This window comes from Delphinus delphis, chromosome 5 (assembly GCF_949987515.2).
Source record: "Delphinus delphis chromosome 5, mDelDel1.2, whole genome shotgun sequence".
Classification (NCBI taxonomy): Eukaryota; Metazoa; Chordata; class Mammalia; order Artiodactyla; family Delphinidae; genus Delphinus; species Delphinus delphis.
In genome coordinates, this window is record NC_082687.1 from 26,734,130 (window position 1) to 26,878,308 (window position 144,179).

General features: G+C 40.3%; 1 protein-coding gene, 1 long non-coding RNA gene and 1 other non-coding gene across 4 annotated transcripts in view; 1 reads left to right on the forward strand and 2 right to left on the reverse strand.

Moving 5' to 3' along the window:
- Window positions 1–52,578: 52,578 nt before the first annotated feature.
- EDNRA (endothelin receptor type A) lies at window positions 52,579–113,586 on the forward strand. Of its 2 annotated transcripts, XM_060012117.1 has the most exons (8): window positions 52,579–52,874; window positions 57,014–57,505; window positions 85,357–85,484; window positions 99,039–99,237; window positions 103,452–103,604; window positions 107,942–108,075; window positions 108,712–108,820; window positions 111,089–113,586. In XM_060012117.1, the coding sequence occupies exons 2-8, from the start codon at window positions 57,086–57,088 to the stop codon at window positions 111,227–111,229; spliced, it is 1,284 nt and encodes a 427-aa protein (XP_059868100.1). In that variant the 5' UTR covers window positions 52,579–52,874; window positions 57,014–57,085; the 3' UTR covers window positions 111,230–113,586. The 2 variants fall into 2 exon arrangements, with proteins under 2 accessions (XP_059868100.1, XP_059868101.1); XM_060012118.1 differs by lacking the exons at window positions 99,039–99,237; window positions 103,452–103,604; window positions 107,942–108,075; window positions 108,712–108,820; window positions 111,089–113,586 and having other exon boundaries at window positions 85,357–85,492.
- LOC132426384 (U6 spliceosomal RNA) lies at window positions 62,643–62,749 on the reverse strand. Its single transcript, XR_009519678.1, has one exon. It is a non-coding gene; the product is annotated as a U6 spliceosomal RNA (small nuclear RNA).
- Window positions 113,587–139,611: 26,025 nt separating the features above from the next.
- LOC132425806 (uncharacterized) overlaps window positions 139,612–144,179 on the reverse strand; it is a 35,973-nt gene continuing 31,405 nt past the window's right edge. The window contains exon 3 of the long non-coding RNA XR_009519506.1: window positions 139,612–139,942. This is a non-coding gene — a long non-coding RNA (uncharacterized lncRNA). The remainder of the gene's footprint in view (window positions 139,943–144,179) is intronic.

A 144,179-nucleotide genomic window follows, 5' to 3' on the forward strand; every position in this document is an offset into this window, starting at 1 on the left:
CCCCTGCATCGGCAGGCGGACTCTCAACCACTGCACCACCAGGGAAGCCCAGAGATACTTAATAGCAAATATCATGAACCACTGCTAAGGATGTGATCAAGAAATACCACAATATGACAAAGAGTGACTCAGAAGGTTATATAATGTTCTCGAATCCCCTAGGGGAACCAGAGAGTCCTGCAACTTTTGCCCTCATGTTTGTCATTCCGGCCTGAATGACCAGTGTCTGGGCGGTGTTCATGGTGTGTCGCCATCCGTCTGACAAAAGAGAGTAGGCCTGCCCTTCCAACCAACCACCACCCAGAAAAGAAGGAAAGGACCATCCAGTGAATACCTACTAAGTGCCAGGCACTGTGCCGGGCACTTTACAGACACAGAAGTAGCAATGGATGAAGGAGGGCCGGGGAGTCAGGAAGACCAAGGTGTGACATGCAACTTCACCTCTCATCACCTGAGCAACTCCAGGCATGGTACTTAACCACTCTGTACCTCACTTTGCTCATCTGTAAAATCTAATGGCTCATATCTCATAAAGACCATGGTGAGGATTGCATTACATAACATTGTCAAGGGCTTTGCACATAGACTGGAACAGAGGGGTGGCTCAGTGAGTGTTTGCTATTAATAGCAGCACTGCCATTATCATTGTTGCATTATTTCACATTCTCTTCCTAAGCAAAGTCAGAGAAAGCTCAGAATGGGAAGAACTCTAAGATCTAAGTCAGCTCTTCCAAGTTAGTCCCAAGAGACACTTCGGAGGGTAAGGTGTTCCTTTCACCTGGATGTCCTTGCCACCAGGAAGCATCAAAGCGGGCACCAGGATTTAGTTCATTGCTCTTAATCTTAGTACCGCCTGCTCCATCGCTACTAAAGCACAAGTCCTCATAGTTCTTTCTAAACGGGCCTGTGAAGAAAGGATTCAACCCCAAATGCAAATTTGCACCACTCACAGAAACAAAAAATGCCATTTCAATTGTTGTCACAGGTCAGGGGTGGTACTAAAATGAAAGACCACGAACTCACTGCTGGAATAACCAACTCCCTCCTGCCAAGGGTTTACATTGCTACTGAAAGGACGAAAAGTCTTCTTTAAAATGTCTCATGCCAGATGGGGCCATTGAAAACTTTTGCCCATTTTTAGAACAAAATTGGAATTGGCCTTTTATGGCAATTCAAAAGCAGGCAGATAGTATCTGCAATTATTTGCTTCTTTGCATTTATGGAATTGCTGCTCCCCAAAGCAGGTGGCCTGAAGCAAATCATGCCAGCTGCTTCCAGAATAATCCATGTTTGTACAATCACACACACACTCCAAAAAGTCCAACAGGAACTAAACAGAAACGGGCCCATGAGAAAAACAGGTCACTGATGCATGCACCTTGGCCTACGGTTGGCCAGATGTCTGTCCTCCCTTTTTGCCCTTGGACACTTTTTTAGCTCTTGTCTTACTTGACTTTTTGAATACTTTCTGAAGCACTTACACTGCTGTGTAATGGAAACTTTACAGCTTTCTGGGAACTGCCTCATCCCAGTCCTAGTGGCATCCTGCTCCCCAGGTTCTCTTGTCCCCTTTCTGCTTCTCTGTCTCTGTCTTCTTCCTGGGTGCATCTTCCCTGTCACCCCCCGCAACCCCGACTCAGACTATGGTGTTTCCTGGGATGCCCATCTCAGTGGTCCTGTCTTCTCACTATATGGTACATATAACCGCATGGACATATAGCCTACTACTGGGAGGAATGGAATCTGAATAACGCATTTCAGATAGAGAGCACTCTAAAAACTTAAATCTTCCTTTTTTTTTTCAAATAAAGTACGAGCACATATATTTTTGAAGGCATTTATATATTCCTCAAATAAAGCAGCTTAAGGTAAAACCTCTAGATCATGTCCTGCCTTCTTGTTTCAGCTCCTAGACTGTGAACAAGTGTCCTTTCCGTGGTCTATTTAAGGCCACATTTTTCACATTTTCATGCTCTTTGTTGTCAGTGATTTCACTGTTTAAAATGGCCACCTAGAATGTAAATTGGTGCAGCCACTATGGAAAACAGTATGGAGGTTCCTTCAAAAACTAAAAATAGAGTTACCATAGGAGCCAGCAATCCCACTCCTAGGCATACATCCCGAAAAGATGAAAACACTAATTCAAAAATACACATGCACCCCAATGTTCATAGCAACACTATTCACAATAGCCAAGAATAGTGGAAGCAACCTAAGTGTCCAACAGTAGATGAATGGATAAAGATGTGATATATGTATACACACACACACACATACACACACACACACAAAATGGAATATTACTCAGCCATAAAGAAAACAAAATATTGCCATCTGCAGCAACATGGCAGGCCCTAGAGATTACCATACTAAGTGAAGTAAGTCAGACAGAGAAAGACAAATATCATATGATATCACTTACCTGTGGAATCTACAAAAATAATACAAATCAACTTATTTACAAAACAGAAACAGATTCACAGACTTAGAAAACGATCTTATGGTTACCAAAGGGGAAAAGAGGGAGGGATAAATCAGGAGTATGAGATTAACAGATACACACCACTATATATAAAATAGATAGGCAACAAGGATAACACAGGGAACTATATTCAATATCTTGTAATAACCTGGAAAAGAATCTGAAGCTGTGCACCTGAAACTAACACAACATTGTAAATCAACTGTAGTTAAATTAAAATAATAAATTTGTTAATTTAATTAAATTAAATGCCCACCTAATGCAGTGCTGAATTGTCATCTAGTGTTCTTAAGTGCAAGAAGGCTGTGATGTGTCTTAAGGGAAAAATACACGTGTAAGATATGTTTCATCGAGGCATGAGTTACAGTGCTGTTGGCTGTGAGTTCAATGGTAATGAATCAATGATATACATTAAATAAGGTGTTTTTAAACAGAAGCACATATAAAACAAGATTACATGTTGATCAATTGACAAAAATGCTGCCACCAGAGGCTCAGAGGAAGCCAACCTTGTATTTCCCCTAGGAATGATGCTGTGGTATTTGATAATTTACTGTTTGCAGCAACATTATAGACCATAACCACCATGAATAATGAGAACTGACTGAATATACAATTCACTCATGCTTTCCACAAATATTACATTAAATGCATCATGAGCTAGAGGTAACAGTGTCTAGGATGAAGAAAAACGGATAATAAATATTTGTTGAATAAACTTAATGCTGCCTTAAATAGAAATAACAGATGTCATAATACACCTGTTTTTAATCCAACATTTAGGTACATTTTCTGAAAAACCTCAAGCGTGATGGCTTTATAAACTTCCTTTGCCTGGGCTACATTTGCTTGCAATAGCAATTAACCTCCGTTTCTCACAGGCCAACCCACGCTTTGATACCAGAGATTCTTACAAAGGAGAACATCCAAAACAACTTCACTGATTGCTGAATTGCTGATTCTCCTTAAGGAGAGCTTTCCATTCATTTAAAAAATTTTTTTAAGACCATTAAGCTTTTTTCCAACCCAATCCATTCTCCTCCTGCAAGGGGATACAATTACAACGTACCTTTCATTCACTGATAGAGATATACTGATTCTACAACATTCTACATCAGTATTTCTGAAAGAGTAGCCAGGAAAGAAGTTGTTTAAAGAGAGAAGGAAGTATCCATAAACTCAATCTAACCATAAAGAAACATGAGAAAAATTCAAACTGAGGCACATACTACAAAATACCAGTACTCTTGAAAAGTTTCAAGGTCACAAAAGACAAAAGACAGAGGAACTGCCACAGATTTGAGGACACTAAGGCGGAATGACAACTAAATGTAACATATGATCCTGGGTTGGGTCCTAAAACAGAAAAGGACGTTGATGGAAAACTGAAGAAATTTGAATAAAGTCTTTAGCTTAGTTAAGAATATTGTATCAATGTCATGTCTTAGTTTTGCCAATTATATCTCAGTTATGGTTGGTTTTAACATTACGGGAAGCTGGGTGAAAACTATGGGAATTCTCAGTAATCACTCTGCAATTCTTCCCTAGGTCTAAAATTAAATTTGAAAAAAACGTCTTGAAGAGAGGGAGAGATTAAGAGAGGAAGGAGATGGCTCATCCTATATTCCAAGTATAAATGTTGAATTGAAGCCAGGATGGGGCGGAGGGAAGGGTAGACAAATAGCTACTTTGGGTAACTGGGCGAATTCCTTGCAGCCCATAGGGGCCCATCATTTTCTGAAAGAACTGACCAGAAGTAGTTCCTTACTAGTACTACATGGGAAGCAACTGTCCCCAGAGCCCTTAATTTCCTGTCTTCTAGAAGATTTCTCCAGGCACCCTGAGTACTGAGACACCTTCCAGCTGGAATGGTCTAGACAGAAGAGGGACCTGGAGCTCTGCAAACACAAAGCACATTTGGGAAACTGTATTTCACCTGAAAACTTAGCATACGGGGCTCTTCATGGCCTGGCAGTGTTTCCTCTGGGCATGAACTCTATGCAGAAGGGACAAGTGTCTTCAAATGTCCTTCTGGGAAAACAAAGACCCTAAAGACCCAGTCCTGTGCCATTACATGACCTTGACAATGCTAGTTCATAATCATTACAAGCTATAATTTCCCCCAAGTTCTTTTGAAAGTCTGTTGCTGTTTAAACTCTTGTCTTGGTGTAAGTACTAGAAATCACAATGGGCGTGATCCAAACAGAGGGCAGGGAGCTACATATTCCCTCCCTGAAAATACATCAAAGCTAGGATGTGTTAATCTGAAATACTGGGAAATTTATTTTAATTTTTGTGAGTTCCATGAGCCAGTCCTTCCTGACAGCCACCTGGTGAGTGGGAGGCATTGAGCCCCGACTCTTAATTAATGATCTGAACGGCCACTGGGCATCCTTACAACTTTGGAACAGTCTTCATGATCATAACCTCCATCTAGCCAGGAAATATGAGAGCTCAGAGCTATACACCAAGGTCAGTGTATCAGATGCAAGAAATCCAAACTACTGGACTCAGAGTGTCACACTTCCTAATCTCAGAAAAATTCAAAGGCCCTAAATCTTCAGTCCGCTTGGAAGAAATGCTTAAATTCTGGACTGAGGAGCTTCAAGATGGCGGAAGAGTAAGACGTGGAGAGCACCTTCCTCCCCACAAATACATCAGAAATACATATACATGTGGAACAACTCCTACAGAACACCTACTGAACGATAGCAGAAGACCTCAGACCTCCCAAAAGGCAAGAAACTCCCCACGTACCTGGGTAGGGCAAAAGAAAAAGGAAAAAACAGAGACAAAAGAATAGGGACGGGCCCTGCACCAGTGGGAGGGAGCCGTGAAGGAGGAAAGGTCTCCACACACTAGGAGCCCCTTCGCGGGCGGAGACTGCGGGTGGCGGAGGGGGAAAGCTTCGGCGCCGCGGAGGAGAGCACAGCAACAGGGGTGCGGAGGGGCAAAGCAGAGAGATTCCCGCATAGAGGATCAGGGCCGACCGGCACTCACCAGGCCGAGAGGCTTGTCTGCTCACCCGCTGGGGCGGGCGGGGCTGCGAGCTGAGGCTCGGGCTTCGGTCGGAACGCAGGGAGAGGACTGGGGTTGGCAGCGTGAACACAGCCTGAAGGGGTTAGTGCGCCACGGCTAGCCGGGAGGGAGTCGGGGGAAAAGTCTGGAGCTGCCGAAGAGGCAAGAGACTTTTTCTTCCCTCTTTGTTTCCTGGTGTGCGAGGAGAGGGGATTAAGAGCGCTGCTTAAAGGAGCTCCAGAGACGGGCGCGAGCCGCGGCTAAAGCGCGGACGCCAGAGACGGGCCTGAGACGCTAAGGCTGCTGCTGCCGCCACCAAGAAGCCTGTGTGCGAGCACAAGTCACTATCCACACCCCCTTCCGGGGAGCCTGTGCAGCCCGCCACTGCCAGGGTGCCCGGATTCAAGGACAACTTACCCGGGAGAACGCACGGCCCACCTCAGGCTGCTGCAACGTCATGGCGGCCTCTGCTGCCGCAGGCTTGCCCCGCATCCGTACCCCTCCCTCCCCCCGACCTGAGTGAGCCAGAGCCCTCGAATCAGCGGCTCCTTTAACCCCGACCTGTCTGAGCGAAGAACACACGCCCTCAGGCGACCTACACGCAGAGGCGGAGCCAAATCCAAAGCTGAACCCCGGCAGCTGAGCGAACAAAGAACAGAAAGGGAAATCACTCCCAGCAGCCTCAGGAGCAGCGGATTAAAGCTCCACAATCAACTCGATGTACCCTGCAGCTGTGGAATACCTGAATAGACAACGAATCATCGCAAACTGAGGAGATGGACTTTGGGAGAAACGATATATATTTTTTTTTCTTTTTCTCTTTTTGTGAGTGTGTATGTTTATGCTTCTGTGTGTGATTTTGTCTGTATAGCTTTGCTTTTACCATTTGTGCTAGAGTTCTGTCTGTCCGTTTTTTGGGTTTTTTTGTTTTGTTTTTTTAGTATAGTTATTAGCACTTGTTATCATTGCTGGATTTGTTTTTTGGTTTGGTTGCTCTCTTTTTTCTTTCCTTTTATTTTATTACATTAAAATTTTTTTTAATAATTATTTTTTATTTTAATAAATTTATTTTACTTTACTTTATTTTATTTTATTTTATTTCACCTTCTTTCTTTCTCTCTTTCTTTTTTTTCTCCCTATTATTCTGAGCTGTGTGGATGACAGTCTCTTGGTGTTCCAGCCAGGCATCAGGGCTGTGCCTCTAAGTTGGGAGAGCCAAGTTCAGGACACTGGTCCACAAGAGACCTCCCAGCTCCACATAGTATCAAACAGAGAAAATCTCCCAGAGATCTCCATCTCAATGCCAAGACCCAGCTCCACACAATAACCAGCAAGCTAGTGCTGGACACCCTATGCCAAACAACTAGCAAGACAGGAACACAACACCATCCATTAGCAGAGAGGCTGTCTAAGATCATAATAAAGCTACAGACACCCCAAAACACATGACCAGACGTGGACCTGCCCACCAGAAAGACAAGATCCAGCCTCATCCACCAGAACACAGGCACTAGTCCCCTCCACCAGGAAGCCTACACAATCCACTGAACCAACATTGGCCACTGGGTACAGACACCAAAAACAACGGGCACTACTAACCTGCAGCCTGCGAATAGGAGACCCCAAACACAGTACGTTAAGCAAAGTGAGAAGACAGAAAAACACACAGCAGATAAAGGAGCAAGATAAAAAACCCACCAGACCTAACAAATGAAGAGGAAATAGGCAGTCTACCTGAAAAAGAATTCAGACTAATGATAGTAAAGATGATCCAAAATCTTGGAAATAGAATGGAGAAAATACAAGAAACGTTTAACAAGGACGTAGAAGAACTAAAGAGCAAAAAAACATGATGAACAGCACTATAAATGAAATTTAAAATTCTCTAGAAGGAATCAATAGCAGAATAACTGAGGCAGAAGAACAGATAAATGATCTGGAAGATAAAATAATGGAAATAACTACTGCAGAGCAGAATAAAGAAAAAAGAGTGAAAATAACTGACAACAGTCTCAGAGACCTCTGGGACAATATTAAAAGCACCAACATTCGAATGATAGGGGTCCAGGAAGAAAAAGAGAAAAAGAAAGGGACTGAGAAAATATTTGAAGAGATTATAGTTGAAAACTTCCCTAATATGAGAAAGGAAATAGTTAATCAAGTCCAGGAAGCACAGAGAGTCCCATACAGGATAAATCCAAGGAGAAACATGACAAGACACATATTAATCAAGCTATCAAAAATTAAATACAAAAAAAATTTAAATCAGCAAGGGAAAAAAAATAAATAACATACAAGGGAATCCCCATAAGGTTAACAGCTGATCTTTCAGCAGAAACTCTGCAAGCCAGAAGGGAGTGGCAGAACATATTTAAACTGTTGAAACGGAAAAAGCCACAAGCAAGATTACTCTACCCAGCAAGGTTCTCATTCAGATTCGACGGGGAAATTAAAACCTTTCCAGACAAGCAAAAGCTAAGAGAATTCAGCACCACCAAACCAGCTTTACAACAAATGCTAAAGGAAGTTCTCTAGGCAGGAAACACTAGAGAAGGAAAAGACCTACAATAACAAGGAAAAGACCTACAATAACAATAACAAGGAAAAGACCTACAATAACAAAAACAATTAAGAAAATGGTAATAGGAACATACATATCAATAATTACCTTAAATATAAATGGATTAAATGCTCCAACCAAAAGACACAGACTGGCTGAATGGATACAAAAGCAAGACCCGTATATATGCTGTCTACAAGACACCCACTTCAGACCTAGGGACACATACAGACTGAAAGTGAGGGGATGGAAACATATATTCTATGCAAATGGAAACCAAAAGAAAGCTGGAGTAGCAATTCTCATATCAGACGAAATAGACTTTAAAATAAAGACTATTTCAAGAGACAAAGAAGGACACTACATAATGATCAAGGGACCAATCAAAGAAGGAGATATAACAATTGTAAATATTTATGCACCCAACATAGGAGCACCTCAATACATAAAGCAAATACTAACAGGTATAAAAGGGAAAATCGACAGTAACACAATCATAGTAGGGGACTTTAACACCCCACTTTCACCAATGGACAGATCAAACAAAATGAAAATAAATAAGGACACACAAGCTTTAAATGATACATTAAACAAGATGGACTTAATTGATATTTATTGCACATTCCATCCAAAAACAACAGAATACACTTTCTTCTCAAGTGCTCATGGAACATTCTCCAGGATAGACCATATCTTGGGTCACAAATCAAGCCTTGGTAAATTTAAGAAAATGAAATCGTATCAAGTATCCTTTCTGACCATGCTATGAGACTAGATACCAATTGCAGTAAAATCTGTAAAAAATACAAATACATGGAGGCCAAACAATATACTACTTAATAACCAAGAGATCACTGAGGAAATCAAAAAAATACTTAGAAACAAATGACAATGAAAGCACGATGACCCAAAACCTATGGGATGCAGCAAAAGCAGTTCTAACAGGGAAGTTTATAGCAGTACAATCCTACCTTAAAAAACAAGAAACACCTCAAAAAAACAACCTAACCTTACACCTACAGCAATTAGAGAAAGATGAACAAAAAAACCCAAAGTTAGCAGAAGGAAAGAAATCGTAAAGATCAGATCAGAAATAAATGAAAAAGAAATGAAGGAAACAATAGCAAAGATTAATAAAACTAAAAGTTCGTTTTCTAAGAAGATAAACAAAATTGATAAACCATTAGACTAATCAAGAAAAAAAGGGAAAAGACTCAAATCAATGGAATTAGAAATGAAAAAGGAGAGGTAACAACGGACAGTGCAGAAATACAAAGGATCATGAGAGATTGCTACAAGCAACTATATGCCTATTAAAAGGACAACCTGGAAGAAATGGACAAATTCTCAGAAAAGCACAATCTATCGAGAGTGAACCAGGAAGAAATAGAAAATATAAACAGACCAATCACAAGCACTGAAATTGAAACTGATTAAAAATCTTCCAACAGGGCTTCCCTGGTGGTGCAGTGATTGAGAGTTTGCCTGCCGATGCACGGGACATGGGTTCATGCCCTGGTCCAGGAAGATCCCACATGCCATGGAGCGGCTGTGCCCGTGAGCCATGGCCGCTAAGCCGGTGCATCCGGAGCCTGTGCTCTGCAACGGGAGAGACCACAACAGTGAGAGGCCTATGTATTGCAAAAAAAAAAAAAAAAAAAAAAAAAAAGGTCTTCCAACAAACAAAAGCCCAGGATGAGATGGCTTCACAGGCGAATTCTATCAAACATTTAGTGAAGAGCTAACACCTATCCTTCTCAAACTCTTCCAAAATATAGCAGAGGGAGGAACACTCCCAAACTCAGTCTACGAGGCCACCATCACACTGATACCAAAACCAGACAAAGATGTCACAAAAAAAGAAAACGACAGGCTAATCTCACTGATGAACATAGATGCAAAAATCCACAACAAAATACTAGCAAACAGAATCCGACAGCACATTGAAAGGATCATACACCATGATCACGTGGGATTATCCCAGGAATGCAAGGATTCTTCAATATATACAAATCAATCGATGTGATACACCAGATTAACAAACTGAAGAATAAAAACCATATGATCATCTCAATAGATGCAGAAAAAGCTTTCGACAAAGTTCAACACCCATTTATGATAAAAACCCTCCAGAAAGTAGGCATAGAGTGAACTTACCTCAACATATTAAAGGCCACATATGACAAACCCACAGCCAACATTGTCCACAATGGTAAAACACTGAAACCATTTCCACTAAGATCAGGAACAATACAAGGTTGCCCACTCTCACCACTATTATTCATCATTGTTTTGGAAGTTTTAGCCACAACAATCAGAGAAGAAAAAGAAATAAAAGGAATCCTAATCGGAAAAGAAGAAGTAAAGCTGTCACTGTTTGCAGATGACATGATACTATCCATAGAGAATCCTAAAGATGCTACCAGAAAACTACTAATCAATAAATTTGGTAAAGTAGCAGAATACAAAATTAATGCACAGAAATCTCTTGCATTCCTATACACTAATGATGAAAAATCTGAAAGTGAAATTAAGAAAACACTCCCATTTACCATTTCAACAAATAGAACAAAATACCTAGGAATAAACCTACCTAAGGAGACAAAAGACCTGTATGCAGAAAACTATAAGACACTGATGAAAGAATTTAAAGATGATACAAAAAGATGGAGAGATATACCCTGTTCTTGGATTGGAAGAATCAGCATTGTGAAAATAACTATAGTAGCCAAAGCAACCTACAGTGCAATCCCTATCAAACTACCACTGGCATTTTTCACAGAACTAGAACAAAAAATTTCACAATTTGTATGGAAACACAAAAGACCCTGAATAGCCAAAGGAATCTTGAGAAAAAAAAGATGAAGCTGAAGGAATCAGGCTCCCTGACTTCAGACTATACTACAAAGCTACAGTAATCAAGACAGTATGGTACTGGCACAAAAACAGAAATATAGATCAATGGAAAAGGATAAACCCACGCACATATGGTCACCTTATCTTTGCTAAAGGAGGCAAGAATATACAATGGAGAAAAGACAGCCTCTTCAATAAGTGGTGCTGGGCATACTGGACAGCTATATGTAAAAGAATGAAATTAGAACACTCCCTAACACCATACACAAAAATAAACTCAAAATGGATTAAAGACCTAAATGTAAGGCCAGACACTATCAAACTCTTAGAGGAAAACATAGGCAGAACACTCTATGACATAAATCACAGCAAGAACCTTGTTGACCTCCTCTATAATTGCAAATAAAAGATCCTTTTTGACCTCCTCTAGAATTGCAAATAAAAACAAAAATAAACAAATGGGACCTAATGAAACTTCAAAGCTTTTGCACAGCAAAGGAAACCATAAACAAGAGGAAAAGACAGCCCTCAGAATGGGAGAAAATATTTGCAAATGAAGAAACTGACAAAGGGTTAATCTCCAAAATTTACAAGTGCTCATGCAGCTCAATAACAAAAAAACAAACAACCCAATCCAAAATTGGGCAGAAGACCTAAATAGACATTTCTCCAAAGAAGATATACAGATTGCCAACAAACACATGAAAGAATGCTCAACAGCATTAATCATTAGAGAAATGCAAATCAAAACTACAATGAGATATCATCTCACACGGGTCAGAATGGCCATCATCAAAAATCTAGAAACAATAAATGCTGGAGAGGGTGTGGAGAAAAGGGAACCCTCTTGCACTGTTGGTGGGAATGTAAATTGATACAGCCCCTATGGAGAACAGTATGGAGGTTCCTTAAAAAACTACAAATAGAACTACCATACGACCCAGCAATCCCACTACTGGGCATATACCCTGAGAAAACCATAATTCAAAAAGAGTCATGTACCAAAATGTTCATTGCAGCTCTATTTAAAATAGCCAGGACATGGAAGCAACCTAACTGTCCATTGACAGATGAATGGATAAAGAAGATGTGGCACATATATACAATGGAGTATTACTCAGCCATAAAAAGAAATGAAATTGAGTTATTTGTAGTGAGGTGGATGGGCCTAGAGTCTGTCATACAGAGTGAAGTAAGTCAGAAAGAGAAAAACAAATACCGTATGCTAACACATATATATATGGAATCTAAAAAATTAAAAAAAATGTCATGAAGAACCTAGGGGCAAGACGGGAATAAAGACACAGACCTACTAGAGAATGGACTTGAGGACAAGGGGAGGGGGAAGGGTAAGCTGTGACAAAGTGAGAGAGTGGCATGGACCTATATACACTACCAAATGTAAAACAGATAGCTAGTGGGAAGCAGCCGCATAGCACAGGGAGATTAGCTCGGTGATTTGTGACCACCTAGAGTGGTGGGATAGGGAGGGTGGGAGGGAGGGAGACGTAAGAGGGAAGAGATATGGGGATATATGTATATGTATAGCTGATTCACTTTGTTATAGAGCAGAAAATGACACACCATTGTAAAGCAATTATACTCTAGTTAAGATGTTAAAAAATAATAATAGTAATAAAATTAAATTAAAATTAAAAAATAAAGGTTGAAGACTTCCAAAAAAAAAGAAAAAAAAGAAATGCTTAAATTCTGGGCTAGAATGAGGCCTAGGTGACTCAAGTGTGGTGGCAATGATGATGATATAGAGCAGTTACATAGTCACAGTAATAAGAATAATGATAACAAGAAATGCCAACTTTTATTGAGTATTTACTATTGTTCCAGGCAGTGTATTACACACTTGTGTGTTATCTCTTATAATCCTCTCCACAACCTTCTGAGGTCAATTTCATTATTGTCTGCCGTTTGAATGATAAAGAAACTAAGGCTTTATGAGGTTAAGTATTTGACAATGATCAAAGGGCTAGGAAATGGAGGAAATGGACAAAACTGCCCTGACCCAGAGACTACCAGCTTAACCACTACATTGCACCGAACAGTGTGTAATTTGATAAATTTCAGGGTATGCTGTCACCATAATATCTGTACCAACATGATCTCTATGAGATGCTTTTGAGAAGAGTGAAGTGCTCAGAAACCAGCTCTGGTCCCTTCCCACTCCCTCCTGACTCCCTACATAAACAGCTTGCTCAGGTACCGAGTCATCGCTCCTGAAGCAATCCTGACAGTCCCAGAGGCTTTGACTCACCAAGGAGGTTCATATCCAATGTGACTGCCTGCTCCCTGCTCCTCAGGGTAAGCTCTCCTCTAGCTTTTAGATGAAAGAGCCAGGAATAAGGCCTCTTTTCTTGTCCTACCTCTGCTACTAACTACCTCCTTGGTCTTCATTAAGTCTCTGTTTCTGTGGTTTTACGTGTGTGTGTGTGTTTTCATGTTCATGTGGAGATATTTCAAGACAAAAAAATTTTATCCAGGCATGAAAATATTTCAGTATTACTAAACCAAATCGACTGAATAATGAAAAGTCCTGGGAGTTTAGAGTCACTCCAGGGATCTAAAAGTCATCTCACTGCTGAACTTCACCATCTATATTACAAATACTACACAGCCCCTTCTCTGGTGGAATCACTTTCAGAGCTGTGGGCAGGCTAGCAGTACAGCATGGCTTCCTTTTGGTAAATGTCCCCTGGCTCTCCATGTGATTCTGTTGAATCCATCCATCAAAAAGCTCTATATCCCCTGTCATAGATGTTGGACATGTCACTCAGGCTGACCCATCTGAAAAATTTATCTTCCTCACATGGCAGCCCAACAAGTGTTCATCTAAGTCCTTTCTGAGGGATTAACACAAGTGGCTCTTCTGCACTTTGATCCCGAGCTGTAAGAATACTTGTGGCCACCAGGGATATGTTGCCATAGAGTCTAGGGATAAAACAGAGTAGTGATAAGCAATACTGAGAAACAAGAAGAGACAGACAACAGAGACAGTGACAGAAACAGTAACAGACAGACAGAGAGCTGATGAGATGGTTTGAACTCCTGCATCCCACTGTGTCTGAAACCAGACCTACCATTTGAAGTTCCCACTTAAGTAAACCAAAATATCCCCTTGTATATTTGGTTTGTATGGGATTTTCTGTCATTTGCAATGTATAGCCCTAACCAATGCAGTGGACATTAAGATGTCATTGATACCAAAGTCTCCTTCTTAGTTCTTTACATGTGTTTTTAACTGTTGAGAAAATGGAAAAGTATAATACAGTACCCTTTCTCTTAAAAAAATAGATACAATCATTATTTTTCAAGGACTAGAAGTGCTAAATGAAATTGGAGATACAGAAAAATTATAATAGTATGTTATATAAGTTAAAATAATAAGCTACTTATCTTTGATAGAGGAGGCAAGAATATACAGTGGAGAAAAGACAGCCTCTTCAATAAGTGGTGCTGGGAAAACCGGACAGGTACATGTAAAAGTATGAAATTAGAACACTTCCTAACACCATACACAAAAATAAACTCAAAATGGATTAAAGACCTAAATGTAAGGCCAGACACTATCAAACTCTTAGAGGAAAACATAGGCAGAACGCTCTATGACATAAATCACAGCAAGATCTTTTTTGACCCACCTCCTAGAGAAATAGAAATAAAAACAAAATAAACAAATGGGACCTAATGAAACTTCAAAGCTTTTGCACAGCAAAGGAAACCATAAACAAGACCAAAAGACAACCCTCAGAATGGGAGAAAATATTTGCAAATGAAGAAACTGACAAAGGATTAATCTCCAAAATTTACAAGCAGCTCATGCAGCTCAATAACAAAAAAACAAACAACCCAATCCAAAAATGGGCAGAAGACCTAAATAGACATTTCTCCAAAGAAGATACACAGATTGCCAACAAACACATGAAAGAATGCTCAACATCGCTAATCATTAGAGAAATGCAAATCAAAACTACAATGAGATATCATCTCACACGGGTCAGAATGGCCATCATCAAAAATCTAGAAACAATAAATGCTGGAGAGGGTGTGGAGAAAAGGGAACCCTCTTGCACTGTTGGTGGGAATGTAAATTGATACAGCCCCTATGGAGAATAGTATGGAAGTTCCTTAAAAAACTACAAATAGAACTACCATATGACCCAGCAATCCCACTACTGGGCATATACCCTGAGAAAGCCATAATTCAAAAAGAGTCATGTACCACAATATTCATTGCAGCTCTATTTACAATAGCTGGGACATGGAGGCAATCTAAGTGTCCATCGACAGATGAATGGATAAAGAAGATGTGGCACATATATACAATGGAATATTACTCAGCCATAAAAAGAAACGAAATTGAGTTATTTGTAGTGAGGTGGATGGACCTAGAGTCTGTCATACAGAGTGAAGTAAGTCAGAAAGAGAAAAACAAATACCATATGCTAACACATATATATGGAATCTAAGAAAAAAAATGTCACGAAGAACGTAGGGGTAAGACGGGAATAAAGACACCGACCTACTAGAGCATGGACTTGAGGATACGGGGAGGGAGAAGTGTAAGCTGTGACAAAGTGAGAGAGTGGCATGGACCTATATACACTACCAAATGTAAAATAGATAGCTAGTGGGAAACAGCCCCATAGCACAGGGAGATTAGCTCGGTGATTTGTGACCACCTAGAGGGGTGGGATAGGGAAGGTGGGAGGGAGGGATACGCAAGAGGGAAGAGTTATGGGAACATATGTATATGTATAACTGATTCACTTTGTTATAATGCAGAAACTAACACACCATTGTAAAGCAATTATACTCCAGTGAAGATGTTAAAAAAAAAATAATAAGCTAAAGTCACTATTCAGAAATAGTGACTGATATTATGTATAAATTAAATGTGCATATTAAAACCACATTTAATCTCTAAAGCCCTGTGTGTGTGTGTGTGTTTGTGTGTGTGTGTGTACCTATGAATGACTTCCAACACCTTTCCCCTAAACTCCAGACTCATTTGTCCATCTGCCAACTGGATGTCTCCCCTCTGATGTCACTAGGCATCCAATATCCAACAGAAAACTCTGGATTCCCCTGCAAAACCTGGTCCTCTTTAGGGTTTTCCTTTTCAATAAAAAAGAATCTTTAATTCACCCAGTGGCTAAGGTGAAAATCTTCAAGTTATTCCTTTCCTCCTTTTACCTCACATCTAGTCAACCAACAAATTCTGTTGGTTCTGCTTCAAAATGTATCCTGAATCCAACTACTTCTATCTCCGCCACTATGACCCTGACCCAGCCCACAAGACCCCTCCTGTGGGTTGCTGCCACAGTCTCTCAACTGGGATTCCTGCCTCCACTCCCAGCCCCTTCTAGTCTATTGTTCACACAAACGCCAGAGGTACAACTTTTAAAATATAAATCTGATCATGTCACATCTCTGCTTAGAATCCACACCCCCACCATGGCTTCCCATTACACTCGGAAGAAAAGCCAAAGTGTTTATCATGATCTGCATGATTTGGCCCCTCGCAACCTCTGATGTCATCTTTCATGACTGCTTCCTTCATTCATTCTGCTCGAGATGCACTGTCCTCTTCGCTATCCCTACAGTACAGCCAGCATGCACTCACCTCAGTGCCTTTGCACGTCCTATTTCTTCTGTCTAGAATACTCTACCCCACAGCTCTCCCCATGGCTTGTTTCCTCTCTTCATTCAAGTCTTTACTCAAATGTCACCTGATCCAAGAAGCCTTCCCTAGCTGGTCTATCTAAGATAGTCATCCCCTCAGTTTCTCTCTAGCACTTACCCTGCTTTATTTTTCTCTGTAGGTCTTATGCTATGGCATTATTTTATTTTTTCATTTCCTACTTGTTCATCGACTGATTGCCTTCTCTAGAGTACAAGCTCCATGAAGTCAGGTACTTTGTTTTACTTACTTCAGTATATCTAGCATCTTGACCAATGCCAAACACAAAGCAAGTGCTAAATATTTGTTGATTAATGAAAGGAGAAACATTTGTAACTTATAAGACAGACAAAAAGTTAATATCACTAACATAGAGTGTCCCGATGAATAAGAATATTATTCCGTTCCCATAGAAAAAAAATGGGCAGACCCAATGCCCAGATCTTGGTGTTTAAATATTATTTTCCCATAAAAGGAGCCAGAACTTCTTGGAGAAATGGCTGATTCCAAGACTGGAGCACAAAAGAATACAGGATGAGCTTGTATCATCTTGTAGGACCAGAAAGTAAGAACGTTCAGAAACAAAGGATGGGGGCACATGAGCCAAGCTGAAAGAGTTCCCAGTGGCAAAGCTAGAAGAATATGAGCAACAAAATTATTAACATGGTATTAAATTATATCCAAAGTATAAAATAAATGTACATGATTCCAGGCTGATATATATATATATATATATATATATATATATATATATATATATTCATAAATGAATGAATAGAGGGAAAGAAACAAATCATCTTCCTTACAGAAAAGTTCCAAATAATATATATAGATACTCTCTCTGATATAGGCTGAATTGTGTCTCCCCAAAATCCATATGTTGAAGGCATAACCTCCAATACCTTAGAATGTAACTGTATTTGGTGACAGGGCCTTTAAAGAGATAATTAAGACAAAATGAGGTCATATGGTGGGCCTTAATCCAATAGGACCAGTGTCCTTGTAAGAAGAGAAGATTACATGTAGTCACACAAGGAAGACACAGCAAGAAGGCAAGAAGACACCAGACCTGCTGACACCTTGGACTGCTAGTCTCCAGAACCGTGAGGAGTAAGTTTCTGTTGTTTAAACCACGCAGTTCCTGGCATTCTGTTATGGCAGCCCTAGCAAATGAATATACCTCCCTTCTCAGAGGTGGCACTTAAACCCACCTTGAGAGTAGACTAAATTTAGTGACTTGCTTCCAAAGAATAGAGTATGGAAAGTGAAAAATAATAACTTCACCATGGAGAAACCTGGCAACCACCACCAGAACACAGTGATCAAGGTTAATATCTCAGTACTAATCAGTACTAAGTCATGGTGACAGTGTGTGCCACCTGATAGGATGCGATGGGAAAGGCATTGGCCTCTCTGGTGTTCTTCCCAAATACCCATCATCACAGTTGAATCATGAGAAAACATCAGACAAACCCAAAGTGAAAGATATTCCACAAAATATCTGACCAGTACTCTCAAAACAGTCAAGATCATGAAAAACCAAGACTGAAAAACTGCGACATATCAGAGGCGACAAAAGAAACATGAAGATTAAATACAACGTGATACCCTGGACTGGATCCTAGAACAGAAAAAGGACATTCGTGGAAAAACTAGTGAAATCTAAATAAAGCCTTCAATTTAGTTGACAGTAATGTACTAATGTTGGTTTCTTGGCTGTGACACATGGACCAAGGTGAGGCAAAATGTTACATGGGATATGCAGGAACTTTCTGTACTATCTTTGCAACTTTTCTGTAAATCTAAAATTGTTCCAAAATAAACACTTATTTTCCTTTAAATGGACAAGGAAAATGAATAGGCAAATCACTAAAAAATTGCATATGGTCAAAAATATATGGAAATTATGAATTAAAAAAATACAAATAATCAAAGAAGTGTAAATGATAACAATAAGTTTTCACCCATCAGAGTGACAATGATTTTCAAAAGTGATAACACCCAAAGTTCCTTAAAAGTGAGTGGATTATGAGTGACTTTTATTTTCCTCTATATAGTTTTCTGCATTTTCTGATTTTCTGCAATGAAAATCTATAATTCTGATTATGGGAAACATATGACTCTTTTTAGACAAAAACTTCAACACTGAAAATATATAATTTGCCAATAGAATCTAATGTCTTTATCAAATACATACTTCAATTCATTTCCTAAGGAAGCAAGCAAGTACTCAATATAATACCTAATACTTATTGAACACTTACGATGTTCCAGACACTGAAAAATAGTACATATGCATTCGATCACGTGATGATAATTCTATGAGGTAGATACTATTATGATCATCTACATTTTAAGGATGAGAAACCTAATTTGTAATCCTTGTAACAACCAAACTAAGGTATTAATTACAGCCATGGCCTGCTCCAAGAGCCATGTCTCCCTGTGTCCATGCCCTGGCATCGTCCCTCCCACAGTGACTCTGGGTTTGGCCATGCCACTGCTTTTGGAGAATGAGATATAAAGCACACATCACAAATAGAGGATTTCCCTCTCTCTGCTTTTGAAATCTTGCCACACTGTTAAGAAACCCTCACCCGCTGAAGATTTCAAGGTCAGCCAACAGCCAGTACCAACCACCAGACGTGGTGGCGAGGGGAGGCCAGTTGAGACCATCCAGCCACTGCTGAGCTCTCACATGATTGTAGCCACATGAGTGACCCCGGGTGAGAGAAGCAGAAGACCCCCCAAGCTGAGCCCAGCCCCAGTGCTGAACCACAGGCTCATGAGCAAATGAAATGGTTGTTTCAAACCACCAAGTTTGGGGCTAATTTGTTCTGCAGAAATAGATAATAACCTTATGAGAGTTTTGTTACATCTAATTTATACATGAGGATTCTTGGGCTTAGTTTGTCTAGTAAGTGGCAGAGCCAGGATTCACAGGGACATAGAAATTTTAAGAGCCATCATTCTTCCACTCTGTGCTGCTTCACTCACCATTCATCGTTGTAAAGTTTAAAAATGAGAAATTATAAACAACCGAAAAGTACTTTCAACAATCCAGGGGATTGTTTCAGTAAATTATCATACAGACACAAAAGGTGATACAATCAAATACCACCAATGATAGAATAGAATGCAATTATCCTCCTAGCCATCATCTATTGTTGAGATGAGAAGTTAATAAAAGTTCACTTGGGTGTTACCATGTGTCAGGCATTGTTCTGGGTGTTTTTTACATGCTCTATTTCATTTGCTGTTGATGACAACTGTGTGAATAGACTGTAAATTATTTTCATTGATTATTATTCTCAGTTATTCCCCATTTCCTTACAAATAAGGAAATGAATGCAGAGTAATTAAACAACTTGTTCAAGGTCACATAGCTTATAAGTGGCAAAACTGAGATGCCAACCCAGGGAGTTGAACTTCCAAGGCCAGGTTCCTAACCACACCATGCTGTTGGTTTTTCCCACAATATATTTTTCTGTGAGAAAGATCAGATTACAAAAATGGTACCTGCTTCCATTTTGGTGACAGAAAAGAAAGCGGGGATGGCTGCGGCATGGGTTTATGTCAGCGCAGAAAAGAATATGAAGGGCCTTCTGGGCATCAGTGTCAATTGCAGTTACTCCTGAGTGAGTGGATTATAAGTGACTTATTTTCTTCTATATTGTTTTCTGCGTTTTCTGATTTTCTGCAATAAACATTTGTAACTCTGATTATGGGAAAGAGACAACTGTATTTAAACAAAAACTTCAACACTGCAATATTTAAAAATAAATTCCCACGTGACCATGTAAAGAAGTACAAATTGTTTTGGAACTATGTCTGGTGACAGATGTTAACCAGACTTATTTTGGTGAACACTTTGCAATATATACAAATATTGAATCATTGGGCTGTACACCTGAAACTAATATAAAGTTATATACCAATTATACTCCAGTTAAAAAAAAGAAAAAAGTACAAACTAAAACAATCAACTAAAATAATTCATCAGTTAAAACAATTCATCTTTTTCACCCAATGGGCATCTTTTAAATGTTAGTTCTCAGTGCTTGCTAGGGTCCTGGGATGCTATTTTCAGCTACTGCCACTGGGAACATTATTGACACAGCCTTCCAGGAATTAAATTTAGCAATATGTATCAAGAAAGAATTCACATCATGTGAAACAGTAGCAATGAAGTACTATTTATAGTGCAACAAACTGAAAAACACCAAGTCCAACAATAAGAAGATGGTTCAAAAGGTAATGCAACATCCATCTAATAGGAAAGAATTCAGCCATTAAAAATCCTGTTTTCAGGGCTTCTCTGGTGGCGCAGCGGTTGAGAGTCCGCCTGCCGATGCAGGGGACCCGGGTTCGTGCCCCGGTCCGGGAAGGTCCCACATGCCGCGGAGCGGCTGGGCCCGTGAGCCATGGCCACTGAGCCTGCGCGTCTGGAGCTTGTGCTCCGCAACGGGAGACGCCACAACTGTGAGAGGCCCGCGTACCACAAAAAATAAATAAAAATAAATAAAAATCCTGTTTTCAGAAAATATTTAATAACATTCATTATCCCATATTACTTTATTTCTCATATTAAAGAGTAGAATATTGGTAAATACCAATATAATTCATATGGAAGTGAATATGTGTGTGTATATGTGTAAACACTCCCCCCCCACCCCCCGTCAAAGACCTTTGAAATTAAATACACAAAAATTTAAACCATTATCTCTGAGTAGTGGCATTTTAGATAACTTCAGTTTTCTGCTGCATAGTTGTCGAGTGCCTAGGATAAGTATGTTGAAATCAATTGATACTAAGAGGCACAGAGGTTACTCACATTCAAGGTCAGGCTCTCGGGGCCAGTTCTTGGTCTGGGCAGCCACTGCACATTTGAATCATGGCACATTGAAGGCCACCACAGGTGCAAGTGCTGGGAGAAGTTTTGTGGGTATGAGTAGAACCACACTACAGTTAAAGAACCTATATCACTGAAATTCTCAAGGAAAGGAACTCACAAGGAAACCTACAGGTACTTCAGGGGAGTCAGATATATACTGGACCCCCAGTCAGAGCACAGGAGAGTCTTTTTAAGCTCCTTCCATGTGTTAAGTCGTTTTGGAATTGGACCTATTAAAGAATATCACCCACAGCACCTGCCACTGACACATGTTTATATGAAACATCTGAAAGCAGAAACTAGCACACCATTGTGAAGCAATTATACTCCAATAAAGATGTTAAAAAAAAAAATCTGGGGCCAAATCATAACATTTCACCTTGAATGTGGCTACAGTAATCAGAATCATACATTGTGGGTGCTTCTAACCTGCCAAGCCACCTCCTAGGAGGAGAATAGGAGACCTCATCCTTTCTGAGAGACAGCTACCTCTGAGTCAGTGTTGTTATCTCGTCTGTAAAAATACATGAACAACCCAGGATTCAAAATGTCAGACTGCAAACCTCGGGCTAAATTTTAACCTAGGCTTTCAGTCTTCTCCCCATCTGCCCCCTATTAAGATTATGGAAGGAAAGCATTGTACTAATTTTTTTTTTTTCTTTTTTGCAGTACATGGGCCTCTCACTGTTGTGGCCTCCCCGTTGCGGAGCACAGGCTCCAGACGCGCAGGCTCAGCGGCCATGGCTCACGGGCCCAGCCGCTCCGCGGCATGTGGGATCTTCCCGGACCGGGGCACGAACCCGTGTCCCCTGCATCGGCAGGTGGACTGTCAACCGCTGCCCCACCAGGGAAGCCCTATACTAATATTTGCATACAGAGTGTGCTTAACCTAATGGAGTGGATGAAGCCATGGGCCTGATAGCAATTCCTAATTTTGACCCAGATTAACTAAATCTTGATTTGTAATCCAAACTATCATTTGTTAATTTTTAGCCCCACTTTGTGACCAAAAAATAGCTTACAAAGATGCATAAAGTGTAGCAAAATAATATGAATTAGAAATAGGTGAGAAAGAAAAGTGAACACAGGTAGGGACACAAAAAGGTACCAAGATTGAGGCCAAGACAAAATCACAGCACAACATCCTTCTCTGCGCTTGGGCGTTCGTTCTTTTATAAAGTGACAGTGGCGTTTTAGAGTTGTGCCAGTAAAACTCGAAGTAAGCGTGATTCACTACCTAGTATCTCATTATGTCCTAAAAAGACAGGACAGCTTTGGTATAAGTTGCTTTACATGACACCCAGCATAGGTCAGAAAAGTTTAGTAGTTCAGAATAGTTTTTAGAACCTAACTAATACATTAACATGGCTTGTGGACCAAAAGACCTTGCGGGACTCATAACAGCAGTTATCTGACCTTTCTATCACACTGGTTGTGGTTACCAGTGCCTACAGGGGATAAAGATTTAATTTAAAATCAAGTAAATGTTAAATTCACCACCTCCAGCCTCAATTATATGCTACAATTTTCACTCCCCAAAATAATGATAGAACAGTACAAACATAGAGCATTCAACATGTATTGTATGTAATGCTATTAATAAGATATAATTGATTTGATAGTAAACAGAAATCCAATGCAGAGGTTGATTTGTACTTTGGAGAGTTCTTTTATCAATGAACTGTTGATACATTGCATAAGATATCACATAGCACAAGTAGGTACTGATTCAGAAGCAATGATTTTTCACTTCAGGAAAGTCCTAAGATTCAAACATGCTACCCACCCCCTACTCCAAGACAGCAAGAAAAAAAGATGTTTGTGAGCAGATGTAGCATCTTGAAAAATCAAAAACATGTGTAGAGAGATTCTAATACTTCCCCTTAAAAGGTCATGCCAGAACCAGGGTTGGAGGTGCCTGAACTCCAAAATCGAGTTTGGGAGGCACGTAGAGAGGGTCTTCAGAAGAAGTCACACAAATGATCTGGGTAAAATCTTCACCACTTTCCCCCCACCTCCATCTGTGAACTAAGACTATATGGTTGGTTTAAATCAGTAATTCTCAAACTTTAATGAGCTCATAAACTGAGGGTCTTGTTAAAATGCAGATTCTGATTCAGAAGGTCTAGGGTGGGGCTTAAGATTCTACACTTAATAGAAACTGATAGATGGTGCTGACACTGCTGGTCCGAGGACCTCAATTACAGGAGTAAGGCTATTTATTATATTTTTGTCAATAATTTGATATGTAGAAGGAGACTTGATTTTAGTTGGTATGATGGTTAATTTTATGTGTCAACTTGACTGGACAAAGGGATGTCCAGAAAGCTAGAAAAACATTACTTTGGGGTGTGTCTGTGGGAATTTTTCCAGAAGGGATTATCATTTGAAGCAGTAAGACCGAGTGAAGATCACCCCTCACCCCTGGCAGGTGGGCATCATCCAATCTGTTGAGGGCTTGGATAGGACAAAAAGGTGGAGGAAGGACAAATTTGCTCTCTCTGCTTATGCTGGGACATCCATATTCACCTGCCCTTGGACATCAGCCTCTCAATTCCCAGGTTTTTGGACTCAGATTACAGCACTGGCTTTCCTGGTTCTCCAGCTTGCAGACAGCAGATTATGAGACTTCTCAGCCTGCATAACCACATGAGCCAATTCCTATAATAATCTCCTCTTACCTGTATCTATCTCTATCTCTCTATCTCCTACTGGTTCTGTTTCTCTGGAGAACCCTAACTAATACACTTGAGTAAAAACAAACTGAGTCTTGTATGTATAACTGACTCACCTTGCTGTACAGCAGAAACTAACACAACATTGTAAATCAACTATACTCCACTTTTAAAAAATTAATTAAAAAAAAACTGGATCTCACAACTTTCCAAGATGCTCTTCCCTGGTTATAATCCTCAAATTTGGCTCAAATAAAATTTTCTAATTCTTTCTTTAAAAAAAAAATGCTAGAGGGCTTCCCTGGTGGTGCAGTGGTTGAGAGTCCGCCTGCCGATGCAGGGGACACGGGTTCGTGCCCTGGTCTGGGAAGATCCCACATGCAGCGGAGCGGCTAAGCCCGTGAGCCATGGCCGCTGAGCCTGCGCGTCCGGAGCCTGTGCTCCGCAACGGGAGAGGCCACAACAGTGAGAGGCCCGCGTACCGCAAAAAAAAAAAAAAAAAAAAATACTGGAAATTGATGTATGAAGACTCAGTTGGATTTGTGCTGTGCAATATGGTAACTTGTAGCCTTGTGTGGCTATTTCATTTTAAATTTAAATGACTTTAAATGAAATAAAATTTAAATTTAATTTCCTCAGCCACATTAGCCACATTTTAAGTACTCAACAGCCACATATGGCTAGTGGCTACCATATCAGAGAGCATGGAAGTATATTTCCATTACCATAGAAATCTCGAACAGTGAGATGGTTCAGTTACCAAACAAAAATTTAAAGAATAAACTATAAAGTTTACTCCACTTTAAAACAAATCAAAAAGTGAAATCTTGAACTATCTAAAATTCCAGCCACCTTTGCTCAGAAAAAAAAGAAAAAAAGGAAGGATAGGTCAGGACAACATGATACCCATTAATAAAAGCAGCTTACATTCTTTCTTCCCAGCAAAGAGCAGTACAGCTCAACCTCAAATGGAACGTGACATTCATGGGCTAAAAGGGAAAGATGGGTAACAGAGAGCAGCTGAAGCTTAACAGAATAGGCCCCATACTCTGCATGCTTCATTCCAAAGCCGTTCTCATTACCCTTAACTTTTATCAGTCTATCTCATGACCTGATGAGGAAACTAATACCAGTGAGAAAAAAAGTCTAGGTATGTGGAGCACCACATTATGTTCAGCTCTCTCTGAAATACTCAACTCTTGACTATTTAATACAAGTAACAACCACCAAAAAAAAAAAAAAAAGACTGTATTAGTCAGGGTTCTCCAGAGAAACAGAACAAATAGGAGATAGATAGATATATAGGGAGCTAGAACTATATATATGAAATTTAAATTTTATATTCTAATATGTATTAATTAATAATTGATTTATTATTAGAGAGAGGGGATTTCTTTTGAGGAGTTGGTGCATGTGATGGTGTGGACTTGCATGTCTGAATCCACAAGGTAGGCCAGCAGGCTAGAACCCCAGGGAGAGTTGATATTGTAGTTTTGAGTCTGCAGGCAGTCTGAAGGTAGAATTCCTTCCTCTGTGGCAAGCCTCAGGCTCTACTCTTAAGACCTTCAACTGATTTGATGTGGCCCACCCACATTATGGAGAAATCAACTTGACTCAAAAGCTATTGATTTAAATGTCCTATGTAAAAACTACCTTAACAGAAATATCTAGACTCATGTTTGACCAAACAACTGGGCACCATAGCCTAGCCAAGTTGACTCAGAAAACTAACCAGTACAGGGGCACAGAGGTTATATAAAATCTTTAGCTCTGGGTGCCTAGCATTTGAGGCTTCCCTACCAGCTCCCTTTCTTGCTTCTTTTCTCCAACTCAACAGCAACACCAGTGGAAACTGTAATGATAGTGATGCTGTAATCAAGGCAGACTCAGCTCTGGGGGCCACCTGTCACCTGTCCAGTTCAGTTTGTGGACAATCGCAAAGTCGCCATGAGTTTTCAGGTGGGGACACCTGATGTCAGCACTGAGACTGCTCTAGGACAAGGGGAGAATGGAAAGTGTTGGCCTTTCTCTTCTCCCCAAACTCTCCCTTGCCAAAGCCCACCCAAGACACTGAAAATTGAAATTACATTTTGCTGATTATATGATCACTTGGGAAATCTGGAAAATAAATGTTTGTCAACTACTCTGAGCATCTCAAAGAACAAGCACTGATGAAAGGAAAAAAGGGTTTTCATTAAAAGAGCCTTTCCAGCCTGCTAAACTTGAATTTGTCCCTGGCTTTGGTATATGGAAGAGAAGGGAATTTGCTCATCTTCTAGAAAAAAAAATAATTCTTTCAGACCATGGAATTCATGGTCTATGAAAGATATAAGTTTATACTCCCACTACAAAGTTCCTTCTGCCTTTATTCCTAATTTTTTATTCAGAACTGATGAATATATAGACTGCAGTGGTATTATCTGAGAAGAGGAAATTAAGTTATAAATCTATAGAAATCCTTCCTCCTCATGATATTAAATATTGAGGGAGTAGGTTTCTGGACTGATTTCCTTTACCACTTATTTCAAAGTCTAACCATAAACTTTGTGAATCACAGGTTCTAATATCCAACTTGCAATCCAAGTGCAATTTTTTTGCCATGCTTTGGCATAATCCTTGGGGCATTTTTTTTTCTAAGCATTTTGGTCAGAGACACAGCCTCACTTGGAATATTACAAGCCATATTCCTTGCATCTGCTTATTCCACAAGACACCACCAAAATCTATGATTACCAGTTACCCTCAGTTGCTAATGAGAAAAGATTAGCAAAAGCACAATTATCTTAAATCATAAAAGCGTCGGTTTGTTTCCACTCCATGCAGACTTTGAAAGATTCCATGGACCAAATGCCACCATAATTGGGTTTCATAGGAAGTATAAGAATTGTATATGATTAAAGGGACTTAGTTTCCAATAGTCAATGTAAATTCACTGAAATGAAACTAGTAGTAAATTCATTCATATGGGGTGAAAAAAAAAATAGAATATGCCCATGCTACAACTTGGCCCTCTATCCACCTTTCTAAATTCTAGACTTATCTCCTGCTACCTTCACCTACCCTCTCAAATTCATCCTTCCCTTTGAATTAATCCAACCCATTCCCATTTTTAGACCCATCAAAAGTCCTGTCTGCTACGTACTTACCACTCAAATCCCATATCTTCCATAAGCCTTCTAGATCATTTCCCTATCATGTCTCTAATCACTGAGACTTTAATCTCTCCTCCTCTGTACTCTCAGAATGCACTGTCTTTACCCAAATTAGAGCCTTTATCACATTTCAGATTGGGGTTCCTTGTATCTTTCTCATTATTTGTGAGCTCTGACTCAAAAAATTTACTGTGTGTCATTTTTGTCCACGCCCAAATAAATGTTTAAGATGTCATGGGATGGAAAAGGCAATAGCTCCAAAGAAGGACAGTTTCACAAGCCCAGGTTAAGTTGCTAAAACAACTTTTCTGAAGGCTCAGGGATTCCGTAGCATAGCACAATGTCATTAGCCCATGGGACCCTAAAGACCAGGGAGAAAATGTCCTTAGAAAAATGACATAGAGAAGTAGAAAAGGACAGGGGGTCCAGTGAAGGGGATAATTTAGCAAGAACCAAGGTGTACTCACTCTCCCAGAATTGCCTCAAATTCCTCATTCTTGCAAGAAGAATCTCCTAACTCTGCCACTGAATCTTCCCCAGCCAAGTGCAGCGGTCAACTATGACTCCCCACCTCCCCCATCACAGACTATAATAAAAGAATAAATTGAGTTTAAAGCTCTTCTGCACACACTTCCACATTCCATTCTTATGTACCTTGTGAGGGTAGTTTTTACTCATTTTATAGATGAAGAAAGAGAATCTCAGAGATTCAGTAATTTTCCTGAGGTTCCATAAGTAGTTTATGGCACAGCAGGGACTGTAAGTCAGGTCTCCTTTATCCCTGTTTTAGAATTGGAGGTGCTGTCTACACTCCCACTTTTGTAGAAGTGAGATTTCCAAGCCTTGACTACCACTGAACGTTTGGGGGTTTCAGAGAGGAGAAGAGCAAGCAGCTCAGCTGTGGAAGCAGGAAAGGCTCAGGCAAGGCAAGAAGGGGGCAGGAGGGAAGAGGGTGAGCCCCGAGATTTGGGTTTATTCTATCAGGGAAGTTCAGATAGTCTGTTGGATCTTTTCCTCTAGAAGCAGAAACTTTGTTCTTTTAAGTTAAGATAAACCCTTTAAAGAGAATCAGTCGGGCTTCCCTGGTGGCGCAGTGGTTGAGAGTCCGCCTGCCGATGCACGGGACGGAGGTTCGTGCCCCGGTCCAGGAAGATCCGATATGCCGCGGAGCGGCTGGGCCCGTGAGCCATGGCCGCTGAGCCTGCGCGTCCAGAGCCGGAGCCTGTGCTCCGCAACGGGAGAGGCCACAGCAGTGAGAGGCCCGCGTACAGCAAAAAAAAAAAAGAGAATCAGTCATCAAAATTATCCAAGTCAAGTTAAAGTAAAGGACTCTATTCCAGCTGGTGGGGCTGGAATGAGAGAGCTCCTGGGACCCATCCAGGAGTCATTGCTCCAGAGAGGGAGGAAAAGGGACTGTCCGCTTCTCAAGAAGAAAGAAAAGGTCAGGGTCCCTTGACCTCTCAAAATATGCAATCTTGAGACATTCGATCTTGAGAGTGCAAGTATCTCCTTGACTAAAGTCCACGACAGTCAACCACAGGCAGCAGACACTTCTCGTGGACAAGAGCTGCTGACAAGGATGCCAAATTCAATGTTGTGTCATTTCATGGGAATTAGCCCAATACCATGGTTATCTGCTAGTGATAGGCTGGATAGGAAAGGTGTTCCACAATGCAAGGCAAGGTTATTTATCAAAACTTTTTGACTTTGGCATTTGGTATGAAGCCAACATTAACATATACATTAAGCCAACATGGAACAAATGTAAATGATACAGCTGATAACAAGAGAGAAAAAACGCTAACCAAGATGATGGAAAGAGGTGAAAACTGAGACAGAAAAAAAGCAAGGTTCTATAAATATGAACATCTGCTCATCAAAAAAAGATTTTACTCTTTAACATAGATTGTAAGAGTACTATTTCATAAATTTATTTAAATATAATTCCATTTTGCTTCAGTAGGTTTAAAGTATGTAAAAAGTTTGGCTTTTTAAATAGAAATATTGAAATATAGTATAATCTACTGAGATGGTAGGACTGGGAACACTTTTTAAGTTTAGATAATTCTAATATTGTTTGGAATATGTATGTGTGAATATGTATAAGTGTGTGTATAATATATATCATTACACCTATATTATATGCATTTTGTATATTATGTGTAATAAAATACAAAAGTATATATATATACTTTAAGAATACTGGCAAAGACTCAGAGATTGTAAGCAGGTTGTGAACTTTGGGTTCACTAGGCTAAACAGAATAATAATTTAGCTAAAGAAACAAACTTGGGGAAGAATAAATGACTACGCTGATAGGGGAATTTTCTCCTGGCTGGTCCAAAAAGATAGCTAAAGGGAAAGATTGAAAGAGGGAACTTGCCCTCACCCACTCGCATACCCACCACCCCCAGATGTCAGCCACTAGGAAGTGAAGCAGAAAAGAGTGTCACCCTTCAACTCAGAAGAGGGGTCTTTGAAAAGCTGGAGGCCATGGCTAATTCAAAGAGCTAAACAGAAAAACCCCTTCCTCCTTTCCTGATCAAGAAGAAGAAACTTAAGACTTGGTTACAGGGTTGCTGTATAGTGTGTGCACATGTGTGTTATACTGCAAAGTTAAAATCAAGTTCTAAATGACTGTCAGACAAGTAGAACCTAGAAGCACAGTTTTGACTCCGAAAGAAAAATCCAAATGGACTGTACTTTATCTGAAGAAGTAAATCCATTATTATTTATGTATTATTACTTCTTGCCTAGTCAAAAGAGGGTGTGGGGATTTGATATAGCTTTTTGGTAAAGTCGGGCATAAACACTGTTGGAATAGAAATTAAAACCAGAAAAGGAGAAAGAAACAAATATCCTAACCACAAAGGATAATACAGTTACTGTGATTGAACTCCATGCCTGGCCCCAAGCCTCTTGGCAGTCAAGACCAAAAGGAAAACACAGTGATTTATACAATGGCAATGAAAGAAAGCATACAAAGCCTTCAAGGGAGAAAACCTTTGTTTCTGGTAATAAATTTTCCAAAAGCATTCATCACTAGATTAAACAATAATTGATAACAGTTGAGGTCTCATGGAAGGAGCCTGCATTTGTATTTCTGAGAGAGTGTTGTTTTTTTATCTTGGTATAAATGTATAATTCATCTCTTACTTATGAGAGGTTAATATGTCTGTGACTGATGCTACAATTGAATTATTGTAGAAAAATGTATAAGAACGTGGACAATATGTTAAAGTCTTTCCTTCTCTTAGTTTTTTATAAGCAAACTTTACCATTTTAATCAAAGCCAGATGCCAGTCCATGGTGACACCTGGTAGAACTGGTTTTCATCTTCAAATCTACTAAGGGATACAAGGAACCATCTCTACCTTCATAAATAAGTGAGCATTCTCCAGAGAATAATAGTTCCAATGGGATTTTAAAATAGCTTAGATATTTTACTATAGTCCAAAGCTTTTTGGAGTACAGTGGGTTTGTTTCCATTTTAATGTCAGAAGTAGAGGAATGGTTTTATTCTTCTTCCTTGGAATGATGGAGAAAAGTGTCTCCATCAGAGCCTAACACTGGCACATGGAAAAGCATTATAGAAAAGATTAAGAAGTGAAAAATAAAGGCTTATAGCAAGAGACAAAACAAGGGAGTGCAGATATCAAGGGAAAGGATGTCAGCTATGAGGGACACAAGAAACATATGCAGGTAGATTTTCAAGGAAAAGGTAAATTTTAGAAACGAAAGTTGCTGAAAATCCTGCTTTAAAAGCAGAACTCAAGAACCAATAGGAAGAAAAACTTACAAAGACTACAGATATTCTGGAGATCCAAGGGGTTACTTAGGGTTTAGGGGCATAATTCTAGAATATATAATAGATCAAGTGTATGTTGTGTAAGAACAGGAATAATTACATCCACATGAGGATTTAAAGCCTGTGACTATTGCTAACACAGCTAAAGTGGAAACAAAAGGGATAGACAGGATAGGTGATTAGGTATAGAAATAAGGAAAGAAGAGAGAAAGACAACGTGCAGAGCAGCAGCATAGAAAAGCAGATAGGAAGAGCCTGGATTTGGAGTTGGACGCACTTGGATGTGAATCCCCTTTTACCACTCACTGTTCTGTGATATGGGACAAGTTACAAAACTTCTCCAAGCTTCACGTTCCTCATTCATAAAATAAGGATAACAGAGTTATGAGGAGAGGTAAGTGGCATAATACAAACAAATACCTAGCACAGTGCCTTTCACAAAGACTACTGAGGCAGGGACTTCACTGGTGGTCCAGTGGTTAAGACTCCGTGCACCCAATTCAAGGGGCCTGGGTTCGATCCTTGGTCAGGGAACTAGATCCCGCATGCCGCGACTAAGACCTAGTGCAGCCAAATAAATAAATATTAAAAAAAAAAAAAGACTACTGAGGCATTTACAGGGACTGGGGGTCAGGGAGGACAGAGAAAGAGAGAAGGAAAAAAGGAAGGAAGGGTGGGGGGAGAGAGGAGGGATGGAGAAGAAAGAGAGAGAGGAAGGAAGAAAAAGGGGAAGGAAGGAAGGAAGGAAGGAAAGGAGGGAGGGAAGGAAAGGAAAAGAAAGAAACAAAGAAAGGGAGAGAAAGAAACTAAAAGACATGGGGACAGGAGGAAGGAAGCAAAGAAAGAAAGGAATCTCTACTTAGGGAGCTCGAAAAGAAATATAGATAGCCAAATAAAACAGCAAAGAAAGCCCCTGCTGTTATATACTATTGGACGTAGTATAATGGAGTAGCCATGCCCCTCAGAAATTATTGAATTCAACTCCAATTTTATAGATAGTTAAACTGAGGCCCAAAGTGGTTCTAACTCAAGATCACACTGCGTGTTTGCAATAGACCTCTTCTTTGGGAAAAAAAAAAAATCTATTATAGTCATTTTAGAAAAGAAAACTCATGTCAGGCAAGGCTGGGTGATTACTTATAACGATAAACAGGGGAAAAGCACAACCCTGGCTGACCTAAATTTCCAAAATGTATTACCTGAATTTTTTACTTGCTTTTGGCCTAGTCACTTGAAGACTTTCTCCTAACTTTAATGAATAGTGTTTCAGATTCTATTTAAATATAAACCTAAAGAATCTCTTGAACATTTTATTCATTATAAGACTGTCAAGACTGAGCATGTTACTCTTCGGAGTAAATAAGTATTACCTCTTTGTTACTGTAACCACCGTCTCTGAAAACAATTTAGCCCAGACATGACAATTAATACCAGAATCATTAGTTCCTGGCAACCAGTGCTTCTTGATACATTTTCCCTTATTCTAGCCAAATCCTAGCAGCTATAATAACATAGATCCTTTTCAATGCCTTATACCCTTGGTTGTTATTTTTAAATTGCAGCCAGGAAGTGTATTTCTCAAATGAAAAAATACACAAACCTTTTTTTGTGAAAAAAAAATTATATGTTCCAGCCAATGAGGCCTATTGTTGAATACTTGCAGGGAATATAAGAATATGTTTCAGTTCTTTCTTTCATTGCTTCAAAGTTCAAATTAAAAAGTCACTAAAAAATACCTGGAACGGGGTTTTGGTTTATGTTTATTTTTGACATCAGCATATGCCCCAAGATCTACTTAGGAAAATGGCAGAGGTACTTGGTTCTACTTTTTAACCAGATTTCTTGACTTTTCACTTGGTGACCATTATCAATCTCCTTTCAGTCCTCAAACACTAGCTATAAGATGTTTTTAGACCCTTCTAAATCTTTACAGAGTAGTGTCAGGAAGATTCTCCCATTTTCTTGAAGGAGTTTAGCATCTAAAAGAGGAGATAATACTTAAATAATTTAAAAGATAATTACCAACACAAGAAAAGACATCATTCTGCCAATGAGTAATTTAGTCAATAAATGCTGAGTTAAGAGGGGTGATGTAAAATGCTCAAAGACTTGTTTTTCATCGTGTCATCATCGTCATCATCAACCTCGCCATCACCACCATATAGATATCTAACATGTGAAAAGTGTTCATCATGTGCACTGGCTAGTTTAAGTACTTTATATGTATTAACTCATTTAATATTTACAACAACTTGTGAGACAGGTGATATTATCCTTATTTACAGCTGAGGAAATTGAAGCTCAGAAAAGTTAACTGACTTGTCCAAGATCACAAAATTAGTAAGTACTATACCAAAGCTGAGATTTGAATCCACACATTCTGGCTTCAAAGTACAAAACCAAAGAAAGTTAGGTTTCATCTGGGTCTTGAAGGACTGATAAGATTTCACTAAATGGAGGGGAGACTGGTGGGGAAAGGGATGAGCAAAAGCAAAAAGGTGAGAAAAGTCACAGTTTGCCAGAAGTGGAGAAATATAAGAATGGAAAGATAAGCTATTGGTAACAACAACAAAACCTCTGAGACTTTTAAGCAAGAAACAGAAAAATCAAAATGACATTTTAGAAAGATGACTGACTATTATGTTCAAGATGGATTCAAACAGCTGAAGGATCAGTTAGCACACCTTCATTATAAGTCAGGTTTGCAGGTATAAAGACTTGGACAAGCAGTAATGAGAAGGAAGAAATGAATGAGAAACATTACAAAAAGAAGTGTCAGATCTCACTGAATGAACCTGAGGGGGTCAGAAAAAAAATGAAGAACAAAAGATGACTCTGAACTCAACCTAGACAAGTAGGAATATGGTGTCATATTGACAAATTGTAGAGTTGATTTTACAAAGACAATGATGAATTAAATTGACCATTTCCCTGAAGTCACTGGTTCTCCTACACAAATGGTTTCTTCGTTGTATTACTTCTGTCCCTGACACTCCATATTTCTATTTCCCAAGGCTTAGTCTTTGACCCTCTTTTCTTCTTTCCCATCCTTTACCCTACAGACAGCTCATCCATTCTCATAGCTTCAATGTTAATTTGTATGTTCATAATTCCTTAATTCCACATCTGTATCCAGACTCAGTCCGTCTCCTGACTTCAACATCTCCTCTAATGGGCTAAGGCTTCCACTTGGAGACACTTGAGACATCACCTATGAATATGTTCTCCGATAAGTAAAGTAATGGCACAGCAGGCAACAAAGCCCAAAATGCAAGCCTTTACTGCCAAACCATATGGTCAGTGAAATCTTGACCCTTGCTACACATTAGAATGAACTATGAAGCATTTAGTGTTCATACATGTCCAGTCCATACCCCAGAATCTCCAGGAGAGAATCTGAACATATATCTTTGGAAAGGTCTTTCTATTGTGAAATGAGGGTTGGAAATTACTAACCCATGATGAGATTGATCAGCAGAACTACAGCTCAAGGTCTGGAAAAAGGGGACGGAACAATCAGAAGTTGGAGTCAGGCTGTAGAACAGAGCTCAGTTTCTTGGGTGAAACAGTCCCAGCAAACATGTGGAGTTGTTAGTCTAGCAAAGATCAAAACTGAGTTGTCAGCTGAACATCAGGGGTAGTGGACAACAAAGTAATGAGAAATAGAGGAGGCATTATGGTCCGTACCAAGAGTTCTGTGAGTGTGGTCCCAAGACCAGCAGCTTCAGCCTCACCTGGAAACTTAAAAATGCAAAGTTCTCAACCACACATGACCTACTGAACCCAAAACTCTGCATTGGGGCCCAGCAATATGTGTTTTAACGAGTCATCCACGTGGTGCAGATGTACACTAAAGTTTAAGAACCACTGGTCAAGAATCTCATAGAATAGACAGAAAGAAAGGACCTAAGTAGAGAAGATGTCTGGAGGCCTTAAATGTTTCCAGGATCTCATGGAAATCTTAATTAACCATGCCTATACTACAAAGGAAGCCTCATCTAGTACAAAAGAATTGATATTACAGAGATAGTATTCTTTGACAGCAATGCAACGAAGTTAAAAGTTAATAACAAAAAGCCTGTAAAAAATACGAGAAACTAAAAACCATACTTCTAAATAATTAATTGAAGAAATACAAAGTATACTGGAAATTACAGAATACTTAGAACTGAATGTTGACAAAAATACTACATATAAAACTTGCGCAAGGCCAGTAAAGTGATACTTAAAGTGGCAATTATAATCTTAAATACGTATGTTAGAAAAGATTGTCTTACACGAAGAGGACAGTCTTGGACTTTCCATAAGGCATCTGTTATTCAGTTCCATTTCTGTGGCATGCCATTCCCCTTCAACCACCACAAACAAACTTTCAACAGTATTTGTTCTTTGGAGCATTTTGTTTCCATAACTTCAGGTCACAGGAAGGTTGGATAGGAGAGAGGGACTTTTTGTTAATGAACCCCCCTCTCTTTTTCCAAAGGCTTGATCCTGATCCATTAGAATGCTTAATTTTCTTCTACGATAAATATACCCCAAGGTTATTTTCCCTGGTGAATTAGCTGGGTACAAATGAATCCTGAGTTTTCATGGCCTGACTTCAATTTTTTTTTCCTTTAACAATTCTCTGCCTGGCAGAATTCTCAAATTGAAGACTGACTCACACAGGCTGCCAGACTGGGCATTCTGATTAAAAGAATGAGTCTCTTCAGGTGACACTGGTTATTGGGAGAAACTAACCAAGAAAAGGTGAGTCCTAAATATCTATTCTAGAGAAAAGGCTTAGCCAGCCAAAGTAAATTAAGTACACTTAGACAAGGCACATTCTAAACATTTCTAACCCACTATCCAGATGTTTCTATGAAAACATCTCCAAATTGGTTCCTTTTGGGAAACATAATTTTGAAACACTGATGAAACCTCTATTAGAAATGAAACCTCTATTTTTCATCAGATCTAATGAATGGTTCCACTTTATTAAACAAAGAACTTATTATTCTGCATTTGTTTTCCCAGACAAAAGGTCTCATTTTCATAATAAAAAATAATAAATGTTTGAATTCAAGTTGTCCTCACCTCGAAGGAAGTCAAGAATTTTATGATTTTAAAAACATCTTTGAAGATAGTCATTGGTAAGGTATAAGAACACTTAATAACTGACTCACATTTACTTAACTTGGTTTCTTAAAGGAGCTTCACCTTCATTTTCTCAAAACCTTCGAGATAAGGATGAGCAGATACAATCATTACCATTTTGCAGATGGGGAAACTGAGGTTCAGAAATTTAAGGGATTTGCTCGAGGTCCCAAAATTCAGAATGCTAGAGGCAAAACCCAATTATATGACTTCAAACACCAACTCCACAGCCTTTCATGACATCACTTATGTCCCCTTTGTGTATCTGAGCAGAAGACAGTGAATCCGACTGTACAGTCCCTGTTTCCAGTGGGTTATATATCAATCCTTTCTCAGCTGATTTAGTAACTGAATTCCATACTGGCCTTACTGAATGGACTACTGCAAAGACCATAGCATTTATAACTTTTTAAAAAAATGTTTAAACCACAAAACTTGTAATGCTCAAATAAGTTCATGGTTCAAACATAATAAGGAGTCTAAAGATTTAGAAGTGATTTAAAGAAATATTTCTAGTCAATACTTCATACCATAATGTTAAACCATATAAAAAACCCTATCTAATATTAACTTCCCAACAGTTAGAGAAAAAAAGTGTATGTTTGTTAGGATGGAGACTGAATAAGAGCCTAATAAAGTAATAAGCAATTATACAGAGCTCACAAAGCTTTCAGTTCAAGGTGACAGAAGAAACACATATGTTTACTTTTCATTCCTTCCCAAAACCCATTTGAAAATATAAAAAGATTTTTTTTTAAAGAATAAATCCCTAACAGCGCTGGAAACAAGAAAAACTATAATCAGTAGACCAGAAACTTTGAGGAAATAAAAAGCAGATGAGATCAGACTGATGGAAATCCAAACCAGAGAAAACTGAAACACAAAATAGGTGTGGGAAAGGCAACCATGAAAGAGACATTCATCTCTAAGGCCTCGTCACAGAGAAATTGTAAGTTCTGAATCCACAAATGTGAGGGGCAGAGTGGATGATGAGGAGATTATCAAGGTAAGCAATTAAAGAAATACCTATAAAATACCTGAGCCAGCTCTGTCCCTGAATCTCCCTGTCTATGGAAATCTTCTGGCTGGATATTTGCTTCCAGAAGATCTAACTGAGCAGGGCTATTAGCATAGGGCAAGAAACAGAAGCACAGCCAAGGCTGAGGTAACTCCAGACACCCACAATCAACACACACACACACACACACACACACACCCAGAAAAGGGGGCAACTTCTGCACCCAAACATTTCTTGCACTGGCAAGCCTGGGGTCTCAGCTTGCACAGCTGCTCCCAGCTAACTTCGTCTAAACGAAAGCATGTCTGCTTACACAGAAATTTTAAAATTCTATATGAAACACTATGCTCCTAGAAAACATAAATATACAGAGTTCCAGAAGAAGTTGTAAACCCAAATTAGATAACAACTTTAGGACAAATTAAATAAATATGTTTGCCCCCGAAAGGGTCCTGGGTCCAGACCATTTTATGGGTGAATTTGCCTCCATAAAATCAATAAACTCTATTTAATTTAAATTGTTTCTATACATTTTTTTAAAAGCCTCCTAACTCATTCTGTAAGGCTAGCACAAACACATACACAAATACTAAATGCTACTAGCTGAGTTCTATGGGCCATACCTGTTCTTGCCAATGATATGTTTAGATAGCATTTTTTAATGCTGCATAGACGTTATGAGACCCAACATCCATTCTCCTATTACCGCAGTCTCCACTTCTCTTTGTCAGCCTCATCTACTCAATTTTTTTAGACAAATTTGGCTCCTCTAGGCATCTGAGACTACAGCTCTTACCATAAACCAATTTCACTTGTGAATGTAAATTTTTAAATTCTTACTAAAATATTAGTGAATCAATTCTAGTATAGAGTAAAAGAACAAAACATCATAATTAAATATGGCTTACATAAGGACTGGTTTATCATTAGAAAATTAATTCACAGAATTCAGTATGTTAACATATTAAAGAGCCATTTGATAGATGGACAATGAGATATCACCTCACACGAACTATATGTGGGTCTAAGGATATATGTGGGTCTAAGGATATACAGCTTGCTCTGAATAAAGACAGGAAGAGTGGATAGGGTGGAGTCGTTTATATGACTCTTCAGTTAGTTCCTACCAGGTATCAAAAAAAATTTTTTTAATGTTCTGGGGAAATATTACCACAGCCCAGAAATGAAAAACAAAAGAGTATCTCCAAGGAATAAAGTAGGCAAGGGCTCAATATAAAAGAGCTTAAAATGCCGTTTAAAAAAGCAATGTCTAAAATGTAATACCCTCAAGGCATAATTTTTTTTAAATCTCACATGGACAGAAATCACAAAACTATAGCATGAATAAACTTTCCCTGTAGTGACTACCAGCAACATAGTATGACTAAAATGGTGACTAATGACATCACCACATCCTTGAGACTCACCTAACACCAGCATTTCCAAATGCTACTTAACCACAGAACACTTTGCCAATGATAAAATGTTGATGAAACACCAACCTAGAGGATACTCTGCACACTTGACTAAAAGGGGACAGCTAAAAATAAGTGCATCAGGAAAATATCAAAATTGAATTCATATGTTTGAGAAGAAATAAACATTTAATAAAATTGGAAATAAATTCTTCCAATAATAGGAAAAGGTTCTTATAGTTGAGATAATCAAATATTTAGAAGTGAAGGTTATGATGTCTATAATTTACTTTAAAATACTTCCACAGAAATATATACATTTGTGAAGCACATAAAGCAAACTGTGAACATTTTTCTTTAAATCACTCAAACCCAAAGGGCAGTACATGAAGCAGCAAGTGGGAGCAAGGCCTGGAATGCAGGGGTTCCATGGCTGCAAAATCATGCTGCCATTCCAAGACACAGAGTGCAAGCATTAGATGTATTTATGGGCTGAATTTTGTCCCCTGTAAAATTCATATGTTGAACTCTTGACTCTCAACAACTGTATTTGGAGATAGGGCCTTTAAAGAGGTAATTAACGCAAAATGAGATCATATGGTGGGCCCTAATCCAACAGGACCAGTGTCCTTGTAGGAAGATAAGACTAAGACATACACATACTCACAGAAGAAAAGACCATGTGAAGACACAGCAAGAAGGCTGCCATCTGCAAGCCAAAGAGAGATGCCTCAGGAAACCAAACCTACCAAGACCTTGATCTCAGACTTGCAGCTTCCTGAACTGTGAGAAATAAATTTCTGTTGCTGAAGCCACCCAGTCTGTGGTATTTTGTTATTGCAGCCCTAGCAAACAAATACAGATGTCCGCCCAGGAATATTCAAATCAGAAAGCTGTAGACAAATGTCCTTGAGATGCTGTCTAATCCATCCACCCTCCTTTAGGCAAAGCCACCTCTAAGTCTTCCAGTTGAGGGATAACAAGAGTACCTGGGAAGGAGACCTCATCCATGAGAGATGACTGAGCTGTTGGCAATGGCACATTGAGAGAATTCTGAAATCTGAATTCTAAATTATTTACAGCACAAAACCCATCACCCAGTTTTGGACATGTAAGTAGTAGTCCTAAAGCCTTGATTGACAAATTAAGATGAAAAAAATTGGAAAGCTTTGTGACAGAATACACTCTGCATTAAAGATACTTAAATGTCATCAATAAATATACATGAAAAGCCAGAAGTCTCAATTATTGTTTTTTTTCTTGTAGTATTTTTTATGGTTTCATTCTTTACATTTAAACTATTGATTCATCCAGTATTTATTTAACAAATGAAATGGGTGTAAAGCCTGTCCCCAGTGTTTAGTCATTCCTCAGATAACCTTTTTCCCACTGATGAATGATTTGTAACAGATAATTTATTGATACCACTGAGACTTCTGGAGTCAGACTGCCTGGCTTCAACACTTACCAGTAATGGCTGTGGGTAATGCTGTAAAACCAAGAGAGTCATTGGGCCTAACTTACAGCAACTTAAATAAGATAACCTGAGAAATGGCTCCAGTAGCTGACACACAAGCACTCAGCAAATGTGAGCTACTATGATTATACTAAACACTTACACGTACACAGCAATTTCTGGATTCTATATTCTGTTCACTGGTAAATCGCCCACATCTATTTGATCCAGACGTTAACACTCCATAACCCAACTCACTGTCCCATCTAACCGCTTCTTTTTCCTCATTTTGAAACCAAGCAGGACCCCGTGGGGCTCCTGGGCACAAAAGTCATTCTGTGTCCCCCATTTCTTTTTTTCTTTTTTTTTCCTACTCTGTGCAGCTTGCGGGATCTTAGTTCCCTGACCAGGGATTGAACCCAGGCCCCCCCAGTGAAAGCACTGAGTCCTAACCACTGGACCACCAGAGAATTCCCCCCCCCCCCAATTTCTTGATTACAGGAAATAGGCTTCATTCAGCCTCCATGACCGTCCCTGCATTCCAATGTGCAGGTTCAAACAGTTGCTAATCAGGGAAGGGAGGGGATCCGGAGACAAGGGAGGAACAGTCAAGAAACAATAGTGCAGCCTTGGGGCAGGGTCCTGGTTCACCCTCAAGGGATACACATAATATCTTTGAGCTGTTTTGCAGATACTGAAACCCCTACCAGGTAAGAGAAGTAACAGGTATGCTGCCCACAGGCACGTAGCCCCCAGACCAGTTGGAACCAGAAGGTTGATGATGCGGACTCCCACTTACCTCCCCACCAACCAATCAGAAAAATGTCCGTGAGCTGATCATACCTTCCTTTTTGAACCATTACTATAAAACTCCTCACTACCCCCTCCAGGTAGGGACACACAGTTTTGAGGGCACTAGCCTGGTGTGGCCCCCTTTGCCTGGCAAAGCAATAAAGCTATCCTTTTCTACTTCACCCAAAACTCTGTCTCAGAGATTTATTTCCGTGTCGGGGTATAGAGGCCAGATTCGGCATCAATTTCAACAAAAAAGTCCTATCTCAGGTGCCTTTCTAATCGTAACTAGAGACTGAAACTGTTAACCTTGGTGGGGTGTGGTGGCTGGGAACAAGCCCCAGCTGCACCTTACACTGAGAATCAAAATCCAACCAAGGCACCAAACACATGTCGGGGAAGGCAGGGTGTGCAGTTCTCCCACTTCCCTTTCTGAGGGTTGAAACCTTCTTTCAGCCCTTGGCATATAAGAGAGGTTCTCAAAGACTAGGACCTGTCTTACAGCTGTGGTTTACAGCCTACAGACAGGTTACCCTTGTCTGCCCTGTTACCCACCCGGGCCCTGAACTTGAGGTCACACTTTGGAGATCTGGAGCAGGCAGTTCGGGAAAGGATGCACGCCTGAGCTCTGGTCCTGACCTGGCGTGTTCCTCTGGGCTGATGGTGGGTGGCAGACTTCAGAAACCATGAAATCTGCAGTCTGGCACGAGGGCAGGCAGGGGTGGTGGCAGAACCTCCATTGGAGCCCTCACAGAAGGCGGCAGGAGGAGCCGGCAATGGAAAGGAGATGCGAGAAATGGAGGGAAACCCGAGGAGACGGTGCGTGGGGAGGGGGCGAGGGAGTGCCGCTTCCCTGCTCAACCGCGCACGCGCGTCCCTCTGGCTCCCTGAAGCCCGTGCAGGTCCGGACCTTGCGTCTTCTTTCTATCAGGGCATTCCTGTGGCTCTCCCAGGGCCCTTTCTCATCACCGCTGGGGCCCCAGTCTTTCCACCTTCGTTGGCTGCTTCTCCCACCTCTGCCTGCTGGCCTTCTCCCTCTCTCAGTTATTGTTTCTTTCTTTTTTTTTTTTAACTTTTAATTTTATATTGGAGTATAATTGATTTACCATGTTGTGTTAGTGTCAGGTGTATAGCAAAGTGATTCAGTTGTACATATACATATATCTCTTCTTTTTCAAATTCTTTTCCCATTTAGGTTGTCACAGGATGTTGAGCAGAGTTCCCTGTGCTATTCAGGAGGTCCTTGTTGATTATCTATTTCATATGTAGTAGTGTGTACATGTTCAGCCCAAACTCCTAATTTATGCCTCCCCCCCACCTTTCCCTTTTGGTAACCATAAATTTGTTTTCTTAGTCCATGGCTCTGTTTCTGTTTTGTAAATAAGCTCATTTGTATCATTTTTTTAGATTCCACATATAAGTGATATCATGTGATATGTCTTTGTCTGATTTACTTCACTGAGTATGATAATCTCTAGGTCCATCCATGTTACTGCAAATGGCATTATTTCATTCTTTTTTATGGCTGATTAATATTCCACTGTATAGATGTACCACATCTTCTTTATCCACTCATCTGTTGATGGACATGTAGGCTGGACACTTAGCCTTCAGATAAAGCCATGGAAAACATATTCACCTTTAAAAAATGTAAATTAGAAATTAGCATCAATAAAAGGCTTTACCTGACATGCAAGCTTCCTTGTCATTGTTCACCTCCATATAAAAATAGAAAAATTATTTCCCAAGAAAATAATTTTCCTTTTCCAAAAGTTACCAAGAAGTCTTGAAATAAAGGCTAATGTAGCAATGCTAATTTCAGATGGTGTTGATTTTTCTTCCACCTATTATGAAAGTAAACTTAGCAAAAAGATTTATACTCACTACTTAGCAATGTTTCTGCATGTCTTTTTGCACTGTTTCTAATTACTAAGGTATTTTGAATGTGTGTAAAGCAGAAAAGTTTGCCTAAAGGCTCAGCTTGACAGCCTTAGAACAATATCCCCCTTATTGCCGATCTCCATGACCCATTCCCACTCTTCATTCCCTTTGACCTCTCTTGACCATTCATTCATTCCTAAAACTCTCCTCTTTCTTTGTGTCACAGACACTGCCCTTCTTCTCTGGTTCTTTCTCGGGTGATTCTCTCTGATTGACAAGCTTCTAACTGAATGCTTTGTACAAAGCTCATCCTCATTTCTTTGCCCTTTTCTTTTTCACATTCTGTCTCCAAATGAAATGCATCCAACTCTTGGCTTCAGTTACTGATCTCTACATGCTTTAATTTCAAGCCTGAAGCCCTCATATGCCCTTAGATTCAAGCTATTTAAAAACTGAATTCTTCTTCTTCCCACATAAACGCCTCTGGCCCCCCAAACCTGGCTTCCCTTTTTAGGCACCCTAATGGATTCACTGTCCATCTTTCTCACCTGGTCACTTTGCTTACATATTGTCTAGGGCTCCTTTTGTGTGATCACAGCAGAGTTCACTGGTTGTGATAGAGGCTGTAGGGTCCACAGAACCAAAAATACTTACTAGATATCCCTTTACAGAAAATGTTTCCCAGCCCCTTATCTAGCAAATAGGTCTATCCTAACACTTACTGTGTTGTTTTTAAGCTGTTGATTATCTTTTCCCCATTAGACCCGAGGCTTCTTTAGGATAGGGTCATATCTTATTTGTTGTTGCTTTTTCAAATCTCTGTTCCTAGCACAGAACCTGATACACAGTTTTTACTAAATAAATATTGATGAACAGTTCTGAGCTCACTCCAGGAAATTTTAGAGTCATTTTTTAGTCTCTTCTAACTTCATCCCATAGATCCAATCTGTTCCTCACACCCCCCCAACACCGCAAGAAAAAAAAATTCTGGGTTGCATTAGATTGTTTGCACAAATGATTGCAATAATTGTCTCTCTCTCTTTTCATGCCCTTGGCTAGTCTCCACCAATACTGACTCTGGGCTTGACCATGTTACTTGCTTTGGTCAACAGGATAATAGCAAACATGATGCCAGTACTTGAAAAGTACATGAGCATTGGGGCTTGCCCTTTCTTGCTGCACTTGAAACACTGATACCACCAGGCGAATGAGCCAGGATAACATGCTGGATGATGAAAGACACATGACACTGATAACTAACCCCTTACTCCAGCCAAGAGCCAAATATGTTAGCAAGGCCATAGAAGCTGGGTGACTGCAGATACGTGAGGGCACTCTATGGCATGAATGAGCCTGGCTAAGACCAGCAAAAGCCCACCCAGATGAGCCTAGCCCAAATTGCTGACCTACAAAATCATAACCTAGTAAAAAATTGTTGTTTTAAGCCAACGTGTTGTTTTGGGGTGATTTGTTATACAGCATAAGCTAGCTGCTACATCAGTCTTCTTCATTTTAAATGTCTCTAGGATTTGTGCCTTAAACATTATCCCCAAACCACCAAAGCAGTGTTCATCACCACTTTATTCTCTACCACATGCTTCATACTAAAATAATACACCAACCTAACCTGTCTTCTTGCCACTAGTTACTATTCAGATATGTGAAACACTTCTGCCAAATTAATCTTCCAAAGCTTTTCTTTCACATATCCTGATCAATGATAAATAAAGACATCTTATTTCCTAAATATAAAGTCCACTTTATATCCTAAATATCCATTTTGATCCTAAAATCATTATAAGATAATCATAGAATCATAAAGCATTAAAAAAAAAGCCTATAGTTAATATGATCTTACAACTTCCTCTTACATATGAGTAAACTGTCTATCCTATGCCTATCTCCCCATTGTATTTTGGAAATACATAACTTGTCTGTTTTCGCACATTCACAGCAGGAGAGGAATTTTGTCTCAGGGCAAATCATACCTTAAGTCTCACCCATATCTGATTTAGATAACGTTTAAGTGAAACTTTGGACCTTAGACTTTAGAATTGATGCTGGAATGAGTTAAGACTTTGGGGGCTGTTGGAATGGAAGGAATGTATTTTGCATGTGAGAAGAACATGAATTTTGGGGTGGAATGATATGGGCTGAATGTCTGTGTCCCCCCCCCCCCCCATATTCATATGTTATAGCCTTAACCTCCTATGTAATGGTATTTGCAGATGGTGCTTTGGGAGGTAATTCAGATTAGATGAGGTCATGAGGGTGGGGCCCTGAGGATGGAATTAGTGCCCTCATAAGAAGAGACACCAGGGTTTCCCTGGTGGCGCAGTGGTAGGGAATCCACCTGCCAATGCAGAGGACATGGGTTCAAGCCCTTGTCCAGGAAGATCCCACATGGTGCAGAGTGGCTGAGCCCGCGTGCCACAACTACTGAAGCCCATGTGCCTAGAGCCCATGCTCTGCAACAAGAGAAGCCACTGCAATGAGACGTCCGTGCATCACAACAAAGAGTAGCCCCCACTCTCTGCAACTAGAGAAAGCCCTCACACAGCAACAAAGACCCAACGCTGCCAAAAATAAATAAATAAATATATTTTTTAAAAAAAAGAAGAGATACCAGAGTACTCTATCTATCTATCTCACTTTTCTTCCCTCTGCCATGTGAGGGCACAGCAAGAAGGCAGTAATCTATAAGCCAGGAAGAGGGCTCTCACCACATCTTGAGCATAATGGTCCCCTGATTTCAGACTTCCAGGTCTCCAGAACTGTGACAAAATAAATTTCTGTTGTCTTAGCCACCCAGTTGGTGGGTATTTTATGGCGGCAGCCCAGCTGACAACATCAACATCCACAAGACAAGAATCACTTACATCTCTACCAGTCAAAATTAATTTTCATTTCTATGGACAAGAATCACTTGCATTTCTGTCAGTTTTCTACAATTAACAGAGTCATAAAATAGCTCAAAGATGAGGAAAGGCATAGATAACACAGAAGAGTGCACTAGACAGGACACCTACCAATCTTTTCTGCCAATGTCAGGGTCTTTCATGTTACCCTGACATATCTAAACAAAAATTATAAGTTAATGGCCTTTTCCTCTTCTGATCTGAAGTTACTATACATGAGACCTGCTGTCACCTTGTATGGCCAGGCCATTCAAGATGGCTGTTCTCTTGCTCTCTGTACATCCCCTGCTCGATCCATCCCTGTTTCATTTACACTCTACTCACATAACTGAACTTCCCTCTTAATCATAGAGCCTAATCAGTAAATACCTACATACTTGCCCCCAGCCTGAGCTAGTGACTGTTCTAGTCTTTAGGTCAGAATGGCTCCCCTACAATAGTTTACCAAGGTACTTCCCTGGTGGTCCAGTGGTTAAGACTCTGCCTTCCAATGCAGGAGATGCAGGTTCAATCCCTAGTTGGGGAACTAAGATCCCACATGCCACAGGGCAACTAAGCCTGTGTGCCACAACTACTGAGCCTGCATTCTAGAGCCCTCACCACAACTAGAGAGAAGCCCTTGCCATGCAATAAGGAGCCCTTGCGCTGCAAGGAAGGATCCCCAATCCTGCAATGAAGATTCCATGTGCCTCAACTAAGACCCGACACAGCCAAATAAATAAATAAATAAATAAATATTTAAAAAATTTTAACAAGTTTATCAAAAGGAAGACCTCTGCCCATGAAGGTACTTAGCCTGAGGGTCTAAGAGGGCCATGTCCCTCTGCTGATTTACCTGGTAACCGATGAGTCGATTCCCCCTATAAGTAGTAGTCTCCCTATTCCTCCCAGGAGTGAAGATTGTTGCCATGTCCTGCCTGCTGTCTGCTGTCCACGGTGGGGTATCACTCCAGGACCCTTTTGCTCAGACATGTAAGATTCCCATCATTAAACTATTGATGTCTCTGTCACTGACTCCAGGCTCTGTCTTCGGTCTCAAGGCTGGGCAAGTACAGGGCTTGCAGGCCTGGGGGGAGCAGCCCAATGCACCTCTTTTCACTGTCTCCTTCATTCAAGATCAGGCTTTCTGTTTGTTTGTCTTCTTTGACTGCAAGTGCAACCCACAGTTCCCAAGCCCACATCAGCCTAAGAAACATTCAAGAGTCAGAGTCATAATGACCTCATGATAGTACTCATTTTGGCCTGTCCTCACTAACAAACTCTGGAACTCTCAGGTCCCTTCCTTTTTTTTTTTTTTTTGCCTCACCACGCAGTGTGCAGGATCTCAGTTCCCCAGCCAGGGATCGAACCCGCACCCCCGACAGTGGCAGCACAGAGTCTTAACCACTGGACTGCCAGGGAAGTCCCAGGCCCCTTCCATCTTGTTAAGGATCCCTGCTGCAGCATCGACATTAAACTCTGCTGTAGATGGTTGGTCTCCTCTGGGCCAATGCAAGGCATCAGATCCCCTTCCATCTTTTACCTTGTAACTCCTTGGATGCCACTGGTCTCCTTGGCCTTAGCCCTACTGCTATGACACCTTCCTGAAGTCAGCCAGGTTGTCACGTGATGCTGCTTATTCTGCTCTACCAGTCACCTCACAGACAAACAAGGAAGGAAGAAATGAAAGTGAAAAGATCTATCATTTACTGAGCTCCTGTTATGTGCCAAGACTTCAGGTACTTTTTTATTCTTCTTCTTTTTTTTTTTTAACTCCTGTCATTTTTGTTTCTGCTTTGGTAGTTAAAAGTAAATTATATCTCCCCTAAAAGAATCTCAAAAAGATAAGACCATTCTTCTATATGCCCCAAATAATGACATTTAATTAAATTAGTAATTTCTTAATAACATCTAATACCTAGTCCAAATCAAAATTTTCCCAGTTCTCAAAAAAAATGTCCTTTATAATTGGTTTCTCCAAGCCAGGATCCAATCCAGGATGGTGTAACTGGTTGTTGTGCTCCTTTAAATCTCTTATAATCTAGAAAAATATCCCTTTTTTATTGATTAATTCACTGAAGAGTAAAATGTCATACTTTCTGGATTTATCTATTTGCTTCTTCATGGTATTTAACTTGTGTGTTTATCTCCTATCTTTCCTGGAAACAAGAATAGCTAAAGTCTTGATTCAAGTTAAACATTTCGGGCCAGATGGAATATGTAATCAGAGGACACCTAATATCTGCTCATCCAGTCATTAGTGATGCTAAGATTGACTGACTTTTCAGCCCTCCTATGAGGCCGCCAGCAGTTTACAAAACACTGGGCTACATAATTATGCCTTCGGTATATTTTGATGAGATACCCTGCAGTCTTGACCACCAGGTGCAACATTGTTGCGGTGAGAAAACTTCTAGAATCTTCAGCAACCCCTCTACAACCTAGCATTTTGGAATACTTCCTTTTGGAAACAAACTGCCTATGGTGAATTTTAATTAAAAATGGACCTTCAAATCACAAGGCTTGCTTTTTCTCCTCCAGGTCAGTGATGTTCTCTGCCAATAGTGAGTCTCAGCCATGATACTGCCCAGTGCTGCAGTGACAGGTTCAGGATTTGGTGTACACTTCCCCAATCTCTCCATCTTTCTTCTCACAACCAGCTGTCCAGTCTTTCTTTATCTCTGTGGTTCTTCCCCAAACCCATCACGTTTTATTGCCCCCAGGGAGCCTTAAAGTGAACACAACATTCCTAGCAAATACTGTGCAATTCAGATCCTTTATTGCAGTTCAGATATGAGGAGCTAAGGAATTAGCGATTGTGAAATGGATCTGCACATTTGAATCAAGAAACTTAAATTCATAAGAACATTTACCCCCAAGGACCCATGAAAAGTTGGCTTTTAAGTGGTATCTTGAGTACTTCTTAATCTTCTGCAATTATTGTTCAGGAAATCAATAATGATAATGTGATGCTGAGAAAAACCATTGTAAATACCATTACGGTAATGCTCCACTTAATGAGCTGCATGAACTAGAAGTCAAGTGTGACTGAGAAAGTCTCCCTGAAACCCAGAAGACCTGCAGATTGCTTCCAACCCACCTTTCAGGGAAAAGAAATAACCTTTGGAAGTTGAGTTGAGAAACTTAGTCAAATATGTGAATTATATGTTCGTTAAAAGTACAAAGCAGGGAATACAATAGTGAGGCAAGTATTTAAAGTCTTGGCTATAGGGAGAGGGGTTACTGGAGGTAGTTACTTTGAATGGCCACTGGTTTAAATCCACTGGAGTCATTTTCCCGAAAGTAAAGTGGAGAAGATGAGAAAATAAATCTTCAACAACTAAAGTTCATGTTGTTCTCACCTAGAATGAGGCAACCTCAATGTCTTACAAAGGCAGATCTGTGCTGGTGATGCACATAAACATATTTGTTTGTATCTAAAGATCTTTCTCAGAAGAGACAGAAAACTGTTTTTATGAACTTATAGGGCCAATCAAAAGGTAATATTATGGGGAGACAGATTTCAGCTTAATGTCAGGGAGAATATCTTTTATTGTGGTGAAATATACTTAAAATAAACTTATCATTTTAACCATTTTTCCGTGTATGGTTGTGACAGTAAGTGCATTCACATTGCTGTGCAACCATCCTTACCATCTACCTCCAGAACTTTTTCAACACCCCCAACTGAAATTCTGAAACCCATTAAACAATAAACCCTCGTTCCTCCCTCTCAAGTCCCTGGTAACCATCATTCTACTTTCTGTCTCTAAGATATTGACTATTATTCTAACTACCTCATATAAGTGGATTCATACAGTAGCTCTCCTTTTGGATCTGACTTACTTTACTTAGCATAATGTCTTCAAGTTTCATCTATGTTGTAGCATGTATCAGAATTTTTTTCCTTTATAAGGCTGAATAATATTTCAGGTTACATATATATACCACACTTTATTTGTCCATTCATCCATAGATGGACATTTGGGTTGTTTCCGTCTTTTGGCTATTGTAAATAACGCTGCTATGAATATAAGTATATGAATATCTGTTCAAGTCCCTGCATTCAGTTATTTTGGGTATATACTCAAAAATGGAATTGCTGGATCACACAGTAATTTTCTGTTTAATTTTTTGAGCAACTTCCAAACAGTTTTCCACAGCTGCCGCACTATTTTACATTCCCATCGGCGACACACATGGGTTCCAATTTCTCCACATCCTTACCAACACTTGTTTTCTGCTTTTAGATCATAGCCATCCTAATGAGTATGAAGAAAAGACTTTGAACAATTAGACCTGCACCACAGTGGGATGAGCTGTCCCAGGAGGTAGAGGCTGATAGATGTGCTCTACCAAAGACTGGATAGACTGCCATGTTCAGTTGTGCAGGTTGTACTGTCCAAGTGTGTCTGGTCATAGGGTGAATGGGGGCTAAAAACCAGCACACGTTTCACATGCCAAGGTTTGAACCCTGGTGTAGGACTTCTTCTTCCCTGAAAATATTGTCAGCTTGCCAAGCCCTGTGCCTAAAGGGGCACCTTTTTTTAAATGCAAACAAAGGCACTTATAAAAGCTATTAATTATTCTGGCCGACTCTTCAACGTGAGGGAGCTGTAGATAGAACAGATTAACACACAGGGTAATACCCAGCCCATTGGACTAGGTGACTATTAAGGTCCCTTTCAACAATGGTATTCTGTGGATCTCTTTGAATGCATTACAAAATGCCCCTCAAATCCTCTGACACGCCTTGCATTGACAGGTGAGGTCTGTATTCCCTCACCTTGAATCTAGGATCTGTGACTGCTTCACTAATAGAATTCGCAGAAGTGACACTGTATCAGTTTCTAGGCCCAGACTTTAAGAACTGGCAGCCACCATTTCCTGTCTCTTGGGACACTCCTTCTTGGAACCCAGCCACCATGCTGTGAGGAAACATAAACCACTCTGTAGGGAGACACACAGAGAGAAAACCCAACACTCATTACCAAGAAAGCAAACTCTTGGAAGTGGAGTCTCCAGGCCCAGCAAAGATGACGAGCTGTTCCGGCCAAGTCCCGCCCAAATTGCAGATTGATGACTAAGGTATGTTGTTTTAAACCACTACCATTTTAGGGTGATTTTCTTTAGCTGCAGCTGATAATCAGAACAGTCTGTAATATAATGTGACTCCAAACTCACATTTGCACAATGTGCCTCCTACCAGCAATGCATTGAAGGACTCCCGGGCAAGGCCTTCTCTAAGGAGCCCTCGATTATATTTTTCCATAGAATGTTTTATTTTTATTCTTTTCTTGATATTGAACATTTACTCAGGTTATTAAATATTGTCTCATATTGTGATTTTAACAAGGTATAGTTAATTTACAATATTATATAAGTTAGAGGTGTACAACATAGTGAGTCACAATTTTTAAAGATTATACTCCATTTAAAGTTATTATAAAATACTGGCTACATTCCCTGCTATATAATACTGCTATATAATATATAAATACTGCTATATAATATATCCTTGTAGCTTATTTATTTTATACATAGTAGTTTATACTTAATCCCCTACCTCTATCTTGTCCCTCCCCTCTTCCCTCTCCCCACTGGTAAGCACTAGTTTGTTCTCTATTTCCGTGTGTTTCCTTTTTGTTATATTCAGTAGTTTTTTTTTTATTTTTTAGATTCTACATATAAGTGATTACCTACAGTATTTGTCTTTCTCTGTCTGACTTATTTCACTAAGCATAATACCCTCCAAGTCCATCCATGTTGCAAATGGCAAATTTTTGTTCTTTTTTATGGCTGAGTAGTATTCCATAATATATATATATATATACACCACATCTTCTTTATCCATTCATCTATTGATGGACACTTGGGTTGCTTCCATATCTTGGTGACTGTAAGTAACACTGCTATGAACACTGGGGTGCATGTATCTTTTCGAATTAGTGTTTTCAGTTTTCTTCAGATATATTCCCAGGAGTGGGATTGCTGGATCATATGGTAGTTCTATTTTTTCATTTTCCGAGGAACCTCCATACTGTTTTCCACAGTGGCTGCACCAATTTACATTCCCACCGACAGTGTACAAGGGTTTCCTTTTCAAGGGGCCTTGATTTTTTCTCACCTGTCAAGGCAATGGCCTTTGTCCCTCATCTCCTCTCCCACGACCCCATTTAGGATAAACTCTCTATGGTATAGACATGTTGAAACCCACCTTCTGCAGCATCTGCATCCTCCCTGCTTGGATTTCTTGAGGAATCATGGATTTCTCAGAGCAACATACTGGACCTTTCAACAATCTCTCCAGGGGCTCCTGCTTTGCCCTGGGCCGGTACTAGGTAGCCCTGGGGTGCTGGCTTCAAGGGACAAGATAGAAACAAAACGTCCTTGATCCAGTAAACTGCTGTCCATGTTGGCTCTTTTACTTGCTATAAGCTTAAGGGGGAACGTACAAGACAAGCAAAGGGGCAGGGAACGCAGAGCAGAAACCATGCTCGGATCCTGACTCTGCAGTTGCTCCCTCCAGATCAAATCTGCCTGCACTTAATGGGAAAGGAAAGTTTTCTCTGCAAGGCCTTCCTCAGTTCTGAGTCTTGTCTGTTAAACTACCCTCCTCCTCGATCACCGTCCCCTCACAACCACTTTCATTTCAGGAAGGAAATAGTTAAAAAGACTCCTACCCTTCAGGGCCTGGGAGGGGGCGGCAGCCTAGTGCTTTATAGTGGCTGCATCCCTGGAGGGCTGGAAGGTTTGGACATTCTTGCCGCCCTAGAGTGGAGTAGAAGGTCTGGGAGCCTTGGGAGAAGGGGAGGACAGACGGGAGGCGTGTTCCTCCGGAGTTTTCCTTTTCTTGCGAGTCCTCGTGCGCGCGCACAGTCATCCCTTTGGTCTGGCGATTGCGGACGGGAGGTGGAGACGCTCCATCCCACCGGGTGGCCGGAGGCGGGCGGCTCGGGGAGGACCTCCCCAGAGAAGCCGTGCCCAGGAAGTTTTGCGAAGCGGAGGCAGCGGTGCAGCCGGGGCCGCTGCAGCGCCGGAGCCCGGGAAACTCGCCACCCACCCTCGCCGTCTCGGCTTCCTCTCGCCCAGGCGCCGCGCGCGGACCGGGCAGCCGTCCGCGCCCGCTGAGCTCCACGGTCGGTGCAACTCTTTTTCTTTAGGGGTCCCGAGCTGGGTAGGGGAGACGCCGGCGGGCACTTCGGTCGGGAGGAGAGGCGAGCCTGGAGCGTTGTAGCCCGGCGCCTGCACCTCCTGCACCAGGGCTGGCATCACCTGCCAGAGGGCGCGAGGCGGCGCGGGCGCTTTTCCTGGTCGGGGTGCGCTCCGGGTACGTTGGGGGTTTGGCAAACTGATCCAAAGCGCCTCAGCCTTCCCAGGCGGGCGTCGGATTTTTAGTCAAAAGAAAACCATCAGTTCTCCCCGGGTCTCCCTTTCCCCGAGGCTTGCGAGAACTTTGTGGAACCTCACGCCCTTGTTGTTGACTCAAGAGCCTACTTGTGAAGTTTGCCCCGCAGCCTGCTTCTCCCGCACGCCCGGGGCATGCCAAGGGTAGCCAAGGACACTGGGTGTGAGGAACAGATGTGTCTGGAAAACCCCCAGGGCAATGAGTTTGGAAACCTGCCCTTGGAGGTCTGGGCGTTTTGTTCTGTGCCCTCCTTTCATGGACACTTGTTGCCCTTCACGTGCCGAGTACAAGGGCTGTTTCCCGATAATCAGCCTCCGTTTACACCATCCTAATGGCGTTCCGGGATAGACCAGACGGCGGAGGGGGGTGGGCTGGGAGGCATATTAAAGTCAGGCGTTGTCAGTCAGGAGAGTTACTAATTTCTTACCCACCGAGCAAGACCCACCAAAAAAACTTATTTCGAAGTTCCTAGTTTATTTGGTTTATTCCTCCTCTTGTAGATATTTACGACTCCTCCCATTCCCTCTGTTTTGTGTTAAGTAATTGAGAAACACCTTGGCAGTCGTTTCTTGTAAATTACCTGCTCTAAACGCTTGCCTTGTGGGTAAGGTCGGAATTTCCAAATTGCTAATTACGAGTGAACTTTGATCCTGGAAGTCTGAGATGTTAAACTGTTAAAGCACAAAGGATTCAGTCCTCTTGCTTAATAATAGCTTTTTTAAAAAAATAAATTTATTTATTTTATTTATTTATTTTTGGCTGTATTGGGTCTCTGTTGCTGTGCACAGGCGGGTGGGGGGCTAGTCTTCACTGCGGTGTAGGCTTCTCGTTGCGGTGGCTTCTCTGGTTGCAGAGCACGGGCTCTAGGCATGCAGGCTTCAGTAGTTGCAGCACGCGGGCTTCAGCAGTTGCAGCACGTGGGCTCAATAGTTGTGGCTCGTGGGCTCTAGAGCACAGGCTCAGTAGTTGCGGTGCACGGGCTTAGTTGCTCTGCAGCATGTGGGATCCTGGACCAGGGCTCGAACCTGTGTCCCCAGCATTGGCAGGCGGATTCTCAACCACTGCGCCACCAGGGAAGCCCTTAATGGTAGCTTTTGAACTCCAGCAAATCCTTAGACCCCAAATATGAAGAATGCTGAATCTATAAACCATGTCCTTCAGGTCTGAACCTGAGGTGCTTCACTAGAGCTATGACTGATTATGACTGATGATCTGAAGCGCAGTGTGACTTAGAGAAATAAGCTTGGAGGAACATGCCTTTGAAAGGGTTTTTTCCTTTGGTTTTGTATTTTTCACCCAATGATGGCATGGCAGCCACGTGCCTTTGCCAGGTATCCCTTAGTTCTGCAGCTTCATATGTGTAGAGAGCTGAAAGAGATGTCTTCAGAAATGATTTCTGTGGTGGCGTCATTGTTGGAGGAGAAAGAAAGTGGTTTTCATGGTAGCTGGCGCACACTTTGATAAGAACCCACAGCTTTGATAAGACTTCTCAGCCCCTGAGGTAATCAGCTCACCAAGCAAACCAATGTGCTGACGTTCAAACACGAGTGGTACTTTTGTGAGTGGTGTCAACCCACCATAGATAGCCAGGTCAGTTCATGAAATAGCCTCCTAGCAGACTGATGGGCAAAGAGCCATTCCATTTCTGGAAAAGGCCTTCTCTCTTTTACTTTTAAGAAAACTGTTTCTGAAGGTTCATTCCTATTGGGCAACTGGGAGGCTTTAGTCATTAAACAGCACAAAATACTGAAGGATTTCCTTTTTACCATCTCTGATCTGAAGGGGTGGATGACAATATGCTTTGTTCTTAGAGTTCTGGTCTCCACGGTGGAATGGAAATAGCGGCGTGTCGTAGGTCTATCAACATTTGGTCAAATACTCCAAACTGTAAGAAGCAGGAAAAAAAAAAACCCTGCAAACTACTTATAATTAAGTCTAGGCAGAACTGTATGCCCCTAGCTTAGAAAAATTGATATTTTAAGACTTGACTGAGTCAAGTCTTATGAGCAAAGTAGAGTGAGGTGTTTTACCTGTCCTGCCATTTCTTGGCCACAAAAATGTGACAACTTCTTCAAGGCTCAGTATCTTCATGATATTGTCCCTGCTTACCTAGAGTTGTAAAGTTCAAGTCTGACAACAAATACTGTATATAATAGATTAATACTATACGTAAAATGTTATTATTAATTCAGGTTCCTGGGGGGAAATCTCTGGGGAAGGCAGAAGTATGCAGTATTTGCACCTTATATTTATTTTAGACCTTCTGTACCACTTGAATAAATCTTATTTCATCCATATATCGACTAAGTCCTAAACTTTGTTGATAACCAAGATAACTGTCAAAATTCCTAAAAGTTCATATCAAAATTCATATCAACCATGAATAGACTCAAAAGGACACAATTCTTAAAATTTAAATTGTGACCTGGGTGTATTCATCATACACACACACCACATCATCATAAATGAGCTTATGGCCTTCATTTTAAAGATTCACAAAAATTCACAGAAAATATACAAAATATTAAAATGGGAAGAGCCGTTTTTATTTACCTTTAATTGTTGTGTTACCACCAACCTCCCTCATTTTCCCAGCATCTTTTCTTCAAGTAGAAACCTAGACTTCCTGAACAAGAAGGACCACTGCTCTCTGCAAGTGACTAAAACAAAACAAAACAAAATAATGAAATGGTCTTTTGAAAATATCTAACCAACCTCCAAAGTCTATTGCTTCTTCAAAACGCTGGAAACATTGTTAAAACACTTTAGATGCTAAGAAGTCATGAGAATGAGAGACAGTACAGTCTAGTGGTTAAGAGCTCAGGCTCAAAGTCAGACTAACCTGCCTTTGAATCACAGAAGCACCACACCAGCTACGGCCTTGACAAGCTACTTGACCTTGTGTTTCCCTGTGTTTATAATGGAACCATGTAACTCCTTCAGAGGGTCATTGTATGGAATAGAGGGCATCACGCATGTGAAGTGCTCAGCACAGTGACTGGTCATAATCAATGTAGCTATAAAGGATGTTTAAAGGATGTATAAAGGATGTTTGGAAAACCAAATAGTATGCCTGGCCTGAGAAAGTCTATTACTCCTAGTTTCATTCATTGGCATATATCCTGATAATAATTTCTGACGAATGGAAAAGCAGAAAAACTCCTGTCAGAAGATGTTGATTGTACACAGTAATCATCCAGGTTTTCAATAAAATAAATATTTGGTCTTTATCAACTATCTCACTTTTAAATGACTAAGATTGTTAATTGTATTGATGGTGTTAATCAGAGTTCTGTTTTTAAATGAACATTTCATAACACTTCAAATGGCTACCTGAGCTGCATGTTATTTTCATGTTCGTTATTTGCCATTGGCAAAACAGCACACATGTTGGAATACTGAATTGTTAATTACAGAATTTGGTGATTTTATGCCTTAATACTACATAACTTTCACTCAGCATATAATGTCTCTTCTCTTCTGTTAATAACTAAAATATTGTTATCTCAACTCGTGAAGGTTTTTTGTAATTCAGGCTATCAGCCTAGGTGTAATGTAACTTCTTCTCTACTACTCGAAGGAAAAACTGCCATGTCCTCATATTATAATCTAGATGTAAGTATAGCTGTGGACAAAAGCGAGAGAGACAGAGACAGAGACAGAGACAGGATACAGAGATATAACTTGCCCTAGTAGAGCTTTGATCTTTGCTTCTTTTGTTCTTCCATGGGGTAACCTGACAGAGATATATCTTATCTAATTACCAGATACGTCCTGCTTTTTAATTGAAGCAGTAATTATCATTGACTACAGTCTTATTGGCAGCTGGAATTTGTAACCAAAATTATTTTTTCTCTTGTCTCTTTTCAGGTAGAAAAAAAAAAAAAAAAAGAGGGTGTCAAAGCAAAAGAATAAGAGACCTTTCCTCAAATTTGCATCAAGATGGAAACCTTTTGCCTCAGGGTGTTGTTTGGGTTGGCGCTGGTTGGATGTGTCGTCAGTGATAATCCTGAGAGCTACAGCACAAATCTAAGCACCCGTGTGGACGATTTCACCACTTTTCGTGGGACAGAACTCAGCTTCATGGTTACCACACATAGACCCACGAATCTGGCCCTCCCCAACAATGGCTCAATGCACAACTATTGCCCACAGCAGACTAAGATTACTTCAGCTTTCAAATACATTAACACTGTGATATCGTGTACTATTTTCATCGTGGGAATGGTGGGGAATGCAACCCTGCTCAGGATCATTTACCAGAACAAGTGCATGAGGAATGGCCCCAACGCACTGATAGCCAGCCTTGCCCTCGGAGACCTTATCTATGTGGTCATTGATCTCCCTATCAATGTATTTAAGGTAGGAAGTAACCACAAATGCGTTTGCAGGTTGGAACATATGCTCTGATTCCACAGTTGAGAGAGGTGCTGCAGACTTTTCTGTCCTTTGGAATTTCAGTCTGTGTTTTTACTGAGAGCCATTTCTGCTCTCTTAAAACTGGGTGACATTTGAAATTTTTATTGTTTGTTAAATGTGACACTGACTTTCTAACTTAATTGTTAACAAAATAGTATTTCAGGGATGACTCTTCAAAGTCATGGTCTTGCATGAATGGGATTCTCATGCCAGCCGTGAGCTGGCTGGGTAGATGGGCAATCTGGGGAAGATCACTGGATTTTTCTGACATTCCATTTCCAGGGTAAGACCTGCTGAGCCCAAAAAGTACTTAAAATAAATTTATCTTCAGTTTCGGTTACCTTTTCAATGTGATGCTATTCGGAAGCCCGATATCCATAGTACGGCTTGAAATGAGAAGGGCTTATTTTATTTTGACTGTCTGGATGATTGAAGGCAAAGGTCATGCTGGCTTCCGCAGTTAGGGCAACTTAGGGATAACGGGTGCACGAGATGGCAGGCCAGTGGTGACCTCATTGAGCAGCATTACTAAGCATCAGTTTACTGTTGCCTCCCGCATTGCTTCAGCTTACATTCAAGGAGCACCTACTGTGTGCCTGCTGCAGAGCTAGGCAACAAGGATCCAAAGACAATCAAAGTTAGAGCCTGAGTGGGAGAGGAAGAGAACTCACCCACCGTTGGTGTGATCACCTTGCTCTAGGGACTAGTTAGTACCAAAACAACTAAAGCCAAAAGGAATCAGTTATTCCATATTTGGTCTAGTGGTTGTGTGGGGGAAATTGCTGCAAGAATTCAAGTGAGCTAAAATTCAAATGAAATTTCATCATCTGTGTCAGATGTTTTAGAATGTCTTTATTCCTAGCACAGGGAAAGCACTTTCCTCAGCCTTTAGTTTTTTGTCTTCTATGTATTATCTGTAGAAACAAAACTATTCTGAGCAAGAATATTCTGAACTATGACTTGAAATGGGAAGTTTGTCAGTTGAAGACATGATTAGTTTTAAGTGAAATAGTAGCATCTTGGTTTCAAGTAGATACACTCCAACTGTGGTGAAATGATACTAGCCTACCAGAAAAAGCAGTGGTCTAACCATAAAGATGAAAACAATGATGAAAATTTTGAACATTACAAGGAAAAATCATCTCAAAATTACTCCAATACACTGTTTGCAAAATTGGGGAAATTAGACAAAATTGGGGAAATTAAGGGATTTCCCTGGTGGTCCAGTGGTTAAGATTCCACCTTCCAATGCAGGCCAGTGGTGACCTCGGGGGGCATGAGTTCAGTCCCTGGTCGGTGAACTAAGATCCCACATGCCACGCAGTATGGCCAAAAATTTTTAAAAAAGAAAAAATTTTTAAATCACATACCATCTCTTTCCACAGAAGAGCATGAATACATGTGTTTTCTGTTTGAACTCAAAGCAGGATTTCAGAACCAAATTAGGAGGCAAAATTGAAAATATGTAAATAATTTTAAATATTTAGCATATGCTACAGAACTTTTTTTCTTTTAAAAAGGTTTTGATTTTCTCTTAGTGAAATATTACACATACTCAACACGACTTCCTCGGGACATCTCTCTTTAATAAGAGATTTGAAAATGTTGACTTGACTCACTCACAATCACGGTGCGGGGTATTAAACATTTTCTGTTCACACTTACACAACTAGTTAACCAACCCATTATGGCTCGGGAAAATAACATAACCATCTCTGATTAACAATTCCCATTTGACCATGTGCAAAAGCAGCTTTTGACATAACCGTATCTGCTGAGAAGGAGCCTTGCTTATCTCTTTGAGGTGCTACCTGCTATTCACGAGACTAAACTTCATTTCTATTCCGTAGCAACATTTTAAGTCAGATCATCTGAAATATCTCCAAATTCGGTGAAAATTCCAATAAAACTTTGTTTTACATTCATACAACAATGGAAAAAAACTGACACTTCCTTATTTGACCTTAAGATTTTTCCATCTTGGGAATCCAATACTTTATATACCTTATTGTAGTTCTCAACAACGTGGACAGTTTGATGTGTTTTTTCATAGCAGGAGTACATTTGTATAATTCCTGTTTTTCTAAAACTCATGTAGTGAGTCCTTTAACCAACATTAATTTTAGAAAGTAAACCTTTGGGGTTAAAGAAATAAATACTCTTTAGTCATTTCAATCTTCTTCCAGAGGAAAAGAGAAAAGCATTGGAGCGAACAGAAAAGCCTCACAATATTCGAGCGTTATTTCTATTTCCTCCTGGCAGTCCATTCCTCTAGGTTAGGAAACCATAAGATGTTACTGTTTCTCTGACTTCTGCCCAGGAGAGTCAAAAGAAATCCTTCTAAGCAATGTGTGCTCTAGGTCCTCATGCCTTTTCTCCACAGCTGCCTCCTGCTCTAAGAGTCTGATGCTTTGGAGTCTCATATATCAGACCTGTGGATTCCTCTGACCATGTCAAGCTACCTCTGCATTGCAGGGCAAAGTAGTAGCCATCCAGTCTCACTTTACCATTATGTTTAGGTACTGATGACAAATGCATAGACTTGAAGAACATTCTATTAAAGGGATGCATGAAGCTTCTTTATCTCCCGTATTATTAGAATTAGGTTGAAAGAAGAATGGTGTAAAAGATCTGCTGTGTTCGTCAAAGAAAGATAAGTTTTCAAATCGCACAGGTCGTTGTGTTTAACAATTCTATCAGTTGCTTTTAGACTCAGTTTTAAGGTGTCTCCAGAGGGAGAACATTGCACTGAGCTAGGTTAGAGTCAGAGTGAGTGAAAGTAGTATGAAGATTGAATCTTGGGGCAAGTGAGACTTGCTAATTAGACTCTAGTAATATTACAAGAAAAAGGAGAGCACATGACAAAGTGTTCTTTCTATTCACATTTTATTATCTTTCTCTCACTTTGAAAGAGTTGTACTGAAACTGTTTCATATATTGATATGCTGTAAAACACAACTGAAAATCAATGCAGCAAGTATATCAGACGGCTAGGCTGTTTCTGTTCTGTCATTATCCCGTGCAGCTAGTGCTGGGTAGCTTTGGATCGTCTGTGGGCATGGAAGAGGGGTTCACTACACATCTGAATTTCCAAGTTTCCTAGTTGATCTCTATAGCTTCAGGACTTCTTCTGCCAGGCTGTACTGGACTTTGCTTGTACTTATCGAGTGCTGCTCTGCTCAGAAACCCCCAAGAGCTCCTGCTTCTTACTGGTTCCTAACACGCATGCGCAGCTCTTGTCCGAATGTCATCATTACCCCTAAGTAACATTCTCTGCCCTAAATGTCATTCTCAGAGAGGCTGGATATAGTCGCCAAATTGCTGCTGCTGAAGCATGTACAGATCCTAAATTAAAAAATGAATTAGGTCTGGAGTTATATACATTTCATAGAGAAGAAATAACCCAGAAAGTGGAGAGAAATTCCTCTAGCCCTTGTTTACACTCGTGCACGTGCACACACACACACATACACTACCTGGTGATAAAAATCGGACAGTCTGAGACAATAAAATGTAAAACAGAAGGAACCAAAAGATGCAAATAAATGCCAATTACCTTCTTGGTTTTCAAATGGCAATGTTAAAGAAACGGTATTATTTATCAAAGGATTACTCTAATTTGGAATTGTGCAAAAAACATATCATTAATTTCATGAGCAGACTGACAAAACCAGGAGAGAGGAAGGAAAAGGAGTTAGTAGACCCTTTCAAATGTTCACACTTGTAACCCAAACTGATGATGGATTCAATTTGTCAAGAAATTACACTATCTGATATGCTGAATTTTCAAGGAATGCAAAAAGTTAGGCAAGTAGATTAATCTGCATACAAAATATTTACATTCATTACAATGGCAAAATAATTAAAGCATTGTATCTGTGTTTAGAATCCAAAAATGCCCCCCAATGACTAAATGCCAATATAGATTAGAAGTATAGAATTTAATAATCATATTCTTTAATGATTTATTTATGCCCTAGAGTGTCACCTATAGGGAGATGGGTTTTAATTTTGAATAGAGTGGAAACCCTAAAAGTGATGTTTGTGCATGGGTGGGCCAAAGTTTGGTGTCATGTGCTTTCAAGATAACTGTCACCCAGATGTGCACACGGATATGCCCATAAACCACTGCACCTTAGCCTCTTAAGTAGAAACAGAAGTGTGGAGAAATATATGTAGGAGAGAAGTAGAATGGAGAGGATGAGAATGATGGTCATGGGAAGAGTGAGGCAGTTGAGTCCAATGACTTGACATAGAAATGTTGGCACAGCAGGGAGGTGGAACCAGTGACGTCATAGATAATACTGTAGATGAATAATGTCTCCACTTAATGTGTGGGGTAAAGCAGATCTCTGAGAACAAAGGAAGCAGCCAGTGATACATCCAGTAATCAGCTGTTGACTATTTTAGTCCACTCTAAGCAACCACCTCTTCCTGAGGACAACAATGAAAAATAAACAAAATTTCTGTATGAAATTTTCAGGAATATTTTGCAATGAAAAGCCAAGATTCCCAATATGTTGCTCTGGCAGAGGATCTGAGCAATGTGGAAACCAGAGACATTCACACAAAGCCAGTTTATCTCCATATTCACACAGCCTTTGACATCTTGTGCAACTGGGATCCATCCTGTTGGGGCAGCCATACAAAAGTTGTTTCTTGACACATCAAGAAACACATATATATGTTGTGATAAACACATATCACAACATATAAGTTGTATGCCTCAAACATAGTAGCTGTTCAATTAATGCTTTTTGATATGATTAAAACTTCTTTTTTTAATTGAAGTAGAGTTGATTTACAATGTTGTGTTAGTTTCTGGTGTACAGCAAAGTGATTCATTTATATATATATATATTCTTTTTCATATTCTTTTCCATTATAGGTTATTACAGGATATTGAATATAGTTCCCTGTGCTATACAGTAGAACCTTGTTTATCTCATTCTATATATAATAGTTTGCATCTGCTAACCCCAAACTCCCGGTGCCTCCCTCCCCCACTCACCCTCCCCATTGGCAACCACAAGTCTGTTCTCTATGTCTGTGAGTCTGTTTCTGTTTCATAGATAAGTAAAAAATATGGGAACACTTCACAAATTTGCATGTCATCCTTGCCCAGGAGCCATGCTAATCTTCTCTGTATCATTCCAATTTTAGTATATGTGCTCCTGAAGGGAGCACTAAAATATACTTGTAATCAGATTTTTCTGAGACCTTCAAATTAAAATATTGATGATGGTGATGATGTTGATTTGTCAGAGGGATTCTTTGTTTACAGACAAGGCATAGGGTATTATCTGTGGTCTGCACATACTACTCCCCCAAGCTGATCCAATTACACACCGTTGCATATGTGATAGATGTTTGCCTTTTACTCATCATCAAGCAAATAAAAACAAGCCTTTCTCAGGTATTCCAGTAATAGCGCTATAATCGTAAAAGTAGGTATAGAAACTGTATTCCCTGAATTTTAAGAGAGAAAATGTTGTCCCTTCACCAAGCTCTCTGTCCCTTGAAGGTGCATTGCACTCCAGCTCATCGTGTCCTGTTAGATAGCTCTGACCCTGCCTCATCTCCAGGCACCTCTCTCTTCATGTTTTTCATCTACCCCTCTTCACTCCAGCTAACCAAGAGTACCAAGATGATCCTTCTACCTTGAATATCTTCCCTCATGCCTTCTCTGGCTTATTCTACTTTATTCTTCAGATCTCAGCTGAAGCATCTCTTTGTCTGGCAAGTATCCCTAACATAGACTAGGTCAGTGCCTTTCTCATGTGCTCCCATGACACCCTCTAGTAACCCCCTAAGAGCATCTAACACACGCTCTGTTGTGCCTGCCAATTCGCTTGCCTGTCTGCCCCGCGAGACTGCAAGTCCCCTGAGGCACGCTGCCATGATTCTCATTTATCATTGTATCTCCACATCCAGCACTGTGCCCAGCTTTCAAAATATTTGATGCGTGAGCAAAATACTCATTTTGCTCAAATGCTCTGTTTGCCTCTGTAAGAATGTTTTTCTCCCATGCAATTCCGGATCTAAAGGCAGACTTGCTTTTTGAATTCACTGAATCTCTACTTTTTTCCTGCAGACCAGGGATGTCTCAGGGTCCATAAATCTGTGAAAAATCTGTCAACCTAGAGTTGTTTTCCCCTTGTCCCTTTGTCTTTAGAAGTCAAGAGTTCTTGTTCTGTGGTTCCGGAATTATATTGTTTAATTTCCTCTCTCTCCGGTACATATAACCAATTGAAGAGTCACTTTTCAAGATTTCTGTGCAATAGGCATTTTTTGAGCATAGTTGTAATTGTGGTTTTGATTGAAATATTAAACCTACAAGTGATTTGGAATATCAAAATGAACATTCATATCACAGACGATTTTAGTTACTAATTTAGAGAACAGGAAACATGTTGATTTTCTAGCATGGCTAAAACACAAGCACACTGAACAAGCACACTGTTCATTCACACAATGAACAAGCAAAAGTTCATTATGCTAACCAGCTGACTTAAGGATATATGTACATATAAAATAACAGAGTGATACATTTATTACCCAACTTGCTGTTTGTTATAAGGAAGTTGCTGTCTGGAAAGGCTTCAGAACCCTCTCCAACTCTACCTCCCCTTCTGACTTTTCGTTTCCTGTGTCTGGGAACCTCATTGCTTTCTCTCATGGTCCTGTTAAGTAATTATTCTCATGTGAGGTTACTGGGCTAACCCTCAGCATTTGGTTCACAGCACAGTTATTCCCGTTTCAGGGATGGGGGATGGAAACCATCCGTAACTGCAAGATCGTTCCCATGGCTGAGGAGGGAGAGATGGATTCAGTCCCCTTCTCATTAGGAAGGTGTTGGGCTGTGTAAAGCATCGTGGTTGAAGATATTCCTCCATCAGACACTTCAGATCACAGAAGAGGTTGCTGTATAATAGTGATGCATAAATGTTTTACTTTTGAGAAAAGAATTTTCACATACACACTGTGTGTGTGTGTGTGTGTGTGTGTGTGTGTGTGTGTGTGTGTGTGTGTGTGTGTAATGTTGCAGTAATTCCAGCACTCTGTGCAGTAAAAGCAGATGTCCTGGCTATTTTATTCTGAAATATTTCTAGAGTGTCTTTATCTTTTGAGTTGCTAGCATGTGAGTGTTATTTTTTTATTATCACACAAAGTTTATACAGTTCGTGTAAAGCATGTGTGAACTAAAATGAAAGAGGTATGAAGTTTACTGTCTCTGAAGTTGATTTGAAGACTAGAGTGGTTAGATAAGGAATGTTCTAAGAAATTCTGTCAAAATAAATTTGATATACAGCCAGAAATTCTACAACTGCTTTCTGGAGCTACCATATTCTCTTGAGAGCTAGAGTAACTGCTTTCTATAGCTACAGTTTTATTTTTAACTAGGTCTAGTTTTTCTTGGAAAAACTTTCCTTCATTATAAAGTTAATAGTTGCAATTAAACTCAATAATAGAACTGAACGTATCATTCAATGTTAATATTTGATAGCCTTATTTTTAAATTTGAACATCAAAGATTTTACAAAACCACATGCTCTAAAATATTTATTTAAATTTGCAAGGTTTGAAATCCCCAGTGTTCCTGAACTCAAGAAGAAAAATCAAGTGTGCCCTCAGATTTAATACCATTTTTGTGGATGTGCAAATTTAGAGGTTACTTTGTATAATTTAAACTTCTCTAAAAGTTTCATCCACATTTTTTGCCATCACGACTTACTTGGAGACTAGGATAGATAACAGAATCTACTCAAATCATGCTTCTCACAACACTTATCTTAAACACGGGAGTCCTATTATTGGTCCGGCCAAAAAGTTCATTTTGGTTTTTCATAACATCTCACGGAAAAACCCAACTGAACTTTTGGGCCAACCCAATATTTTTTAGGTCAAATTTTATACTAGAAATTAATGCGGATGGGCAACTGATTGGCTATTTGGTTACTCAGTTACATCAGGTCTCTCTTCTCTGAATGTTCTTCATTTATTCATTCATAAATATTTATTGAGCTCCTAGTATATACCAGTTACTGGGGAAATAGCAGTGAAGAAAAACAATCATCCTTGTCTTTGTGGAGTTTGCATTCTAGTAGAAGAACAAGACAACAGGCAAGTTAATAAGTAAATATATAGTATGTGAGATAACTGCTAAGGAGAAAAGTAAAATAGGGAAGAGAAATAAAAGAAGAGGAAGAGGGTATTCATCATAGTGTGAGTGGCTGAAGAAGAGCTCAATACAAGGTGACGTTGAATAAAAACTAGAACTTAAAAGGAGCAAACCATGCCACTATCCAAAGTGAGAGCATCCAGCCGGAGGAAATGGCAAGTGCAAAGGCCCAGAGGCAGGAATGTGCCTGGAGGGTTAAAGAAGCAGCAAGGAAACCATGGTGGTTGAGTGGAAGGAAGAGAATAGTAACAGATGAGATCACAGGGATACTAGGGTAGGGCAGGTGATAGGGAGAAGCAGATAACGTGGGGCCTAACAATAGGTGACCATATAATTTATTGTCCAAACCAAGATGCTTTGAGAGTGAAAGTAGACACTATCAATAATTGCATCTGGACAATAGGCATAAACCAAGACTCCTGGAAAAAATAGGAAGCGTGGTCACCCTATGTATACACCTTTATAAAGCCTTTAGCCTTTTTCTCTGAGTGAGATAGGAAGCTTTTAGAAGGTTATGAGCAGGACTTCCCTGGTGGCGCAGTGGTTAAGAATCCACTTGCCAATGCAGGGGACACAGGTTCCGAGCCCTGGTCTGGGAAGATCCCACATGCCGCGGAGCAGCTAAGCCTGTGTGCCACAACGACTGAGCCTGTGCTCTAGAGCCCGCAAGCCACAACTACTGAGCGCACATGCCACAACTACTGAGCCCACGTGCCTAGAGCCCGTGCTCTGCAACGAGAAGCTACCACAATGAGAAGCCCATGCGCTGGAATGAAGAGTAGCACCCGCTCGCCACAACTAGAGAAAGCCCATGCGCAGCAGTGAAGACCCAAAGCAGCCAAAAAGAAATTAGTTTTTTTAAAAAAGGAAGGTTATGGGGAGATGAGTGACATGATTTGGTTTACATTTTAACAAAAACATGCTAGCTACTGTGCTGAGAAGCATTTCCTGAATCGATGCAGGAAAAATATGCAGTCTTAAAGTATGTTATGTATACCAATTTATAACATGACCTAAAGCCTAATTACTATTTACTCTGTACCAAGCTAACTCATTTGATCCTCACAGTAAACTTATCCTATATGACTGTTGCCTGAAAATGAATAAACTGAGGCATGGTGTTTAAGGAATATCCTCAAGGCTACACAGTTAGCGAGTTGCAGAGCCAGGATTTGGATCCAGTCTGATCCCAGAGGCCATGCTGTTAGCTAAGCTGCCACATTGCTTCTCTTCCATATGCCTCATAAGGCAAACTTGATAGTCATCCAGATGTCCTCCCTAGTACAGAAATATATTTTCAAAGACTGTGTTCAAAAATAGTCATTCCCTTTTCTCTCCTGCATTAAACCCAATACTTCTTTAGTTGCTTATTTAAGACAGAAGTGACACACTATAAAGGAAGATGTGTATGAAACAGAGGTTGCTCTCCAGAATAGCATTTACGTTGTAAGTCTTGCAGATTGCATGGGAACATCTGTCAAACAGATTTTTGTATTCCATACTCATTGTCATGTTGGTGAGATCAATTGACGGAAGGGAGCCAGAAAATAAAATTTTTTAAAAATGAAAAGAAATGTTAAGTTCTTTGATGGACTGACTGCCTAGACATATATATCTGCTTATCTTCCCAGAGGAACACTTTTTGCCAAACTGGTGTCTCATCCAGTTATCATTGGAAAGGCTAGGCAATTTGTGGCATGAGACAGAAAAGTGAGTGTCTATGGCTATTCCAAGGTTTCAGTTGGCGTACAAACACCTGGTTTTATTGATAAAACTAAATGTTGCATTTCTAGATCTTCAACTCCTTAGGAGTTGAAGGAGTTTCTAGATCAACTCCTTAGGAGTTGACCAGATGCATAGGAATTAAAAGGGTAATGTGAAAGCATAATGGATGACATTTGGGAATATGTCTCAAATGATATTTAAAAAGAAGCAAGAAATAAAATACCTAGGAATAAACTTAACCAAGGAGGTGAAAGACCTATACTTTGAAAACTATAAAACACTGATGAAGGAAACTTAAGATGATACAAAGAAAGGGAAAGAAACCCCATGCTCTTGGATTGGAAGAATTAATATTGTTAAAATGGCCATACTACCCAAAGTGATCTACAGATTTAATGTAATCCCTATCTAAATACTCATGACATTTCTCACAAAAGTAGGACAAGTAATTCTAAAATTTATATGGAACCACAAAAGGCCCTGAATTGCCAAAAATATCTTGAGAAAAAAGAGCAAAGCTGGAGGTATCACCCTCCCTGACTGCAGACTATACTACTGTACAAAGTTACAGTAATCAAAACAGTATGGTACTGGCACAAAAACAGACATACAGATCAATGGAACAGGATAGAGAGCCCAGAAATAAACCCACACACATATTCAGTCAATTAATCTTTGACAAAGGAGGAGGCAAGAGTATAAAGTGGGAAAAAAGACAGTCTCTTCAATAAGTGGTGCTGAGAAAACTGGGCAGCTATTAATACACGTAAAACAATGAAATTAGGACATTTCCTCACACCATATGCAAAAATAAACTCAAAATGGATTAAAGACCTAAATGTAAGACCTGAAACCATAAAATTCCTAGAAGAGAACATAGAATATGCTGTGACATAAATCATAGCAATATGTTTATGGATTTATCTCCTAAGGCAAAAGAAATAAAAGCAAAAATAAATAAATGAGATCAATTAAACTTAAAAGCTTTTGTGCAGCAAAGGAAACTATCAGCAAAATGAAAAGACAACCTATGAAATGGGACAAAATAGTTGCAAATGATATGACTAACAAGGGGTTAATATTCAAAATATATAAAGTTTGTACAACTCAATATCAAAAAAATAAACAACCCAGTCAAAAAATGGGCCAAAGACCTGAATAGACATTTTTCTGAAGACAGCATACATATGTTAACAGGTACATGAAAAGATACTCAGCTTTGCTAATTATTAGAGAAATGCAAATCAGAACAACAATGAGATCACCTCACACCTGTCAGAATGGCCATCATCAAAAAGTCTACACATAACAAACACTGGCAAGGATGTGGAGGAAAGGGAACACTTGTGCACTGTTGGTGGGAATGTAAATTGGTGCAGCCACTATGGAAAACAGTATAGAGGTTCCTCAAAAAACTAAAAATAGAACTACCATATAATCCATCCCTGGGTTTATATCTGGAAAAAATGAAAATACTAATTTGAAAAGATACATGCAACCCCAATGTTCATAGCAGCACTATTTACAATAGCCAAGGTATGGAAGCAGATAAATGGATAAAAAAGATGTTGTAGGGCTTCCCTGGTGACGCAGTGGTTGGGAATCTGCCTGCCAATGCGGGGGCCACGGGTTCAGGCCCTGGTCCAGGAGGATCCCACATGCTGCAGAGCAGCTGGGCCCGTGTGCCACAGCTGCCGAGCCTGCGCTCTAGAGCGCACAAGCCTGGAGCCTGTGCTCCGCAACGAGAGAGGCCACTGCAGTGGGGGTCCCACACGCCACAACCAAGCGTGGCCCTCGCCGCGGCTGGGGAGGGCCCGCGCGCGGCAGTGGAGACCCAATGCAGCCAAAAATAAATAAATAAATATAAATTTAAAAAAAAAAAGATGTTGTATATATATACAACGGATTATTACTCAGCAATAAACAAAGAATGAGATTCTGCCATTTGTGGCAACATGGATGGACCTAGAGAATATTATGCTTTGTGAAGTAAGTCAGACAGAGAAAGGCAAATACTGTATGATATCACTTATTTGTGGAATCTAAAATATAAAACAAATGAATGTATATAACAAAACAGTAACAGGCTCACAGATATAGAAAACAAACTAGTGGTCACCAGTGGTTTGGGGGGAGATAGGGGCATTGGATTAAGAGATACGAACTACTATGTATAAAATAGATGAGCAACAAGGATATATTGTATAGCACAAGGAATTATAGCCATTATTTTGTAATAACTTTTAATGGAGTATAATCTATAAAAATACTGAATCACTATGCTGTACACCTTAAACCAATGTAATATTGTAAATTAACTATACTTTAATAAAATAAAATAAGCTAGAAATCCTCAATTTAAAAAAAAAATTACAATGAAGTTTAATGAAATTGTTTCATTAAATCTGAAGCTATTTGAATAAGGAACTTTATTAACATCGCTATTTTTTTTTTTTTTTGGCCATGCCACACGGCATGTGGGATCTTAGTTCCCCAACCAGGGGTTGAACCCGTGCCCCCTGCATTGGAAGTGTGGAGTCTTAACCACTGGACCACCAGGGAAGTCCCTAATATCCCTAATTTTAAAAGCAAACTATATTGAGCATGTTCAAAATATCCAAAATCATTCCTTTCAAAATATAAAAGGTAATGGGCACACATCTCTTTGCCAAATATTGAATAGCATACTATGCCCCATCCCACATGAGTTTTATCTCAGATAAAGCAATTCTGTAGAATGTCTGTGTATTTTTAAAAATCTGGCCACTGTGAACTTTTAGCTTAGTTTCACAAAACAAAAATGTTCAGAATACTCCAGCGTTTCTCTTTCAAAATGATGTCATGTATGTCACAAATGCTGTGTTTCTCTGCCTATTTCCTCTGTTTCCACAAATTTGATGTTCTTATAGAAGGTAAATTTATGAAAATTTAGGGTAGTGTTACATCATTTAAGTGCCATAATACTTCGTAAACATTTTCGACATTTTATTGAGATGTAATATACATGCAAAAAAATGTACATTAAGTGTCAGCTCTATGAATTTTCACCAAATGAACACATCTGTGTATCCAGGATCAGGAATCAGAACATTACCTGCACCCAGAAGTCCCTCGGTCACTAATTACCCAAACTCCCAAGGCAGCCACTTTCCTGACTTCTAACAGCATGAATTTGTTTGCCTACTTTTGTGTTTTTTGTAAATGGAACCATATGACGTATGATCTTTTCTGTCTGGCTTCCTTTGATCAGCACTATGTTTGTGAGAGTAACCCATGCTGTTGAGTTTAGTTGTAGCTTATGCATTCTTATTATTGAATAGCACTTCACTGTCTGAAAATGCCACAATGCGTTTATTCATTCTACTTAGGTAGGCATTTAAATAGTTTCCAATTTTGAGCTCATATGAATAGTGCATCTATGGACCTTCTCACATGCATCTTTTTGTGTGCATATAGATTACCGAAAAAATAAATATATACAGATATATAAAACTTAACATGTATATATAAATATATATAACACTTAAATATCAACATATATACCTATATACTAAATAAATGCTTTTAATATAAATCTTGATCATGAATACTTAAATATCAACATATATATTTATATACTAAATATATGCTTTTAACATAAATCTTTATCATAATCCTTTTCTATTTTGATCAGTAATTTTGGAGAACCACCAGGGCATGGTACAGTACTGGGAACTAGGCAGAATTTCCTAGACAGAATTCTTTTCTAAAAGCTCTAAAGGCTTGCGTGGCATATGTCTGAACTTTGTTCATTATAATTCTTCTTGGCCTTTCAAGCAAATCTATTATCTGCCTTCATATTGGATAATCCCCAAATCAACTCACACATTTACTAAGTGTCTATAGAAAACACAAAGAAATCTAGGACAGCTGTGCCTCTGAGTGGCTTGCATTCCGTGTGAGGATACATATATTCCATCAAGTTAGCCTGAATGCCAGGCGAATGTTATAGTCCAGTGTTCTGTTGAAATTTTTGAGACCATTGAACACAATTTTACTGAAAAAAATAACATTTTGAATGTAAAACACCTATTAACATTTTCTTTAAAAACAGAAAAACTGTCATCTCTCCTTCTCCTAAAGTAATATATACAGCTAAACCAAAATTAATCCAATTAATCTCAAGAGACACAGAAATAAAATTAGGTTTCAGCATTTTCCATTACTGCTGCAGTAAATGGCCATTTATTTTAAAACTTTAAAACACCCCACGAAACACAGATTAAAAAGCACTGATTTCAGACAGTAAATGTTCTGAGAGTTTCAGTTGGATTGATGAAATTTTCCAGACAATCTCTCTGAGGTTATTTTTGTTAAATGACATATTTTGGGATGCCAGTTGCTAGGTAAAACTTGGAGGTTTAGTTGTAATCTGGTTACCGCATTATTCTAAGACAAAATGGTAAGGGAGGGTTGTTATAGGAATTTACCAAATTGTAGCATACGAAGACAGATCTAAAAGAAAATCCTTCCTAACATCAACACCAAAATTTGCATTTCAACATCACATAAAAGAAGTCTTATGTATCAAAACCACTGAGTAGATTTTAAATGGAATTCGATGGCGGTCTTACAAGGCCCTGAATACATACTGCCAAGAAGTTATTCAGAACTTTGTGAAATGTGTGAACACTGGGCTTTGCAGTCTTACGGTTGTGCCTTTAAACTTAGAGGATTTGTTGAAATTTTTCCTGCTTTTTGTTCTGAGGAAATAGTTACCTTCACAGTAATATTTTTATTGGTTTCATGGAGTGACCTTAAAATGCCTCCAGCTCCTGGGTTACCGTAAAGGAGGGGAAGTAAATCCAGGGGGAAGTTTGCACATTAAGGTAATATTCCAGGGCCTAATTTGCAAGCACTGAGTACTCACCGCTTCGGCTTGATCCTGTCTGATTCTCTGACCCAGGGGTGGGCAAACTACAGCCATGAGCCAAATCTGGCCCAAAGCCTATTTTTATAAATGAAGTTCTATTGGAACACAGCCATACCCATTGCTTACATAAATGGTTTCGACAGATACCAGATGGTCTGCAAAGCCCAGAATATTTACTATCTGGCCATTTACAGAAAAAGTTTATCCACCCCTGCGGCATCTCACCCGCTGCCCTGGCCCTGCTTTTACTTTTTTTTTTTTTTTTTTAAGTTTATTATTTATTTATTTTTGGCTGCCTTGGGTCTTTGTTGCTGTGCTCGGGCTTTCTCTAGTTGCGGCGAGCGGGGGCTACTCTTCGTTGCGGTGCACGGGCTTCTCATTACGGTGGCTTCAGATTGGGAGAAAATATTTGCAATCAACATGTCTAACCAAAGGAGTAGTTTCTAGAACATATTAAAAACTCTCAAAATTCAACAGCAAAAAACCAAACAATCCAGGCAGAAAATGGGCAAAAAAACATGAACAGAAAATTTTCTGAAGAGGATATAAAGCTGGTCGATAAACACATGAAAAGATGTTCATCATTATTAGCCACTAGCGAAATGCAGAACTGAAACCTCGGTGAGATATCACTACACACCTATCAGAATGGATAAAATTTAAAAATAGTGACAACACTTAATACTGGCAAGGATGAGAAGAAACTGAATCATTCATACATCACTGGTGAGACTGAGAAATTGTAGAAGCACTCTAGAAAAGACCTTGCAAGTTTATTATAAAACTAAACATGCAATTACCATAAGACCCAGCAATTGCAATCTTGGGCATTTATGCCAAAGAAATGAAAATTATGTTCATGCAAAAACCTGTTCAGGCATGTTCATAGTAGCTTTATTTGTAATAGCCTGAACCTGGAAGCAACCCAGATGTTCTTCAGTGGGTGAGTGGTTAAATAAACTATGGTACATCCATTCCATAGAGTACTACTCAGTGATAAAAAGGAACAAGCTATTGATACACACAACAACTTGGATGAATCTCAAGGGAATCATGGTGAGTGGAAAAAAATAAAGCCTATCTCAACAGATTACATACTATAATTCCATTTATATAACATCCTTGAACTGACAGAGTTATTGAGATGGAGGACAGATTAATGGTTGCCAGGGGCTAGGGGGTTCAAGGGAGAAAGGAAGGGAGTGTGGTTATAAGAGGTCATTATAAGGGGTCCTTGTGGTGATGGACCTATTCCATGTCTTGCCTGGAGGTCGATACACAAACCTACACGTGATAAAATTGCATAAATACAAATAAATCAATGAGTAACATGGGAGAAATCTGAATAATATCACTGGATCATATCAATGTTAAAAAAATGGTTGTACCAATTTACATTCCCACCAGCATTATATGAGGCTTCCAATTTCTCCACATCCTCACCAGCTTATTGTTGTCAGTCTTTTTTATTATAGCTATTCTAATGATGTGTAGTGGTAGCTCATTGTGGCTTTAATGTACTTTTCCCTTAATGATGAATGATACTGAGCATTTTTCATTTTCATGTACTTAGCTCTTTGTATTTCTACTTTGGTGAAATGTCTATTTAAATCTTTTACTCTTTTTAATTATGTTATTTCTCTTTATATTTTTTAATTGTAGGAGTTCTTTACATGTTCTGGACGGAAATCCTTCATCAGATATATGATTTGCAAATATTTTTCCCACTCCGTAGCTTTTCTTTTCATTTTCTAAATGCTGTCTTTCGAAGAGCAAAATTTTAAAATTTTGATGAAATCCAATTTATCAGATTTTTTTCTTTTATGGACATGTTTCTGTGTCATATCTATGAAATCTTTCCCTAAGCCAAAATCACAAAAAATTCTCTTATGTTTTTTTAACAGTTTTATAATTTTAGCCATTACATTTAGATCTATGATCACAATTAATTTTTGTGTAGTATATGAGGTAAGCTTCTAAGTTCACTTTTTTGCATACAAATATCCAATTGTCCCAACACCATTTACTGAAAAGACTATCGTCTCCTCAAAGAACTGCCTTGGCACCTTTGTTAAAACTTAATTGATGATAAATGTAAGGGTTTATTTCTGTCTTTTCTTTTCTAGTCCAATGACTTATGTGTCTATTGTCATGTCAATGCCATCCTGCCTTGATTACTGTAGTTTATAGTAAGTTTTTAAACAGGTACTATAAGTCCTACTTTGTTGGATTTTTTTTTTCAAAAAATTTTTGGCTATTCTGGGTCCTTTACATTTCTATATAAATTTTAAGATCAACTTGCTAATTTCCTTGAATTTACCTAGGAATTGTATTGACTCTTTGGATGAACTTAGAGAAAATTGCCATCTTAACAATGCTCATCCTTCCAATGCAAAAACATTTATTTAGGTCTTTGATTTCTCCAGTATTTGGTAGCTTTCAGCAAACATGTCTTACACTTCTTTAGTTAAATTTATTCCTGAGTGTTTTATTCTTTTTTTGATGCTATTTTGAATGGAACTGTCTCAATTTCATTTTTCATTTCTAGTGTATACAAATGCAGCCAATGTTTGTATATTGCTGTGGTAGCCTATGACCTTGCTGAAGTCCTCACCATTATACTTGCAGCATCAACTTTTTTCCACAGCTAGTGTGTGATGGCGAAGAATGCAATGACTCTTAGAACAGTTTGCACCAATAATGCAAATGTCAACCAGTAGAAAAGGCAGTCATCTCAGCGTTATCTTGACCTTGCAGGTCCTATGAAAGGTTCTCCTGAACTGTGAAAAGGGATCTTCAGGGGTCCTCAGGCAACACTTAGAGAACCACTGATCTAGATGGTCTCTAAGCACCTGTCCAAAGTCTAAAATGCTGTAATTTTTCATATCTAAGATAAATGTTGTTTACCAAACTTGTCTTAATAACATTTGCTTAAGTCGCTGATTTTCATGGCAGTCAATATTCCTTAGACAATTGCTGCATGTAAAACAATGTACCAAGTGTTCTGAGAGAGATGAAAAGGAAATAGAACATTGGCCCTAATCTCAAGGAAATGGTACAAGTCTCTCTCACTACTCAAGTGTCTAGGAAAGGAAGCCCAGCTAATTAGTAGGCTAATTACATTAGACCCCAAATTTGTATGTTTTCTGTTCTAGGTAGCACTAAAAATAAACAAAATACTTATAATGGAGATACAGTATGTGTCGAATATCAAGACTGAGAAGTAAAACTAGGTTAAAATCTGTTATTCTTGACTTATACAATTTAATGTTATCTCATTTCCAAATGACTGGAAATAAGACAAAGTAGGATCAAACTCATTTTCAAATCTTTTAATTCTTAATTTTACACTATGATTTATAACAGACCCTTGACTGGAAGCTTAAAATAGCCACTTACCTACTGTTTTCTCCTGCATTTTACTTATAGTCCGGGTTTACAGTATGGTGCTTATAGCTCACTGGGCAAATTTTCCGTATATCTTAGCTTCTCCCTGGAGAGGAATAAAATACTGTTCATACATTCGAGGTAAATAAAGTCTCAAGACTTCACCTGTGAGATTCCACAGGTACTGACATCCTTCATCCTATTGGGTAGAAAAAAGAAAGGCAAAAAGGACTAAAATACTCATAGTTGGGAAGAATAAAAGAGAAATTGGGAAGACAAAATTATTCATATAAAATGAAGGGAGGGATTGAGGTTAAGCGAGTTTAGGGATAAATGGAGTTGCTAATAGTTTCAGTGAAACCAGCTGCAGACTGGAGTTCTGATATGAAAAAAAAAAATCGTGCAATTTAAGAGCTGGCAGAGAATTTAGAGATAAGAAATGTTGGGCCAGAACGAGATTATATGGCAGAGGAGGAAGGCAAAGCCCAAAGATTTCTGACAGGGCTAGAGCCGGAAGCCAGAATTTCTAACTTCCCTGCAGTATATTACATCCTTCCCTCTTCTGAAACTTTAGTGGGTGAACTGTTTACATGCACGTCATTCTTATGTGAAGCATCATTACATGACTGGTAACTCAGCCATCTTGAGCAGGTCTTCCTAATTCACTTTATACCTCAGCTATTGCAAATTGTCTTATTTCCTAATGAATTTGTTATTAAATATTCAAAATCACCTCAACCTTATTTACTGTAACACATCAGCTTCAGCATCAATAGTGTTCTTTTTTCCCCAAAAGACACATATGGTATCATTTTCTTCATGCCGCATACCGTATCTTAGTTGGGTCATCGTTTCCATCAACACAGGATAATTGTGACCACATGACATACTTTACAATGAAGAACTAACCTCAGTTCTTAAGATTTCACACATTACATCATTATATAGGCAGCATGCTTTCAAATATGCCGTTGGCTTTTGCTTTTTTCTACTTATTACCACCTTCCTGATAAGTTCTTTGGGGCTACTACCTAAATCTACATGTGGAAATCATTACCAGTTTGTTTTTTGTTTTGTTTTGTTCTGCTTGTTTTCGCCTGCATGTTTCTTTTAAATAAGCACTAGCATGTACTACCATAGAGAGTGCTGATTAAAATAAACAGTAACGTTTTTTCAATAGGTTTTGGGTCTTATTGTGTGTCCAGGTCAGAGCACTTATTTTCTATAATTAACTGTCTTTTCTCCATCCAGGAAAAGCCTGGTTCATTCTTTCCAGTGTAACTCTTCTCTCCATTATGAATTAAATCCTAAAATACTGACACACACATTTGGCACTAACCTATACAATTTTGATACTGAGTGCTTCTAACTTTTTTTTTGAAAAACAATTAATTCTTCTCCATCCAATGATCCTTTGGTTTTAGGCATACCAAAAAAGTAGAAGTCATAAATCCCTTGATTCTAGATTGGCATCCTTACAGCAGCTTTATCAGAGATATTTCTTTTCATTCCCAGCCTTCAGGTGACTGAGATTCTTGGGGATAATAAGCCCATATCTTGGGTGAACCATTTTTCCTCTAATGAAATAACCTTCCTGGGTTTGGAACTTGGTTTTAGAAAGTATTTTTTCGGACTTCCCTGGTGGTGCAGAGGTTAAGAATCTGCCTGCCAATGCAGGGAACACGGATTCAAGCCCTGGTCCGGGAAGATCCCACATGCCGCGGAGCAACTAAGCCCGTGCGCCACAACTACTGAGCCTACATGCCACAACTACTGAGCCTGTGCTCTAGAGCCGGCGAGCCACAGCTACTGATCCCGCTCGCCTAGAGCCTGTGCTCCGCAACAAGAGAAGCCACTGCAATGAGAAGCTTGCACACCACAACAAAGAGTAGCCCCCGCTCGCCACAACTAAAGAAAGCCCATGCGCAGCAACAAAGACCCAACGCAGCCAAAAATAAATAATAAATAAATTTTTAAAAAATTAAAAGTATTTTTTCCTCTTTTTTTTTTCTCTCCTTCACCTGGTTGTTATTAACATCTATGTATTTCAGATTCTAAAAAGTTAAGACCTCAGCCAACACCGAAACACTGAATATTCAATGGTGAAATAGATGAATAGTGGGTAGTAGCAACAACCTCAAGTTTTCTAATCTAAGTGCAGAGTAGCTGGAGCAGTTCCTCAAAACCCATCTCTTACAGGAACTAACATTCACAGCCTGCGATGGGTCAGGCCCTGTTCTAAGGGCTTTGCCTGGATTAATTCATTTCACACTCCCGTCAACCATATGGCATAGTTTTCATCTCCAGTTTTCATTGAGGCACAGTTCACTCGCGTAAGTCATGTAGGGTACAAGGCCTCCGGGTTCCGGAGCCTTCTTTGGCTGAGTTCCCACAGAATGTTGCTTGCGGCTCCTTTAGGGACCGTCACACCTGTTCATCTTCTGGGTAGTCATTTCCTTGTGAATGGGGCCCTTTGTACCTTTGGGGTCTGCCACCCCCCTGTACCTGGTAACCTGGCTCACCGTCCTTCACAATCTCACTGGAAAAAACAGACAGAAAGTAGAGACTGATAACCACAGGCCGTGCAAATAGCTCACACTTCCAGATACTTACTTCTGCCAACTGCTTTCTACGGATTGTCTCTTCTGTTACACACAGTAACCCTGTGAGGTAGCTGCCATCACCATTTCCGTTTTCTAGAGGAGGAAACTGAGAAGCAGCGAGGATAACCAACATGCCAAGGTCACACGGTGTGAAACATAGCAGAGCTGGGATTCAGTCCAACCCAGGAAGTCGAGCTTCAGGGCCCACGCTCTTTGCTACACCAAGCCACTTGCTTTCATCAAAAGGAGTGCTTCTCCATCCCCCCAGGTCACGGAGGGCACCCAGGGTCGAGAACATCTGTGGAGTGTCTGCTCTGCTCTAAGGACGTCATGCTTTCCAAATTCTTGGGCTGGTCGGGAGGCAGGAGGAACCTGTCAAAGGAAAAAGTGTATGGCTAGGGTGGAAGCCACGGGTTTTGTTCTATTTATTTGATTTGATTTCTGTGAAAACTCTGCCTCAATCCGGAAGCAATTAAAGCATAAGGGAAAGGCAAAATTCATTCTCAGTCACGCAAAGTGATTTATTTTATTGTAACCAATTTGAGATTTGCAACAGCCAGAAAACATGTTCTCATGGAAGGCCTGTCCTGGGCACTGCAGGCTTTATTACCATCCCAGTCTGTACTGTTGGGAGATGTAGAACATCTTTACTGGTCATTCGACTATGTACCAACTTCTACATCCCAGCCCCTGCCCCAGAAAGAAAGAAAACCTCAGAACCCCACTTTCTGAAGACTGGTACCTGGTCCGTCATGTCCAGCTTCAAGTGACCCAACAATAATCCACGTTGAGGGGAAGAGAACATGTTATTTACTTTGGGGGTTCCAGCTATTACAGACTATGTTCATAAATCCCTTATTCCTTCCTGAGATGGGTGGGGTGGGATGAAGGGAAGGAGAAGAAGCCCTCATCCTCACCGGATGGGCTAGAAAGAAAATTAGCACAAAGAAAAATGCACCGCTGGTTCTACTTATCGCATTATGAAGATGCCATGACAATAACAAAGATAATATCCAAGTAATGGCATTAGCATCTGGAATGGATAAAAAGAGGGGGTAAATTCATTTATATTATCCTTTTCTTCATGGTCATGAAGAATTGGTACATTTCAGTTTATAATTACAAACTATAGCAGTTCAAAATAACTAACGTCTGTGCAGTGTACGCTCAGCTTGTGGATTCTCTCGTAAGCATTGTCCCATTTGAGCCTCCCAGCTGGTCATCATACCGTTGTGGCAGGTATGAGAGCCACCCCATTTCACAAATACAGGAATGAGACATAACAATGGGTAAGTGGCTTACCCCAGGTCACTGTTGCTAACAGACAAATCTTGTATTTGAACCTAAGTCTTACGAAATGACAATCTAAGTTGATTCTAAGGAAAGAACAGCCTTATTTCATAATGCCAAGCTGGTGAGGCCTGGGACATTAGGCCTGGGACATGAGCGTCATGCACACCAGTTAGGGCACCTGCCTTTCTGTACTGATGGCTTTAGGCACTATCAGCATGAGAGGCATGCAAGCTACGCGGCCCCAAGCCATTATGATTTTTTAGTCATGTCTACATTATATTCTATTTTCTGCTCATCCTGCACTATCTGGCTGTCAACTAGCCATCATTTTTTTGCTGATCATGGCATCTCTAGAGCAGAGGTTCTCAAAGCAGAGGTTGGTGGACTAGCAGCATCCGCATCACCTGGGAACTCATTCGAAGTGCAAAGCCACGGGCTTCCCTGGTGGCGCAGTGGTTAAGACTCTGCCTGCAGATGCAGGGGACACGGGTTCAAGCCCTGGTCCGGGAAGATCCCACATGCCGCGGAGCCACTAAGCCCGTGTGCCACAACTACTGGGCCTGCCCTCTAGAACCCACGAGACACAACTACTGAGCCCACGAGCCACAACTACTGAAGCCCGCATGCCTAGAGCCAGTGCTCCGCAACAAGAGAAGACACCGCGATGAGAAGCCCGCGCACTGCAACGAAGAGTAGCCGCCGCGTGTAGCAGTGAAGACCCAACGCAGTCAAAGAAAAAAAAAAAAACAAGTGCAAAGTCTCAGGCCCCACCTCAGACCTACTGAATCAGGAACTCGGTGGGGCGGGGGTGGGGGGCGTGGAGCAGTGTGGTTTAATAGGCCCTCCAGATGATGCTGGACCTGCTGAAGCTTGAAAACAAGTGTGCTAAAGCAGTGATTCTCAACCTTGGCTGTACACTGGAATCACCTGGAAGCTTTAAAAACTTCCGGGCTTGTGTCCCAACTCCAGAGATCCTGATTTAATTGGCCTAGGACAGGTTTGTTGTTGTTTTGGGGGTTTTTTGCGGTACGCGGGCCTCTCACTGTTGTGGCCTCTCCCGTTGTGGAGCACAGGCTCCAGACGCGCAGGCTCAGCGGCCATGGCTCACAGGCGCAGCCGCTCCGCGGCATGTGGGATCTTCCCGGTCCGGGGCACGAACCCGTGTCCCCTGCATCGGCAGGCGGACTGTCAACCACTGCGCCACCAGGGAAGTCCTAGGACAGGGTTTTTAACCTCAGCGCTACTGACATTTTGGGCTAGATAACTGTTCATTAGAGGGCCTGGCCTGTGCATTGCAAGATATTTAACAGCATCCCTGGCCTCTACCTACCAGATGTTAGTAGCCTCCCAACAATTTGTAATAACGAAAAATGTCTCCAGACGTTGCTAAATGTTCCCTGGGAGACAAAGCACCCCACAATGAAGAGCAGTCATCTAGGGGCATGGCCTGGGCATTGGTATTTTTAAAAGCTCCCTCAATCATTCTAATGTACAGCCAAGGCTGAGAACCATTACTCAGGCGGGTTCGTATTAATGAGTAGCTTTGGATGTGCAATGCACAAATAACAGAACCACTTAAAAAGAACAGTAAAAATGGGTGTAAAGTAAAAACAAATCAACCTGCGGGGAAGACTCAGACCGTTCACCCGTAAGTCAAGGACGTGAACTTCAGGGCATACATTTCACAGCAACCATTTGGCGCCTTACATTTTTGCTTACTTTCTGGTGGTCAGGTATGTTCCAGAAAGCTGACATAAGCAGGTACGTTGTACATACCATCAATAAAAGATCACAACTAAGTAGAAATTGCTTTATACCAAATATAGTAGTGGCCAGACATCCCGCTTTTGAATCTAGTCATTCTAAAAACAGGGTGCCTATTGGTGGATCATGTGGTAGAAGTCCTTAGGTAAATCTGTTTCGACAGGTTAAAAAACGCAGCCTATCAATTTTATGTTGATTTTTCCACAATCCGAATCAGCCACACAAATACAGAATTTCTCCATTCATTTGTGCCATTTAGTAGTGCTTTCGTTTTCAGGTGGAGATCAGGACTTTAATTATGTTTCAGCTGCAGAAAAGTCCCCTAAGAAAAGTCCTAAAGCAAAATCCATGCTCAGCAGATGACCCTCTGCTGCCTAGGTTGCCCTGTGCTGTTCCTCTGTGGTCCACTTGAGAACCCGATTGGACCATAGGACGGGCGTCATCTTCAGGTGCCTGCTCTGTGGCTCTTATCAAGCTGGACGGTCTCAGCACAAAGGGAGGGCTCTCCAAGCAAGTGTTTGGCAGCCCCTCTTTACCGTGGACTTTTCAACAGAACGGTACTCTCCCACCTCCTCCAACAACTAGTTGAACGGTACATTGTTTGTTTCAACATAAAGAGTGGAAATACTACTTTCAGATACTTTTAAATGACTTTTAAATAGAAAGTAAATTATAAGATGAATGTGTTTTCTGTGGAAAATTGGTGCTATCGAATTTCAAAATGTGAAAATATTTCCCTGAATTAGTGAGTTGAAATCATTAATTTGTTCAACACCTACTACATACGAGGTACTGTGTGATGCCCTTGGTAGTTATAAATATGAGGGTTACATAAAAGCACAGATCCTCTCATGGCAAAAATAAGCTATGACTGCTCCAAGGTGCCAGATTTACCCTTGAACCAATCCGACTTGTTAGTTTGTCAGAATGGTTTGGTTTTTCTTTCATTGAATTGATATTAGCTTGTTAACAATAATGAATTCAACTAGTTCTTCTACCATGGTCTCTTTATGCTAAGCAGTTCTTTATCTTTTCCTATCCTAGTCTAAGTGGTTTTCCTCAACGTGCTTTTAAAAAATCAAAACATTTTAATTAGGCAATAGAACTGCTTCCCAGAAGTCTGCTCTAGGAAACAAAATCATAAAAGACTGCTGGAAGGTATTATTTCCATAATGTTCTGACTTTAAAAAAAAAAAACAGGATTTATGTACATAGGGAGTTTTCCGGAAGAAAACACAATTTATAATTAACAGTGGTTGCCTTTGGGCAGGGAATTAAGGGGTCTTGAATAGAAGGGAGACTTAACTTTTCATTATACAAGTTTTTATACAGCTTAACTTTTACCATTTTAAATATTGTATTTTCCATTTTAAATGCTAGTAAATAACAGAAAGGATACATTTCCCGTAGTCCTTCATAAGCTCCAAAATGCCTCTTCTAAATAAGAGAAAAATAGGTAAGCTATACTCTATGTCTCTTTGATGTCTTCCTTTTGTATATGTTTTCTTGCTAAGACAGAGTGGGCTGAAAGGAGTCTTTGAATCAAAGATTACTCCAATATTGGTTCCATTAAAGAGGTTAACAAGCAGGTCCTACTTGAGATTGGGTAGTTAAGCAGGACCTCTTTGAGGAAGCCAGCTTTAACCAGAAAGAGAAGTTGCCTGCAGGTAGGGCCCTAATTTCCTGCTGGCAGCATGCAAACAGTTACTATCCATATATCCCTTGAGAATGAAGTGGATATCGGTCAGGGATGTCTACACTGTGATTGTACCTAAAATTTTTTTCCAATGATTTCTTTCATTCTCCTTTGTCAGTAATTCCCAAGAAGAATCAATGCTGGCAAAGAAAAAAAAAAAAAAGAACAACAAAAATAACCAAACACCTATTTGTGTCAAAGAAAGACAATTCTGTGATCTATTTGGTGCTCACCAACTCCATGATATCTTTCTCTTGGGTGCTTCCTTTATACCTAATCCTAATTAAAAGTTTAAGCAAGCATGAAAAAAAAATATTTCAGTTGAGATTGGAAGGGCCTGAAACAATACATGCTCTGTTGTGGGTTCTCCCAGATCATTTTTCTTAGCACTTGTTACTTAGACCTGCACAGGATTTCAGAGTCTCCCTTGTTAAGCCAGAAACATCCTTTTCTTTTCCCTCATTGTTGGATGTGTGAATTGGGAAATCCATCCACGTAGATTTCAGGATCGTCTGTCTCTGGGAATGAACCAACCATAACAATTCAACTGTTCCAAAACTTATCCTATAACAATCCTTACACATTTTAATTACATCTCTCTAGTCTTTAGTGGAGAATTACAGTTCTGGGACAAAATACTAAACTCCCACTGTGTAAAAAGTAATTTTCAGGTTTTCTTTTCAGGGGGTGATTCATCTCAGAAATAATGTTTTATGTGTTTACTTGCATCAGGCATTCATAACTAGCAATCAGCAATGGTATAATTATTTTTTAGTTTCGTGAGAACTGTCAGAGTTTAGGGCAGTATTTCTGTGAAGAGCCTACTGCTTGTCTTTGGACAAAGGTATTTATGGAAATTCTGAGAAGACACCAACCAAGACCAGTTAGAGTGAGAGGAAGAAGAGACCAGCAGTAGGGCTGGATTGAAGGAAAAGGTCTTTTAGAAAACTACTCAGAAGAAGGGAAATATGTTTGAAAACCAAAAAGAGAGAACATCAGAAATTAAATCAAACAGGATCTTAGCCATAAAAAATAGAATTATAGATAGCCCTATGTTACTAAACTCACAAAATGCATTAGTTCTGATTTTGTATTTCTCGGGTAATAGTTTCCTATCCTCTTTCCATGGACTCATATGAATGACCACGCCAACCATGAAATTAAACCTTACTCTTTTAGAAGTGGTAGAACGAAATTGGAAGGTCAACTTAGAGTTACTATGGCGATAGGTACTCTGCAAAAAAAAGAAGTTTGTCAAGTGAGTACAGTATTATCTCCTATTGAGTGGAGTACGTTTAAATTCTGAGTCACTAAGCAAACATAAGAAAGGACATCAATACCATTTTTACTCTTGTAAAGGCATCATAGATATTCAGCAGAGGCTTCCTCCTTTTAGGTAGCTGAGCTATTATTTAAGGCCATGCTTCTAGTACGATACCTAATTAGATATCTCTAATTAGATATCAGCAATTCACAGAGGATTTATGTTCCTGCTACTCACCACAGCCACTAGAGGGTCATCACCCTCTCCCTGGAGCAAAAATTTCAAATTGTCAACATGGAAGAATAGATGTCCCTGCGAATGCTACAAATGGGTCACAGTAACCACATTTTCTTGTATGATAGAGGAAAATCTGAGCCTAAATAAAGATAGGCCACTGGTGTCACACCTGCTGAAGCAGGGCAGCAAGTTAAGCATGGAGGAAAAGGTGAGTTTCAAGTGGCTTTAGCTGTTAACCAGCTGGCAAGGCCAGTGCATTCTAAACCACTTCACTTTCCCAGTATTCTCCAGAACATCTTATTCAGAGCTTTGGCTGCTTCTCAGGAGATAATATAATCTCCCAATGCCACTAGCTGAAAATGATTCATTTCACTCATGATTTAGTAAGACTTGATCAGAGATGACTGCCCGCTTCTCAGTTAAGCCGTCATCCAAACCCCCAAATTTTGCTCCTCTTTGAAAATCAGGCAGCACGACTACTTCCTATAAGATCAAAGTCTCATCTCTTGTTATGATATTTATCACTCTCCACATTGTTCAGGATTTAAAAAATTGCTGAGGCTTTAAAATATGGAAAAAAAATGATGATCATAGTCTCTTGCTACCACACTAACTGAAAAGCATAGTGAACGATACAATTTAGAAGTTTGGAAGCCTAATTAGAAATATTAAGTGTCTGCGTAGCCTATGCTGGCTCTGCCACTTCTTACCATGCTCTTTCCTTTTTTCAGCTGCTGGCTGGGCGCTGGCCTTTTGATCACAATGACTTTGGCGTATTTCTCTGCAAGTTGTTCCCCTTTTTGCAGAAGTCCTCAGTGGGGATCACCGTCCTCAATCTCTGCGCTCTCAGCGTTGACAGGTAACATGGTTCTTTCCCTTTACTCTGTTGTTGGGTTGAGAAAAGCAGTTTTGTCAGAAAGAAAAGAACTCGAGGAGCCTTGAGAATTGGTGTTCAAGACAGTTGTTCATTAGTTCCCAGCAATGAAAATACTAGCGATCTTGCTCTACTGTTTAGAATTGCTTTCCACAGTTGTTGATTACCAGCCATCTTTGGTTCAGGCAACTTGTACCGAGAGCATTTCACCAACTATATCCATTTGACATCCTTATGGCAATGAAGGAAAAAGGAACATGTTAGATGGAATGAATGTTGGAAAAGGAAATTCTAGGACATCCACATTCTGTATTTTCAATGGTAGATTTCTCATTAGAAAAAAGAAGATACTGTTCAATTGTGTTTCTAATGCTTGATTAGTTGAACTGAGTGGTGAGTACTCAGAATTATGTTCTAATCTATGCTTTTCTGAATACCTGAAATGCTTCCTAATTTTTAAAAAGAGGACAACAGAAGCACCCCTTGATCCAACTCTGAAAAAAACCATCAAGTATCTCAGAGTCTTTCCAGAATTCTTCTCAAACATGGATGTCAAGGCGTCAAGAAAGAAGTCCTTCTGAATTCCATGAACTTCTAGAAGGTATTTTCTATACCTTCTAATTTTCATAGCAGGAATTATAAAAAATGAAGTTAGGAACTCTATAACACGTTTTGTGGTGCTTTTTTATATTGAAAATAATCCTTTGCAAATGCTGTTTAATGTCTTATTTAGGTGGTTTACCTACAATTTAGAAGAGGTTTTCATTTTTCCTTTCACACGCTGACAATCACTTTATCAGAGCACCTAAGTCCCATCATAATAGAAATAAAAGTCCCACTTTCTTAAAGAACATTTTAGTGTTTACAGATATTCATTATTTATCATTAACAATTAATTTTCAGGACCAAAAGTGTTATTGTTAAAACATAAAAATACTCATTCCATTGGTAGTAGAAAATTATAGTGGTATCCTTGTTATAAATTTATGGTTATAATAATTGTGAAACACTAAACAAAATGTTTAGTAGTGTTATTAAAAATAAATTTATTGCTGAAATTAAAACCAAAAAATTCCATTAGTAGTTTAAATTGCAGTAATGCTATTGACAAAAATGCTACCACTGCAGTGGTAAACACAAAGATCAGAAATAATTTCATCACCTATTAGTAGGATTCACAGTGATTCCCAGGAAAACCTGAGGTCTACATAGGTTTCTTCTGCATCATATCAGATGTTAAGGGCTGCTGCATAAAAATATTTACATACAATAGATGGCCACTGTATCACTTTCACTTGACAAATAATACATTATGCTACTTGTGACCATGTCCTAAAAAATTGAGCAGGCATTTATAATCTGGACTTTATTCACTAATGAATTCTCATTCTGTTGTTCCCACTCCTAGCACCCCAATAATATCATTTCGTCTTGTAACTAAAGTATTGTATTATCTAAAAATTAAAGTCATTAAATTATATCTATTACATTACTGATACATGAAAAATTTTTCCTACCTGTATTTATCAAGTTATATATTTAGAGATGTAGCTAGGTATTTTCATTATAATATCCAATTAAAATTTTAAATTATAATATAACTCTAAAACCCATATGGGGAAAAGAAATAAGAAAATGATCATGACAATTTTTAAAAGAATTACGTTTCCTATACACATATTCTTCCTATATGATATTCTTAAATGTTATAAAGCTACAGTTTTAAAACAATGTGGTACACACACATAAACACATTGACAAATCAATGGGAAAAACAGAAACAGGTGTCAGAGTGTACAAGAATATATTATAGGCTGAAATCACTTTAATGGGGAAAGGAAAGATTCATCAATAAACAGTGCTATGTACCGTCTGGGGGAAAAAACATGTTAAAGTCTTATTTTGTACTATATATCAGTAATAATATTTATAATTATTACCATTTATTGAGTATTAGTATGTACCAGGCCCTGTTAAAAATACTTTCCAGAAATTATTTTATTTAATCCTTATAACAACACCTGTGATGGTGCTATAATTATCCCCATTTTACAGATGAGGAAGCCGAGGTCGAAAGGGCTTAATCAAGGCCAATTGGCTACTAAGTTTTGGAGCCATAATCAAAAGTAGTATGTGTTCTTAACCACTATGCACAAGCATGCAAAAACTCAAACCATAGAGCAATAGAAGAAAATAAACCAATATCTTTTTGATCTCTAGAAAAGGAAGACATTTTGAACCTAAAGTGGATGGTAGAAAATCTGAATAAAACTATAAATGCATTTCAGGACATAAAATTTTAAAACATGAATATCAAACATTCATAAAATTAAAAAACAAATAAATAAAGCAATAATCCAGGGAAAATATTTGCAGCAAAACTACATGTTAATATTCTTGGTATTTAAAGAAGCCATACAAATAGTAATTAAAATCTTACTACTTCCATATAAAAAGGGCATGAGTATAAAAATCATCAAAGAAGAAACTAAAATGACTAACATATGAATCATGTTCATATTATCAAAGAAATTCTCATTAAAAAGCATGTTTCTCAAAATCTGGCAGTAGTAGGGAATTGAACAGCCCTTCCAGAAACTAAAGTCCTACAAATGTTTTTGCCTTCTGACCCTGTAATTACAATTTTCACGATCAATTCTATGGAAATGATCCAAAATTTGAACAAAGAAGTCAGGTACAAAGATGTTCCTTACAACAGCAGTCCCCAACCTTTTTGGTACCGGGGACCGGTTTCATGGAAGACAACTTTTCCATGGACTGAGGCGGCTGGGGGGGGGGGGGGGCGGATTTGGTTTCGGGATGATTCAAGTGCATTACATTTATTGTGCATTTTATTTCTATTACATTATAATATATAATGAAATAATTATACAACTCACCATAATGCAGAATCAGTGGAAGCCCTGGGCTTGTTTTCACTTGCCACTCACTGATAGGGTTTTGATATGAGTCTGCAAGCAATTGATTTATTATGGTCTCTGTGCAGTCAAACCTCTCTGCTAATGATAATCTGCATTTGCAGCCGCTCCCCAGCGCTAGCATCACCCCCTCAGCTCCACCTCAGATCATCAGGCATTAGATCCTCATAAGGAGTGTGCAACCTAGATCCCTCACATGCGCAGCTCACAGTAGGTTCCTATGAGAATCTAATGCCACCGCTGACCTGACAGGAGGCGGAGCTCAGGCAGTAATACGAGCGATGGGGAGCGGCTGTAAATACAGATGAAGCTTTTCTCGCTCACCCGCCATTCACCTCCTGCTGTGCAGCCCTCTTCCTAACTGGCCACGGGCTGGTACCCATCCGTGGCCCAGGGGTTGTGAACCCATGCTTTACAAGATCATTTAAAGAAAAAGTTGAAAGCAGCCTTGTATTAGGGAAATGGATAGGGATGTTAAATGCAATTTATATGTATAAGTATATGAATATAAAATTCCTTGAAAGGAATATGATAAATATTAGTATTAGTTATGTCAAGGGATAGAGTAACAGATGTAACATTCTTCTGCAAGCAGAAAAAAACTTATCAAAGTTTATTTTATTTTCTGTGACCCATTTTCCTTATTTACTTCATGCTATTCCCTACATTTTATTTTTCTCATCTGCCCAGCTCATTCTTATGACCTTTATTTTAAATTAACACTAATTTCCTATGACTGGGTAGCTCTAAAACGCAAGCATATGTAGGCCTGTGTGTGTGTGGAGAAATACAGGTACATGCCCAGCTCAGAGTTACTTCCATGCCTACTCTTGCCTTTACAAAAGCACCATCAAATTTGGGAAAACAGCATTTTATTTAAAAAATTAAACTTTGTCCCAAAGTTTAGGTAAAAATAGGATGATAACGAGTTTTAGGAAAGGGCCACTCAGTGTTCTAAGAAAACTGCACCTCCGAGGAAACATCTAACCAAACCCAGACAAGAACAGCCCATGACAAACAAGAATGAAAAACAGGAGAAGGAAGACAAGGAAGATGCTTGGCTCCTATAAATAGTAAAACCTTTTTTAAGGCAGCTGGGTATAATCCTCTGAGAAGAGAGGCATTGATGAAAAGAGAGGCCAAGGAGAGGAAAGAATTTGCTTGGTTTGATAAGAAATATAGGCAACTTTTCATCCCTGCAATATATTTTCTTGTTACAAAAATTAGAGTGTATGCTCTGAGTAGTGTTATGTGCCATGGTATAGTGGTCCCTTTTGTAGTTCGTATGAATCTATTTAATAAATTTTTTTCTTGATTAAAAAATACTTTAGGGCACTTATTCCTCAGTGATATACTGTATCATGAATTATCCCTAGATTGAGAAGCATAATTCATAATATAGTTCAACAGAGAGACTTGGCAAGAAGGGTATGAGGTACAGACATGAAGAATCAGGCCTGGCTGCTGTTCTTTAGGAGTTTCCATGGATGTGAAGACAATGACCTGGGAACCAGGGAGAAAGAAGTGCACAGGGAAGTGTTCAGGCAGTTGGATTCCCCAGCCAGCTAAATCATCAACATCTTCCATTCCTTCTCTAGCTCACCTTGTTCTGCTGCCTCTTTCTCCCTTGGGGGAACCTCAGAGGATGATCTTCCTGAGCTTCAATGTCCCCAGTATAAACCCTACCTTTAGGCAGGGAGAAGGGGGTGGTGGGAGATGATGGGATGGGGAAATGGAGGGATTAGGTCATAGATTCCTGTTTCTGGTATAGGAATACCTCACCCACACCATGTCCTCCCCTACCTCATGCATGGAGAAAAATTAACTCAGTGTTCAATCACAAGCTGTCAGTTATGTAGCACATGAAATGTTCTTGGTTTGAAAAAAGAAAGAAAGAAAAAAGAATGTCAAGCATTTATTTCATTAAGACAACCTCAGTTTTAGATCAACGAGAAGAACTGTTTTAAAATTCCACTTTCGCAAAAATCTGCCTGAATCCAGGAGGTTTTTTCTGGGTAATCAACTCACCGTCCTTTGTTCCCTGGGTCCTTTCTTTATTATTTTTACATTTCATTTGGTACTGACTCTCAACTTTGGGACCGGAATGTAGGGAATCTATTTTGACATTTCTATTTCAAAAGCTTTCACACTAGAGAATGAATCATTCACACTTGACTTCTGAAGATAAGATACAATTTGCTTTCAATCTTGATTCGGTTGCATTATATTCTTCTAAAAATCAGAAAATGCCTTTATTTAAAAAAACAAAAACAAAGCACGGAGTAAAAAGAGGGAAATTGGAACCTGTTATGAATCAATTTGCAACTTGGGAATCGCTGCTTTCATTCTATGAGCTGAATCAAATTACGGCCCAGGAAGAGTTCCCGTGATTTTTTTGGTTTTGTTTTTTAAATATGATGATTATGTCTCATTTCAGAGTTGTTGTTTTTGAGGGAAAATAATGAACATAACTATTCATCCAAGTTTTATACAATTTCTCCATTACTTCATTGATTGCTCAGTGAATACTAATACTTTAGGATCAAAGAAAAAGTCTAGCTTCCTTACTCCAGGCTTTTAATCTGAATAAGGTAAACAAGACAGAGAAAGCGCATCCCTTGTACCAGAACAGATGACTTCCCATTGTTCATTTCAACTATGGACTTGTCTTATTAAAGCTTTTCACTAAGTCTTCCTCAAATCTATTATTTATTTTTATTTCACATCATTAGTTACTTAAGAATAAGATAAAACAGGAATTTCAGAAAAAGACTGGGGAAATTTAGAAACAAATTTTGACCTCGATCCAAGCTTTAGCAGTGAAATAGTTTTGTCTAATGCTAAAGCAGTATACTTCTAAAATGAATCAATTTTTCCCAACAAAACATGAATAACCAGCCATTACCAATAGTGCAAATAGGTATTCTTACCCGCCATAAGTGACAAGCTTTACAAGTTACTCTGAGTTTGTTTCAGGGGGAAGAAAAGAAGCGGCAGGGATTGGGAAGAGGAATTCAATGCTATTCCTTGTAAGGTTAACAGTCATGTTTAAAGCAGAAAATGATGGGGGTCAGACCAGTAAAAAAGGTCTGGGTACAGTTCCAGATTGTACTTAAAAGTTGCCTAGGGAAAGAGGCTGTAAAAAAGATATAACTCTTAACAACTACTCCAGATGATGTGTAATTAGATACCTGGGAACGTTGTAAGGATCCATTACTAACGCACTTTGATTTGCCTCAAACTCAAAGCCAGTTCTTCATCCCTCATTTCAAGTAATTGCTTAGTGGTCTCTATGATCTTCTCAAAGGTTTATCCTAACTCAAGAAAGCATGGAAGTGATTTTCTAAAAAACTTCATTTTTACTTAGACTCGGGCTTGGTTTCTCCTTATTCTCCTGGTGCTATGATTTTCCTTTCATGCTGGGTGTAGGGCAACTTGGGATCTCATTTGGGGGTCTGTTCCCTGTCGCACATAGTTATTCGTTCTTTTATCTTATTTCTATTGTCAAGATCAGGTGACTGGTTAATCTTGCTACCTCATTTTTCTTTGATAACAAACTACCCCCAAACTTAGTGGTTTAGAACAACCACCATTTACTTATTATCTGACCACGTTCTGGGTCAGGGATTTGGGCGGTTCTTCCGCTCCTTGTTACTTCGACTGCGGTTTCACGGTGGATTTCAGCTGGCCACTGAGCTTGCTTCATGGGTCCAAGACTCACATGACTGGCCCCTTGGCAAGAACAGCTGGACATCTGAGCTCAGCGGAGCCCATCTCCCTCTCCGTGAAGTCCAGGGCTGTCCAACACCCCTCCAGCAGGCTCAGGGCTCCAGGGTGGAACCTGCTGCTCCATTCGGAGGCCAGGCATGAAACTGACAAAGCATCGTTCCAGCTGTGCCCAGCTGGTCAAAGGAGCCACAGGCCAGCCCAGATGAAGGACCCAACTGAAGAAATGTCCAAATATCTGCAGCTATCTTTCTTTTTTATTATTATTAATTTTTCTTTTTTTGTTGTTGAAGTATAGTTGATTTATAATGTTGTGTTAGTTTCTGGTGTAGAGCAAGGTGATTCAGTTATACATATATAAATATATATTCTTTTTCAGATTCTTTTCCATTGTAGGTTATTACAAGATATTGAATATAGTTCCCTGTGCTATACAGTAGGATCTTGTTGTTTATATACTTTATGTATAGTAGTTTGTATCTGCTAATCCCAAACTCCTAAATTATCCCCTCCCCCGCTTTCCCCTTTGGTAACCATAAATATGTTTTCTATGTCTGTGAGTCTGTCTCTGTTTTGTAAATAAATTCATTTGTATCATTTTTTTTAGATTCCACATATAAATGATATCATATGATATTTGTCTTTCTCTGACTTACTTCACTTAGTAATCTCTAGGTCCATCCATGTTGCTGCAAATGGCATTATTTCATTCTCTGCAGCTATCTTTTATTTTTTTTTAACATCTTTATTGAAGTATAATTGCTTTACAATGTTGTGTTAGTTGCTGCTGCATAACAAAGTGAATCAGCTATACATATACATATATCCCCAAATCTCCTCCCTCTAGCGTCTCCCTCCTACCCTCCCTAACCTACCCGCCTAGGTGGACACAAAGCACCGAGCTGATCTCCCTGTGCTATGCAGCTGCTTCCCACTAGCTATCTATTTTACATTTGGTAGTGTATATATGTCCATGCCACTCTCTCACTTTGTCCCAGCTTACCCTTTCCCCTCCCCATATCCTCAAGTCCATGCTCTAGTAGGTTTGTGTCTTTATTCCCATCTTACCCCTAGGTTCTTCATGACCTTTTTTTTTCTTCTTAGATTCCATATATATGTGTTAGCATACGGTATTTGTTTTTCTCTTTCTGACTTACTTGACTCTGTAGGACAGACTCTAGGTCCATCCACCTCACTACAAATATCTCAATTTCGTTTCTTTTTATGGCTGAGTAATATTCCATTGTATGTATATATGCCACATCTTCTTTATCCATTCATCTGTCGATGGACACTTAGGTTGCTTCCATGTCCTGGCTATTGTAAATAGAGCTGCAATGAATATTGTGGTACATGACTCTTTTTGAATTATGGTTTTCTCAGGGTATATGCCCAGTAGTGGGATTGCTGGGTCAAATGGTAGTTCTATTTTTACTTTGTTAAGGAACCTCCATACTGTTCTCCATAGTGGCTGTATCAATTTACATTCCTACCAACAGTGCAAGAGGGTTCCCTTTACTCCACACTCTCTCCAGCATCTATTGTTTGTAGATTTTTTGATGATGGCCATTCTGACTGGTGTGAGATGATATCTCATTGTAGTTTTGATTTGCATTTCTCTAATGATTAATGATGTTGAGCATCCTTTCATGTGTTTGTTGGCAATCTGTATGTCTTCTTTGGAGAAATGTCTATTTAGGTCTTCTGTCCACTTTTGGATTGGGTTGTTTGTTTTTTTGATATTGAGCTTCATGAGCTATTTGTATATTTGGGAGATTAATCCTTTGTCAGTTGCTTCGTCTGCAGATAGTTTCTCCCATTCTGAGGGTTGTCTTTTCGTCTTGTTTATGGTTTCCTTCCTGCAGCTATCTTTTAATCCACTTCACCTGGCTTCTCTTTAAAGTTCTTCCTGCTGGCATTTTGCTCCCAAACCTCTGTATGGCAATTGGTCTGCCTAACACATAGGAGACACCAATCATAAACAAACATTACAAAGGGTCACGTTTTCTCAATTAAAGATGTGCAGGGCTTCCCTCGTGGCGCAGTGGTTGAGAGTCCGCCTGCCGATGCAGGGGACACGGGTTCGTGTCCCGGTCTGGGAAGATCCCACATGCCGCGGAGCGGCTGGGCCCGTGAGCCATGGCCGCTGAGCCTGCGCGTCCGGAGCCTGTGCTCCGCAACGGGAGAGGCCACAACAGTGAGAGGCCCGCGTACCGCAAAATAAAATAAAATAAAAAGATATGCAGACATAAAGATATAAGTGCCACTTTACCTTATGGAACTGGCAAAACTGAAGAAAAATAAATTTTAATGAAGGCAAGCATTGACAGGCACTTAGGAGAAACATTTTTTAAAGGTACTTAAGCTACTTTTTCATTCCCTTGATTTAGTAATCTCACTCAAGATAATTAACCCAGGAAAATCATTCAAAAAGAAAAAAAATCTGTACATGCAAACATATTTATAGGCATGTTATTCACAACCTTGAAACACTAGAAATGATGTGATCATAGGAGGAAGATTTAGGTAAATTGTATCAATATCTTGTTATACTGGGTAGCCTTGAAATTAATAAATGCCATGCCTATGTAGAAACATGAAAAGCAAATAAAGCCAAAAACAAAATTGTAACTGACAAGATTATAATATAATTATATTCAAACTACACTTATGAGAATAGAAATGGGCAAAGAATAAGAAGAAATGAAAATAGATTTTGCTGAAGTGATCTTTTGAATTGAAGTTTTCTTTTACGCTGTTTTAAAGTACATTCAATAATATTTATTTTCAGTTTAATGAGTTTCCCAGATCATACCTTAAAGATTGAAAGACATGCATTTAATGCCTCTAGCCTTGAAAACATGTAAAAATCTATTTATAGACCCATACAGTAACAAACATCTTTACATAAACAAAACATGTAATTTATTCTTGTATTTTGGCATGTCACATGACAGAGTTCACGGTGGTGTCATGGGAAAAGACTCCCCTGGGACTTGGCAGACCAGAGCCCTGGCCCAGGCGCCCCACATTCACTGGAGACCAGGCAGAGGACTTGGTGACACACCCCTCCTCAGGTTCCCAAAGAGAACACAAAGGGAGAAATTTCAGCCCAGAGGTCCTGCTTGGTTTTAAATTATTGTGTTCTAGGATTCTGAAAGTATTAGCTCTTTATCTGTTGCCTAATTCAGGGCTGGCTTGAAAAATAAGAAACTCTTTGGAATGTATATTGGCTTTGGCCAATAAAGACAAATGCATGGTAAGGAAACGAACAAAGAAAGATTCTTAATTCAACAGATATTTATTCAGCACCTATCGTTGTAGGTCTTGTGACCAACATGCAAGATGTCTGCCCTATGGAGCTTATATTCAAAAGGGAGAGGTGGACATAGACCATAAACAAAATAAATAAGTAACATATTTGATTGGTCCCATAGTAGTAAGTGCTATGGAGAAAAATAATCAGGCTGAGTGGGACAGGGTACATCTGGAGGGGAATCTGGCAGTTTTAAATAGGGTATTCAGGGAAGGCCTGAATGGTGAAAAGACACCATTGCGTAAAGATCTGAAGAAAGTGAGGAGGCAGCTCTGAGGACACCTGTAGGCATTCCCACTGGGGTGGGAGCCCACTGGGGGATCTGAGCAGAGGGGTGACATGATTGGCTTACATTTTAACAGGCTCACCCCGGTTGCTGTGTTCAGGGCAAACTGCAGGAGGGCGAAGTGGACACAGGGAGACCAGTTAGGAAGCTATTACAATAATCCAGGCAGGTGGTAACTGGCGAGATGGTGAGAAGTGGTTGCATCTGGATACGTTTTGAAGGAAGAGGTTGCAAGGTTTGCTAAAGAATTGGATGTGTGGTGGAAGAGAAAAAGAGGAGGGAAGGCTAACTTCAAAGTTCTGGGCCTGAGATGGTCACGACTAGAGAGAAGGCAAGGAAGGGGGCAAGGAAGAAGACCAGGAGTCTGGTTTGGGTGAGTTTCAGTGCCTATTAGATAATCCGAGTGGAAACCTCAAGTAGGCAGGTGGATATACAAGTCTAGAGTTAGAGGTGAGGCTCTAGGCTAGAGTTATAAATTTGAGAATTAATTATCAGCATATAGAGAGTTTAAATGATACTAAAGCCATGAGACTAGATGAGATCACAAAGAGAGAGGGTGTAGATAGAAAAGAAAAGAGGTGTGAGGACTAAGGAGAAATTCAACACTAAGAATCTGAGGCATGGGCATGATCCAGCCAAGGAGATGAGATGGAGTGGCCAATCCCATCAGCGGGAGGAAAACTAGCAGAATGTGGTCAAAGCCAAGTGAAGAAAGCCTTTTGAAGAGGAGGGATTATTTCCGGAATAGTTTTTGTTGGCAGGCTGTTCATAATCACACCTAGTAAGGAGAACATATTGTGTATGTTGTGTCATTATCACCCAAATAGAAATCGTTTTGGGAACATCCAGTATTTCTTATTTTCCACACCTTTCTGCACCTCCAGCATCACACGTGAGTGTTTCTAATCGCTCTTATGGTTGTTTTCTCATCTCATGGAGATGTTATTAAGATCAGTGTGATTACAAATGGGAAATATTCTAATTCTCAGTCATGTGGGTTAATGAAGGAGCAGACTGATTATGAATCATTTGCTCAACTAGGCACTAAAAATTACTTCTATTTATTTTTAAATGTTGAATTCACACTGGATTATAGATATGTCATATTCTGGGAACTCATGGGCACATTACAAAATGAAGCTGGTCTGTGAATATATTTATCATTAGAACGTGTAGATCACATTTTCTTACTAAACCACCTTCTATCTCCAATCCTGCCTAAGAAATCTGGCTTTCTCTCTTAAGAGATAAAGTGTTTTATTTACATCACCTTTCCTGATAAGAGGAGGGGAGAAGAAACAGATATAACTCATGGACAGCCTTGGGATATAGACATTCTGTCTCCGTTCCTTTTAGCTTTTACTGGACATCAGGCTGCCAGTCTAATAAGGCAGCAAAGAAAAGTAAACAGAAATAGAAAGCAGAATATATAGCAGTCTTCATCCCACTGGCAATAACCATAAATTTTCAAATGCAGTGTTGGCTACATTGTAAAAGGATTTTCTTGGTCTGTTTGCATAGCTGTATTTTATTCCATTCTGAACTAATCTGGACTTTTTCAGAGATTCTTATTGTACACCAATCTTATTTATCCTAAAAATCTTTTGCAAAACATTTCTCCAGCAAAGTGTGCTGTATATATGCCACGTGCATACCAAAACTATAGTTTCTAATCTACAGTGAAGAACAGGTAGCATAACTCCTAGGAGTTGTGTTTTCACAGGTGTACGTTTTAGTTGTACTGAGACAGAACACTAACTATAAATGATAGGGGCTCATTTTGGTGGCTATGGGTAGCTTGTATCTTGCCTTGGTGCTGCTAACTAATCTTTCCCATTAAGCTGCCTGGCCTGCAAACCCATGTGCACCTGTCTCAACGCCTTGGTCTGTTTTACAGCCTTTTTCTGGCACTATCTAATGAAAGCTATTAAAAGAAAATGTTTCCTTTCCATTACAACAGCAGCAAAAATTTCAAGAATGAAGTCACAAAAATATTGTACCACAGGTCCCTTCTTAATAGTAAGTCTGAAAGCAGCATCAGACCATCATCTCATGTCAAAGAGCATAGTTTCTGAAACCAAAGTTTCTTTAGACTTAACATGTAAATGTGATTATTATCATAAAATATTAAGGTAAAATATAAGGCAAACACAATTTCTTAATGCCAGTTAGTGCTTTTTTTTTTTTTTTAATGTATTTATTTATTTATTTATTTATTTTTGGCTGCGTTGGGTCTTCGTTGCTACACGCCAGCTTTCTCTAGTTGCGGTGAGCCGGGGCTACTCTTCTTTGCGGTGCGCGGGCTTCTCATTGTGGTGGCTTCTCCTGTTGCAGAGCATGGGCTCTAGGTGCATGGACTTCAATAATTGTGGCACACGGGCTTCAGTAGTTGTGACTCGCAGGCTCTAGAGCACAGGCTCAGTAGTTGTGGCGCACGGGCTCAGTCGCTCCGCGGCATGTGGGATCCTCCCGGACCAGGGCTCGAACCGGTATCCCCTGGATTGGCAGGCATATTCTTAACCACTGCACCACCAGGGAAGTCCCCCAGTTAGTGCTTTGATTGGCATGATTGTTCAGTTATATTTATATCTTATGCTTCTGTATGAACCATTCTTTCCTATTAAACTGTAAACCCTAAAGTTTAGGAACCAAGCTATCTTTAGCTCAGTTTTATATAGTCTAGCACAGGGCCATATGGGAGAGATATAGTTATTCTTTGACATTTTCAAATATAATTATTAGAAATATTTATTTACTAAAACAGCCACCTGGTACAAGCCCACTTGTGATCATATTTCGAGGGTAGAGGAAGGGAGAAAACAATGGAATATCTATGGTCACTATTCACTTAAGGATATCTAGATCCACTTCATAGATAATATTTCGAGTTTTTTTAATATAGAAACAGAAATAAGACATTACCATAACAAGTACCAGCAGCTTTCACTACCCCTTCCATCATCCAATTTTCCCCCCAGCTTAATAAACATAGCACACCCATCTCTGCTGCCACATCCTAAATTCTCAGGGGATTTCGATGGGCCCCAAGTGAAGATCTCAGACTCAGGCCTGCCAGCCAGTTGAACTCCAAATGGGTAGAACTTTTAAGAGCCCCACTTGTTTTTCACACCAGGACTCACAGAAAATTCCTAAAAAGCTAATGGTTGGTCACTGGCCAAAGGAAGGATCTTTCCAGCATTTATAATTTTCATTTAATTGAAATAAACTTAAAATTTCCTAACCACTTGGTACCATCACCCCCTTTTTTTTAGGTACAGAGCAGTTGCCTCCTGGAGTCGTGTTCAGGGAATTGGGATTCCCTTGGTCACAGCCATTGAGATTGTCTCCATCTGGATCCTTTCTTTTATCCTGGCCATCCCCGAAGCAATCGGCTTCGTCATGGTGCCCTTTGAATACAAGGGTGAACAGCACAAAACCTGTATGCTCAATGCCACGTCAAAATTCATGGAGGTATGAAAAGTTTAAAGGAAATTAACTGGGGAGGGGAGAAGGTCTTCATTTACCATCACCAAGATTTGTTGATATCTCTACACTGCCGAGTGTGGTTTACTCTGTTAGTTCAGTCAAATATTCTTTAATTGCATGAAAAGCAGATGTTAAACCAGGGCTTAGCTTCTTGAATAAAACAACTATTTTGTTTTCACTCTTGTATTATAGCACAACTGTAGATACAACTATTGCTCTGCACCAAACAACTCAGAACTCTGAAACCGATTTACTAAGAAAGAGAGCTTGATGTGTATGCATGTCGTGCTATTTGTTTTGATAATAAGGAGTACAGCACAATTTCCATCTGACAGACACGCTGATGCTTATTTGATGTTACTTGGGGAAATGCACATTGCTCACACAGTTTTTAAAGACAGATTTACTAATTCAAAGTAGGAAGTCATTCTCATGTGTGCTTATGTTAGTACAGATTCTGTCTAATATATAAATAATTTTTTTTAATTTTTATTTTATTTGGATTCTTTTCTCTTTTTAAAAAAATATTTATTTTTGGCTGCATTGGGTCTTCATTGCTGCACACGGGCTTTCTCTAGGTGCAGAGAGCAGGGGCTACTCTTCGTTGTGGTGCGCAGGCTTCTCATTGCAGTGGCTTCTCTTGCTGCAGAGCATGGGCTCTAGGCGCGCGGGCTTCAGTAGTTGTGGCACGCGGGCTCAGTAGTTGTGGCTCACAGGCTTAGTTGCTCCGCGGCATGTGGGATCTTCCTGCACCAGGGCTTGAACCCGTGTCCCCTGCACCGGCAGGCAGATTCTTAACCACTGTGCCACCAGGGAAGCCCCAAATAATATAAATTTGCAGAACTTTTTTAAAAAGCATTTTAGTGTAACAAATTCAATTGTTGCTTAATACACCTGACTGCATTAATGTTTCTGAAAAGCTTAATTACATAACTGAGAGTATTAGGAAACACATTTAAAATGCACATTTCCTCTGCAAAACTAGTCACATGTAGAACGAGGAGGAAAACCAAGAATAACTATTTCTCTTAAATCAGCATAATTGAGTACTTTGATGTAAGTTTCATGCAGTTCAGATTCCACATTTAATCATTTACAGACCTCTTAAGGTATGTTTTCCTTCCATGGAAAATTCACACAATTAGTGGTTTTACAGTTGACCAGTTATCCTGCTTGGAAAGTCTTGTTTCAAAATTAGAAGTGCTCATGAACACAGCCAAACTAGCAACCTTAAAATTAAAGTCTTCTGCTGATCCACTGACTTTTTTATGAAGTCAACCTCCACAGTGAAAAACAAAGTAGTAGGAGGCTATCAGAATTTGGGCAGTGTGAATGAGCAATCTAGAAAACCCTGACTAAAACATTAGAGAGAAGAGGCTCAACATAAGAAGGAACTCACTGGGAATTTCCTGGCGGTCCAGTGATTAGGACTCATGGAAGTCATGGGTTCAATCCCTGGTCAAGGAACTAAGATCCCGCAAGCCGCGCAGTGTGGCCAAAAAAAAAAAAAAAAAAAGAGGAACTTACTCACCATTCCAGCTGGACAAAATGAAATGGGTTTCTTCACAAGGATGCATATCCTTTCTAGAGGTGAAGCTAAGAGTAGCTGCCCTTCAGGCTGGCGGGAGCGTTGTGGCTGGCGGGCGCCCGGAGGGTTGCAGTATAGGGTATGAGTTTGAACTGATGATTTTGAAGGTTTCATTCCAAGTCTAAAGTTTTAGGATTCTCTTTCCCCTCCTGTTCTCTTTCTCTAATGTGATTCCCCCTCTTTTTCCACTCTTTCCTCCTCAACTTCGCTCTAACCTAGACTGGAGGGAGGTCCCTCCATACCCTTGCTGGTGACATCAGTTCAAAAGAAATGTGTGACCCCATTCTCAACAGGCCTCTACCATGGAAGGGGCAGGGAACTCCATCCAGTCCCAGGTAGGGTAGGGTCAGCGTCCAGGCCCTCCGCAGCTGCTTGCAGGCAGTCACACCCAGTCAGCAATGCACCCAGAAGACGGGGGTACAAAGGAAGGGGGTCCTCCAAGGAGTGTTTGTGTTGCACTTAAATGAAGAGAGAGTTCTTCTGATTTTTTGTTTGTTTTTTTAAGTTCAGTACTAAAATCTTTCTACAGTGTGATGTGAATAGGAATATATTTGTATAAACAGATTTGAATAAACCAACTCCTTTGGGAGTCTGCACTTAACCTGAGGCTAGAATTCAGAGGTTTGTAAACTTGAATGGAAAGGAAATTACATGTTTATTTTCACTAACTTCTAACTGAAATTTATCATTTCCTTCTAATATGAAAGTAGGCAACAAACCACAGTAGTATTTAGCACTACCATGATTTTTTCACTAATAGAAATAACAGACATTTCATACCACATAACAGTTGTATAATCTCAAAATATCATTTACATTCATCATTGCTTCTACATTCTGATAGAACCACCATTAGATCTGTGATTTAATTTGTTAATAAACACATGTATTACTACATCAGAACTTTCTTTTTCATATTTTGATATCTGTGTTTGGATGTAATTGGTTTCCATTGTAATCTTACATATTTTATTTCATGCACATAAAAGTATTATTCTCAGAAAGAATTATAGTCTACACCAGAAGGCAATCTATGGCATAAAAATATTTAAGAACCCCTGCCCAGAACTTCTTTTCCTCAGGAACCATTTAAAGAATATTTTAATAGACATGTTATAAATGCAGCCCACTGGGCCTCTTTCTATATTCAGAAACTCTCCCGTTTTTCACAGAGCAGTGTGATTATTTTTTACTGTGGGAACTGAGATATTACAGGAGGCTGCATTATCCTTAGTAAATAAACAATCTGGAGAAACAGCATAAGAAAAGGAACAGCATTTCTTCCCAAGCTGGTGATTAATTTAGTGGGACGAAGAATTTAGATGTAATTTTCTAATTTCCATTTTTATTGGGTATTATATTTTCTCTTTCAAGAACTCATAAAACTGAGTCATCCTGGTATTTACAAATCCTGTCCTCAGGAAGATAATGCTCAGTGTGCCTTCAGATAAGCTACACTGCCTCAATGGTTTCCAGGTGGTAAGTATTAAAAGAGAGCGAGAAAGGGCAGAGTTATTGATGGCTCAAACTGGCTGGCTGCGAGGTCACATAGCAGACATACCAGACAAAGGGTTAATTCCCAGTAACCGGAACTCCACAGATAAGCCATTCATAACCCTCACTGTTTCCAGACTAGATAGGCACATTAAGTACACTCGAACCACAATAGTCAGAAGTAAGCCAGGCACTAGCAAAATGTTGAGAATCACCAACAAAGATAAGAGTCTGTATGTCTCAAAATCATGTTTTATGAGCTTTGGAAGGGAGCTCTTTTTATTGATTAGGGCTCTTGCCCTGTGTAATTAAAACCAACTTCAGTTTATTCAAAATATCTTTGTTGGGATAATTTTTTAAATTTATTTTATTGAAGTACAGTCGATTTACAATGTTGTGTTAATTTCTGCTGTACAGCAAAGTGATTCAGTTATCCATATACATACATTCTTTTTCATATTCTTTTCCATTATGTTTGATCACAGGATATTGAATATTGTTCTCTGTGCTATACAGTAGGACCTTATTGCTTATCCATTCTATATATAATAGTTTGCATCTGCTAATACCAAACTCCTAATCCATCCCTCCCTCCCCTCCCTTGATAACCACAAGTCTGTTCTCTATGTCTGTGAATCTGTTTCTGTTTCATAGATAAGTTCATTTGTATCATATTTTAGATTCCACATGTGAGATCATATGATATTTGTCTTTCTCTTTCGGACTTACTTTACTTAGTATGATAATCTCTAGGTCCATCCTTGTTGCTGCAAATGGCATTATTTCATTCTTTTTATGGCTGAGCAATATTCCATTGTATATTCATCTGTCAATGGACACTTAGGTTGCTTCTGTGTCTTGGCTATGGTGAATAGCGCTGTTTGTCAGGACAATTTTTAATGCAATTTCTTTGTGTGCTATTATAAAGCCAAGATAATGTCTGGAGTTTCCAATTTAGTTGTTTTGACTACCACCTCCAAGCCCATTACCACAACCAGAGAGCATGAATATACAAACATATCTGCAAGCGTGAAAATGTTGAAGCCACCAGAGGTGCTGTACAGCTAATTTTCATTATAATGCTCCTCTTCCTCTCTCCCTTCTCTTCTCTTTCCAGTTCTACCAAGATGTTAAGGACTGGTGGCTGTTTGGGTTCTACTTCTGCATGCCCCTGGTGTGCACCGCGATCTTCTACACCCTCATGACTTGTGAGATGTTAAACAGAAGGAACGGCAGCCTGAGAATTGCCCTCAGTGAACACCTGAAACAGGTAAATCTAATAAGATCGTGAAGATGTGACCAAGACTGTTTTGTCCTTGACAACAAAAGGCCTATGAATACTGTATTTCGCAGATTTAGCCTGATTTCCTAAAAATAAAAATACTGTCAGGGCTTCCCTGGTGGCGCAGTGGTTGGGAGTCCGCCTGCCGATGCAGGGGACACGGGTTCGTGCCCCGGTCTGGGAGGATCCCACGTGCCGTGGAGCGGCTGGGCCCGTGAGCCATGGCCACTGGGCCTGTGCGTCCAGAGCCTGTGCTCCGCAACGGGAGAGGCCACAACAGTGAGAGGCCCGCGTACAGCAAAAAATTAAAAAAAAATACTGTCTTGTTTGTCTGTATGGTGGCCCTGCGGGCAGGGCCTAAACAGAGAGAAACTATTCATTTATTTTGCCTAGAGTGTATCAAACATGCGTGTTTGTGATTAACAGTACGTTGAACTGGGGTTGGAACTGTGCCAGGACAAAAAAAGAAGTATATGACTTTCTCCACGGGCAGGCTTTGCAGTCTTGTTGTGGAAATAAAACACAAACATGAAATAATTGGAAAATAGAATCACAAGTTGTGGTAAAAAGTAGCCTTTGCTATAGAAAGCCAAGGAGGATATGAGTAAAGTCATGGAGAAATTGTATGAGGGGGATTGAACTGTTCATGGAGGATAAATGGGTTCCATGGGGAAGAAGAAAAGGACAGGGGGCATTTCAGGTGGGTGGACAGGGGTCTAGTAGAACACAGCATGGGCACCATGCATTTGGGGAACTGGAAAAAAAGATGGACCTCATTAGAGCAACATCTAAGGTAAGACTCATGGTAGGAAACGGGATTGGGTACATAAGAAGCCACATTTTGGAGGGCTCAAAGTTCTAGAAGAAATCTGAACGTGTCATTAGGACGCTATTGGTCCTTCCCAGGCAGGAAACAGAACAGATAAAACTGTGAAGCTTATATTTGCTGGCTCTGTGACACTGGGAAAATTGCTTGATCTCTCTGAACTTCTAGTTCTTCAGAAAATGTATATAATAATACCTGCACTTTTCTGTACAAATACCAACTTAATTTTGAGTCTTAAAAATTTTAAATGAAATGTATAGAATAATACATCAAAGGGATGACCTAAGGCATGTGCAGTGTCTAATAGAACCCAACTCATAGTTTAGTCAGAAAATGTTGATATATATTAATTCAAAGAGTAAAACTAGGACTATGGGTAAGTTTTCAGTTTCAACAGACAAGTATATAAGGATGATGAACCATACCAAAAGTTAATGTGAGTTGTTGATGGAGCCTGGAAATCTGCCCTGTATGATGACCATACAACAAGCATCATTCTTCATTGGCAACACTTTTCAGCTAGAGGACTGATTTCTTTTTGAGCGTCAGCTCCCTATCTATAAATTGGACATAATAATATATGAATCAGTATTATTATGAGAATCAAAGGAATTAATGTGCATACACATACTTTATAAAATCTAACATGTTATACAAATGGTAGCTATTATCTTTTATTATAATTTAACAGGAAAATTATCTTGAGAAACTTTAGTATGACATCATCCAGGCATGAATGTTTCAAGTACTCCAGATGTGAAACATATTAAGCAATTATTATGGCTCATTCCTGCAATGAAGATAACTAATTAGAATAGATTTGTGGAAAACAGTGTTTTAAAATGTTGATTTTGCACAAGCACCACGACTGAGCCTATTTAAGCTATGAGTGGCAACTGCTCTAAAAATAATTGAATGGGGATTGGGAGCGGTAATAAGATGCTGCTGCTTCACATTTTCATAGCATTTTTTAAAGTTTTTAAAGAGCATTTCCATGTCCTTTTGGTATTTGATTCCTCCAAACACCCTGTGAGATAAGCTGGACAGGCATTACCCTCATTATATAGGTGTTTAAGAAATTGACTCAACCAAATGGAGATCAGAACCCAAGACTTGGTCCCCATGCAATAGATATTCCCTCGTGTCTCACTCAAAGCTAGAGCAGGTTCTAACAGCAGGAGAGCAAGCCTGGCTGGAAGGCCTTCAAGTGGGATGGCAGGGAAGCTAGCTCAGAGTGAAAGACCCTGCCACCCTGTCCAATAACCAATATGGCTTTTGGTCTTGCTTCTTGTGTGGTTTTCTCAAATTTCTCTTCATTATACCAACGATACCTTTTATCACTTAGGGATTGTGTTTGGATGCTGGTAGCAGAAAACCCAAAATAACAGGGAGGAGACCAAGTAGGGGTTTATTTTTCTCCCATGGCAAGAAGTTCAGATGTCATTGGCTCAGTGGTCAAGGGACTCAGAAGCCAGGGTTCTGCTGGTGTACTGACCTTTCCATTTTTATTGGAAGACAGCCGCTATAGCTCTACCATTATATCTTCTATCCAGGCACAAGAAAGGGAAGAACACCGATCACATTAGTGTGTGTGCGCCAAAGGAGTATACCTCACGTTTTTTTTGGCCACGCCCCACGGCATGTGGGATCTTAGTTCCCCCACCAGGGATTGAATCCGTGTCCCATGCACTGGAAGAGCAGAGTCTTAATCACTGGACCACGAGGGAAGTCCTATCCCCCACTTTTAAGTAACTTTTCCAGAAACTCCACACAACGATTTCTACTTAATGTAATTGGTAAGAACTATGCAGATGAGGAGGCCAGGCTCCCGTGCTGCCATGACAAAAGCAAGGATCTGACTGATAGTAAGGAAAACAGAAGAATGGATATTGATTAACCAAACATCAGACTGTCATGGCAACGTATTAAAAAGTTATCCTCTTTGAGGATGTGCACAGGGGATGTAACCTCTCCCCAATACCCTCCTTTTCTATTTTTCTGGGCACACTGTCTTTCTGTGTATACAAAATTGGCCCTTTAAAATGATCCCCCATTCCTGTAGATTAATAAATAAAGGAATCCTTTATTTCTCTCAATCATCGTTCAGTTTATACATTCTCTGAAGTCATAGCCCAGCTAACTAGCCAGCTAACTCTGAAAGATTAAAGAACTCCCAGTTCTTGGGACTAGAGCCACAATTTGTGACAACTGCCCTGAAATCTTTTTAAATGGCTCTATTAATCATGTGGGTTTATTGTAGGCTTCCCGTACTTAACGCTATATGCTTCGGGTTGAACCAGCATTACCCTTCCAAACCCTGTTTTCAATCAGTTTTATTTTGACATTAAGTGATTCCAGTTACAGACAAGTTGCATTTTACATTCCCAGTGGGGCTTCCAAACGCATGCCCTGTAATACTCAAGTACAATGCACACAAATACTGGTTGCAGATAATTCTTAACCTATGGTTTTGCTGATCCTACGCAGACCCCAAAGCATGTAAACCTGCCATTGGAGTCAAGCCAGGGTCAACATGTCCCAGTTTTTCTAATCGTCATTGCTGATAATCCTTTACCCTCATCCCTCTATTTGTAAACAATATATCCTTGGAAACTACATGTCCATGTCATTAATGAAAGAATTTTAAAAGCAAAAAAATCCCAATGCCAGGTTTCTCCAAGATCAAGAAATGGAGAAAACACATTGTTCTTCCTTTTTCTTTTCTGTTTCCTACTCCTGTTTTGCTTTCCAAATATCTTTTTAGACTTGTCTTTTTTTTCCCCCCCATGCTGCATGGCTTGCGGGATCTTAGTTCCCCAACCAGGGATTGAACCCAGCCCTCGTCAGTGAAAGTACACAATCTTAACCACTGGACCACCAGGGAATTCCCTAGATTTGTCCATTTTTTATCATGCTAGGGTCAGTCACCTTGACTGCCATGCCATCATTAATGCCGGTGAATTAACTGCTATTGAGACTTTTAACTAACCCTCACCCCACATATTCAACATACACACACACACAGACCCAGCCACGGTGTTGGCTCAACCCCAGCCAGTCCCCACCTCTGCCCACCATCGAACCTCTGTCTTGGCCCTGTTGACCAGCCTGAGACCACCATCCTTCCTGGCACCTGCCCCCGAAGAATCACTAGCAGCTCCTTGCTTAGAAATTAGACTCCAAATGTTTTCTTTTTCTTTTCTTTTTGTTTTTTTTTTCTGGCCACACTGTGCTGCATGAAGGATCTTAGTTCCCCAACCAGGGATGGAACCTGTGCCCCCTGCAGTGGAAGCACAGAGTCCTAAATACTGGATCTCCAGGGAATTCCCTGGACTCCAAATCTTGAAGAGGTGGAGGCATGGTGAGGGGCAGGCTGCTCTGGCATTTCTTCGAGTTACTCTTCCCCAATTTACTACTTCCTTTTGTGTAGCTCTTTCCTCTAGTAGAGAAACACTAAACGTATTGTCTTTTTTTTTTTTTTTTTCTCACTTTCCTTTAGCGTCGAGAAGTGGCAAAAACAGTTTTCTGTTTGGTCGTAATTTTCGCTCTGTGCTGGTTCCCTCTTCATTTAAGCCGTATTTTGAAGAAAACCGTGTATGATGAAATGGACACGAACCGATGTGAATTACTTAGGTATGATCCTCTGTACTCAGGAGGAAACTGGAGTTTCTCTGATTTCATATTTATAAGACTTTTACAAAACCACCTACTCTACATTCTCAATAGCCCTGAAAATTAAAACTGCAAAGTTGATTGTTTTTCTTTAGCTGACAGAGCCCACAACTGATCTCAAAAATTTGCGCAAGCCATATCACTAATTTTGCTGCTCCCCTCCTGGGGCTGTGCATAAAATAGTTTGGGTTAACCAAGTGCTGGGTATATGTGTAAATGTTCTGCAGAACTGAAATTACCATTTAAACAAGGACTTAAGGGCTTCCCTGGTGGCGCAGTGGTTGGGAGTCCGCCTGCCGATGCAGGGGACGTGGGTTCGTGCCCCGGTCCGGGAGGGTCCCACATGCCGCGGAGCGGCTGGGCCTGCGCGTCCGGGGCCTGTTCTCCGCGGCAGGAAAGGCCACGGCGGTGGGAGGCCCGCGTACTGAAAAAAACAACAAAAACAAAAAAAACAAGGACTTAAAAAAAAAAAAATTCTGACTGCCACCTATAAGAAATGGCTTCTGGGCAAGAAAAATGCTTATTCTAGAGATAAATGCTAGTTAGCAGATTTGAAAACATGTTCTAATCTATCTCCTCTATTTTCTTTTGCTCTAGTTTCTTGCTGCTCATGGATTACATCGGTATTAACTTGGCAACCATGAATTCATGTATAAACCCAATAGCTCTATATTTTGTGAGCAAGAAATTTAAAAATTGTTTCCAGGTAAGACGTTTTGCAAGCATTTTTTAAGAACAACCAAATGAGTATATTAAGTAACCAACAGGCATGGTTCATTCCAGTGGTAAATATCACTTTCACTAGCTGTACTTTTCAGTAGAGAAGTGAAAAATCACATTTTGTTACCCAGAAAGAGGGTCAAGTTGTCAGCATAACAGAAAAGCAATATCTATTCAGACAACAACATATTCAGAGGTTAAAGCAAAAAGAGCTAACTTAATAACATGCCAATTTAGTGTCCTGCTTTAAAAAGAAATACTCCAACTTGAGCTCTAGGCCAACAGAATAGATAAAATTTATTCATGATCTCAACAAAACATAAACTCATTGTTAAGAAATCTCTTGCTAAACGCTATTTAATAGTACACTTAATAATAGCCTTTTCAAGGAAAGTAAGTGTTTATGGATCTGGAAATCTGAACTAATGTAATTTAATTTGAAATCAATTTCCTTCCGTTCTTCAAAGTTCCCCATAGCTAAGCCAACCCATGTCCTCCCAAAGCTCCAAGCACTTCCTATTGAGGTGTCATTTTTCCAGTTCCTAGAATGATTTTAGCATAAAGTTAATCCTAACTGGATTCTGTTATCTTTGGCCAGGATGTTTAACTTCAGTTTATGGTACGTATTAGAAAGAGTAGCATAGAGTTCAAGGGTGCAGGATCTGGAAGCCAACAATCTTGATTTAGATCACAGCTCTGCACTAGCTAACTGTCTTATCAGTTCCAAGTGGTACCCCTCCTGCTTCCTCAGTTTGCTCATCTGTAAAATCAGATGCTCACTGTGTCTATCTCATAAGGTGGAATGCAGTGGGTTAATATATGTTAAGTGCTTGAGACAACAGAGAGTGCTCAGTACGAGCTTCTTATTATTAGGGATAGAAGAGAGGAAAAACACAAGCGACTGCCCTTGTGGAACTTATAATCTAGAAGGAAACAGACAAATATTTTTTAAAAAATCATAGAAATCGATGAAACCTGGTGTGGAAGTTCTTGTTGCCACACTTTTGAAGTCTAGTGGGTCACGTTTACAAGTCATGAAATGCCCTAAGAAAGATTCTGCCCTAAGAAAGATTGACTAAAATGCAGGTCATAACAGATACATGACGTAATCTGGAGTTAATATCAGTTTCTAATTAGTTTACACATTAACTAGAGGGGAAGGGAAAAAATCAAGGTGCAAACCCTCAGACATTAAACACAGTTTTGACTGATCTTCATAAAAAGGCAGCATACCCAGGCGGAAGAGCCCAATAGAGAAAGTCCTGGGTTCTAAGTTCAGTTCTGCCTCTTATTATCCTCTCTAAGCCTCCCTCTTCTCATTCATAAAATGAGGAAAATAGCACCTACCCCCAAAAGCTGTTAAGAGCATCAGGTGAGGTGGCCAATGCAGAGAGCCAAGTAGGTGGTACACACTGAAGAAATGCCAGGCCGGAGACTTCCCTGGTGGTCCAGTGGCTAAGGCTCTACACTCCCAATGCAGGGGGCCTGGGTTCAACCCCTGTTTGGGGAACTAGTTCCCACATGCTGCAACTGAAAGATCCTGTGTGCCGCAACTAAGACCCAGCACAACCAAATAAATAGATATTTTTTTAAATAATAATGATTTTTAAAAACACTTAAAAAAATGAAATGCCAGGACCCTCCCAGCCCTTTCCACTCATGCCCACCCCAAATCATTGAACACTCTCCCTCCACCAACACTGCCTTCCCTTCCTCTTTGACTTGGTGAATAAATTAAAACAAGAAACAAGGGATCTGTTGCTTTGCAGTAGAATAAACTGTTTAACTTCTCCCTAGAGGTTACAAACTCCCTACCCTACATTACTAGTAAGGCTCACACTCTGTCCTCAAATGCCTACAGACATTCACCCTTTGTTGGTAGGCCTCCAGGTTCTGCAGGGAACAGGTTGTTGGCCTCATCTGTTTTTTTTGTTTTTTTTTTAATTATTTTTGGCTGCGTTGGGTCTTCATTGCTGAGCGTGGGCTTTCTCTAGTTGCAGTGAGCGGGAGCTGCTCTTCGTTGCAGTGCGCGGGCTTCTCATTGCAGTGACCTCTCTTGTTGCAGAGCACAGGCTCTAGGTGTATAGGCTCAGTAGTTGTGGCGCACAGGCTTAGCTGCTCCACGGCATGTGGGACCTTCCCAGACCAGGGCTCGAACCCATGTGCCCTGCATTGGCAGGCATGTTCTTAACCACTGTGCCACCAGGGAAGCCCTGGTAGCCTCGTCTTAATTCAAGTCTATTCTTTCTCCCAGTCTTGCCTCTGCTGCTGCTGTTACCAGTCCAAGAGTCTGATGACCTCAGTCCCCATGAATGGAACAAGCATCCAATGGAAGAACCATGAACAAAACAACCATAACACAGAGAGGAGCAGCCACAAGGACAGTATAAACTAAACATCTTAAGGAACATTCATCAATATACTTCAAATACTATTGGAGAAAAAAAAATCAACACAACAACTGCATCTCCAGAAATCTCTTCTTCCATCCTTCTCCCATGACTCAGTACCACCCCCTGGAAAAATGTTTTCCGAAACATTGAAGGGTTGACTGGTTTATACCCACAAATTCAACGAATCTTACTTTGATTTATCTAATTTACATATTCTGCATGTTATATTCAGCCCTAAAAAATGGTGGGAGTTGGCGGGGGAAAGGAGATTGTTCAGTTAAACCAGAAGGATATATACTATCTTTGCATGAAAATAGAGTTTTCGAGTACGTGGCTAGCTTTCATGGCGGTTCTGTAGAATGTTCCGTAAGAACTGGTCACCATGAAAAGCTTAGAAATTATAACAAGGTTTTCTATTTTTTTAAAGTAATTTTGTTTTTTTGGCCAAACATGGTATGGGTTTAAGTCTCCTTTATTTGAAATGTCCTTCAGTGCCAGTATTTTTTAACTGCATAGTTGCCTATACAAATGATGATTTGAGCTTATTTACACATATTTTGCCCCCAGAAAAGAAGAAGACATAAAATGGACTTCAGGTGAGCAATTAGGTTAATGTTTCTCATGTCACTGGCTTATTTTTAAAACATAAATTCTCAAGCTGCAAGAGCTTACAAGATCTTAAAGCACAGACCGATATCCACATACGGCAGTTTAATAGCTGCTATTCAAACAACTTTTAAGAATCTGTATTTTCTTTTTTAATGGTGTTTCATTACAGGAGACCTTGTGCATATTTTTATGTTAAATTTAAAAATAATGCTTGAATGAAATAGTTCTATTTTTCATGAGCCCAATTTTTTTAATGGAAGCATGTTATGTAAAATCAATACCATATACTAAAATTTAAATGTATGTGTCATTTAACTATGCCCAAGACTTTCAGTGCAATGCACAGAAGTCCAAAGCACAGCCAGGAGAAAAGGACTGAGTATTTTTAGAAGATTTGGAAATTTTCATTGAGGTTTATGTAACATGTATACGTGTGTGTATGTATGCAAATGTACATACATATATACATATATATGTATGCAAATCACCTCATTGTCTCTTGATTGCTTTTAAAATGTTAACTGGCAGTAAGACTTTTTTGGTCATTCCCTTTTTCACATAGGAATATAGGAAACATAATTTCAAAGAGGCCAGCTGAGTTTATCATGTCAGTGAAATATAATTGCCACCATGAACTTAAGGTTCTCTGGATTTCCAGTATGCACCTAAACACCTCCCTCACCCCAACTCCTCACATAGTCACCATTTCAAGAGGCCCACAGTGATTTCTGCTGGGCGTTTTCCACGATGTTTACAGACTGTGAGTACAGCAGAAAATCTTTTACTGTGTGTATATAAACATATATATATATATAAACAACCATACAGTTCTTTTAGCCAATTTTTCTGTGATTGTCTCTATGGAAGGCACTCGTGGGTGTGGTGTTTGCACGTGGTGGGATGGTTGTATGGACTTCACGTAATCTAATACTAATGCCCAGCAGTTGTGCCGAAGCACACACTCTAAGTGGAATCTAGGTAGATGTTCCTCTCGACAACCAGCCTCAGTCAGTTTTAATCTGTCTGTGTTCGTAAATCTTGTGACAGTGTTACTATTACAAATGGAACGTGGCAGGCAGCATGAAAAAGGATGAGCCATGGGTAGACAATGGGGTTTTGGTTCGTTGGTTGGTTCATTAGGAGAAAGCAGTATTTGGGGTTATATTTTTTTACTGTGCTGGAGCAAAAGTCATTAACATTTGAAGTATTATATGGTCCCAGTTCCCAACTCAGTGTGGTGATGAGACTGACAAGTGGGCAGATGTTTCTATCAGACTTCGCCAGAAAGATTGCTGATGATAAATGAGCTCAGCCGATTCTTCGGGCTGTATTTTAGCACAGTCACGTATAAAATGATATCAGATTCCAGCCATCCAATGGCAGGGCTCCTTTACGTGTTAGCAGTCAAATTCCATTAGCCCACTGGTGTGTCACATGCAGTGATATATCCCTATAAGGTAAGCCATATGTTCACACCATTTTGTTTAGACAGATGTCTTTTTGTAAAGATGCTTTGTCTCTTGCATATTAAAAATGCATTTTACAAGTTCAAAAAGTCAGAGATTTCTGAATAACCACACAGGCTTCCATGGGCATTTTGTTTATGGACCAGTAAGTGACCATGGTTGACTAGTAGGAATATTTCCAATTTCTACCTTTATCACATCTTTTCAAGTAAATCTGTAGAAATGAGCCAGAAGCCAAGGCCCTGCACTGGCAGTGGCCCATAAATATAAAATAAAAGTTTACAGAAGCCTTGCAGGTGTCTCTTCATTTGTATATAGTTCTATGTAGGAAACGTTTGTTATACAATACCTATTGCAAACCTCTGCCTAGTAATAGCCAGGTGAGCAGTTTTACTTTCACACAGATGCTTCCTAACTGTACTGAACACTTAACTCTCCCATTCCTTCCTTCCTTCATCTTTCCTGTAAATTTTACTGAGCATCTGCTATGCACCAGGAGTTCTTCTAGGTATTGGGGATATAGCAGGGAACAAAACAGGCAAAATGCCTGCTCTCATGGAGCTTGTGTTCTAGAAGAAGGAGTTGGACAATAAACAATTAGGATCAATAAACAATGTGTCAGGTGGATACCTGGAGGAAAGGCTCGTCTACATACAACTGCTTATTTGACATTTCCAACTGGAGGACTAATAGACTTACTATATCTGAAACTAAGGTCCTGATATCCTTCTAACCTGTGCTGCTGTAATATTCCTCTGCTCATGTATTAGTCAAGGTTCTCCAGAGAAACAGAACCAATAGGATAGATAGATGAATAGATAGATGATAGATAGATACATACATACGTAGAAGATTCTCTGTGAGAATTGGCTCACATGATTATGGAGGCTGAGATATGTATGCCATGATGCGCCATCCACAAGCTAGAGAACCAGGAAAGCCAGGAATATAATTCAGTCCAAATGCTAAAGCCTGAAGAACAAGGGAGCTGCTGGTATAACTCCCAGTCTGAGGTCAAAAGCCTGAGAACCATGAACAGCTCGCTGGTGTTAAGTCCCAGGGTCCAAAGGCCGGAGGACCAGACGCACCAGTGTCCACAGGCAGGAGAAGATGGATGTCCCAGCCCAAGAAGAGACAGAGGAAATTCATTCTTCCTCCTCCTTTTGTTCTTTTCAGGCCATCTACTGATGGGTGATGCCTGCCCATGCTGGTGAGAGCAGATCTGCTTTACTCAGTCTCCTGATTCAAATGCTAATCTCTTCCAGAAACACCCTCACAGACACACCCAGAAAGAACATATTCCTAGCTACAGGGTGTCTGTCCCTCAGCCCAGCCAAGTTACACAGAAAATGAACGATCACAGCCCATCTTTTGAGGTGTCAGGACAAAAGCCTTGAAGTCCTGTCCCACTTTTTCCTCTCACAGCTTATACCCAACTCCTCAATAAATTGTGACAGGCGCATCCTCAGACTATCTCCAGAATCTGACTCTCCCTCTCCCTCCCTCTTTTTATCTCTCTCTCTCTCTCCCCCCCACCCCCTGCCGCTGCCACACACACACACCTCCCACCTCCCTTTTCTGAGCCACCAACATCTCTTGCCAGGATAACTGCAATCAGATCCTACATGCCTACTTGTTTCCAGCCTTGGAAACACCATACTCTAACTGGAGCCTCTCTCTCCACCCCCATAAGTGGTCTAAAGGTGTTCACATTTCCAAGCTAGGCTGATCAGCAACCCCTAGGGAGTTTTCTACTAACAACTAAAGTAAGAAAGAGCCCTTTCTCACTGTTGCAAGCAGGGAGGGTGGGCATTGTGCAGAAAGTCAGTCTAGAGTGTAACAGAGATGAGAAAGCACATTTAAGTCCCTGGGTCTAGTTTGCCCTGCTGCTTTTCCGTGGCTTGAGTAAGCCAACGAACACATTTACCTTGGTGCCCATGCTAGTTAAATTTGGTTTTCTGTTGCTTACAATCACATGGTCTAAGAACATCTCATCTAAGTTATTTTTATTTATCTCTTCCTATTGCTGTTGTTTAAATTAATAGACTATGTTTTTTAGAGTAGTTTTAGGTTTACAAAAAAAATTGATTGAAAAGTCCAGAGAGTTCCCATATGCCCTCTTTTCCCTGCTTCCTCATACACAGTCCCCCCTATTCTCTACCCCTTGTATTAGTGTGGTGTATTTGATGAACCGATATTGATATGATATTATTAACTAAAGTCCGTAGTTTACATTAGGGTTCGCTCCTTGTGTTGTACATTCAATGGGTTTTGACAAATGGAGAGTGACAGTTAATCTACCATTATAGTATGATTCAGAATAGTTTCACTGCCCTAAAAATCCCCTGTGCTCCACCTTCCCTTCCCTCCTCCCCTCCCTCTTGATTTATCTTTTCACTCAACACAGATGTAGCAACAGCATATTACCCTGTGCTAGTTGCTGGGAACGTAAAACCGGATGTATAAATAAATACATGCACTGAAGTGCTTAGTGGTGAATCTGTAGCCATCAGCATCGGGGACGGTAATAGCACAAAGGCAAAAGCAGTCAACATTCTTTAAACTTCAGCGAGTGACATCAATGAGCACAGTGTGAGGGCTCTTGCTTCTACAGTTCTTATTTTAGCCAATATAATCATGTCACTGCTGAGACAATGGCATTACAATAAGCAACACAGCATTGTCTCTACATTAGGAGCTTTTTAAAAGTCTGTAAATACACGTTGTTCACCATCCAAAAATAAACCCACCCAGGAAATTTTAAATTATTACAGTAGTGAAACAAATTGGAGATTAAGTCCAAGAAACAGCCAAGACACATGTGAATCTTTCCCTAGTCTATTACCTCTATTGTTATTTTTAGTAGTATTGTTAGTCCATGAGAGTGTATTAAACACTACATATGTGTAGAGTGAAGAAAATGCAGTCAGTCTTCCAAAACCTTTCTAGGTTTTGGCCTGAAATTCTTATTCCTTTGTCTATAACATAACCTAGCACAGTACTGTACTTATTGATTTTTCTCCATACTTTAAACAAGCAAAGTTAAATCAAGGTACAAGTCCACCACATGCAGTTGATCTTTTCTGAAATTCCAATGGAGTCTTCACATTGAAAAATCCCAGTGTTTTTTAATAATCCTACATTTGAGAAGCTTCTGTCACACTCTTCTCTAAGTAGTAACAAAAAAAACCCAGCATCTATATTTGGTCCGCACTGATACTTCTACTTTTTTGTTTCTAAAACTGAAAGGAGACAGGCCACAGCTCTTAGAATCAGGGAATAATCAAGAACTGAAAATAACATTATAACCGCAAAGCCAGCTTTCCCCATGAAGCATGCTAACAGAGTTCACTTTTGATTTGATGACGCCAGAAGTCCTAATATCTCATGGATTCCCAAGCTTTTAGCATCAATAATATTCAGTTGATTCCGTGTTTCTTCCTGGGAGGTAATAAATTAGGAACAGCAATTCCACCCTAAATAGAATCAGAAGAGTCATGAATCTTCCTAAGGGAATGTAGAGAACTCCACAGATTTTTCCTTTTTGGTCCTAATCCACACAGTCTCCTTACCTAATTTATGTACATGGAACTGATCATCTTTTATTTGAATTTGATTCCATGACAGTGGATGCAACTGTGTGCTTGGCGTTGTGTGACAGATTTGTCCCAGATGGTAGAGAGAGTACTGGACGCTGCCCAGACTATGTAGTATCACGTGATCAGCCAAACCACAGGCCCCAGGCACCTACAAGGCACAGCTTGTCTCCCTCCATTGACACAAGTTTTTACAGAATAAGCCATTTCTCCATGACATATACCTCTCTATTTCTCTCAGAGTATGACAATTGGGATTCACTACAATTAAATTCTTGTCTTTTAAAGGATCCTGAAATGAGAAAATCTACTAAATGTGATCAAGTAAGGGGAACATGTGTGCCTTTTTAGGCTTTTCAGGGCAAACATTCGCGCATAATGAAAATTTGATCTCCCAGGTCCAGTCTTTTCTCTATTTTAGGCAACCCAATGGGGTTAGGCCTCGATCACTCACTCTCAATCAAACCCCTGTTGGGAGGGATGGAATTCTGCTGACCAGCTTAGGCCAAGAAAGGACAACTCCTGGAGCTGAAGTTGGGACAGGGTAGGGGGGAGTAACTTCCCAAAGGAAAACCCATGTGGCCTTAGTAAGGGGAAAGGAGGGACTTCTCTGGTAGTGCAGTGGTTAAGAATCTGCCTGCCAATGCAGGGGACACGGGTTCGAGCCCTGGTCTGGGAAGATCCCACATGCCGTGGAGCAACTAAGTCCGTGTGCCACAACTACTGAGCCTGTGCTCTAGAGTCCGCGAGCCACAACTACTGAAGCTCACGTGCCACAACTACTGAAGCCCCCGCGCCTAGAGCCCGTACTGCACTGCAAGAGAAGGCACCACAATGAGAAGCTCACACACCGCAATGAAGAGCAGCCCCCGCTCGCCACAACTAGAGAAAGCCCGCGCGCAGCAACAAAGACCCAACACAGCCAGAAATTAATTAATTAATTAATTAATTAATTTTGAAAAAGGGGGAAAGGAGAACAGCTGCACCACTTCTTTTCTCCATCTTTAAGGATATTGTGCATATATCCTGCTCCTCCTTATTTTCTGCTGCTTTTTCACATTTTTAGCTCAGTTAATCCCTTGATTTGTATTCTTTTCTCTAAAAATAATTTTTGCTGTTCAAATTATAAAAAATAATATATAAAATGGATGTAGGATATATTTAAAGTCCTTGCAGAACAAAACAATAATTAATGAATGATCCATATATGCAAGGGGAGAGATCCCTCTACATGGGGCATTTTATATATATATAATATCTTACCCTTCAATATCTTACATTTAATTTATCCAGTTCTTTGCTACCACAGCCAAGCTACACTGACTGTACATCTGTTTACAAGTCTCCATGGAGACGTGTGTGATTTCTTTAGGAAAATTAAAGAGAAGCAGGATTGCAGCTGAATCATACATCCTGCCAGATTGTCTCCACAATGGCCCCACCAGTCCTGGATTGATCCATTAGTAAAGATTTCAGGGCTCTGGGTGCCTTGATATTGCTCCTCTTTACACGGTTGCCATCACATTGGAGGGGGACATACCTCTAGGTCTCTGTAGCAGACACTGTTGGAGACCTGACCAGATTCTCTTGGATCCTTTATACCAGCTCTGTTCACCCATCTCCACCTTCAGTGTTTCTGCTACTATTTGCTCCTGTAAATTTCAGTGGCCTGCCTTTGGACGCTGGAGCCCTCTAGCCTGTAAGGAGAAGAAGAGGAGCCTGGGAATTTTATATCCACCTCGATCACCACCATGACCTGTGGCCAAGGACTTAACCAACGTGTGAGTGCAAAAGCCCAGCTCTTGTGTCTCTGGTGGGGTAAACAGCAAGCATGCCCGGAGAGCAGCCTCACCTGAAACCTCACCCTAAGAAAGGTGAGGGAGCTTATTCCCTTTCCCCAGCCTGCCTCTTCTACTCCCTCACTGGTTTCTTCTGGGGGCTGTGCCTTAACAAACCACTGACACCCAAATCCCTGGCTCAAGGTCTCCTTCTGGAAGAACCTGACCAAAGACGGCACACATTTCTATCTCACTGCTGAACTTAAATGGCAAATTGCAGACATTGAATGTGTCAGGTTCTTTAGCAAACTAAATGGCATCTGGGATTGGAAACCACTCTTTCAGGTTTTCTCTGTCTGGGGCAGCTGAGCGTGTATGAGAGCTCTCTGCTAACCGGCAATCCAGACTTCCTCAGCCTCAGTCCCATTTTCTGTGAAGGCCCAATTGACCACTTTAGGAACTCCATTTCAGGCTCTTTGGAGCATGGCTGTTAAGTTTTTCTGTGTATCCAAACATTCCTCATATCGGAATTCCACTGCTATTGCCCTTAGAAGAACATGCTTCTCCCAAGTGGCCGCCAAACGAAGGTTTAGGTCATTTATGAAGCTGGAAATCAATGAGACGGGTAACAAGATTAGTCAGCTGTGGGTTGGGAAATGCACGTCACAAGCACAGGCCACTCTTTCAAAGGGTTTGCCCGTGAGGGTACTAAGAGCTAAGATGACAGCGTGAGGAAGGCAGGGCCGAAGGAAAGGTTTTTATCTCTTCAAGGGAAAGACAACCTCAGCATTTTTAGGACAGTAGAATTAGGCCCGTGATAGGAAGAGATCACAGATGGATGAAAAAAAGAAGATAACTGATGGATCAAGGTCCCAGAGGAGATGCAAACAGCAGCCTTGGAAAGGAAGAAGGATTCTTCCTCACTGAATAATCAACGGCATCTGTTTCTTCAGGCATGTGATTTCCTATGAGTTTCTACTCATGAATGTCCTTTGTCCATATTAAGAACAAGAAAAGGCCTGCTTGTACTGTACGTAGAAGAGTGTCCCTTTTAAATCGTACCTTACAGGAACATCCTGGAAAGATACCCACCCAAGTGCACTGTCTGAATGAACTCTTCAGCTAGGTCAGCTCCTCGCTAGATGGACTCAGGGAAGACTGACCTACAGCTAGAGTCAGACCATCTCATCCACACTCCAGGCTGTCCATAGCTTCCAGTGGAAACCATAACTGTATGATTTTCCTGTAATGAACATGTGTTGCTCTGTAAACAGCATATACATAGAAAGAGAGAAAATTTATCTTTGGTTTTTGGTGATGATAGTGTTAAACTTTCTTCAATTTACCAATTGTATTAGTCAGGGTTCTTCAGAGAAACAGAACCAATAGAACATACATGCATAGCTACACATAAGAGATATATCACAGGAATTTGCTTGCATGATTATGGAGGCCGAGAAGTCCCACGATCTACCAACTTCAAGCTGGAGAACCAAGAAAGCCAGTCGTATAATTCAGTCCAAGTGCAAAGCCCCTAGAATCAAGGGGGATTGCATAAGTCCTGGCCTGAGTCTGAAAGCCCGAGTACCAGGGCCTCCAATGGTCAAGAACAGGAGAGATGGATCACTCAGCTCAAGCAGAGAGAACACATTCACCCTTCCTCCATCTTTCTGTTCTATTCAAGCCCTCAGCAGATTGGGTGATGTCCTCCCTTGTTGCTGAGAGCAACCTTCTTTACTCAGTCTACCAAATGTTAATCCCTTCCAGGGACACCCTCACAGACACACTCAGAAATAACATTTTACCAACTATCTGAGCATCCCTTAGCCCAATCAAGTAAAAATAAAATTAATCATCACAGTTATGCAATAAATATTTAAGATAAATCAAAATCATTTTATTACATGCTTTCTCAGAGAATCTATCAGGGAAAATAAGTTTTCATTAAGCTGGATAATAATACTATCCATATACCTATGCCTTAAAGCCTTTATTTTACAAACATTTCCTAATCTCATAGCTGTTCCACATTAAAGAGTCTCTCTCAGTCTTCCAAATAGATCAGTCAGGATGGCTGGTGGAGATTAGACCCTGAAGTGGTCTAACACATTTTCCTCCTCTTCATCTGTGTATCCATGGAGAATCTATAAAATGCTAGACTTTTTGTAACTCCTCCCACTCCACTGAATGCTCCGTTTCACAATTCATTAATTCGACCTGGAGTTCAGTACTTCTTCCACGTTGACCCTCTGTTTCTCAGATTCCGCATCACCTGAAGGTATTCAGCAATTGCTCTATACTGTAAATTGCACAATACCTTGGGCTTAGTTAGTTGGTACAGCCACACGCTTTTGTCATCAGCCCAGCATCCCATGGTCTCTTACAATCAAAAAGTTGAAGGGTCACGGGAACTTACTATTCTACTGAACAATGAATTAGTTCAGGCAAAATAATGGCATAACTTCTGACCACACTTGGGATTAGTCATCATCCCACCAGGTTGTCCCAGTACTCCAGGGAACACTGTGTGGTAACACTCGAGTACTCTCATCTGAAATTTATGCTGCATGACGTACGATCTTACCAGCTCTTGCCTCTGTTGATTACACAGAATGCAACAAGAAAAAGGTTGTCATTCTGATTGCTTAAAGGTCACTTTCTCCGAGAGATTTTTCCTGACCGCACAATGTAAATTAGTCACCCCCTCACTCTATCGTTCAGTCTGTTTTAATTCTCTGCACAGCACATATCGCTGAATGATATTTTTCCTGCTCATTTAAGGTTGTCTACTGTCTAGTCCCTTCCATTATATAAAGGATCTGGTCTATCTTGTTGATTGTAATATACCCAGTGCCTGCAATAATTCTGGATGGCACAGAGGAAGCCCCCAGTATGTATATGTTAAATGAATTAAACCAAGGCGAAACAATAAAAAAATGGCTAGGAGACCACCTTAAGGCTACTTTTAATATAGGATGATCAGAGAAGGTCTTTCTGGGGAGACGATTTTTGAGTTAAAATCTACATAATGACAATTTGATAAGAGTACAGGAATTCCCTGGCGGTCCAGTGGTTAGGACTTGGCATTCTCACTGCCGTGGGCCTGGGTTCAATCCCTGGTTGGGGAACTAAGATTCCGCAAGCCGTACAGTGCGGCCAAAAAAAAGAAAAAGGTTTTGATTATTACACTGGCCTGTTCATTTTTACTTTGATATGAGACTGTTCTTATTAACAAAGGGCTTTTTAACTGTTGAAGAGTGACCCCAAAAATTATGGACTTGACCCAAGATTTCAACAGAACAGGTATAGGACTGAACTTACAGAGTGTGTTTAAAAAGAGGTCATGAGAGAAATCATTTTCAATGCCTCCCAGAGTATTTTCCTTTGTAGTATTCCAGATTTTTTTTTTCCTTTGTCCCTGAAGCTCCTTCCACCATTAAGGCTTAATCAACTGAAGGGAAGTGATGGCAGATACCATCTAGAACAAAAGACCACGTGGAAGACATGATGAGGGAAGTATCCACCAGAGTAGGGAGAATACATGCTCTTCTGATGAGCAGTGGGAAAGTCTGGGGGGAACTATGTGCACATCCCACCTGGGTTCTTCAGGGTTTCAATGCTCCTACCCTACACTCCTAAGACTTAGCCAGTTGAGGGGTTTGTTGATTATGGAGACAGAAACCAGGCCAAGAGAGACAAGCCAGAAGCCTCAGGATGGTGAATCGTGCCCTGTGTAGAAAAAAGGTCCAGTGCATTACAGCTCCTATTTGGAACACATAAACAGACCACCTCACAGAGTGTCTGCTGACCTAAATCAACATGGGTGTCTGCAGCAAAGGAGGGATAAGCATGAGTTATTAGAGAGAGAGGACTGTACTATCTTCAAGTCTCCCATACTTTCCTATGTAGTGCAGAAAGGACACAGAAGTTCCACTTGCTCCCAGAGAATGTCACGAAAGCTAGCCAAGAGTCAAGACGAGGGAGCTTGCCCTTGGGTCACTAGAGAGAGTTGCAATGACACTGAAGACCACAGGTAAGACAGAGTCTGCCAGAGAGCCAGGAGGACAAGGCTGGACATTTCAGCAGTGGACGCAGCGAAGACAGAAGTCACTCCCTGCAGAGGTGAGGCTGTGTCTCAAGGGGTGAGCAATAGGAAAACAGAGAGAACGGTAACACTTGGGCAAGGAGACCTTCCCCAAAGCTATGAAGATAAACAAGCTCCCTTTTGCACCCAGACACCATCTTGGGTATAAGGAGAAGGAAGGGAAACTCTCCAGAAGAGAAACAACTCTGGGAGGGAGTCTGAATTTTAAATTGCTTGAATATGAGTATAAATTACCTTCTGATTGTAAGCTTTAAAAAATGATATTCGACAATCACCAGCAATTTAAGTAGGTGCAGAGGAAGATGAAGTCAGGTATAGAAACAGAGAAGCTAAACTTGTCACACAGTGACTTTAGATTGATTCCAGTTTAACCATACTCTGTATGTACAGTGCAAGTGTCCCCTCCTAACGTTCCAGCTTGAGAAGCTCAAGCATGCTTAGTTCAACTGACAAACCTCCTCACTGGGAGCCCTAGGATTCCTTTGATCTTTACTTGTCCTGGAGGCAGAGGTATGGTGCAGATAAGAGAGTTGCTTCTTCTATGTGCTGTGGAGTCAAGGAGAGGAGACTTGGCTGGGCATTGCTTCCACACCCACAGTGGCTGTGTGATTTACGGGCAGGACACTTGAGGCCGGCAATATGAAATTCCCCAATGACCAGGACCATTGATGGTGTGACCCTGAACTTCTTTGGCAGTGATCAGGGCTCTCCAAGCCCTGTGTTCACCTCCACACCCCCCATATACTTCTTCTCCCTTCCTTAGCCTCTCCCAGTTAAAGCTATTTCCCTCTTCTCCTGTTGCCACTACAGAAAAGTTCTCTCTTCTCTTTTTCTAACACAGTATTAATGGCTAATAGGTAGAGTCGTGATCATCCATTGAACCTAGGTCCCATAGCACCAGTTCTTTTTTTTCAGGAGCAGGAACAGTTTTTCCAGATCTCCCATTCCTGGAAGGGAAGAGAGAGCTTTGCTTCCCATGCTGGAGAAGGTCACGCAAACATTCCCATCCCCAGAAAGACAAATGACTTCTACCAATGCCAAATAGAAAAGATAAACCTAAGACAGTTTGGTGAACAAGAGAGATTGACACTAGTAAAACAAGATGGTTAACCAAGATAAAATGTGGAATCCAGAAAAACAGAGGCTCCAACACCGTAGAGAGACAAAGAGATGTCCCAGAATAAGATGAAGAGAAGTCCCAGGATGACAGCTGAGCAGCAGCTGGCCTAGAGCAACCAGTCCAGATGACAGCAGGAGGACAGAAAGGGGGTCTTGTCTCCAGAGGAAAAAGACAGAATTAGTAGATGATCTAATATTGTCCAAATTATGACCTTGCTCCATTGTAGTAATCAGAGAAAGGAAAAATATAGTTTTGTGTGTGTGTGTGTGTGTGTGTGTGTGTGTGTGTAAGATGGGGGCGGGGTGGGGGTGCAGAGATTGATTGAGGTAAGATCTCATTTACCCTGAAAAGAAGCCAAAAGATAATGTATAAATTTGACAAATCTAGGGAAATGCAGTGTAACCACATTGTTCAAAAATATGGAGTTAAATACTAGTAAAAACAGTTAAAAAGTTGAAAGTGGTTGCCTCTGGGGAGCAGGTCTCAGGAGAGGTAAAGGATGGGGCAGGGATCTTCTTTTCTTCATTATTAGCTATGGTGGATTAAAGATGGTCACAAATTCTTTGACACTCTTCCCATGGAGAGGTGGAGTCTATTTCACATCCCCATGAATGAATTTGGGCTGGCCTATAACTGATTAGAAGCTTCCACTGTGGCTCATGAATCCCTGAACCAACATGTAAGAAGACCAACCACTCCCTCGAGAGGCCACATACAGAGGCCCTGAGACGGTATTAAGAGAGAAATAACCAGCTAAGCCCAGCCTTCTACCCACCCCACCAAGACACCAGATATGTGAATGAAGCTTGTCTTCAAACCGCCAGACCAGACCAGACCAGAGGACCACAACCAGTTAACGCCATGTGGAACAGAAAACTCACCCAGCCAAGCCCTGCTTGAATTTCTGATGGGCAAAATCATGAGACATAATAAAATTACAGTTGATTTAACTTATTACATATTGGAGTAGTTTGTTATACAGTGATAGATAACTAGAACCTAAGTCTTTTAGTACTAAAGAGTAGCAAGTCTTTAGTGCCAATGTTTTAAATGTACATGTATAATTTTCATTAAAATAGAAATTAATTTTAAATAGTTTGATCTGAATAAGGTCAGTGGATTGTATTGATGTCAATGTCATGGTTTCAATACTGTGCTGTAGTTATACAAGATTTTACCATTGGGGAAGATGGAGGGAAGTGCATGTGGGGTCCCTCTCTATTATTTCTTACAACTGCATAAGACTCTACAGTAACCTAAAAATGAAAATTTTTTTTTTTTTTTTTTTTGCGGTACACGGGCCTCTCACTGTTGTGGCCTCTCCCGTTGCGGAGCACAGGCTCCAGACGCGCAGGCTCAGCGGCCATGGCTCATGGGCCCAGCCGCTCCGCGACATGTGGGATCTTCCCGGACCGGGGCACGAACCCGTGTCCCCTGCATCGGCAGGCGGACTCTCAACCACTGTGCCACCAGGGAAGCCCAAAATGAAAATTTTTTAAAAATAACTTGAAGAGTTGAATGTTTGTATCTTGTCACATTTATATATTTTTAACAAAAATTGTGTCATACTTTACATATTATCTACATTCCATTTAATACATTTGGTATTCATACCTATTTCTAAGTCAGCACTTAAAGATAAAGCTTATTAATTTAAATGACTCCATAATATTCCACTGTATGGATTTACTATAATTTATTTAGGTAGCACATTACTGATAGATATTTAGGTTGTTGTTCTTTGTAGAGACTGTGTACTCTATCAGGTCAGAATTTTAATTTCCCTGAGTCATAAAATCAGAGGCTAGGCAACATGGCAATATTCCCCCTACTCTAAACTGAAGGGAGTTATTTCTACCCTTCTTATGATAATTCCTTTCCTATCTTTACAACTTCCATAAGCAGTTATAGAATCATTAATCCTTCTGCTTTTAAATCCAGGAAGGGTCCACATATATGTGCATAGCTAACTCAGCTTCTGGGTAGCATATTGCAACTCAAGCTGCTAGATGTCAGAAAAAAAACATAACAGTTAAAACTCAAAGTCCCAGTCCTGAGTCACCCTGTTTGAAGGGGTTCTAGAAAAAGTGAAACCAGGGAATTCCCTGGCGGTCCAATGATTGGGACTCTGCACTTACACTGCAGGGGACCCGGGTTCCATCCCTGTTCAGGGAACTAAGATCCTGCATGCCCCGAAGCGTGGCCAAAAAAAAAGAAAAGAAAAGAAAAAGTGAAACCAATAAAGAACATAGACATATGAAAGAAAGAACTGATCTTGAAAACTAGGTCTCAAATCTCAATGCTTCCAATACCCATCCTCCCCAAAATAATTATTTAATCTGAGTAGCATGTTTTACATTAATGATATCATTAAGATCAAAAGAAAAAGTGAAAAGGATGTTCTAGGTGGATACAGCCATGGATTTCTGGGCAAGAATAAGTCACACTGCCTTCTAAAGACTCTTGTGCTTTTAAGAAAATGCATCTGAAGTGTATTATTCATTCATTCATTCAACACATATTTAAGTGTCTGATAGTGTGTCAGGAGCAGACAAAGTCAGCTGTGGCCCTGGAGGAGCTCATACTCTAGTGTAGGGACAAAGAATCCAATAGACAAGTATAAACAATGTGGCAGACAATAATAAAAATAAATAAATAAGCACATTGTAGCATGGAGGAGGGCACTCAAAGCTTTTATGAAGGAAATTAATAAAATCTTAAAGTAGGAAGAGGCATCGTAGGTGGGGAGAGAGAGGTCATTCCAGGAGAAGGGCAGCATGGGCAAAGTCCCAAAGCAAGCATAGAGCTGAGTGTAGCTTGCAGGTGGGGATGGTACATGGTCAGAGATGGCTCTACAAGCAGTTATATGATGCCCAAGTAGGCACTGGAAGCACGGAGTGACATGAGAGACAGCCTATGGCCAGATCATACAGGGCTGTGTGCCTTTCTGCAGAGTGTGAAGTTTCTTCCTCCACTCAGGGGGATCCAATGAAGAAGAGCTTTACTTAGGGTGAACATATGTTCCACTTTGACCAAGACTATTCCCGTTTATGCCTGTTGCCCCAGGGTAATTCTTAATTAATAGTGCTCGTTTTCACATTCAAATGTGTCCTGGTTAAGAATGATAACCCTAGTTATCACTCTAGGTATGACAGATCTACTTCCAATGGTACTCAGGTCATTGGAAATCTGCTTAAGTGAAAAATAGCAGAAAAAGGTAGGAAGGAAGGAAGGAAGGTAGGAAGGAAGGAAGGGAGGGAGGAAGGAAGGGAGGGAGGGAGGGAGGCAGGGAGGGAGGAAGAGAGAGAGCAAAAGAAATGAACTAGTTTCCATCCTGCAGAGTTTGATAAATGCTAAATTAAATAGCGGTGAAAGATCAGATGCAAAGTTTTCATCCAAGACACACAGTAGCAATTTTTATGAAGTCTTTTGCATTGGGAAACCCAAAAATATGGATTCTACAACCTTTTCCTTCGCTTTCTTATTCTTTCTTTTGCAAGATTATCTTTTTTCTTGAAATGATACTTGTTGGTTTATAAAAGGAATACATGAACATGATAATAATTATGAAAGTATAAAAGGAAAAATTAATGTCTACCTTTCCTCCCCAACCCAGGCCCACGACTCAAACAACACCATATGAATTCATCAGTTTACTAAACAGGATGAACCTAATTGGGTAAAATAAAAGAAGAGGTTTTTTATTCTCCTCTTACTGCCCCTCTTAGCGTTAGCTAATTCCTGAAATAGCAAACAACGGGCCTGCAAAGCACACGTTTCATATGCGAGCCAACTAATCCCAAGCCCACACTCCACCACCACGTTTATCTGGCTCTGGCACTCAGGGACCCTAACTCCTTGCCCTAATTATCCCAGAGCCAAGTACCAAACCACTTGGGACAGCCCCTAAGCTCCAGAGCTCTCCAAAATTATTCAAACTAGGAATGACATCGGCAAGATGGCCAAACAACCCATCCCCCACTCTTAGTGCCTACTCCAACAACAATGTAGCACTCATCCTCAGACAAAAGTGCCTTTGTGGGAGCTGTGGATTCAGCACCATAGGCCAAGGGACCCAGGGACACTCTTGCCCCACCTCCCACCACTTTGCATTGGGTAATAGGCATGTAGATCTTGGTCCCAGCTGTGGACCCTGAAGTGGCCCAGGAACCAGCTCCAGCTGCTCTCAGACACGGTCTGGGAGCCCCTGGAGAACACTGCCTTAGACAGCCACCCACAGATGGGAGAGTCTTCGTGGAAGTCCAAGTTTTCAGCAGAGAAGGGCCAGCACACCACTGAAGCCAAAAAAAAAAAAAAAAATCCAAGTTTGGACATACTGGAGAGGGTAAGAGGAACAGCCTGACTTTATCTGCACCACCCCTCCTGGAAAATAGCACAGGCTAAGGCCCTGAGAGCCCTCGGCTGTGACTCCTCCCACAAGGGGTGGGGGAGGGGTGGGAGGGGACGGTGCAGGGAGACGGAATGTGTGAGGGAGCACCTGGCTTCTCCAGCTGTGCAGGATGCTGCCAAAGAGGCCCATTTCCTGCTCACACCAAAAGAGTACTGAATCGTGAGACGCACGACTGGGGGCAGTGGGGAGTGACAGAAAGAGAGGCAGATAAGACTCTCAGAGGGCATGAAAGGGAAGCAGATCCTACCACGCATGTCACAGACTCCTTCAGGAAGCCTGCCCACACGCACCTGGGGACACCTTGCCTCAGATGTCCCCAAGTGGCCCTCAGACACCCCCAGCATGCCTCACGCCACACACCTCACCCACACACGCACCTTGCACCCCATGGCCAGCTCCCTGTGCATGCTCACAACAGCAGTGAGAGTGAGCTTTGGCAGATTCAAGTAGATAACATCAGAAATGAAAGAGGAGAGACTTCACTGGCGGTGAAGCATGGTTAAGAATCCATGCTTCCACTGCAGGGGACACAGGTTCGATCCCCGGTCAGGGAACTAAGATCCTGAATGCCTTGCAGTGTGGCCAAAAACAAGAAAAAGAAATGAAAGAGGAGACATTACAACCGATACAACAGAAATGTGAAGGATTATTATAGATGACTATGAATAATTATATACCAACAAACTGGATAACCTAGGAGAAGTGAATAAATTCCTAGAAACATACAACCTACCGAGAACGAATCATGAAGAAATAGAAAATCTGAAAAGATCACTACGAAGTAAGGAGGTTGAATCAATAATCAAAACTCTGCTAACAAAAGAAAGCTCAGGATCAGCTGGTTTCACTGGTGAAATTCTACCAAACATTTAAAGAATCAACACCAATTCTTCTCAAACTCTTCTAAAAACTTGAAGAGAAGGGAACACTTCCAAACTCATTTTCTGAGGCCAGCAAAACCTGATATCAAAGCCAGACAAGGGCATTACAAGAAAAGAAAGCTACAGGCCAATATTCCTGATGAACATAGACGCAAAATTTTTCAACAAAATATTAGCAAAATAAATTCACTCAGGCCATGAACCGAGGAGCATTCGCCATTCATCATCAGTGACAATCCAGTTGCAATAATGCTCATCAACCTTTGGAGACTTTAATGCTTTTTGGGATGACAGTGACATCATGAGAAAGCCTCATCTTCCAGCCAAGATGGGACCAGGCAGAACTATCTAGAAATTGCCCTACAAGCCAAAAGAGGAGTAAAATTTGCTTCGGTATATATTTGGACTATGTATGGGATAAAGCATTTTACCTTCTCATTGTCTTTTATTATTTTGACAGCTGAAGAGAAATATCCTTTCATGATATTAAGATGCTCTGTGTTTTTCATAACACTAGTTGTGGTGAGAAATAGTTTTCTTCTTAAAGATGTTCTTTACAGAGCCTCTGTCTTCCTGTTCTGTTATGGATTATTGCTTTCTAAGCCTCTATACAAGTGCCATCCTGCAATCACTTATCATTGAACTCCTGGCTTCTACTGCTTCTGTATCTTCCTCTCGTTTTTTTTTTTTTTTGTCCTAGTGAATATCCTTAGGTAATTTTTTCAGATGGGAGAAAATGTCTTTCTTTTGAAAGTATTGGAAATGTCCTTATTTTTCCTTCATATTGGAATGATAATTCTGCTGTGTAATGAATTCTAGGTACAAAATCCTTTTCCCTCAAAATTCTGAAGGTATCGCTTGTGTCATCAGTATCCATTGATGTTGAAGAGACATTTACTAACAATCAAATGCTTACTCTTTTGAAGTAAGATGTTCTTTTATTCTCTCTGGTCACAGTCGAGATTATTCTCTTTTCCCTTGGAATTTTGACGCTTTATGGGGATATTTTCATCTGTTCATTCCTTCACTCGACAAGTTTTTACCAAAAAAGTGATACAGGAGTGCAAGCAATATAGCTGGGAACAAAACAGATTAATGTTCTTTTCTGTTCTGTTTTGGTTGTTGTTGTTGTTCTTTGCTTGGAGCTCTGTGAGCCCTTGCCATCTGAAAACTATAGAGTCTTAAGATTCAGGGAAATGTATTAATTATAATTTACTCGTATTTTTATTTGACTCAAGAAAGCAGGGCATAAGAGTTAAAGGAAAAGATTTCGCATATTTTCCATCTCTTTTTCTTTTCGGTTCTAAATTCTAAGAGCTTATCTCATTTTATCCTTAAACTATCAACTTGATCTTTTTCCCCATTAATTTTATAACTCAGCTAGTCCATACATTTGAGGGGGGGCATTCTTTCTCTAATTTACGTGTATTCTTTCTTAAACTCTGCTTTCTCCTTTTATATAGCAGCCTGGTTTTGACAGACACAATATTTTCTTAAATATCTCTGAGGATAGTCTTTAGAATTTTAAAAATTCTCTTCTGTTCCCTGAATTATCTGTTTTCTCCAGGATTGGTTATTGTTTCACCTTTAGTCTTCCCCTGCCCATTGCTTGTTTTCCTCCTGTGTCTGCTGAGCTGTTATCTATTCATATTTATCAATGGTGGATGACATTAGTTAACATAGGGAACTGAGACAGTTTTTCTCTCTAGTTGTGTGGGTCCCTTTCTCCAGTGGGCTCTCCCTTGGAATCTGACAGTAGGTAAGTGGACAGAGGGGTGTTTCCAGGCAGCCAATATGGGTGAGCAGAGAACACTTTCAAATATCAAATTATGAAGGACTGCTTAGTTTATTTTACTCCTAGAAAACTTCTTCTTCCTCCACCTCCTCCTCCTCATTCTTCTTCATCTTGTTTTGTTTCACAAGTCGACAGTTATCATAAATTCTGTGCTACTTTTTGCTCAGAATGATCTCTCTAGGAGCCTCAGGCAAGCCCATTGTTAACTAAAATCCGTGGTTAACTTGGGCCTAAGAGTAAAGCAACTGCTCCTCATGGCCCCTATTTAGCGGGTGGAAGAACAGTAGTAACAGGACCCAGTATATAATTTGCAGGTCTTGATGCAAAACAAAAATGCAAGGTCCCTTGTTTAAAAATTATTAAGAATTTCAAGACAATGTCAGAGCATTAAACCAAGTAGAGGTCTCTTCCAAGCACAGGCACTTTGCCACTGTACAGGTCACATGCCCACTGAGACAGCCCTGACTCCCCACTGGGCATTTTACCAAGTTTTTCTACCAATAAATATCCTTAAACTCTTTGCCATTGCATTTTTCTGTTTTTCCTCTGTTGTGCCTTTTCCATCAATAAAACACCTTCTGCTTTCAATCAGGAATTCTCCAGGAATTCTCTTCTAGTTTGCTGCTTATGGTAATTGTCCTCACTTTTCAGTGATTTTTTTTTGGTCTTATTCTTTTGTAAGGTATATTTTCTATTATTTTGGAACTTTGAGAAGAAGAGGACTTAGTGTCCATTTGAACCAAAATCTGGTTTCTTTTAATGACAAATGTTTAAGTAATCAGAAATATGTGAGTGGTATACTGGTTTTAAAACAATCTGGTCCCCTATAATTTGTTAACCTTAGTCATAGCCACCAGAGCTTAAGTTACACACTAACATAATACACTTCTGGGGCACTTGTGAACTTCCCCTTAAAAATTTCACATTATTTCTTATGTGAACTCATATTAAAAACAACTTTGATATCAATTAAGTTCTCAGTCTTCAAAGTTAGTGGAGTTTTCCATTGCACAAACAAACATCACTTACCAGGAAAGTCAACTATTTTTAAGGTCCATTTTTCTTGAGCCAAAGGATGTGGTTTATATATAGAGAGATAAATGAACACTATAAATCTGAGGGGGGAAAGGAATTTTCTGATTTAGCTTATTATTTTTTGCTATCTTCATAAACTCCACCCCCATCAAAAGACGAAAGGTTTAAGTGATACTTTATTACCTGGTAAAGCCCTTAAGTGAGAAGAGACTTTCATTTGTTTCCCTAACACCCACAGCAATTTTATTGAAATGATTTATCAGAAAGTGTTCAGAGTCCCAGAATTTCCTTTCATGTGAACATATTTTTTTCTGAGAATTTTCTTTTGTGAAGGACAACTGTATTTAGCTGTTTCTAGCTGTACTTTGTCAATTAGTGAGAAATGGACTTGACTAATGAAACATGGCATGAGAACCATTATTTCAAGTACTCCTATTTCATGACTTTTGAAGCAAGTCAGTGATTTCCCAAGCTTTTTTCTTGCAACTTCAGAAATGAAAATTGACAAGGAAAGCGAGACATAACAGATCAAATTTGTTCTAGAAATAACACTATTTTCAATGGACATAGCAAGAGCCTTAAGTGCAGTCTACACATCTTGATCCAACAATTGCAATTCTGGGAATCTACCCAAAAAGTTATCTGAAAAGCAAGTTGTATACCAACAATGTCAATTTCCATTTTTTTCATGCTAGCAAAAAGTAATACATCTTAAGTAGGGTCTGAATATGGCTTCCCTCTAAAACAGAGCCTGAGACACAGACTTGGACAGGTGGCTTATTTGAAAGGTGACTCTGGGAAACATAATATAGGAGATGGAAAATTAAGAGAGAGAAGAAAGAAAAGTCAGCAAATGGTTTATTTTAAGCTCATGACATCTGTAGGTAACTAGAATCTGGTCCTGCTGGAGACCCTCTGAAGAACCTGGTATTATGCATCTCAGAATTGGGAGACAGTGCCCCAAGCCCACAGGGTGTTGTCTCCAAGCTCTCATCTTATCTGATCCTTTAATACATTTTTCCAACATTTTATCAGACCGTTGCTTCCCAGTGATGTGGTCTATTGTAGTACTCATGGATCTTATGGTCATAAGCCAATGGACACATGTCCTTTGCCCCCAGATTAGGTCACTTGGTCCAAGGCAATGTTATGGAGAATCCATGTCAGTAAATCAGGTACTGTAGGTCATAAGACACTACTAATGGCAGTGAATGTAAACCCATCTTCTGCTAAACAAAACTTGATCTAGGTGAATGAATGATGAGCCTGAACTAAAATAAGAGACCACAGAGAAGCACCAAAGCACTGGGGTGCCAGACAAGTAGTAAGACTTCTTGGACCACAAAACCAGACCAGCTTCTCACTGAATGCAGCAAAATGCATGGCTGACACCACAGGGAGCAGAAGAACCATCCATCACAGCTTGGCCCAAATTTCTGACCCACAGGATGATAAAAAACAATAAATCACTTTTAGTTTGAGACACTAAGTTTTGGGATGACTTACTAGCAGCAAGAAGCCAGTAGCTTCTATTTTCATGCTCTTGGGAATCCTTTCTCTCAGAAGCCAGCCACCATTTAAAAAGCCAGAAGATATGCTGAGACCATCATGCTATGAGGAAGCCCACTCTGGCTAAATCAAGGGGCTTTGTGGAAGAGCTCCGAAGCTCCCTAGACAATAGGCCTAGCTCAACCAGAATCAATCATGCAGAAGAACCAGCTATGCAATCCACAGAATCAGGAGAAATTAAAAAACAACACAATCATTTTTGGTTTAAGCCCTTAAATTTTGGTGTGGTTTGTTACATCGCAAAGGATCATTGGAACACATGGGCACTGCACTCACGGGCCCAGTGCACAAGCACCAACAGCGTCTGGCTGACATCCACCAGATGCATCATTTTGTCCAACTTACTGCCCGCTGCCTTCTCTGCCATAAATGCTTCCTAGTAGACACTGTTATAAGTCCAAAGATTTTTGTGCCCACACTCATAGGTCCATCCACCTTCTTCTTTCCCCAGATCTTTATTTCTCATGGTGTTCTCCCTCTGTATGTCTACGTGTCTGTGCCCAAACTTCCGTCTTCTTATCAGGATGCCAGTTTTTGGATTAGGGCCCAATCTAATCCAATATGGGCTCATCTTAACTCGATAACATCTGTAAAAACCTATGTCCAAATAAGGTAACACTCTGAGGTTCCTGGTGGACATGGATTTTGGAGGGACACTATTCAGCCCAGTACAGTCCCCAAAGACGAATAACTAACCAGATAGCTCTGTCCTTTTGTCCACATAGACATGCGGCTTCAGGGGGCAACATAGTAGGTATTACTACACACTTATCATGGTGTACCTCATTGGATAACTGGACAATTAAAGTTTTCCCCTAGCCTGTACCAGAGTCAAAGTGTAGTGGTAAACTTTGCTAAGAACATTCTCTAGTTCAATGGTTTCTAAACTCCTTTACCCACAGAACCCTCTGTTCAAATGAAGTTTTACTAGGAGTGTTCAGACAAATATAACAGCTAAAAGTTTCTCTGGTAGAAGTGGAGCTAGAAGGACCAGAGTCTCCTCATCCTGGATCAGATTATGAGGAAAGGAGCGTCACAGAATGTTACTGGAAATCCACTTATCTACTTTTTTTTTAACATATGTTAACTATTTATTATTATTATTATGGGTAAGCTGGCACTTCTCTACTTTTCTGTTTGGTTCAGGAAGCAATGGATAAATACCACGAATATAGAGCAAAATAGCTACATGAGGACTAAGAGAAGAGGTAAAGGGAAGAATAAAATGAATTTATAAAGGGCTGGAGAGGAGATGGTTAAGGTCATATGAATTTATGAAGGGCTGGAGAGGAGATACCGTAAGTATCTGGGAGAGGGAAAGTCACAAAATACCAATTTGTGGCCTCCTGGTAACACCAGGGGAGAGGGTAAAAGGATGGCAGGAGAAGGAAGGGCCTCCTTATACAATGATTTAGAGTGGTAGCTAGTGTTTTTATGGCCCTATGATAGACTCATAGATGAAGCTCTAGAGTTTCCTGGGTCGAGTTTGAGGCAATTAGCTACATAGTGCAGGCAAGTTTACACTAAATGTCTTAGAGATCTTCTGTTTCCCAAATACGTAGATAAACAGAAGACTTTAGTCTCCAGACTCATTAATCTAATAACTTCTGTGAGCACTCAGCATGCATACAAGGCCAAATAAAAGCATTCAATGTAAATAAATCAATATAATTTATATCTTTTGATCTCTCCAAAGAGAAATGTTTATGTGCGGAAAAAAAATAAATAAAATGACATTTAAAGGAAGAAACATCCCTCCCCACAAACCCACAGGACATAAAAAAAGTGAGACATAAGCCATTCGCTGTGGCTTTAGCGTCTTTACCAAAGGGGGGAATTATCTGTCAAGACGCCAAGGCCTATGAGGCAATGGGTCTCGGTTAAGTTTTTCTAGAGTCCTGCTCCCAAGAAAGCACTTTAATTTGTTGTATTAAATAGTTTAATAATTTAACCTATTAATTCTCATATCTTAGAACTAGCTGAGTCTGATATGGGGCTAATAGCTAGTTGGGAACAATTCTGATATCAAAATGTTGCTAAGTAGTATTACAAGAATCTTGTGAGACCTGAATACAGGATATTTCGTCCAATGAACGCTGTGCCACCAACTCCACCTGTGTGACTAATTCTTTTTGGTGCAAGGGGCTGTCTTGCTCTGAGCTCCTATAATAAGATACCATAGGCTCAGTGGCTAAAAAAAAAAAAAAAAACACAATTATTTCTCACAGTTCTGGAGCTGAGAAGTCCAAGATCAAGGCGCCCACAGACTCAGTGTCTGGTAAGAGTTGCTTCCTGGCTTGCTGACGGCCACCTTCTTGCTGTTTCTTCACATGGTGGAAAGAGAGAGGGCCATCTTCCTCTTCTTGTAAAGGCGATAATTCCATCACGGGGGCTCCACCCTCTAGGCCTCATCTAACCCTAGTTACCTCCCAAAGGCTACACCTCCAAATACCATCATATTGGGGTTAGGGCTTCAACATATGAATTTGGAGGGTCACACAAACATTCAGACCGCAGCAGGGGCTCTTAATCTTTTGGGGATCATGCACGCCTTTGGGAGGCCAGTGAAGAATATTCTTAAATGCAGTTTTGAAATACATGGAATGTATTTCTAGGGAGAATAGAAAAGCTACAACATACATGCCTGTGTATGTGAATGCACACACATATCCTCACCCATTTCTTCCTGGATGAAGAAATATACCCTCAGAAACCCCTACTCTTACTCTTACAGCTACTGCTCATGGCTGTTCTAACGGAGGACATTCATATCTATCCCACCTCTGCCACCATGTCAGGGGCTACCATCCCTGGGGCATGGGCAAGAGGGCCGTTGTCACCAGTATCAGAGATTCAAATTAATGGAGACGGAATGGAGAGTAGAAATTATCTGACCTCTACTGGAAAGGCAGAAAGCAGGCAGAAAGGGGGTGGGATTGCTTCACTGGCCACTGTGCAACTAACCAGCCAGAGCAAACTCCTAAGTGGGTCAGGCACCCTAGGGTGTCCCAAGTGCTGTTTCCAGGAGCTAAACATGCATTGGCTCAATAGCTCAATAATTCACCCAACAAATGTGTATCAAGGACCTATGTGCTAGGTACTGTGCAAGGTGCCAAGAGTAGGCACCTGGTTCTCCTAGGGTCCTGGTCTACCAGAGCATGAAGGTGCCCGAGAGTCCCTCAGTATAATTAACAAGAAAGAACAGAGAGGCCAGACACTCCATGACCAAGAGGTCCATTTCCCAAATGATGCTCTGAACCCAGGATGCAGTTGGTAAAAGGAAAGAGGCAGGAGAACTAAGATTTATCGAGAATCCACTCTGTGCCTGGAAGTCTACTGTAGGCACTTAACGTTGATTATCTCAAGATGTCCTTAGGAAAAAGGAAGAAAACAGGTCTTTAAGTGGAGAAATGGTTTGTTTGCCAGTTAGTCCATGCCTGGCCTTGGTTTTGAATCCAAGTCTGTCTAATTCTAAAGTGCACAACCTTTTCTCAGCCTACCATGCGTTGCTGACACTGGGCCGACCTTTTGACCATTCAGAATCAGTTTCCTTATTGGGATATAACAATATTGTGGATCATCTGAGAATATGTATACAAGTGCTCCGTAAACTGTAAAACACTAAGCACATGTTACTGCTGTTGTAATCACATGTCCTTGTTGTTATTACCATCTTCAGAAATTTGGTACACAGTAAAACTGAACTCATCGGAAATCCTGGGCATCTAGACAATTCTACAATAAATGAGCCAAAGCAAGGAAGATAACTATGTTACAGTAATGTGGGAAATAATATATTCTTCTTTTTCCTGATAATTGCTTTATTATTTCAAGGAAATTGGGTTTCTCCTAATAAGGAAAACAATTTGCAAACTAAGTCCCACTTAATACAATATTTAGTTTCTAAGGAGTTACGTAAAGCAAAACAAAAAAAGTAATAAAATTAATAATATTCCAAATGTGATAAGGAAATATCTTATTCAGCACTGAGGTGAGATGTAAGCTTTACTCAAGGGGGCAAAATTTTTCACAATTCTTGGGCAGCAGATCTGTGAAAACGGACGTGCAACGTCTTCTCAACTGCAAACTTATTCTTGATTTTTTTCCCAAAAGGTTTCATTGTGCTGGTGTTCACTGAAGTGCATTTGCTTAAAATAAAATGGTTTGTTCTGTAAATGTTTTAATGCTGTTTTTTCCTGTTTACAAAAATAACACCTGCTCATACTGGGGGTCGGGGGGAAGATAAATGCAGATGAAAATTAAAATACCAGAGACAACCACTGTTAATACGCTGTGTAAACTTTTAGGCCAATTTTTAAACTTTTCAATAAATTCACTCCTCTATTTTGAACTCTGACTCCTCTTAGCAATCAGGCTTCTTCAGCGGATTTAGCAGCACTGACTTTCTATATATGGCAAAAACATCTTTCCTGATAAAGGGAATATGTTCCAATGACCCAACTATGCAGCAATGGATTAATAATATAAGAGATCCATGGATGCATTTTTTAAAACAGTTAAGTTACCATCCCAAACTCAAACTAAAGGAATTTTGTTGTATCAGAAAACACAGAACATATCCGAGGACCCTGGGGAGAGGCAGGGGAGGACAGAGTCAGTTAAAAGAGGTGGTTCGGGCTTCCCTGGTGGTGCAGTGGTTGAGAGTCCGCCTGCCGATGCAGGGGACGCGGGTTCGTGCCCCGGTCCGGGAGGATCCCACATGCCGCGGAGCGGCTGGGCCCGTGAGCCATGGCCGCTGAGCCTGCGTGTCCGGAGCCTGTGCTCCGCAACGGGAGAGGCCACAACAGTGAGAGGCCCCGCGTACCGCAAAAAAAAAAAAAAAAAAAAAAAAAGGGGGGGGGAGTGGCTCAATTGCCCCAGGGTGTGGTTTCCCAGGGCCTGCAGGTGGCGCTCCTGCACTCCCACCAGCAATCTGGACCTGACCCCTCACCCCCATCCTCACTGTGGGTCTGGGGAAAGCAGTGTGGGAAAGCTATGCCCCATTCCTTCTGACCTTCCTTCTTCTCATTCTGCAAAGTAAAACTGGTATTCAAGTCTTCCTGATCCACTGATTTAAATAAAATGTGAATTCTGGGGACTGCAGAGTTCCACATTTTCTTACAGACCAGGGCTAAGTCTTTCACTTCAAAAAAGGAAACGACAAGATTAAATTCCCAAAGTCTGGCTGAGGTAACATTGCGGCATAAATACATTTTGATCAAAGTTAATCAGGTGAGGTGGGAAGCCGTTTCGGATTCCGTGTGAGGGCAGGGTACCTGGGGCAGGAAGAGACGCGGGGTGAGGACATTCATAAAGAAGACATGATATTTCCTAGGATGAACTGTTTACTTTCCACTGACTGGGAACAAGTAAAGGCCAGGCTGAATTATTTTTGTCATTCGGGTGCAAATACAGGTAACACCATGCACACAACTTCAAGGATGTGTCACTGTGTGTGACACTGCTGGCCGACACACAGGACTACCCCTTTTATTCATTCTTCAAGAACCCAAGATCCTGGGGCTACTGGGGATCTTTAAAAATCACCCAGGGGGGTGGGAGGGAGGGATAAATTAGGAGGCTGGGATTAATATATACTCACTACTATGTATAAAATAGATAACCAACAAGGACCTACTGTATAGCACAGGGAACTCTATTCAATGTTATGTAATAACCTATAAGGGAAAAAGAATATATATAAATATACATGTATATATGTATGACTGAATCACTGTGCTGCACTCCTGAAACGTATACAATATTGTAAATCAACTAATACTTCAATAAAAAAGTTTTTTAAAAACAAAAAAATTTTTAAATAGAAAATGAAATAAATTAATAAAATGGGGATTTTTAAAAAGTAAATAAAAAGTAAAAATCACCTAGTTTTCAAAAGAAGAGAGCAAATTCCCAAAAGGTGAAATGAATTGCTGAAGACCAAATCTCTAGTTAGTAACTAGAATAAAGTTGTTGCAATCTTGATTTTATTTTGCTTGTAGTCTCTCTGTGCTAATTTCAATGTTAAGAGCCTTTACACATATACTAAATAGGGTTTACCTACATAAGGTAGCTGCTCTATATCTCTTTTTATTTGGGATATTGTCGTCATCGCAGTTTCTTTATAAAAGCTGTACCATGACACTAAAGAATTAATGGTGGGGCTTCCCTGGTGGCGCAGTGGTTGAGAGTCCGCCTGCCAATGCAGGGGACACGGGTTTGTGCCCCGGTCCGGGAGGATCCCACATGCCGCGGAGCGGCTGGGCCCGTGAGCCATGGCCGCTGAGCCTGCGCGTCCGGAGCCTGTGCTCTGCAACAGGAGAGGCCACAACAGTGAGAGGACTGAGTACCTCAAAAAAAAAAAAAAAAAAGAATTAATGGTGGGTATAAAAGAGTGACTTAGATGGTTAATTTTATATGTCAACTTGACTCGACTATAGGGTGCCCAGATATTTGGTCAAACATTATTCTGGGGGTTTCTGTGGGAGTTTTTTGGATAAGATTAACATTTAAATCAGTAGACTGAAGGAAGTACATTGTCCTCCCTCATGTGGTTGTCCCTAGTGTGGGTGGGCCTCATTCAATCAGTTGAAGGCTTGAAAAGAACAAAAAGGCTGACCGTCTCCCAATTAAGAAAAGAATTCCTGCCCGACAGCCTTTGAACTGGGACAACAGCTTTTTTCCTGTCTTTAGGCTTTAATGGAGACATCAGCCCTTCCTGGGTCTCCAGCCTGCCAGCCTTCAGGCTAGAACTACACCACTGGTTCTCCTGGTTCTTAGACCTTCAGACTCAGACTGGAACCTACACCATCAGCTCTCCTGGGCCTCCACCTTGTCGACGCACCCTGTAGATCTTGGGACTGTCAGCTTCCATAAACATGCGAGCCAATTCTTTATAATAAATAGAGAGAGAGAGAGAGAAAGGGAGGGAGGAATGGAGGAAAGGAAGGGAGGGAGGGAGGGAGGGAAGAAAGAAAGATTCTGTTTCTCTGGAGAATCCTGACTAATAAGTGAGCTTTCCTAATGTTCAGACGTTGTGTCTCTCAGGTGCCTCAAAATACACTTTCAAGGTGATTTTACAAGCTTTTGCACAGCTTCCATATAGACCATTTGGTACCACCACCATAGTTCAGATACATTAATGGACAAAGGGGCAGAATGAGTATGAACCCCCAGACATCACTGCTAAAATGAGTACTGTAATATTCTGGCTGTCTTACGTTGATTAGCTGGGAAATTTGGAGGTTAAGGTCCTGGACTGGTAAAATTCTATTACTAGATCAGAAGCCCTCTGGGAAAGCAGGTCAGCTTGTGGGTAGCTGGCCAAGGAAAGGGAAAAGAAAGAAAAGCCTGATTTAAAAAAATAGCCTATTGGTGCCTATTGTATGCCATGCACTTTGCAATCATTCATTCATCCAGCAGATATTACTGAGCACCTTTTTATGTGCCAGACATCGTTCAAGGTGCTGGGGATAGAGCCGTGTAAACACAGACTTGTTTTCCTGCTCTCGTGGATCTTACAGTTTAGAGAAGGGAGACAGACAAGTAACAAATGTGACTGAGAAAAAGAAAGCCAAAAGAAGGGATAGGTAGTACTAGGTGGAAGGAATTATAATTTTTGAAATTTTCAATAGGGTTGTCAGAGAAAGCATTCCTGTAGCCAAGATGACATTTGAGAACAGAGCTGAATGAAGAGGTGAGGAAACAAGTCATGTGGGGAGATATATGGAATCAGCATGCACAAAGGGCCTGAGGCAGGTGGGTGTTTGTATGCTCAAAAAACATCAAGGAAGCCAGTAGGGCTGGAGCAGAGCTAGCAAGGGAAGAGCAGCAGTAGATAAGGTCACTGAAACAGCAATTAACCAGATCATGTAGAGTCTTAGGTATCTGTGAGACAGATAGTACTAGTGGTGTAAATGAGATAACTGGAATTCAGAGTGGTTTGTGAATTTCCTACAATAATTTAGCTAGTGAATGGTGGAGCCCAGCATGGACCCAAGGTACATCTGGGTCTAACACCCTTGCTCTTTCCACTTCATTGTATTATCTTTCTCCAGAAAAAGCTTAGAGCCTCTCCAATTGTTTTGTGTATCCCTAGTATAGTAATTGCAATAAATATTTACCTTTTTTTTACTATCCAACATATCACATATCCTTCCTGTTTGGAGAGAAATCCCCACTTGTGAGCCTCGGCTTGCCAGAGTGAAACCAAATGACCAGATATTCCTTCTCCCTCGCCCGTGGCAGCAGGAGTGAGAGTGTGGGACCTGGGCCAACTTGATGCCCCTGCCCTAGACTTTAACTCCTGAGGGGTAGTCCAATATGGGTCGTCTAGCAATGCTGGTGGCAAGCGTCCGTCAGCGGCAGTGGCGGCGGCAGCATCCTGATCCAAAGCGCCTGCAGCAGGACCTTGGCTGGAGCGCTGACTCCTCCCATTTTACCAGCTTGGTTTCATCACTGCTAACAATTTTGTGAGCCGAAAGAGATGAAGGAGCATCTTTTTCAGCTCCCATTATACATTTCTGTTGGGAGAAATTATGCAAGACTTTGGACTGGAAAAAATAAGTAAGATTATTGTGTGTCCTGTTCATTGTACCTTTCCTGATTATATCTGCCCTTTACTGTTTCTGAGCTATACAACTCTATAATTTGTAGAAAGCTGAAAACAATACAAACGATTCTTGTCCACACAAATGCAAATTAGTTGTGTCAGACAGAAGCAATTGATTATTGCCTGTGGATAGATCCGTATTACATGTGTTTGTTAATGTTAAAATTCATTTCAGCATTCCTTATGTTGCTGTGTAAGTGTGTGGTACTTTGAATTCTCCTTTCAACCAGTTGTAACTTCTTATCAAGTTCCCTGAATAATTAATGAGTTCAATAAAATCTGTGCCATGTTGCATTTATTTGTTAATTCATTTCAGCATTCCTTACCCGCCTATGTATATGTGTGTTACTTTGAATTCTTTCAGCCTATAACATCCTACTGGTTCCCTCAACAACTGATGAGTTAAAATCTATAATGCATGTTCATCTTACATTTGTATCAGAGGCATGATTTTGCCACTTAAAAATACTATTCTCTAACAATAGTGAACAGGAAATCACATCACTGTCCTGTCTTTAGCTCAGAGCTCTCCCCCACCCGTGACCTCTGCCCTCTGCACACAGCCATGTACTTCATGGGGCAGGAGACCCAGGTGCTGGTTTTAGCTCAGACCTTAACCAATTCATTAATTCATATAGCCTCCCTGGACTTCAGTTCCCTCATCTTTGAAATAAAGAGAATGGATCCAGTATTTCTGAAGAGCCAATTCAGCTCTAATTCCTTCTGACTGCGTTACATATCTTTATGTTTTCTCCCCACTATCCTTGGTGAGTTTCTCACCCCTTTACCCAGGTTCTGCTGTATTTATTTCACTTTCCACCACAGCATTCCCTGTTTTCCTTCTCTTACTTTCTCAAGGCACAATTCCCCTGTATTCAGCTTCGTGTCTCCCCACATCCCTACACACACACACACACACACACACACACACACACACGGGTGCAGACCCCTTTATGGGAACCAAAAGACTACAACAAACCTGTACTTATTACAGGATTACACGGTAGAAACAAATCATTTCCACTCTGCTTTGCCTTTAAGCCCCCCCAAAGAAAGTACCTCAAAACAAAAAAAACAAGTACTTCACCAAAAAACAAACCAGTTGAACAAACAAACCACTTGGATCTTACTGTTCAGTTTAACCCAGAGCTAGATGAATAATAGCACAAGTAATGAGCTTTTTTTTTCTTCTCTACCATTTCCCTTGCTCAGCTGGGTCAGGAGAATGCACATTCTGAGGATCTCTTTGTAGCAGATGACTGACTGCTCAGGCCTGAAATGGCAAAGACTCAGGAGTTCCTGATCCTTTTCCTGCATTTCACAGAACAGAACAAGAGTCCTCAAGGTCAACCACCCTCAGGGAATCTGCTCTTACAAAATGCTTTCCTGTATATTTTTCTACCAAGTTCAGTTAAGAATTCAGATGGTATCTTTTCTATCTAAAGAAAAGACCGGGGGGAAAACCAAATTTGATTCTCCCAAGAGTTGTTTCTAACATTTAATTGCAGGCCAGTGTGATGTGATGTCTAAGATTTCTCACAGCTCATAAAATATCGGGATGTTTGAAGGTTGGAGAAATTGTGCCAAACAAAGAAGGCGAGAGGGACTTCCAGGCCAAGGAAACGCATATGCAAAGCACAGACTCTTCAAAGACCCCACTTTTCTTGGCAGGGGGAGTAAGTAGTTCAGTGTGGCTGCAGCAAGGGGCTGTGTAGGGTGGAGGAGGGAGAAAGGAAGGGGATTCTGAGGAGGTAGGTCTGCAGAGATAAGTGAGAGCCGGACTGCAAGGGCCAAACTGCCCCCGCACCACGAGGGAGCTCACAAAAGGAGGCCTCCCTCAGATTGGCCTCTTTATAATCCAACAAAACATGGAGATGTGACTTAGGAAACTTCCCCTTTGAGGTACTCATTCACACTAAGAGCGTTTCCCCACACACAACACCAAGAAGTCACTGGACCCTCGTGTTTGCCGAAAA

Bases quoted from the DNA above. Each gene is read 5' to 3' on its own strand.
- EDNRA (XM_060012117.1), top strand. From the start codon at position 57,086: ATGGAAACCTTTTGCCTCAGGGTGTTGTTTGGGTTGGCGCTGGTTGGA. The intron at 57,506-85,356 runs GTAGGAAGTAAC...TCCTTTTTTCAG, and splicing joins TCCCTATCAATGTATTTAAG to CTGCTGGCTGGGCGCTGGCC. The intron at 103,605-107,941 runs GTAAATCTAATA...ACTTTCCTTTAG, and splicing joins TCAGTGAACACCTGAAACAG to CGTCGAGAAGTGGCAAAAAC.